At 42.9% G+C, this 144,179-nt stretch overlaps 1 protein-coding gene and 1 long non-coding RNA gene across 6 annotated transcripts; one reads left to right on the top strand and one right to left on the bottom strand.

Annotated features, from left to right (window-relative positions):
- Positions 1–44,575: 44,575 nt before the first annotated feature.
- LOC119852881 (cytochrome b5 reductase 4) lies at positions 44,576–137,884 on the bottom strand. 5 transcript variants are annotated; one of them, XM_038394866.2, is made up of 17 exons: positions 137,624–137,763; positions 135,516–135,677; positions 135,134–135,287; positions 128,528–128,628; positions 126,541–126,625; positions 120,844–120,885; positions 116,170–116,224; positions 114,654–114,711; positions 114,418–114,511; positions 108,248–108,280; positions 107,043–107,165; positions 86,860–87,000; positions 61,808–61,960; positions 61,003–61,153; positions 55,679–55,765; positions 46,292–46,456; positions 44,576–45,222 (listed from the first exon to the last, which is right to left on the bottom strand). In XM_038394866.2, exons 2-17 carry the CDS (start codon positions 135,564–135,566, stop codon positions 45,168–45,170), a joined length of 1,548 nt encoding a protein of 515 aa, XP_038250794.1. In that variant the 5' UTR covers positions 135,567–135,677; positions 137,624–137,763; the 3' UTR covers positions 44,576–45,167. The 5 variants fall into 5 exon arrangements, with proteins under 5 accessions (XP_038250794.1, XP_038250793.1, XP_043366543.1 ...); XM_038394865.2 differs by lacking the exon at positions 135,516–135,677 and having other exon boundaries at positions 137,624–137,884; XM_043510608.1 differs by lacking the exons at positions 135,516–135,677; positions 137,624–137,763 and adding an exon at positions 137,339–137,356.
- Positions 137,851–143,819, top strand: LOC122459283. Its single transcript, XR_006279850.1, has 3 exons — positions 137,851–138,229; positions 138,358–142,299; positions 143,073–143,819. It is a non-coding gene; the product is annotated as an uncharacterized LOC122459283 (long non-coding RNA).
- The last annotated feature ends 360 nt before the right edge of the window (positions 143,820–144,179 follow it).

Below are 144,179 nucleotides of genomic sequence, written 5' to 3'. Positions count from 1 at the left end.
TATGCCAGCGGGCCTCGATCTGGGCGACTTCATTCCAGGCCCCCTTTCCCCATACTCCCTCCCCGTAACCGTTGCTTCTGCTCCCACCTCCGAGGAGCCCCTGGACTCCTCCATCAACCCGGCTGCAGAGGGCACCCCGCTGAGAGCCGCCGAGCTAGTGGAGGCGACGGCCAGTGCCACGCGGCTGGAACCTGAGCCACCAGGGGCATCCCTCGCTGGTGAGGAGCATTCGACCTCCTTTCCGAGAGAGGACCCTACAGAAGAAAGTCCACCTCCTGATGCCGTGGCTGCCAAATCCACCAGAGAGCTTGCGCCCGGCATCAGTGAGAGCCCTCTCCCAACCCAGACTCTCACCTCTACCCCTGCCCCTGCCCTGATCCCGCCCACCTCCCGAGATATTATTGCCACCCCTGGGACTGTCTCCTTCCCCTTTCCAACAGATGACTCCCAGGGAATGGCCTTTGTGTTTGCCCGTCCCGACCCACCAGGGGCTGCTATCCTCCCTCCGCCGCCCCCTATCGCCCCAGCATTCAGGTCAACCCATCAGGAGCCCCGTCGGGGGTCCGCACCCTGTCTGCCCATCTCGCTGGGCCAAGGGGCTGTACCAAGGGCCCCATCGGGGAGCAACCAGACCATAACCCCAGCCCCCCATGCGCTGCGAGAGGAGTTGCGGGAGTTCCTAGAAGACGTCCGTGGCTCCCGCAACAAAGTCCAGCTTGCCCTCCAGCGATGGGGGGACTTTAATCAAATCCTCCGGGCCGCAAGGGCCCTCATGGGGGAGGGGAAAAGGACCGGGAGACAGGGCGCCGCGGCCTACCAGCGGGTCCGCCACTTCTGTGACTCCTTACTCACCTACGGGGTGGGTCACGGACTGCTGCGCGGCCCGCCGGGAGCCACGAGCATCCCTGCCGGCGAGGATCCCCCCCAGCCCTCCTCATGGCACCCTTTACCATTGCAACATTGAACACTCGTGGCTGTAGGATGGGTCTTCGCAGGTCCCAGGTGCTCTCCTTCCTTCGAGAGGGGAGGTACTCTGTGGTTTTCCTGCAGGAGACCCATACGGATCCGACCGCCGAAGACAGCTGGCGGCTGGATTGGGGGGACAGGGTCTACTTTAGCCACCTCACAGTTCATACGGGTGGAGTGGCGACCCTGTTCTCCCCCGACCTACGGCCCAAGGTGCTGGGGGTCGCCGAGGCTGTGCCGGGTCGCCTGCTGCACCTCCGGGTCCTCATGGAGGGGCTCGTAGTCAACCTCGTCAACATCTATGCCCCAGCAGCGAGCCCGGAGCGGCTGCAATTCTATCAGCAGGCATCCGCCTTCCTCGGCACCTTGGATCCTCAGGAGTGCCTGGTCCTGGGAGGGGACTTTAACATCACCCTTGAGGAAAGGGACCGCTCGGAGACCGAGCAGAGCCCGGCCGCCGTCGCCGTCCTCCAGGACATAGTCGAACACCACTCCCTGGTGGACGTCTGGCGCGACCACCACCCGGATGACACTTCCACGTTCACCTTTGTCCGGGTGGAGGCCCATCGGTCGCGCCACTCCCGGTTGGACCGCATTTATTTATCACGCTTTCATCTTTCACGAGCCCACTCCTCCAGCATCCGGCCGGCCCCATTTTCTGACCATCACATAGCCACCGTGACAGCCTCCCTCTGCGCGGAGAGGCCGGGGCCGGCCTATTGGCATTTTAACAACAGCTTGCTGGAGGATGTGGGCTTCGTGGCGTCCTTCCGGGAGTTCTGGCTGGCCTGGCGAGGGCAGCGGTGTGCCTTTCCCTCGGCACGGCGGTGGTGGGACGTAGGGAAGGTGCGCGCCCGGCTCTTCTGCCGTGACTACACCCGGGGCATCAGCCGACGGAGGGATGCAGCGATAGAGCAGTTGGAACGGGAGGTCTTAGAGCTGGAGAGGCGTCTGGCCGCCAGCCCCGAGGATCCACCCCTCTGCGGAGCGTGCCGGGAGAAGCGGGAGGAGCTCCGGACCATCGAGGACCATCAGGCCCGGAGTGCCTTTGTTCGATCCCGCATCCGTCTCCTTCGGGAGATGGATTGCGGCTCCCGCTTCTTCTACGCCCTGGAAAAAAAGAGGGAGGCTAAGAAACATATCATCTGCCTACTGGCAGAAGATGGCACCCCCCTCACGGATCCGGTGGAGATGTGCGAGAGGGCGAGAGCCTTCTACGCAAGCCTATTCTCCCCGGAGCCGACCGATCCTAACGCTTGCAGAGTGCTGTGGGAGGAGCTCCCGACAGTCAGCGTGGGCGACCGAGACTGGCTAGAGCTGCCTCTCACTCTGGCCGAGTTCTCGGAAGCCCTCCGTCGCATGCCCACCAATAAATCTCCGGGCATGGACGGGCTGACCGTGGAGTTCTACCGCGTGTTCTGGGACATCCTGGGCCCAGACCTAGTCACCGTCTGGGCCGAGTCTTTGCAGAGCGGGGTCCTCCCTCTTTCGTGCAGGCGAGCCGTGCTGGCCTTATTGCCGAAGAAGGGGGACCTCCGCGATTTACGAAATTGGCGTCCCGTCTCGCTCCTCAGCACGGACTACAAAATCGTGGCAAAAGCCATCTCCCTGAGGCTAGGGTCCGTGCTGGCGGACGTGGTCCACCCAGACCAGACCTACACCGTCCCGGGCCGCAGCATCTTCGACAACCTATATCTGGTCCGGGACCTATTGGAACTTGGGTGTAGGGATGGTCTGTCGTTCGCCCTCCTGTCCTTAGATCAGGAGAAGGCGTTCGACAGGATGGATCACGGGTATCTCCTGAGCACTCTGCAGGCGTTTGGCTTCAGACCCAGGTTTGTGAACTTTCTCCGGGTGCTGTACGCTTCTGCAGAGTGTCTGGTAAGGCTCAACTGGACCCTGACCGAACGGGTCAACTTCGGACGAGGAGTACGGCAGGGGTGCCCCCTCTCAGGCCAGCTGTACGCTCTGGCGATCGAGCCCTTCCTCTGTCTCCTCCGAAGAATGTTGACAGGGTTGGTGCTGAGGGAGCCGGAGCTGCGGCTGGTCCTGTCGGCGTACGCTGATGACGTGCTCCTCATGGTCCAGGACCCGGGCGACTTGGTGCGAGTGGAGGCTTGCCAGGCCATCTATTCAGCAGCCTCCTCTGCGCGGGTCAACTGGGTCAAGAGCTCTGGCTTGGTGGTAGGGGACTGGCGGCAGGCGAGCCCCCGCCCACCCGCGCTTCAAGCCATCCGGTGGAGCACGGGTCCGCTGCTCTATCTGGGCGTTTATCTTTCTGCCACGCATCCCTCTCCACCGGAGAACTGGCAGAATTTAGAGGGCGGGGTGATAGAACGACTCCGGAAATGGACAGGACTACTCCGGTGCCTCTCCCTTCGAGGGAGAGCGTTAGTGCTTAATCAACTAGTCCTGTCCATGCTCTGGTACCGGCTCAACACCCTGGTCCCGGCCCCAGCTTTCCTGACCAACCTGCGGACATCGATTCTGGAGTTCTTTTGGTCAGGACTGCACTGGGTCCCTGCAGGGGTTCTCCATCTACCTGTGGAGGAAGGAGGGCAGGGCCTCAAATGTCTGCTTACTCAGGTCCATGTCTTCCGCCTCCAGACCCTGCAGAGGCTCCTTTATGGTGCAGGTAGTCCGGCGTGGAGCATACTGGCGCACGCCTTCCTGCGCCGCTTCCGAGGGCTCCGATACGACCGGCAGATCCTTTATCTCCATCCGAGAGGTCTTCCGCGAGACCTCTCCGGGCTGCCGGTCTTCTACCAGGACCTCCTCCGGACCTGGAAACTCTTTACAACGAGCAGGTCCGTGGCGGCCACGAGGGAGCAGATCTCCTCGCGGAGCCCCTGCTACACAACTCCCAGCTCCGTTTGCAGGTGGCGGAGTCCCACTCGGTGCGCCAGAGGTTGGTCCTGGCAGAGGTCACAAGAGTCGGAGACCTCCTGGACTATGACCGGGGAGACTGGCTGGATCCCCTAACCTTCGCTCAGCGCATGGGGCTTTCCAGACCTTGTACTCCCCGACGCATACTTCAGGAGGTGAAGGCCGCTTTGCCGCCCGCTGCTCGGGTTTATCTCGACCGGGTCCTGCACGAGGGCACGCCCCGCCCACCCACTACCCCAGGCCCGCCGGACCTTTTAATTGGAACCCTGTCCCGTGGACCCAACCGATCCCTTCACCCCTTCACTAGAAGCCGGCTGCACGAGATGCAGCCGGTCTGTTTTCAAACCGCGCCAAGAAAACATCTCTACACGCTTGTGCTTCACACCCTTCACGCCCGCACCCTCGTGTCCCGCCCCGATACAAAATGGCGGGACCTCCTGCCACCTTTGGAGGGTGAGGAGCCCCGGTGGGCCAGCCTATATTCCATCTTAGTCCCAAAGCCCGCCGGGGATGTCAGTTGGCGGCTCCTTCACGGAGCCGTGAGCACGGGCGTGTACTTGGCGCGGTTCACCACAATCCCAGACACCTGCCCCTTTTGCGGCGTGAGGGATACCCTGGCACATGTCTACTTGGAGTGTGCCAGGCTGCAGCCCCTATTCCGGCTCCTCACCAATATCTTATTACGTTTTTGGTTGCACTTCTCCCCTCACCTTCTCATTTATGCACTCCCTATCCGTGGCCCCACAAAGTCCCGGGATCTCCTGGTCAACCTCCTCCTGGCCCTAGCTAAAATGGCCATCTACAAAACCAGAGTGAGGAGGTTGGCCGATGGAGTCTCCTGTGACTGTAGGGCCTATTTCCGATCCTCGGTCCGTTCACGTATCCGGGCAGAGTTCCTCTGGGCGGCGTCCTGACTCCCTTGATGCCTTTGAGGAGCAGTGGGCGCTGTCCGGGGTTCTCTGCTCGGTGTCCCGGTCCGGTTCCCTTCTTTTGACCCTTTGACCGCACTCCTGTCCCTGTTATTTTATTAGTTGTCCCCCGGAATTTTTTGGGCATCTAGGTCCTGTGGATCCCCCTTTTAGGCTGGGGGGAATCCTTTAGCAGTGGACGGGCTTCGCCCGCCCACTTCCCGGATCCCAATAAGACTGCTCTCCCATAGCCTTCTAGCTTGGAGGGAGGTGGGAAGCTGCTACTCTTGCTAGGCTCTAAGCTCTCCCTGCTGCTCCAGCTGTTCCCCTGGCTGGGCCAGACACCCCCCATTCTCTGCTACTTGGCTGTTGGACCCCCCACTCTTGGGTGCTGCTACTGCTGCAACTGCAACCCTGGGGTGGGGAGGGGGCTGCTAGCCCACTCCCCAGAGAGGAGGAGTGAGGGACCCCAGCCACTGCTGTTGTGGATACCACCACCACCACCTGAGAGGGGTCCTTTCTGCCTGCCTGGACCACCACCTGGAGTTCCTGGAGCTGCTGCTGCTGCAGAGGCCGCTGCCTGGAGCTGCTGAAGCCCGAGGAGGAGAAGAAGAGGATCATCTGCCAGTGGGGCAGCACCTAGAGACTTTGCAGACCACCGTGGAGGGGGCCCTAAGACTGAGTAATTTTCAAACTGTGCTCTTGTGGTGGGGGTTTTGACTGTGTTTACAGGGACACGGGGTGTGGCGTGGAGCTGCCCCCCCATCCATCTGTGTGTCCCCCCCAACCCCCACCACTACTACCACCACCACTGCCCCCTCCACCACCCCCACTGGCTGTATACCATCTGCCTCAGCTCCTGCCTCTGGACTCAGCTGCTTGCTTGGCTTGCCACGCCCTATTTCCACCCTTTGGGCCAGAAGCAGCAGCCAGCTAAAAAAGACTTGTGCAAGTGCACATGGGCACATGTGCCCCCCCCAGACTGCCTACCCCCCAGCTTTGCCCTTTACTACCTGCCCCATTTGCCACTTGCTTTGCCTCCTCTTTTGCTCCAGCCCCCCTTACTAGCTTCAGTTTGTTTGCCTGCCCCGCCCATTTCCTTCTGCAGCCTTTCTTTGTTTGCCCCACCCCAGCCTCTGAAGCTAGCCCCTTGGTTTCCCTGTTCTACCCCCAGACCGCTTAGCCCCTCGCTCCGTGTGCCCATGCCCCCTCCCATGCGCCTTGTGCAACTCCCCATTTCAGTTGCAACCCTCTTCACTGCACCTTCAATGTTGTTGAATCCCCCCCCCCCACAGTGCACCAAGAGGAGCCGGAATTTCCACCTTGTGTCGGTGACTGACCCCTAACCCCTGTTTGCCCCCCGTCCAGCCCACCCCTTTTGGCGCCCTCCTCCCCTGCCTGCAGCCTAGCAGGGAAGAGTGGTCGACCTGCTTCCCCTCTCCCCTCCTCCTTTTGGTGTCCCCCTTTCCTCCTTGTTCATGATGGCGGGGGATGAGACGGGTGAGACCCCTCCAGCAGGCCAAGCTCCCCCTCCCCCGCCTACCCCTCTGTCACCCCCTCAAGCTTCTACCTCCGCTGCCAAAACATCTGCCATCGCCCCCGCTGGGGCACCAGCAGCGACGGGCACCGGGGTGACCTCCACTGCTGCCACATCTCTCCCCCCCTCAGATTTGGGGGGAGTCCCCCCAGCCGGCGGGAAGGGCCAGGGGAAGAAGAAGGGGAAGGGCCCCGCTAAAAAGACCAGGCCCTCCATGGCAGGGGCTGTCCCCGATGCCCCGGCCCCATCTCCAGCTGGGGCGCCCCTCCCCGCTGTTCCCTCCACCAGCTCTGCAGGTGACCCTCCCCCGGCCCCCAGACCATACGCCCAGGTGGCGGCAGCCCCTTCGCCTGCTGCTACGTCATTTCTCCAGCCCACCGCCTCCGCTACTATCTATAGCGGCCGGGGCCCCTTTCCCACCATGACCAGGAAGCACGGCGTCCGTTGCCTCCTGGTGCCCGCCTCACCCCACGTGGAGACCTATGTGCGGGCATTGGCGACGGTGGTGGGGCCCACGGCCATTGTGGCGGCCTCCAAAATGTATGGCAAGGTTGTCTTCTTCCTAGCATAGGAGGCCGCCGCCCAGGAGGCGGTGGAGATGGGCTTGGCGGTGGGGGGCGTGTTCGTCCCCTTAGAGCCAGTAGAGGACCTGGGCGTCCGCCTGGTTCTGACCTCCGTCCCTCCCTTTCTCCCCAATGCTGCCCTGTTACCCGCCCTTTCTACCTTGGGAAACCCCATCTCTGTCATCAGCCCTCTCCTGTTGGGCTGCAAAGACCCCGCCCTCCGTCACATCCTCTCCTTCCGCCAGCAAGTGCAGCTTCAAATGCCGCAGGCGATGCGCGACGGAGAGGCACTGGAGGGGTCCTTCCTAGTCCCCTATCAGGGGACCCCTTACCGGGTGCATTATTCCACGGGGGAGGCCCAGTGCTACCTCTGCCGGGCGATGGGGCACGTCCGGAGAGACTGCCCCCTGGCCCAGGAAGGAGGGGCATCCAGGACCCCCAAGCCCCTGCAGGGCACCGGCCCCGTCATCGCCGACACCCCTGGCTGCCCAGCGCCCGAAACCGCCCCTTCTCCTTCCCAGTCCACCATTGCTCCCGCTCGGGCCCAAGGGGCACCTCCCCCACTATGCCCAGACGAGTGGGAGAACCCCGCCCCCCACATTGTTTGCAATGTGGCGGGGCCTGTGTAGGAGGGTGTGGCAGGGACACCGCCAAGCATGGGAGAGGGCCCGCCCCAAGGGGAATCTTCCCTCCCTTATGCTGCCCCACCATTACCCCCTCGAGTCCCTGAGCCATCGCCTCTGCCCCCTGACACAACCCCTGCTAGCCAGCCCCTGGATGATGCCATGGAGGGCTGGGCTCTAGTCCAGGGGAAGCGGGGCAAGCGGAAGGCTCGAGCTCCGCTCCTCCCATCTGACGCGGAGGCCCCCCGGAAGACCAGGAAGGGGGGCACTGATGCCGAGCCTTCCGCTCTATCCATGGGTGTGTTCCATCCACCAGAGCCGGCTGGGGAAGACATGGTAGCACTGGGAGGCAGTATCTCCCCTCCACGGGAGTCCCTCTCGTCCAAGACCCCCGAAGCACCATCTGAAACCCCGGTGTGCCCCGAAGTAACCGTCGCGTCAGGTGCCGGCGGGGAGAATCCCAAGGTAGCGGAAAACTATTTCCCATCAATATATGAGGAGATCAAGTCCCTGGGTCTGACCCCGGTCACCCAGGGGGAGGACGATCCTATGCCAGCGGGCCTCGATCTGGGCGACTTTACTCCAGCCCCCCTTTCCCCATGTTCCCTCCCCCTAACTGTTGCTTCTGCTCCCACCTCCGAGGAGCCCCTGGACTCCTCCATCAACCCGGCTGCAGAGGGCACCCCGCTGAGAGCCGCCGAGCCAGTTGAGGCGACGGCCAGTGCCACGGGGCTGGAACCTGAGCCACCCGAGGCATCCCTCACTGGTGAGGAGCATTCGACCTCCTTCCCTGGAGAGGACCCTACAAAAGAAAGTCCACCTCCTGATGCCGTGGCTGCCAAATCCACCAGAGAGCTTGTGCCCGGCATCAGTGAGAGCCCTCTCCCGACCCAGACTCTCACCTCTAACCCTGCCCCTGGCCCCATCCCGTCCACCTCCCGAGATATTATTGCCGCCCCTGGGGCTGTCTCCTTCCCTTTTCCAACAGATGACTCCCAGGGAGCGGCCTTTGTGTTTACCTGTCCCGACCCACCAGGGGCTGCTATCCTCCCTCTGCCGCCCCCTATCGCCCCAGAGTTCAGGCGAACCCATCAGGAGCCCCGTCGGGGATCCGCAACCTGTCTGCCCGTCTCGGTGGGCCACGGGGCTATAGCAAGGGCCCCGTCGGGGAGTAACCAAACCATAACCCCAGCCCCCCATGCGCTGCGAGAGGAGTTGCGGGAGTTTCTAGAAGACGTCCATGGCTCCCACAACAAAGTCCAGCTTGCCCTCCAGCGATGGGGGGACTTTAATCAAATCCTCCGGGCCGCAAGAGCCCTCATGGGGGAGGGGAAAAGGACCGGGAGACAGGACGCCATGGCCTACCCAGTGGGTCCGCCACTTCCGTGACTCCTTACTCACCTATGGGGTGGGTCATGGACTGCTGCGCGGCCTGTCGTGAGCCGCGAGCGTCCCTGCCGGCGAGGATCCCCCCAGCACTCCTCATGGCACCCTTTACCATTGCAACATTGAACACCCGTGGCTGTAGGATGGGTCTCCGCAGGTCCCAGGTGCTCTCCTTCCTTCGGGAGGGGAGGTACTCTGTGGTTTTCCTGCAGGAGACCCATACGGATCTGACCGCCGAAGACAGCTGGCAGCTGGATTGGGGGGACAGGGTCTACTTTAGCCACCTCACAGTTTGTACGGCTGGAGTGGTGAACCTGTTCTCCCCCAACCTACGGCCCGAGGTGCTGGGGGTCACCGAGGCTGTGCCGGGCCGCCTGCTGCACCTCCGGGTCCGCATGAAGGGGCTCATAGTCAACCTCGTCAACATCTATGCCCCAGCAGCGAGCCCGGAGCGGCTGCAATTCTATCAGCAGGCATCCGCCTTCCTCGGCACCTTGGATCCTCAGGAGTGCCTGGTCCTGGGAGGGGACTTTAACATCATCCTTGAGGAGCGGGACTGCTCAGGGACCGAGCAGAGCCTTGCCGCCGTCGCCGTCCTCTAGGAGATAGTCAAACACCACTCCCTGGTGGACGTCTGGCGCGACCACCACCCGGATGACACTTCCACGTTCAGCTTTGTCCGGGTGGAGGCCCATCAGTCGCGCCACTCCCGGTTGGACCGCATTTATTTATCTCGCTTTCATCTTTCACGAGCCCACTCCTCCAGCATCCGGCCGGCCCCATTTTCTGACCATCATATAGCCACCATGACAGCCTCCCTCTGCGCGGAGAGGCTGGGGCCGGCCTATTGGCACTTTAACAACAGCTTGCTGGAGGATGCAGGCTTCGTGGTGTCCTTCCGGGAGTTCTGGCTGGCCTGGCGAGGGTAGCGGCGTGCCTTTCCCTCGGCGCGGCAGTGGTGGGACCTAGGGAAGGTGCGCACCTGGCTCTTCTGCTGTGACTACACCCGGAGCGCCAGCCGACGGAGGGATGCAGCGATAGAGCAGTTGGAACGGGAGGTCTTAGAGCTGGAGAGGCGTCTGGCCGCCAGCCCCGAGGATCCACCCCTCTGCGGAGCATGCCGGGAGTAGCGGGAGGAGCTCTGGACCCTCGAGGACCATCGGTCCCGGTGTGCCTTTGTTCCCTCCCACATCCGTCTCCTTTGGGAGATGGATTGCGGCTCCCACTTCTTCTATGCCCTGGAGAAAAAGAGGGGGGCTAAAAAACATGTCATCTGCCTACTGGCAGAAGATGGCGCCCCCCTCATGGATCCGGTGGAGATATGCAGGAGGGCGAGAACCTTCTACGCAAGCCTTTTCTCCCCGGATCCGACCGATCCTAACGCTTGCAGAGTGCTCTGGGAGGAGCTCCCAATGGTCAGGGCAGGTGACCGAGACCGGCTAGAGCTGCCTCTCACTCTGGCCGAGTTCTCAGAAGCCCTCCGTCGCATGCCCACCAATAAATCTCCGGGCATGGACGGGCTGACCGTGTAGTTCTACCGCATGTTCTCGGACATCCTGGGCCCATACCTAGTCACCGTCTGGGCCACGTCTTTGCAGAGCGGGGTCCTCCCTCTGGGTGGGATGGTCTGTCGTTCGTCCTCCTGTCCTTAGATCAGGAGACGGCGTTCGACAGGGTGGATCACGGGTATCTCCTGAGCACTCTGCAAGCGTTTGGCTTCGGGCCACTTTTCTATATCCATCTGGCCTGGCCCCGTCACAATATGCACCAGCAGCAGACACAATTTTCTACACTCTGGGTCCTAGTGGTGCCCCCCCACAGTCTGGCACCTGAGGCGGCCACCTCAGTTAGCCTCATGATAAGGCCAGCCCTGACTAGACCTGTGCCACTGGGTCAGATATGTGAGTTGGACCTTTGCTGAGACAGTGAGGAGAAGCAGGGTTCCAGCTCAGAGAACTCCTCTGACTCAGAGGATGGTTCTAGTACTGGGGGAACTGGCAGAGTGGGCAGGCCTCAGTGCAGTGCCTGCAGGGACCTGTCTGGCAATAGCAGGAGAGTCTCTAGGATTGCCAACTGTATAATCACACAAACTCAAACAGTCTTGCCCTGCCTCTTCCCCACCCTTTCCCTGAGGCCCTGCTCCTTCCCCACCCCTTCTCTGAGGCCCCATCCCCCTCACTCCATCACTCACTGTCCCACATCCTCACTCACTTTCACCGGGCTGGGGCAGGGGGTTGGGGTGCTGGGTCTGGAAGGGAGTTTGGGTGCAGGTGGGAGCTCAGGGCTGGGAGTTGGGGTGCGAGCGGGAGGCGCTTACCTCAGGCAGCTCCCAAGCAGCGGGGCTAAGGCAGGCTCCCTGCCTGCACTGGCCCCGCACTGCTCCCAGAAGCGGCTGGCATGCTGTGGCCCCTGGGTGGGGGGAGCAGGGAGTTCCACTCGCTGCCCACACCCACAAACACCACCCTCGCAGCTCACATTGGCTGCAGTTCCCAGTCAATGGGAGCTGTGGAGTCAGTGCTTGGGGCGGGGGCAGCACATGGAGACCCTTTTACCCTCTCCAGGGGATGCAAGGAAGTGCCGGCCACTTCTGAGAGGGGCGCGGAGCCAGGGCAGGCAGGGAGTGCTGCCGGACTTTTAGCACCTAAAAACTCCCAGTTTGGCTTCAGTAGCCTCCGGGAGACAGGTCCAGACTCCAGGAGACTCCCAGTGAAACTGGGAGGGTTGGCAACCCTAAGAGGCTCACCTGCCAGAGTGGGGACCTTGCAGGTGAGCCGAGGTCTGGAGAGGAGCGGAGAGGATGGGTAGGGAAGCACTAGTTCTGCTGCTGAGAGGAGAGGCTCCAAGCATCCGGGAATCCTAGGGGTGCCAATGGAAACACCAGAGGGTACAGGTAGCATCCATGGGGCTGGCTGGTCCTGGGAAGTAGTTGGAAGGATGGTCACCACTGATGTTGATCACTGTATCAGCGGTTCTGACAGTCCCACATCCAAATGTGCATGTGGCTGCATTGCTTCCTCCATAACGAACTGACAGAGGTGGAGCTCTCGAGCTTCCTGGGTCTGAGGTGGGAACAACTTGCATATCAAGCAACATGCTGCGATATGAGCCTTGTCGAGACAATAGAGATACCCTTGGTGCTCGTCGCTCACAGAAAAGGAGTATGAGCAGGATACACAGTTCTTAAACCCCAGAATAATCCTTCAGAAAGTCGGGGATAGTCCCCAGTGGGGATGATTAACTAACTTGCTACTAATGCTACAACTACTAGCTACAACTATAAATAACTATACACAAATGGACAAAGTCAATCTCGTAGTAAAAAACTCAGAACATGAAGGAACAGGAGTTCCGACTCAGGCCATGTGATGGTAAGAGGGAACTGGAGAGGCATGGACCTGCACAGCCAATTATACCCTCGGCTGTGAGCACAAGGGGATGCACACATGGATCTTCCAGCTTAGGCACATGATGCACATGTGCACCCACCTTTGGAATACATATAGGGACTATCACTCGAAGAAGAGTTAGGTAGAAACCACCAAACTTAACTCATTGTGGCTTGAGCTACATTTTCACTTAGGGTTTGGGAGATGAAAGACCTAACACTGTACATGTTGTTCTAACCTTTATGAGCATTTGTGATGGAAATTATTGTTCTGAACAATTGTGGTCAGATTTTTCAGGGGTGCTGAGCACCCACAAATAATAAAGCCATTGGACTTAATCACCATCATTAGCTTTTTTTCTCTGCTGCTGAATGAAAGACAAGCAATATTTTTGTCTACTTTCCTTGATCCAATAATAAAAAGTTTCCCACAATTTCCACTTTAAAATTAATGTAATTCATTCCATATTTTTTCTGTGCTTTTAGTTTTCAGCCTCTCTCCCTACAGTCTCCTACACTTTTATCCATCTTCTCTCAATATGTGTCACGCCCTTTGCCATTAATTTTGTTTAATCTAGTAAGGACATCACCCATCACTTTCTTTTTTTATTCATTTATTTTCTGACTCACTTGCTCATCCTTGTCCCTTGCCATTTAACTCCTAGCACACATTGTCCTGAGCACCGTTAGGCTGCTGTTAGTCTTTTCCTTCATCTTGTTTGGCTGGTATCAGAGGCTATGTTGGTTAGTATAATTGTTTTCATAATTGTATGAATCCTTCCCACTGTCCTCCATCAATCTTGGCTTCCTTTAATGTTCTTGTCCTGGCTCGCATCCTCAGAAGGGTAACAATGTCAATATATTGATTAAGTAAAATAAAAATGAACAGTACCCAGTCATGTTTCTCAATTGACCAAGATGCTTTGTGTGTAAGAATTGTACACCTGTTCCAATCCCTGTTCCTCACATGGCCATGAAGATCATTTACCATTCTCTATGGCCCCTGAGTATCTGGTAATTTTTTCTTGCAAATTACATATTCTCAAGATGTTCATCAGCCCAAATTAATGCTGTTAAATTTGCAAATGAATTAACAGCATTAATTTGGGCTTGAATAGGGACTGGGAGTGGCTGGCTCATTACAGAAGCAGCTTTGCCTCTCCTGGAATTGACACCTCCTCATCTATTGTTGGGAGTGGACTACATCCACCCTGATCGAATTGGCCCTGTCAGCACTGGTTCTCCACTTGTGAGGTAGCTCCCTTCTCTTCATGTGTCAGTATATTTATGTCTCCATCTGTAACTTTCACTCCATGCATCTGAAGAAGTGAGGTTTTTACCCACGAAAGCTTATGCTCAAATAAATCTGTTAGTCTTTAAGATGCCACCGGACTTCTTGTTGTTTTTGTGGATACAGACTAACATGGCTATCCCCTGATATTTGACAAATTATTTTAGGACCAATTCAGCATTAATCAAAGTGTAGCTATCCATCAGACTGTATGCTGAATATGATTAGCGTCACTTAAGACAGCTGATGGATATTGCCTATCTGTGACAACAGGCAGACTTACACCTATTACTTGCTAGAAATAATTACAGTATACAGCTATTATTAGATGAAAAACAAAGCTACCAGGATTTAGTCTAACCTAATTAATGTAACAGTTACAGACTTGGAACTTTCCAAGTTTATATTTCCTCTGTCCTCTCTGTCCAGCTTCCGAATCTCAGTGTCCATACTCAGCTGTGGTGTACTCACTCCTTTCTCTCTGGAGAAGACTGTAGGAACGATAGCTGGGAGCATGCTGATAAGAAGCTACAGCAGTAATTGCCATTCCCCTGCCCCACTGTTTTTTAGGAAATAAATGTGGACACTTGGATGTCTACTCAAAACTAATCATCATGCTTGGTCATAGTGGACCACAAGCTAAATATGAGTCAACAGTATAATGCTGTTGCAAAAAAAGCAAGCATCATTCTGTGATGTATTAGCAGGAGTGTTGCAAGAAAGACATGAGAAGTAATTAGTCCACTCTACTCTGCACTGATTAGGCCTCATCTGGAGTATTGTGTCCAGTTCTAGGCATCACATTTCAGGAAGGATGTGAACAAATTGGAGAGAGTCCAGAGAAGAGCAACAAAAATGATTAAAGGTCTAGAAAACATGACCTATGAGGGAAGACTAAAAAAATTGGGTTTGTTTAGTCTGGAAAATAGAAGACTGAGTGGGGACATAACAGTTTTCAAGTACATAAAAGGTTCTTACAAGGAAGAGAGAGAAAAATTGTTTTTCTTAACCTCTAGGGATAAGACAAGAAGCAATGGGCTTAAATTGCAGCAAGGGAGGTTTAGATTGGACATTAGAAATAAATTCCTGTCAGGGTGGTTAAGCACTGGAATAAATTGCCTAGGGAGGCTGTGGAATCTCCATCATTGGAGATTTTTAAGAGCAGGTTAGACAAACACCTGTAAGGGATAGTCTAGATAATACTTAGTCCTGCCATGAGTGCAGGGGACTGGACTAGATGACCTCTCGAGGTCCCTTCCAATCCTATGATTTTATGCTCTACATGAGGCACTGAAGGGGTCTCTAAAGCCAAAATTTTCAAATCAACTCATCTCCAGTTCAGGCAAAACTGAGCAGACAGATTTTCAAAAGTACCCTGGAAGCTTCTGGATGTTAAGAATTTCTGAAAATCTGCCTCCCCCCCAGCAAAACTCCACCATAGAAGTAATTATCTAATTTAACCTTATCCTAAAACTAAATATGCAGCTCTAGACACGAACAAACATAAAAAAAAAGACATGATGCAAAATGCAATAGAACTGTGCAGAAATACAAATCAGGTATTATGGCAATAGGCACATAAGTACCTAGGTATCATGCTGATGTATACTGATCGATACCAAGGTCACTACAAAATTGCATGTGTCAGCACAGTGTTGATGTTGCCGGATGCCACAGAAAACACCATTTTTCTGTACAAAATAAAAACCACTGCTGAAAATGAAAATATTTATATTGTGTTAGTGATATAGCTGTAACTGGGGAATAGAAGTGAGGGGCAATGTAAATGTGCTCTCGGCAGGTTTGATCTAGTATTTTAAGGATCTTAGTAACAGAGGAGCATACAGAGAGCATGGAATAATTGGAACAGATTCCAGATAGCGTTCCAGAAAGTGTGATTGTATAACAATAAATCCACACACTTGGGTTTCACCCCAAGAATGGGTTCAGAAGCTGATTAAGTGAGGTTAAGAACTTAGCCCCTTCAAAAGAATAACTACAGTCAGACGGAGCACATACAAGATATTCAATTTTATTGACAGGTCCATTTAACAGAACAGAGTGTTTCGTGACAGGGTAGTAATTCAACAATACATCAGGAATTAGCTGTGAAAAAGCTAGAACATGTCCCAGAAAGGAAATGGCAGGTCAACTGCTTTGACTATATATAGATCAAATTGTTCCTACCCAAGTAAATTTAGCTTGCATTACATAAGACCATTGTTGCTTATTATTGTCTTCAAATGACACCTTTAGAAAGAAAGAAAGAAAGAAAGAAAGAAAGAAAGAAAGAAAGAAAGAAAGAAAGAATAGGGGTCCTTTCTGCTCTGCATGGTCAATAAAGATCTTGCGTCTCTTCTTTTAGATAGATAGATTTAACATAGCCTTGTTGCCCTACTGTGCCCTCTCTGTCTTTTCCAGCTGAGTGTGCTGCACTGTATGGTGCACTATTATCTTTCTGCTGCATACCCCTCTAGCAATGGCTGCATTTCAATGGTGAGGTACATATATAAAGCCCATTCCTGAAAGATGAACTTTGGAGTCAGGTCCTTGAACCTGCACATAGCGCAGCTGAAGTCAGCAAAGCCACATAGAGGGATCCATCCATGTCGATCAGGTCCATAGTGGGCAGGGCACCATGGGATGAGAGTCATTACACATTGCAAATATAAATTAAACTAACATGTAAAAATTAGGGCTTTCAAACAATTAAAAAAATTAATCATGATTAATCATGCTGTTAAACAATAAGAGAATACTATTTATATAAATATTTTTGGATGTTTCCCATATTTTGAAATATGTTTATTTCAATTACAACACAGAATGCAAAGTATACAGTACTCACTTTATATTTATTTTTATAATAAATATTTGCACTGTAAAATTAAAAAATATTTTTCAATTCACTTAATACAAGTATTGTAGTGCAATCCTTTATTATGAAAGTTGAACTCACAAGTGTAGAATTATGAACAAAATATAACTGCATTCAAAAATAAAACAATGTCAAACCTTAAAGCCTACAAGTCCCCTCAGTCCTACTTCTTGTTCAGCCAATCACTAAGAGAAACAAGTTTGTTTACATTTGCAGGAGATAATGCTGCCAGCTTCTTAATGTCACCTGAAAGAGAGAACAGGTGTTCACATGGCACTGTTGTAGCCGGCATTGCAAGATATTTACGTGCCAGATGCGCTAAAGATTTGTATGTCCCTTCATGCTTCAACCACCATTCCAGAGGACATGCGTCCATGCTGATGATGGATTCTGCTCGATAATGATCCAAAGCAGTGCAGACCAACGCATGTTCATTTTCATCATCTGAGTCAGATGCCACCAGCAGAAGGTTGATTTTCTTTTTTGGAGATTCAGGTTCTGTAGTTTCCGCATTAGAGTGTTGCTTTTTTAAGACTTCTGAAAGTATGCTCCTCCCCGCATCCCGATCAGATTTTGTAAGGCACTTCAGATTCTTAAATCTTGAATTGAGTGCTGTAGCTATCTTTAGAAATCGCACCTTGGTACCTTCTTTGTGTTTTGTCACATCTGCAGTGAAAATGTTCTTAAAATGAACATGCTGGGTCATCATCTGAGACTGCTATAACATGAAATATATGGCAGAATGTGGGTAAAACACAGAGCAGGAGACATGCAATTCTTTCCCAGGAGGTTCAGTCACAAATTTAATTAATGCATTCTTTTTTAATGAGCATCATCAGCATGGAAGCATGTCCTCTGGAATGGTGGCCGAAGCATGAAGGACATATGAATGTTTAACATATCTGACATGTAAATACTTTGCAATGCCAGCTACGAAAGTGCCATGCGGACATGTATTCTCACTTTCAGGTGACATTGTAAATAAGAAGCTGGCAGCAGTATCTCCCATAAATGTAAACAAACTTGTTCAGTCAATTGCTCAGAGAAACAAGAAGTAGAACTGAGTGGACTTGTACGCGCTAAAGTTTTACAGTGTTTTGGTTTTGAGCGCAGTTATATAACAAAAAAAAATCAACATTTGTAAGTTGTACTTTCACAATAAAGAGATTGAACTATGGTACTTGTATAAGGTGAATTGAAAAATACTATTTATTTTATCATTTTGCAGTGCAAATATTTGTAATAAAAATAACATAAATTGAGTATTGTACACTTTGTATTCTGTGTTGTAACTGAAATCAATATATTTGAAAATGTAGAAAAACATCCAAAATATTTAATAAATTTCCATTGGTATTCTATTGTTTAACAGTGTGATTAAAACTGCGATTAATCGTGATTAATTTTTTTTGAGTTAATCACGAGTTAACTGCGATTAATCGACAGCCCTATTAAAAAGTTTGTATTTTCTAAAGTATGAGAAATATATATATTCAGCAGGCCCTTTCTTCCACAAAAATGAGGAGTCTGAACTGTGTAATTCTGACATCTTCCATTTGAGATCATTATAGCTCTTTTCATTACAGAATCAAATTATTGTTACAGGCAAGGTAAAATTTGTTATAAAATGATATAATCAAGCCCTTACATTTTTGACAAATGTGACAAGAACAAACACGAGCGGTTTGAGGCCAAGTATAATTTGGTTAAATTCTGCTCAGCAATTGCTTTACCCAATGAAAAAACTCTGCTTCTTTTCCATGCTCAGTTAAGAAAATTTTTAGAAGCTGCTTCTGCATTCAGATAACTCAACTAATGGAAAAACCCACTGACTACAGTGAGCTGTGAATCAGGCCTCTATAATCCATACTGAGGAAAAGTCTCTTTGATATATGCATGCACAATACACTATTTTATACTATTTTCTTTTTACAGTTCTCTGGGGTGCAGAACGTGTGTGAACATTACCATTTATTTCACTGATGTCTCCTTCTATGGTTGATCCTATATACATATAGAAATATTAGAATATACACCCAGTGCATTTATGAATCTTTAATCGCACCTTCAGAAAATAACAGTCTGTTCTCCCCATCACCAGTGAGAAACTGACTCTATTACTAGGTACAACATTATTTGCAAAGGTATTTTTGAAAACAGATGTCAAGAATCACAGACACATACAGTTGAACTATACAAGAATATCCAAGGACCCAAGAAAGTGAACATAATAAAGAACAGAGTTAAATTGAGACAAAGCCAATCTCAGTATAGAAATAGTGTGTAATGTTCTCAAAAATATTTTTGTTCAGGTTAAATTGAAAAAAAAAGAAAGAATTAAACACTCATTTCCAATGGCTTTTGGATTAGGCCCATATGTAATTGCATTTTCCCAGAGCTGTTACCCTTATTATCTCTCCATTTGTTTGGGTAGAGGGGTGTGGGGGTTTTTGTTTGGTTGGTTTGGTGTTTGTTTGTTTGGTTTTTTTTTGACACATATACTGTCCTAAAACACTATACTAGACTGTGGGTAAAATTTTCAAAAGTATCTAAGTCACTTTTGAAAATGGAGCTTGGGCTCCTAAGTTGTTTACAAGGTAACATTTTCAAAAGCCCCTATCTCTTCGGAGTGGGGACATAAGAATGGCCATATTGGGTCAGACTAAAGGTCCATCTAGCCCAGTATCCTGCTTCTGACAGCAGCCAATGCCAGGTGCTTCAGAGGGAATGAACAGAACAGGTAATCATCAAGTGATCCATCCTCTGTTGCCCATTCTCAGCTTCTGGCAAACAGAGGCTAGGGACACCATGTCTGCCCATCCTGTCTAATAGCCATTGACGGACCTATCCTCCATGAATATATCTAGTTCTTTTTTGAACCCGGTTATAGTCTTGGCCTTCACAACATCCTCTGGCAAAGAGTTCCATAGGTTAACTGTGTTGTCTTGTAGGGTGTGTTTATAAGCACTCAGCACACGGGGACCCTGATGCTAACTGGGGCCTCTGTGTGCTGCTGTAATAAAAGAAATAATGTCATGTAACATTTAGATATCAGAATTGTGTTTGGACAAGTGTAGTTACAGCTGAATAAAAGACTGATCAAAGAAATCACATTTTTTTCTCAGTTTTGCATGACCTCAGTCAGATTTTAATTTATCAATACTAAAAACCCAGAGTAGCTCGGATCCAGTTTCTATTTTAGGCAAACCACCAAAGCTTGGAGATGTTTGGAGTAGCAGTAGTAAGCAAAACTTTCAAACTAAGTGCTTCACTGAAATTTTGAATTTTGTTGGGGAAAAACAAACATCTCCCAATTTTTTCTCATTTTTGAACCAGCTTTAGTTTGGAGACAAGGTTCCAGTATCCACATAGCCCCATTAAAAATAAATAAGTAGTAACCAAGATAATCACCAGGAGGAGTCAAGTAGTTAGCAATTTCTAGTACGAGAAAAAGGACAGCACAGTTAGTGTGTAAAGTGGATTATTGTCTATTAACTCATTGTTAAATAAAACATGCAGAGAACTTCACTTTTTTTAAAAAAAATTGATATTAGAAATGTACATTCTATTCCACTACTTCTTTAAAGGCCTTTTTATATTAGAGGGGTCTGGTAGTGCTACCCTTTAAAATTGCCCAATACTTCCTATTATAAGATCCTATTTTCAGTTGTTTATAACTTTACCAGATTAACTATTTGAGTTAAAATTTTTCATGCCAGGTGTCTGCCTCAGGCTGAATACGTCTGTCAAAATAGTGCAGCTGTTTCTAAGAAAGAGACTAGGGAAAATACATTGTTAATGGCTGGGTCCCACTATGAAGCTTCATTGTTTCTTGTAGGCTGAGTGGATGTCTATGTGGATGCATCCATCCTTTAAGTTGAAAGTTTCAAACCAGTCTTAAGCCTCAAGAGATGGGATAATAGAGACAAGCATTACTATCCTGAATCTTTTTTTTCAGAGTAGCAGCCGTGTTAGTCTGTATTCGCAAAAAGAAAAGGAGTACTTGTGGCACCTTAGAGACTAACAAACTTATTGGAGCATAAGCTTTCGTGAGCTACAGCTCACTTTCCTCAGGTCTAGGATAGGATGAAGACCCCCTTTCTTCTCAGGATAAGTGGAAGGATGGCAGTAGAAGTTTCTCTCCCTCTTATATGGCTCTTGGACAAAGCAATTAGGGCATTTCTGTTTGGTTCTCAACAGAAGGGTCATTTGAGGGATGGGAAAAGTGGTGGATAGTGGACAAGTCGGGCACTGAGGCTTCCTTTGCTGATATTTTCAGTGCCAAAGATTTTGCTGATGCTGAGATGGTCAGCGTCCAAGTGACCGGTGCTGCCTCTGTTGGCATCCACTCCACCTCTTCTCTTCCTGATCCCAGGGTACAATGTGTGCTAGAGGGAGCACTAGCCAATGTGAACTTATCCAGCCTTTCATCATTACCATCACCTCTGGGTCTGAAGCAACCTGCCTGGACTGCTTCAGCAGGTGTTGCTTGAATGAGTATCTCTATATATGGAAGAAAAGGACTTTCTCACAGAGCACCTATTCAGGATGCGTATCTCCCCCATGCAGAAGAGGCATCAACTCCAACCAACCTTGAAGGGAAATGAGTCGATCACAAGGCAAGCAGGGTTTGAACCCTGGTAGTCTGGTGTCCACCAGGAGGTGTGGTGATTAGTGATTGACATAAAGTATCTTGCCCTGTTTTTTTTTCTTTTTCTGTCTCTTTGGAATGTCTACATTTTACGAAGCGGGAGTGTGACCGTAGAAGATTTCTTTACTAAAAGTAGTTGGAAACCAATTCTGAAATCTCAAAGGAGTAGCGGGTCAGAGACAGGCCAGGTTCCATCAGGCTGCCATAGATGGCAAAAAGGAAACTGAGGGAGGGTCGTGGTTGCTGCAGCCTTTTGCCCTCACACAGGAGCACAAGGAGGTACAGGGTGCATGTGCAGCCCCAACAAAAACAATTAGTCAAAAGACTCTGATCTCATGCAGATGAGGAACATATGCATGTACCGGGGGATCCACCCTGACATATATTCAAAGAACAGCCCTCTCTTTATAGGGTTCTGATCTCGATCACATTTGGCTCCAAAGAGCTCAGCCTCCACACTTTTCCTAAAGCATTTTTGTCACGCTCAGAATCAGGGTAGAATGGATCCACCAAGGGAAACTTTCACTGGAGTCCATACATTATGTATTTTTACTAGCATTTTCCAGTCTGTGATGCACAGTATGCAGTTTTAAAGGACATAAATTCTGAGCCTTACACGCTCTCTACTGAGTGCACAAAATTAATTTGAAAATATAATGTAGATGGCAGGTCAATGTGAGAGAAAAAATACATTTATTTTTAGGAGGCTGGCTGTCCCTCCAAGAAGTAACCCATATCTTAGAAATATGTCTACATGCAGGGTAGTATAGGGGACAAACATAAAAATTGTATTCTGTTCATTCTTCTGCAGGGAGATTCCCACATCTTCTGGTTTTGCAGGTACCCCTGTTTCATCTGGAACACCAACGCTAGAACTGGAGGGGCAGAGGACCACTGTCCCCCCACTTCTAGAAGTGGGAGGGCAGTGCCCTCACTTTTTAACAAAAGAAACATAAGCACAGAATTCATGCCCCCCACAGATGTTCCCTCCTCCCTCCCCCCACATACAGAATAATAGATTCTGCCGGGGAGGCACTGCAATTACACCTTTCACCCACCAGTGGCTGCGGTGGTGCCAGAAATGAGGGTAGCTGGCTCACCGCCAGAGCAGCCAGCCAGCCACTGGGGGGGGGGGGCACTTCGGCCTTGGTCCTCCCACTTTTACAAAGGTTCCAGAGCCCTTGATTCAGCATGATCTATTTATCTGATACTTTAATTGAAGGGTAGGTAGTCATCAAGGTCCCTCTGAGGACTACACAAAGCACCAGGTCCGTCTTCCAGATATTTGCTGTTCTGCGCATGCATCCTTGAACTCTTCCTGGGTTCTTATGACAATCATTCGATTATATAGATGAGGCAGCAAATATAGCTCACCTTCAGTAATTGAGTATTTATTAGTTTTCTCTATTGTTATATTACTTAGTCCAGACAATTCTGCTCAAACTATCATGTCAATCTGCACCTTTGGGAAATCTTAGGATTCCTCAATGATACTGGATGCCCAAATAGCCATGGCAGCAAAAAAACACCTATTTTCATCTGCAGCTGGCCAGAAGATTGTGTCCTTATCCAACAGGTAAAGAGGAGATGATCACAAAACTAAAAATTAATGATAGCTTAGGTACAAGTGATTGTGACTTGATCAAATTTATAATGTGCAAGCCGAATAAAGTCCAGACGGTAATATGTATACTTGGTGCTTTAACAGGGCTAATTTCACAGTGCTGAAAACAATTATGAGCCAAATCAGCAGGAAGGAAGAATTTAATCAGAAAAATGTGATTGATAATTGGGAATCATTTAAAAACATCTTATTAGATGCCCAAAAAGCCACAATTGAGAAAGAAGGCTATGCTCATTAACTAAACTGACCTGGTTTGGAGGGGAAGTGAAGGCAGCTATACGCAATAAAAAATAATATACAATAATTGAAAGAAAGGGGACATTGAATAAAAGTAATGAATATAAATCAGAAGTTAGAAATTGTAGAAAAATGATAAGGAAAGCCATGGGACACAAAAATCTATGGCCAACACAGTTAGAGACAATAAAAAAGTTTTTAAAATATACTAGAACCAAAAACAATACTGACAATGTTATTGACCCATTATTAGATGGAGATGATAGAATTATCAATAATAATGCAGAAAAGACAGAAGTGTTCAATAAGTATTTGTTCTGGTTTTGGGGAAAACAGTTGATATAGTCTCATCATATAGTGATGATAACACTCTTTCCATCCCACTAGTACCTCTGGGTACTCTGTTAAACAGAAGCTACTAAAGTTAGAATTTTTAAATCAGCAAGTCCAGATAACTTGCATCTAGTAGTTTTAAAAGAGGTCGCTGGACCATTAATGTTGATTTTCAATAAGTCTTTGAGTATTGGGGAAGTTCCAGAAGGCTGGAAGAAAGCTAATGTTGTGCATAATTATAGGCCTGTCAGCCAGACATTGAACCCTGGAGAAAATAATGAAATGGCTGATATGAGACTCAATTAATAATGAATTAAAGGAGGGTAATATAATTAATGCAAATCAATATGGATTTATGAAAAATAGATCCTGTCAAACTAACTTGATATATTTTTATTTGATGAGATTAAAAATTTGGTTGATAAAGGTAATAGTCCTTATGTAATATACTTAGACTTCTGTAAGATGTTTGCCTTGGTACCGCACAAGATTTTGATTTACAAATTAGAACAATATAAAATTAACATGGCAGATATTAAATGGATTAAAAACTGGTTGACTGGTAGGTTTCAAAATGCAACTATAAATGGGGAATTGTCATTAACTGGGTGTGTTTGCAGTGGGGTCCCACAGAGATCAGTTCTTGGCCCTACACTATTTAACATTTTGATCAATGACCTGTAAGAAAACAAAATAATCATTGATAAAGTTTATAGATGACACAGAAATTGGGGGAGTGGTAAATAATGAAGAGGACACATCACTGATACTGAGACAACTGAATTGCTTGGTAAACTGGGTGCAACAGAATAATACAACTGAATGATCCTGGGATGCATAAACAGGAGAATCTTGAATAGGAGTAGAAAGGTTATTGTACCTCTGTATTTGGCTCTGGTGAGAATGCAGCTGGAATAATGTGTCCAGTTCTGGTGACCACAATTCAAGAAAGATGTTGATAAATTAGAAAGGATTCAGAAGAGGGCCACGAGAATGATTAAAGGATTAAAAAACCTTCCTGATAGTGACAGACTCAAGGAGCTCAATCTATGTATTTTAACAAAGAGAAGATTAAGGGGTGATTTGACTAGTCCTTAATTCCCTCATGGGGAAGAAATATTTAATAATAGGCTCTTCAATCTAGCAGAGAAAGGTATAATATGATTCAATGGCTGGAAGTTGAAGCTGGAAAAATTCAGAATGAAAGTCAGGCATAAACTTTTAACAATGAGAGTAATTAATCATTGGAACAATTTACCAAGGGGTGGATTCCCCATCACTGACAATTTTTAAATGAAGACAGGATGTTTTGATATGCTCTAGGAATTATTTTGAGGATGTTCTATGGCCTGTGCTATACAGGAGCGCATACTAGTTGATCACAGTGGTTCCTTCTGGCCTTAAAATTTATCGAACAAAGACCCTGGCCACAGTGTTCCACATATTCATGCTGTTCATGTTGGACTACAGCAACTCATAGCTAGGAATGAAGCCCCATACCCTGAAGAGAGCTCCAGTTTGTACAAAATACAGCAGCCAATCTACCTAGCAACAGAGGAAACTGACTCTTTCTCAAACAGAGTTCAGTTCAAGGTCACTGTCCTGATATAAACAAAGTCCTTCATATGAGCCCCTCTGAACACAACCTCCTTTTACAGCTACATTTCACTTGAACTGTTATACCATCAACCAGCAGGGGCAGCTCATGAGAAATATCAGGAATGGTAAGACTAGTCTTCTCTGATTTTGCTGGAGAACCTCTTGGGGGGTCTCATGGTATGTGCATTGCAAGTTCTCACATCTTCAATAAATGGGTAATTACTATAATAGGCATCATTTCTCTGTAATGTTCATTAGGCATTAGATTTAAATAGGTGATAACAAAAAACTAAGCATTTTAAACATTTTTACTCATTCATTTTTACTCATTTTTCAGTGTCCTGTGACGCAAGTATTTCACTGGAGTCCATAGAATTCTCCAGGGTAGAGAAAACCCCTTCCATGCCTTCGTTATCATAAAATGGAGGAAGAGAGGATGGGGGGGGACATGCTTAATTTTTATTTCCTTTGCAATCACCTTTAGATAATTGTGTCAGAGATTCAACAACATTAACCCTAAAAATTAACACTTAAAATTTTGCTGGTATAGGTATGTTGGTTAAAAAAAAATCACAAGCCTAACTGTCATACCTATGGCGGTAAAATAACTTTTGCCGATATTGCAGAATGTAGCTGCACTGGCAAACACTTGCTAGTGTACACAAGGTGAAGGCTCTCACATCCTTAACACTTGATGAAGTGCTTTGTTTTAATGACCATGAGCCACATCTGTCAACCCAAGTTAAGTCCCAGAAAAGGGCTTAAATTCTATGAATGTTGCATGTAGGGGTACGGAGAGAAAAGGATGCAGATAAACTACTTTGGCTGTACCACTGTAGAGGGGAACTGTGAGGCTGAGGCATGACTGGTTGATATGAATATGTGGATACACTAGCCCCTCTGTGCAAAAGACAATACATACCGTGGATTCTGCCTCTCCTTCATCCCCTACCAAGTCACAGAACTCCTGAGCAAAGCTTATTTACCTGGCTATTATGCAGATGAGAGGATTCAGTTCTGTGTACAGTAAGGACAGCACTAGGCTCTCCTGTCAATTCCCTAGCTTTTGTAACTCAAAGGGCTTGGCTACACTTGCATTTTATAGTGCTCTAACTTGCTGGCTCAAGAGTGTGAAAAATCACCCCCCTGAGCGCAGCAAGTCAGAGCGCTTTAAAGTGCTAGTGTAAACAGGCTCCGAGCGCGCTGGGAGCACTCCCAGCACTCGGAGCTAATCCCCTCGTGGAGGTGGAGTACCAGGAGTGCGCACACCCAGCACTAGCGCACAACCACACTCGCATTTCGGAGCACTCCCACAACAGCTCTTTGAAGTTTCTAATGTAACCATGCCCTTAGTTAGATAAACAATTATAGTTGTGAAAGAAGTCCTTTCTATCTAACTATTATACTTGTGGGAATCTGAGGCATGAGTTCAAAGGCTTTCAATTAGCCCTGTAGATGGCCATTTAAAACATCTGAATTCAAGACAAGATGAAGCCTAAGGCCTTGTCTACACTGCAGTTTTGTCAACAAAAGTTAGCTTTCATGAACAAAACAGTGGAGGTGTACTCACAATGCTCCTTCCACTGACTTAACTCCCCTGAGACAAAATAAAACCAACTCAATGACCGGCATAGAGCTTTTTGCGACACAGAGAAATGCAGTGTCAGTGTAGACAGTGCACTAGCTTATGTCACCCTAATTGGCCTCCAGGAGGTGTCCCACAATATCAATGATGACTGCTCTGGTCAGGATTTTGAACTCCGCTGCCCTGCAGGTATATGGGCATGCGTCCCTCCCCTGTTTAAAGACCTGGGAATTTTTAAATTAATTCTTCCAGTTTGCTGGGCGTCGACTGTTCACCCAGCATCTTCCCAGCTGACCATCTGCTTTCCACAACAGATGCACTCCCACATGGAGCATGCCAGAGCTGTTGGATCTGCTGAGTCTGTGGGAAGAGGAGGCTGTGCAGTCACAGCTTTGCTCAAGCTGTAGGAACTTTGATATCTATGGGCTGATTGCTAGTGGCATGCAGGAGAAGGGACCCAAAAGGAACATGCAGCAAGTGCCATGCTAAGATCAAAGAGTTGAGGAAGACGTACCTGAAGGCAAGGGAGGCCAACCGTCACTCTGGTGCAGTGCTGAAGACATGCCACTTCTACAAGTTGCTGCATGACATCCTTGGTGCTGACCCCACCACCATGAGCCCCATGGATACTTCGGGGGGACTGGAGAGGTGGCCAAGGGAGTCAACCCTGAAGAAGTGGTGGATGAGGAAGGGGAGTTGGAGGAAGATATGGGATATGTGACAGGGTTGTCTGGTGGCGTAGCAAGCCAGGACCTATTTTTGACTTTGTAGGGGTCTAGCCAATCCCAGCACTTTGGCTCTGGTGCTCATGAAGCTGAGGATGTGAGCTCTAGTAAGCCTGCATCTTGCATTGATAATGTACAGTGATAGAAGACTGAAGTTTCATTTACTTTGTTATATGGTAGAGGAGGGATAAAGGACAGGAATTAACAACAGAGCCTATGCAGCTATCCTGTGAGAGCCTGGCAGAAAAGTTGTTAATGTACACTGGGATTTCCCAGGAATCCTCCATAGAGATCTCTCGGAAACTTTCCGGTAGATATTCAGCAATCCTCTGCCAAAGGTTCCTAGGGAGAGCTGCCTTGTTTCTGCCCCCACTGCAGGAAACTTTGCTGAGCCAACTGGCAATTATTTCTGCAGGGACCAAAGCTGCACACAGGCAAGCTGCATATGGATCAGGTCTGAAGCTGCATGCATGCAGGAGATACACGCTGGCATCCCAGGTTATCCTCAGGAGTGAGATATTGGGTTCTATTACCCTAGCCTGTGGAAAAGGATGCCAATATTCAGAATACTTTCCCTACATGTGTGTAGTGACCCTCTTTGCAAATCACCCAAACTTTGCCCATTCTTGCTCATTCTTCCTTCCCACCCCAACCCCAACCTCACTATATCTGAGATTCTCACTGAGCTGTGTGCTACCAAAGGAATAGTGAGAAAGAGGTGTATGTGACTTGTGATTTATGGCTTTGAGTGCACTCTCAATACTGTCTCTCTTCATGACTTCTGTAGATGTGTCCTTGAGGACCAACCCCTACCCAGTGGTGGAACACCTTCAACAGATTAGGAGGCAAACTAGGAGGATATGTTTAGATAAGTGCTGCAGTCAACAGATGCTGCATATAGCAAAACAAGAGTGTGGAGAGAGAATTAATGAAAAACTCAGGCTGGTTAGCCTGAAAATGAGACATGGACAGCAGTGGATAATAAAGCTACTGGAGGAACAGAGAGATATTCATGTCCCTCATAGCACTGCAGTGTGAACGCATGCACACATGATTCCCCCTGCGGCCAATAGAGAATGCCATTCCATGCCCTCCCCCAACTCATTTCTCACCTGTTCCCATCCTGTTGCAGCACCCCTTGCAATCCACCCCTAGAGACTGATTTAATGATGAAAGCTGGAATTACACACAACTGAGAGAGCCTGAACTGAGAGACTACTCCCTGATTGCTATGTTCCCTGGTTGCAAAAAAAGTGTGTTATCCTTTAATGAAAGTCTAGTATTTGAAACAAAATTAGTATTTATTTGTGTCATACACATGGTAGTTGCTGCTAAAATTCAAACAGTGTCTATAGACAGGAACATTTGTTCACTAAAATTAAAGCTCAGGAAGTAAGCATTATAGGGGTCATTTAAGGTGGCAAGTAAACATTGCCTGACTGAATGCATCACATAAAGACACACTACTGGTGCTCATTGTCAAAATGCTCCTTCAGAGCCTCCCTGAATCTAACAGCCCTACGCTGATCCCCTCTAATTGGCCTGGTATCTGGCTGCTAAAATCAGCAGTCAGACAATCCAACTCAGCGCTCCACCTCTGGGGAAACTTTCCCCACATCGCTTTGCAAATGTTATGCAGAGTATAGCAGGCTGCTATGTCCATCATCATATTTTCCTCATTGAGGTCTAACTGTCAAAAAGGCAACACCAGCGACTTTTTAATCTGCAAATAGTCAATAGTCATTGGCACCTGCTGAGCCAGTTGTTCAAGAGCTCCTTGCTGTTGTCTAGGTTCCTGGTGTAAGGTTTCATGAGCTATGGTAGCAAGGGATAGGCAGGGTCTCCCGGGATAACTACGGGCATTTGCACATCCCACATTGGAATCTTCTGGTCTAGAAAGAAACCTGCTTGAAGCTTTCTGTACAGTCCAGTGTTCCTAAAGATGCGTGCATCATGAACTTTCCCTGACCAACCAGCATTGATGTCAGTGTAATGGTCCCAGTGACACTTTTGGTTGATGTACTCTGTCACAAGATGGTCTGGGGCCAAAATTAGGATATGCATGGCATCTATAACCCCGCCACAATTAGGGAATCCCATTGTTGCAAACCATCAATTATTTTCTGCACATTACCCAGCATCACAGTCCTTCACAGCAGGCAGCGATTAATGGCCCTACACCCTTGCATCACTGCAACCCCCACAGTGAACTTTCCAACTCCAAACTGATCCATGACTGACCTGTAGCAGTCTGGATAAGCCATTTCCACACAGCAATTAATTACCATTCACATTTCCACTATTAGAACAGTTCTCATTCTGGTGCCCTTGAGCCACAAGGCAAGGTCGAGCTCTGTGCACAGTTCCAGGAAGGTGGCTTTGCACATCCAAAAGTTCTGCAGCCACTGTTCATCATCCCATACATGCATCATGATGCAATCCCACCACTTAGTACTTGTTTCCCGAGCCCAGTACTGACAGTCCACCATGTGTAGCTGCTCTGTGAATGCCAGCAGCAATCTTGAATTGTTTCTTTCCATTGTAGACAGCAGGGAGGACACCACAGATTCACTTTCTGTTTCCCAGCTCATGAAATACTGCAGGACCAGCTGCATTGTGGTCATAATGCTCCTCACCAGACTGGTCAGCAGTTCAGAATCCTGTTTTGAGGAAGAGATGACAGGTGCACAGTTAACAGGGGCTGTTAAAAAATAGCATGAAATGAAGTCAGAAGCCCATGGAATGATGGGATGGAAAAAACTGCATCATGGTATGGTAAGCATGCCCCCCATGATGCACTGTGATCCGTTCCCAGATCTCCCACTGACAGAGGGTGGCAAGATGTAGAGCGTTGCAATGCTCTGTCGATGCAAGAACACTAACTGTGGATATGTTCTGCCAACACAAGGAGTGTTGTGTGAATGTGCACAACCAATGTAATTAAAGTGGCATATGGTCATCAATGTAACTTAAGTCGACTTAAATCTGTAGCGTAGACAAGGCTTTAGTAACAGCTCATGATCTCAGTCAAGAGAGAGACTAGAACTCAGAGCAAGCTAGCCCACTATGTAAAGTTCTAGAAATTGTAATTTTTGATCCAATTAGAATCACAGAGAACACCATATAGAAAAATGGTACAGAAATGAAAGCTGACTCATTATTTGATTACAAAGCAGAAGTAATAACTCAATAAAACAATATCTGCTATAGATATGATTTTTATTCTCACCTAATTTAGCTAAATTGAGTGTTTTCAGATTCAAATTTTACGTGACAAGATTAGTTTTTTTAAGTTTAAGGTTTATAGAACAATTTGACTTACACGGTTTTGAAAAAAACCCAGTTTTCCTCTTTCTGAAAACTTAGTGCTTTATCTAAACAAATTAGACTCATCTTGGGTCTAAGGCTTCATATTTGCTTTCCAAATTGATTTCCAACTAAAGCTAGTCCACAGCTTGTTATTTTCTCATATGGATTGTGGGCTTTGGAAGTTCTGTACTTTTTGTTTCAAAACTTACAAAGATTCATAGGTGTTGCCTGAAGTCTACAACATTCAAACACCATCCTGCAGCTTTTTTAAGGTCCGTCCTTATAGAATTTACAATGTCTGAAGGTGTTGTCTAACCTTACAATGTTTGCAGATCTTACACTGTAAGAATAATGAGAGGCTCTTAGTAGCCAGGAAGGAATTGCATAATTTTCAGGCTGTAAATTTCATGCTGACTAGTAAGACCGTCCCGCCCGCCATTTCTTACAAAGACGACAGAACAAGAGTTTCCCCAGGAAACTCTCAAGCTGTGCTTGCAAATCTACATTTTGTGAAAAGAGTACTGGGGGAATTTATGAATTATTAAGGTTGCTATGGTTGCTTTTTGAGAGTTTCAGGAAGTGCAGAGGGGTTCCTGTATACAATTCCCCCAGACTAAAAGCTTATTTCTCAAGAAACCTATTGATAAAAAAATTATCATGCAATATTTTCTATTGAAAGATTTCTCTGGTTTTCTACACAGAAAACAAAATTCTTCATTAAGAATGTTTACTTCAGAAGGGTTTTTGGGTCAATATGCCTATTCTTCCTCCAAGGGATGAGACATAGAGTCATTGCTGGATTGAAATTTATATCTACATAGGTTATTTGTGCATTTGTTGGGCTATTCGATATATGTTTTTGTGATGTCAACTCATGTTAAGAGGATAAAGCTAAGGATGATGGAAGGAAGGAAGGAAGGAAGGAAGACTGACCTTGCAATTCTCAACTTCTGAGGGACTGGAAACAGTTCTGACATATGGGAGTTACTGGACATGTTTGAATATCAGACCCTCCTAAAGGAGCCCAAATACAGATGTTGGAGAAAGTGTCAAAGGTACAAATGGCTGACAGGAGATTAACTCCCATAATTTTGACTGACTGCCATTTGTGCCTTTGAAAATAACCCTTGTAGCAGCCTTACTTCAGGCTCCTTGCTTTATTCAAATCTTGGACAGCAGTTTTGGTTATTTGAACTATGTATTCTCTCTCTCTCTCTCTCTCTCTCTCTCTCAGAGGTTTGCTTGACAGGGCTTTTGGCACTAACAAGGTTTGGGAAAACTAGAAAATGGTCCTAATAATTTTTTTTTAATCTTAAATATTTTAAAATGTACTTTTCTGTTATATAAGGCATAAGCAAAAAACCATGCTGCAGAATGAGCAGGGAACTTGTCCCTCTCCCCAGAGCAGCAGATGGTCCAAGGACCACATGAAACTCAGGAAAATCCTTGGAGGGCCTGTACCTCTGCCCCAGCTGCCTGACCTCCCCTGGTAGCATGCCTCCTGAAGGAGCTATGGTGTCACTGACCGACTCATTCCCTAACTTTTGAGTAGCAACACTACATCAGTAATGATGCTGCTTCAAGCAGCATTAATACGGAATCTGATATTTCAGGGTCAGCAGGGGAGAATGCTGCAGAGTTCAACTGCTTTGCCAACCTGTTTTGCCCTTCCCTACCTTTCCTTGAGAAACCTGTGGGTACTTGACTACACAGAATTCAAATTGAGAGTGCCAGCTGTGACGCATGCACTCGCTCATTTGTGTCTCATCTTGGGTCAGGGGCCAGATTCTGATGGTTTTGCCTCCCCCTTTTCTCAAAAGTAGAAGAGCAAATACTCAGAAGAGAAGTAGAAAAGAAAAGCCCAGCATGAAGTACATAACAGGTAAGACAGAGAAGCGTAGTTCGGATTATATAACTAGAAAAGTAACATCAACACTAGGGTTTCTACCAACCAAATCATTTAAAATACTTGAGGACAATGTTAGCATGAGACAGCTTGTAATAGCTAAATATGCACATTATACATGGATACTTTTCTAAAGAAAACCAATCAATGTTTTATTAGCGCAAATGAGTCAACACATGATCTTCCAATAGCTAATGAATGTTAGGAAGAAAACTAGAGTTTCATTTGTCCTCTGGGCAATTTCCTACATATTACAATTTCAGTATAAATAGGATACATTTATTAATATAAAAATCTCCAATACCTCAAAGACAAGGTATTTTATAGATATATGTTCTGTAATTTGTGGATTTTATGTTACAGTTGATACTGGAATAAGTATAAAGTCTTTATTTTCAACAAAATGTTATTTATTACTCGCAATAATGCAAAAATGTGCTTCTTTTCTGTAAATGTGTAGGAACTGCCATAAGAAGCAGAAATATACAATATACATACCTGTATACAACAGAAAAGATATAAAGGAGAAAATATATGAAGCTTTCATTTGAAAGATATGGGACAAATAATTGATATGATCAAATAGGGCCCATTTTCAGCATAATCTTCACCTATATTGATAAAAGCCTTTAAACTATTATTGGATAAATGATCTCTCAACAGGACAAGCCTACCAAAATAGCCTAAGTGGCTTCCGTGTAATTGTAAGCCCCCTTTCTTCTTGTTATTTCATGGTATTCAGCTGTGATGAGGTATCTACCCCACACCAGCATGGAAGGGATTAACCCCAGGAGGGAGCAGTGGAGATGAGTCCTCCAAGTAGCCTAGAGCAGCTGCGTGAGCCACAACCAATCAGAGCCTGGTCTACATTAGGAGTTGAGGTCGAATTTAGCAGCATTAAATCGATTTAACCCTGCACCCGTCCACACGATGAAGTTCTTTTTTTTGACTTAAAGGGCTCTTAAAATCGATTTCCTTACTCCACCCCCAACAAGACCTTGAAATCGGCCTTGCCAGGTAGAATTTGGGGTACTGTGGACACAATTAGATGGTATTGGCCTCCAGGAGTTATCCCAAAGTGCTCCATTGTGACCAGTCTGGACAGCACTCTCAACTCAGATGCACTGGCCAGGTAGACAGGAAAAGGCCGCCGAACTTTTGAATTTCAATTTCCTGTTTGGCCAACATGGCAAGCTGCAGGTGACCATGCAGAGCTCATCAGCAGAAGTGACCATGCAGAGCTCATCAGCAGAGGTGACCATGATGGAGTCCCAGAATCGCAAAAGAGCTCCAGCATGGACCGAACGGGAGGTACAGGATCTGATCACTGTATGGGGAGAGGAATCCGTGCTATCAGAACTATGTTCCAGTTTTCAAAATGCCAAAACATTTGTGAAAATCTCCCAGGGCATGAAGGACAGAGGCCATAACAGGGACCCAAAGCAGTGCCACGTGAAACTTAAGGAGCTGAGGCAAGCCTACCAGAAAACCAGAGAGGTGAACGGCCGCTCTGGGTCAGAGCCCCAGACATGCCGCTTCTATAATGAGCTGCATGCCATTTTAGGGGGTTCAGCCACCACTACCCTGGCCGTGTTGTTTGACTCCTTCAATGGAGATGGAGGCAAACCGGAAGCAGGTTTTGGGGACGAGGAAGATGATGATGAGGAGGTTGTAGATAGCTCAAAGCAAGCACGCGGAGAAACCGGTTTTCCCGACAGCCAGGAACTGTTTCTCACCCTGGACCTGGAGCCAGTACCCCTTAACCCACTCAAGGCTGCCTCCCAGACCCGCCAGGTGGAGAAGGGACCTCTGGTGAGTGTACCTTTTAAAAGACTATATATGGTTTAAAAGCAAGCATGTTTAATGATTAATTTGCCCTGGCATTCGTGGCTCTCCTGGATGTACTCTCAAAGCCTTTGCAAAAGGTTTCTGGGGAGGGCAGCCTTATTCTGTACACCATAGTAGGACACGGCTGCTACTCTGAAACATGGTAGGACACTTTATCACTCCAGGCCAGTGGCACGTACTCGGGAATAACTGTAGAACAAAGCATTGCAGCGTATGTTTGCTGGCTTTCAAACAACATCCGTTCTTTATCTCTCTGTGTTATCCTCAGGAGAGTGATATCATGGTCACCTGGTTGAAATAGCATGCTTTTCTTAAGGGGACATTCAGAGCTGCTGGGCTGTTTGCCTGTAGCTGAACAGAAACATTCCCCGCTGTTAGCCATGGGGAGCGGGGAGGAATGAGGGGCTAGCTATACGGTGTTGGGAGGCAAAATGTGACCATGGAATGAAAGCACATGTGCTATGTATGTAATGTTAACAGCAAGGTTTACCATGAAAGTGTGTACCCATTGTTCTATAAAATGTTTTTTTTTAAATACCACTGTCCCTTTTTTTTCTCCACCAGCTGCATGTGTTTCAAGGATCACAGGATCTTCTCCTTCCCAAAGGCTAGCGAAGATTAGAAGGCAAAAAAACCACACTCGTGATGAAATGTTCTCTGAGCTCATGCTGTCCTCCCACACTGACAGAGCACAGAAGAATGCATGGAAGCAGACAATGTCAGAGTGCAGGAAAGCACAAAATGACTGGTAGGAGAGGTGGCGGGCTGAAGAGAGGGCTGAAGCTGAAAGGTGGCAGCAGCATGATGAGAGGTGGTGGCAGCATGATGAGGTGGCGGCAGCATGCTGAGGCTGCTGGAGGATCAAACTAATATGCTCCAGCGTATGGCTGAGCTGCAGGAAAGGCAGCAGGAGCACAGATTGCCGCTGCAGCCCATGTGTAACCAACTGCCCTCCTCCCCAAATTCCATAGCCTCCTCACCCAGACACCCAAGAATGCGGTGGGGGGGCCTCCGGCCACCCAACCACTCCCCCCCAGAGGATTGCCCAAGCAACAGAAGGCTGGCATTCAATAAGTTTTAAAATTTTAAACTTTTAAAGTGCTGTGTGACCCTGTCCTTCCCTCCTCCACCACCCCTCCTGGTGCTTCTCTCCTCCACCACCACCCCCGGGCTACCTTGGTAGTTATCCCCCTATTTGTGTGATGAATTAATAAAGAATGCATGAATGTGAAGCAACAATGACTTTATTGTCTCTGCAAGCGGTGATCGAAGGGAGGAGGGAGGGTGGTTAGCTTACAGGGAAGTAGAGTGAACCAAGGGGCGGGGGGGTTTCATCAAGGAGAAACAAACAGAACTTTCACACCGTAGCCTGGCGAGTCATGAAACTGGTTTTCAAAGCTTCTCTGATGCGCACCGTGCCCTCCTGTGCTCTTCTAACTGTGCTGGTGTCTGGCTGTACATAACCAGCAGCCAGGCGATTTGCCTCAACCTCCCACCCCGCCATAAATGTCTCCCCCTTACTCTCACAGATATTGTGGAGCGCACAGCAAGCAGTAATAACAGTGGGAATATTGGTTTCACTGAGGTCTAACCAACTCAGTAAACTGCACCAGCATGCTTTTAAACGTCCAAATGCACATTCTACCATTCTGCACTTGCTCAGCCTGTAGTTGAACAGCTCCTGATTACTCTCCAGGCTGCCTGTGTATGGCTTCATGAGCCATGGCATTAAGGTGTAGGCTGGGTCCCCAAGGATAACTATAGGCATTTCAACATCCCCAATGGTTATTTTCTGGTCTGGGAATAAAGTCCCTTCCTGCAGCTTTTGAAACAGACCAGAGTTCCTGAAGATGCGAGCGTCATGTATTTTTCCCGGCCATCCCACATTGATGTTGGTGAAACGTCCCTTCTGATCCACCAGTGCTTGCAGCACTATTGAAAAGTATCCCTTGTGGTTTATGTACTCGCCAGCTTGGTGCTCCGGTGCCAAGATAGGGATATGGGTTCCATCTATGGCCCCACCACAGTTAGGGAATTCCATTGCGGCAAAGCCATCCACTATGACCTGCACATTTCCCAGGGTCATTACCCTTAATATCAGCAGATCTTTGATTGCGTTGTCTGCTTGCATCACAGCAGCCCCCCACAGTAGATTTGCCCACTCCAAATTGATTCCCGACTGATTGGTAGCTGTCTGGTGTTGCAAGCTTCCACAGGGCTATTGCCACTTGCTTCTCAACTGTGAGGGCTCCTCTCATCTTGGTATTCTTGCGCCTAAGTCAGGGGAAAGCAAGTCACAAAGTTCCATGAAAGTGCCCTTACGCATGCGAAAGTTTTGCAGCCACTGGGAATCGTTCCAGACCTGCAACACTATGCGGTCCCACTAGTCTGTGCTTGTTTCCCGAGCCCAGAATCTGCATTCCACAGCACGAACCTGCCCCATTAGCACCATGATGCCCACATTGCCAGGGCCCGTGCTTTGAAAGAAGTCTGTGTCTATGTCCTCATGATTCTCGTCTCTGCGCTGATGTCGCCTACTCACCCGGTTTCACTTTGCCAGGTTCTGGTGCTGCATATACTGCTGGATAATGCATGTGGTGTTTAATGTGCTCCTAATTGCCAAAGTGATCTGAGCGGGCTCCATGCTTGCCGTGATATGGCGTCTGCACAGAAAAAAGGCGTGGAACGATTGTCTGTCATTGCCCTGATGGATGGGGGGGCGACTGACGACATGGCTTACAGGGTTGGCTTACAGGGAATTAAACTCAACAAAGGGGGTGGCTTTGTGAAAAACAGAATGGCTCCCTCAAGGATAGAACTCAAAACTGGGTTTAGCAGGCCATTGATTTCATGGAGGGAGGGAGGAGAAAATGAATACAAAACAAATCCGGTCTATTTCTTGTTTTGATCCACTTCATCTATCTTTATACATCTTGCTGTCAGCAGACTGTGCAATATGACCGCTAGCCATCATCATCTCCTGGGTGCTCGGCAGAAGACGGTGCAGTATGACTGCTGGGCATCATCTTCTGCTGGCTGCAGATTAAAAGACAGTACACTGCCGGTAGGACTCAATCACCATGAGATGAAACTTAAAAGGGAAATGACCTGGCTGAGTCACTCCCAGGTTTGCCCAGGTGCCCCTGACCTCATCAAGGTCGGTTAAAAGAGCACCCAGAACTACGTCGACGACAGCTACCAGTCATACTGCACTGTCTGCTGCCAAAAGGCAATAAACTGCTGCTGTGTAGCAATGCAGTACCATGTCTGCCAGCACCCAGGAGACATACGGTGACGCTTAGCTGAGTGGGCTCCATGCTTGCTATGGTATGGCGTCTGCACAGGTAACTCAAGAGAAAAGGCGCAAAATGATTGTCTTCCCTTGCTTTCATGGAAAGATGGCCTGACGATATGTACCCAGAACCACCTGCGACAATGTTTTAGCCCCATCAGGCACTGGGATTTCTACCCAGAATTCAAATGGGCGGCGGAGATTGCGGGAACTGTGGGATAGCTACCCACAGTGTAATGCTCCGGAAGTCGACAGTTGCCTTGGTACTGTGGACATACTCTGCTGACTACATGAAGTTAGAGCATTTGTGTGGGGACACACACAATCGACTGTATAAAAATGCTTTCTACAAAACCGATTTCTGTAAATTTGACCTAATTTCATAGTGTAGACATACCCAGAGAGAGGTTGCAGTGAGCAATCAATTTGGGCTCAGCAGGGCTCATGTAAAAGGAGCTGCAGGGCCAGAGTCAAGCAGTTGCAACCTGGGGCTCCAGGAGTAAGAACTGGGTTCCTAGCAGGTAAAAGAGGTGCTAGCACCATGGACAGAGCAGTTGTTGGCATGGACCAGGGGAGCGAGAGGAAGCTCCTAGCTGGCTGTTACGACTGAGTAGCAGAGTGACAGGGTGCAAACCGTGGATGGGAGGGCATCTGAGGGAAGTGGCTGGATGAATGGACTATGAGGTACTGACCCTGGGAAAGGGGAAAACACAGAAGGTGACACAGCCAGAGGACTGAGTCATGAAGAGGAAGTGGCAGTTCCTGGAGAGACTGCCAGCGGAAGCGGAGACAGAGTTAGGGGGTGCAAATCGCAGACAGAGGATGTCGTCCTTGAGCTAATCCCCAGAGAGACCAGGAGCCAGGAGGAGGAGCCAGTCCAGTGGTGATTGTTGTGTCCCATGACATCATCCAAAAACACTTCAGGCTGGTCTATACTTAAAAAGCATTGCAGCTATATTGGTGCAGCAGAGCCACTGTAGTGCTGTAATGAAAATGCTATTACACCAATGGGAGAGCTTCCCCATCAGCGTAGTTAATTCACCTCCACAAGAAGCGGTAGCTATGTCAACAGGAGAAGCTATCCCATCAGCATAGCACTGTTTATGCTGGGGGTTAGGTCGGTATAACTGCATTGCTCAGGGTGTGGATTTTTCAGACCCCTGAGCGACATAGTTTAAATGATGTAAGTTTATAGTGTAGACCTGGATTTATTGCTGTAATTACAGCTGCTGTTTCTACTTGCTCTCAGACAAAACGGCAGCCTTGAGTGACTGCTGAAATAGCAACTACTTCTTTGCATACTAGAGGGTGTGCAGGAAGCTGTTAACCCTACTCAATAGCTATTTTTAACCTGGTGTGGAAGGCTTCATTAAGGACAAACATTCCTGCATATACACACACATACCTCTTTAGTTAGAGGCTGGCAGCTTCTGGTCAGTCAGTAGAGTGTTTTGTCAGAGGTACAAAACTGGCAGCCATGTTGAGTACTGCTCAGATCTAATCCAGTCCTGCAGGGAGAAGAGAAAGCTGTCCAGGGTAACCCAGATTGATCTGTGGGTTGGATCTCAATACAGTTTCCTATAATTTTACAGAGACAATGGGATTGAAACCTGGAAAATACCATAAAGGAACAATTGCAAATTGGAATCCTAATATCTTCAAGAAGTGTACTACTATGTCATTGAACCAGAGAGTGTGAGAGAGTTTAACAGCTGCAGTAATTAAGTGTTTTTTTCTTTATTTGAAGTTTTGAATTTGCTCAGTAATGTGGATGCTGAAACAATGGGTTAAGTAGTACAACTGAATGTTTTACTTGAATGTCAATAGTAATATCCAGTATAGCCTACGTGAAAGCAGATGATCTCCGATTATCAGGAGTCCCAACTTAATCCCTATATTGATTTTGTAAAATATTATAAATAAATATATATTTTGCAGGCTTAAGTTCTGTGTTATAGTCTCCATTTTAAAGGAAAAATAATAAATCTCTAGTGAGTGATATTGGTCCAGTTAGGGTGCACTGTAACTGCTGTGCTGTAACGGTTTACCTTTGGCGCATCACTCATAAAAAGAAATTTGAAATTATTAATTGTATGTGAGTGTAACTATTTTATGGTGAAGACTGGTACCGGTGATTCCTAAGAAGAGAAGGAAAGTGAATCCTATTATAATTTCCACCTTTAGTATTTGGAAAGGTTCCTATAGAACATCCAGCTATAGTCTCTTGCAAGGATGGGAATTCATGGTCTGTGCAAATAGTTTAAGTCAGAGAGAGGAACTCTGTAGCATAGAATTGATAATCAGATTGGCTTACCTCCCCTTTGCATAGGTTACACAATAGTCAACAGAAACCCCTTAATAATGTGCTTCCTGCAGTTTTTTATGATACAAGTGTCCTGAGCTGGTCTCCAAAGCCAAGATAAAGGATAAAATGTATTACCCCAGGTCATCAGCTAGCGCACATTGGCATAACTCCCTCCCCTGAATTCAATAGAGCTATGAGAATTTACACAAGTTAAGAATCTAACCTTTTAAGTGAACACGCAGAAAGGGAGATAAGAGCTAAAATCCCTCAGAACCATGCAATTACATTAACAATTGCAACATTTTATCTTTCGTTTAATCGCTTAAGCCATGAATATTTTTTATAACCAGGGCATCCCATCTGACCTTCATTTCCATTTTTTGGCTTGGTAACTCAGTATGTCTGGCCAGATGAAGTTTTTCTGCATCCTTGCGGTTGACATCAGCATTAGCATGAGTCTAGTTTTTAGTGTTTTCATAAGAACAGCTTAAGCCGCTATAAAGATCAATTTATCTTCACAAAAAGATAACTATTTGCCCTTATTTATAATTATTTGTCCTTATTCAGGTGATATCTTCATTCTTCACTGGAGATGAGAGTTTCTTCAGAAAACTGGTCATTCTGTGCTTTACTCTGTTCTCAGTCACTGTTTGACCTTTGCTTTCTTTTGCCTAACTAATTTGATGCGGAAACCCATGCTTTATTGTCCTATCATTTATGTATTATTTAATCAGATTTCTTTAAAGGGCCCAGAATGCAGAAAAGGTGTCTATGTATGCAGTCTGTTAAAAGAAAGCCTTATGTATTGTACCCACCCAGAACAAATGCTTCCTCTATATCCTCCCTTAATTGGGCCAATACCTGAAAACAGGACCTTCCAATCTCCCCTAAAATCACATTCCCGCACCATGGTCTCCCACTCACTCAAGTCTCCTCCTGAAGTAGTCAGATCCAAGCCATTTAGGCATGACAGGTTGAAATGAACACCTTAAACTTCACTCAGTGAAGATCAACGAACACGGATGTAACAGGCTTAACACCACTTTAAGTGAGTTGGCATTCTCTTGACAAGCTGCACTTTCACAGTAGTTATTAGATATTGCTCTATGGGGAGTGTAGTGACAGCAAGGATAGTCTTATAGTGAAAGATATTAGATATTGGAACTCAGGGGATCAGCCCAAGGTTTCTTCTACTCCCATATGGAAACTGTTTCTGTAATTCTCCTGTTCTAACCCTACCCTTCCTTTTATTTCCAGTTCTTAAGTAGTTGTTATTGGAGAGCCTCCCTTTCAAGTTTGACAGCCAGGCAATTTATGCAGGGTGAGGCTGTTTCCTCTTAGCTGTAATCAGTGGAGTATCTTAACCCCTTCTCTGCCCAGAGCAGTGTGGGTGTGTTCCCCACTACAAACAAACTTTTATTTTAATTCACTGTGACTAAACTGATCTCTGGTCTTCCAGTACACTTTAAAGAGTTTCTTTTAGTTAGGCTGTAAATATCTCAGAGGCAGGACCATGCCTTCTGTCTCTAGTATAGCACTTGGTAGACTGTCAACACTCACCATAAACATGCGTAGACTTCTCATAGGGAACAACAAAAAACAACTAAATATGGAGGAAAGAGATAGCCTGTAAAACTTAATTTTATCATCACTTCTGCTTTAATACATAAACTAAAATTTTCTGCAATTTTAAGATACTGCAGTTATTTGCGCTATGGACACCTCTACACCTTCCTCTGAAGCAGCCACCATTGGCCCCCTGATGGAGCCAAGACACAGGACAAGATGGGCCATTGTTCAGCATTGATTTGACAGTTCTAATGACCCTCAATGAAGTTCTTACCTATGTTGCCACAGCAACCCAGCCTCCAGTTTTGTGGGATGACAGTAAACTGTCTCCATGGGAACCAAACACCTAAGCTTGTGTTGAAGCTTGAGGTTGTTAAACCCGAAATTGTGCTAGGAAGAAGGAAATGGGGGGGAGGAGGGGGAGTAGTAGGAGGAGAAATTATATTAAAAATACATATAGTGCCCTGGAGGAAAGGACTGTGAATAGTAGCTCTGGCTAAAGGATTGATTAGATTTGGACTTCAGCTAGGATACTGAAACACTGATGGCATGTACTAGGGTGGCTCTACTAATATGTTTGTGCTCTAAAAGGGTTTTCAATGATCAACTAGACATGGAAACTAGACACTGAGGCAGCATGGTCAAGAAGTTAAATGACAGGCTGGGGGGGGGGTGGTCAGACAATTTGTTTTCTACCCTTGGCTCTCCACAGATGTATTGTGTGATCTTGGACAAGTCAATAGCTCCATTTCTCCATATGTAAAATGGAGATAAATTATTGTTGCCTCAAAAAACAAAAGCAAAGGTATAGTGGAAGATTTAAAGGCACGTGGAAGATTTGAAGGCACACACAGAATTTCATATGTACATGCTGGCATTATTCAACATAGCAGTGGCCAAATACCTACCTGCTCAGAAATTAATCTGGGCTGGGGCAACTCCCCTCCCTGCCAAAGGTGGCAAAATGTGGTGATGAAATCCATAGCTGGGCTCTACCTAACACAGTAAGACCCCTCCTTTTCACTCTGGGGTGCACAGTGCTGGGCATTCCTGTGCAATGACCACCATCACTTTCAACTGACTTCAACAGCAGTTGAGGGTGCTTTGAACTTCACAAGTGTGCACAGCTCCTTCCTTGATCAAGTCCCAGGGTTATGACCCTCGAGATCAGTAACCATTAATTACCATTACACTACACTCTCTTGCTGAAAATCATTTACAATCCTCAGTGTATATTGGTAAGAAGCAGTTTTACAGAATTTTGCAAATTCAGAAAAAAAAATATTTGAGACAGCCAGCAAAAACTCAAGTACTTGAGTTCAATCACACCTCATCCCTTAAGTACCTACTCAGGTGGCTAGCCCAAGCAAACACCAGGGCTGCTGTGGCCACTCTGCTATTTTTAGCATGCTAGCTCAAGCAGATCTAGGATGTGTGTCTACATGCACTGGGAAGCAAACTTCCAGCTGCACTGTAGACATACCAAAGACATTATGGATGCAAATTCTGGATAATATGGGATAAAGACAGACAAAAATAATCAGACCATCCACAATCGGAGGACTTGAAATTAGGTTAGCTACACTAAACTAGTGCACATAAGAACTACCATACAGGGTCAGACCAATGATCCATCTAGTTCAAAAAGAAAAGGAGTACTTGTGGCACCTCAGAGACTAACAAATTTATTTGAGCATAAGCTTTCGTGAGCTACAGCTCACTTCATCAGATGCATGCAGTGGAAAATAGTGTGGGGAGATTTTATATACACAGAGAACATGAAACAATGGGTGTTACCATACACACTGTAAGGTGAGTGAGCAGGTAAGGTGAGCTATTACCAGCAGGAGAGGAAAACAACCTTTTGTAGTGATAATCAAGGTGGGCCATTTCCAGCAGCTGACAAGAAAGTGTGAGGAACAGTGGGGGTGGGGAATAAACATGGGAAAATAGTTTTATTTTGTGTAATGACTCATCCACTCCCAGTCTTTATTCAAGCCTAAGTTAATGGTGTCCAGTTTGCAAATTCATTCCAATTCAGCAGTCTTAGAGCTTGGCTGTATACAATGGATTGAGTGGTGTGGTCTGGATGAAAGCTGGAGGCATGTAGGCAAGTATAACTATGCCTACATGTATACAAGCTCTAAGTTACAACCACATTTACTCCAACCCCTCAGACAGAGGTGGGGGTGTGTTTTTCACACACCCCTGACCAATGTAGCTATGCCCATGAAACTTTTCCATGTAGACCAGGCCTAAATCAAAACTGGAGTTCTTTCTAAAAGGTATACTCTGGTTCAAACACCAGCTATCAAGCCAAATAGAGAAACTGTTAAACCAGTCGAGGGACCATTAATTACTATAATTAGAAAATGTCTGAAGCATTCTGCTAGTAGAGTTGGTCAGACCTGTAAAAGTTTTCAGTGACAAGCTGTCAAGATGCTCTATAAACCTATCTTCTACTAGGAAACACAGTGTAATAGTATTGTCATTTCCACGTATAGCATTTTTGTATAAAGAAAGTACTACCAAACTGTTTCTTTTCACATGCGTCAGATGGTTCAATTTGGGATAGCCAGTTACTTGACACACATCAGTTTTACCTTTTGACAAAAGTGGTTACTGTCACTCCAATGCTCCTTTTACGTGTGCTGAATCAAGGATGCTTCCATTAAAAGCCCAGTGTTAACAAGGATTTTATATAATTGTGGGACCATAAAGCTTATGCTCAAATAAATTTGTTAGTCTCTAAGGTGCCACAAGTCCTCCTTTTCTTTTTACTCTGTAGTAAATTATGGTCATATGACCCAGTACTTAACTTTGAATGACTGGAGAGCAGAGGCACAGACCCAAACAAACAATCTAATGTATTGCAATCTGTGTCATAATCTAAGGTACTTATACATCCCCCATCACTGTAGTATCTGAGCATTTATCCTCGCACCAGTGGTGAAATAAGGAAGTGCTATACTCATTTTACAGATGAGGAACTGTGGCTAAGTGTCTTGCCTAAGGAAGTCTGCGGTGCAGCATGAACTTGAACCCAGGAAGTCTGTGGTGCAGGGTCAACTTGAATCCAGATCTCTCAAGTCCAAGGCTGCCCACTGGACCATCCTTTCCATCTGCCTTCCAGTTTATCATACATGACAGTGATACTGCACTCATCATGTGTAACAAGAATCCATTTACCTTTTTATTACTTAGTGCATCTTTACTCAGTTTGCCATACATATGAGTACCTTATTTATCAATATTATGTACAAGAACAACATGTTTTGATCACTTAAAAGTCAAACACGGTTTTATGCATCAATAAGAACATAGTGTAAGTGATCATTTACCTGAGTTAACAGTGCAATATATAAATTCAGACAGTATTGCTAAGACATTTTACATTAAAGAAAAGTGTTTCAAGTAAAAAAATCTATATAATCAGTACTTAGGATGGTAATAAATCAGATTTAGAAGGAAAGAGTTCTAGGCTAACAAAATTAAATATCTAACATGTACTGTACACATTTACTTGCCTCTGCAATAAATTAATATCCTAGCTGAATTGCAAGTATTAGCAAAAATACAAAAGCAAGAAAACTGTATAAAATTCCTTTACCTCAAATGCATATACCATTCAAGAAATATTTTCATACCAAGAGTCAAATTTTAATGCATACAAAATATTTTTCTTTTTAAGAATTTAAACTTATTTATGAATGTAAATAATGAAGATTGATGAATTAAACAGTCATATCCTCAATATTGCTTTATGCAGTAAAACTATGGACCTCTTCTTTGGAATATCCAAGATCCTGCAGAAACCTGAAAATCAGTAATCAAATTTGTTACTTCACATGTAAGGAAACATGAACTGCAGTACAGGAAAGTTAAACAGTTTACAGTTCAGCCACAGTGTCTCTCTTTTTCCAGAAGATGACATGCTGAAATCACTCTGGCTATGCAAATACTTTAAGAACAAACTCCATGTCCATACAGAAATTCATACATATAGCATCATATTAAGTATTTTTATGCAGTACCAAATTCTAAAAAAACAAAGAATGTGTAACATTTTGAAGTCTTTCAGATTTAGTTCCCACTGTTTTGTGGTGTTTGTTTTTGTTTAAAGATTTCAGAGATAAAATATATTGGTCAGATTCAATATTTTGTTAGATCTATGAAAGTGCTCCGACTTCAACAGATGTAACCAGCATTGATATTTGGCCCAATGTTTGGAGGATGGATCTGCTTGTTTAAACTTGCATCTTTTCTTTTTTATATTCCATATGTTTTTAGTACGGCTATAAAATGAATATAAATACACTGAAAGCTTTAACGCCTCTACAAGATTTTAATAGAACACCACCTTCAAATTCAATTCTGACTCAGCTGATGCTATCAGAAAAAGGCACCACTTAGACAGCTCTTTTCAGTAATTCCTGTATATCAGAGACATAATCCCATTTGGAGAAAGTGGTAAATTTCAAAATTCTTAAACAGCACTTAGATCCATCAAAACGTGTGACATAGCTACAAAAAATAACTGGAAAGTGACATTTTGCTACGAGTAAAAGCTTTAACACCTTGGTGAAACTTGAGCTGTGGTTAATATTTGCATGAATGGATGTTTCTATACGTTTTAAGCTAATATGGTCATAACATTTTAGTAACCTATATTACATAAAAAGAACGGCACGTACTAGTATGCAACACTAGTTTAAAAATGAGATTTTCCCTATGATTGTATTCTATCCTTTTGTAACTATCTACTGCTTAACACACAAACATTTACAAAATATAAGGAAAATTCAAAGTACCTTTTAGAAATTCTAAAAGGGGGTAAAATTACACAGTTCACCTCAGGCACAGGATTGATTATTTTTAAACTCACTGTATTCCTTGCTCTGTGAAAGGTGCTGGGCCGCAGACACAAATAAGTACTTTGGAGTCTTGTTTGCTTCTTTTCACAAACTCAGAAAGGAGAGATGAAGAAATTTTTCCCTGTTTGCCGGTCCCTTCTTTTTTTGGCTCTGAGAGAATAAATTGAACCTCAAACCTGCAAAACAGGAGGAAATGTAAAAATATTGCTTCCATACAGACATCTTTAGCACTATCAATGACTCTCAGGGTAGATAAAAATCATAGATATGTTTGCTGCCAAATTTTAAAGAAAGTCAAACCACTGAACTGATGAAACTACTGACTTCGCACCTGGAACCAGAGTTTGTTGAAGTGCTAAACCATCTTTTGACGGCAGTAATCTCCTGCAGGCATAGAAAGAATATTTTCTTCATTTCACTTTATTCAACTAGTTCAGTTGAACGACTAGTTCATTCAAAGCTAAAAAATCAACTGGGAGTTAAAACAGATGTTTTCCACTTCCTCTTACACATATTTTTTATTTGTAGCTGAGCTTTACTTGTTCTAAAATCTTGAAGAACACAGTGGCCAGAAACAATCAGTTCCATAATTATTTTCTTCCATACATCAGTTAGTTTTGCATGTAAAACTTGTTTTGAAACATTGATAAACTCTTTTCTTATGTATCCAGCATATTTTAACGAATAAACACAATTTTACAATGCTGTTTTTGTCCATTTTTAATTGACTTTGAATTTCCATCCAAATAGAGCTTGACATAAAGCTCAATAAAAAATTAATCACCTCGTAAGAAATGCATCATTCACCATTTTCTAACATAAAAATTAAGAATATGAATAAATGTAAGTTAAACTATGTAATTGTTTAAATAAATCGTAGAATTGTAGGATTGGAAGGGACCTCGAAAGGTCTTCTAATCCAGTCCCCTGCACTCATGGCAGGACTAGGTATTATCTAGACCATTCCTGACATGTGTTTGTCTAACCTGCTCTTAAAATTTTTAGAGCTTCAGAGATTCCACAACCCTCCCATGGCAATTTATTCCAGTGCTTAATTATCCTGACAGTTAGGAAGCTTTTCCTAAGGTCCAATCTAAACTGCCTTTGCTGCAATTTAAGCCCATTGCTTCTTGTCCTATCCTCAGAGGTTAATGAGAAAAATTTTTCTCCCTCCTCCTTGTAACAACCTGTTATGTACTTGAAAACTGTTATGTCCCCGCTCAGTCTTCTCTTCTCCAGACTAAACAAACCTAATTTTTTTCAATCTTCCCTCAGGGGTCATGTTTTCTAGACTTTTAATCATTTTTATTGTTCTTCACTGGACTTTTTCTGAAATACGGCACTCAGAGCTGGACATAATACAGGCAGTCCTCAGACTTATGACACAATTCATTCCTGAAAACTGCATCGTAAGTCGAAACGTTGTAATTTAGAACCGCAATCCACTCCATTGCAGGACCGAGTGTCATAAAGTCGAAACCAATTGTTGTAAGTCAAATCAGGGTGTCAATTCAAAAACAATGAACGGCACTGACAACATAAGTCGAATGTCGTAAAGTCGAGGACTGCCTGTACTCCAGTTGAGGCCTAATCAGCACGGAGTAGAGCGGAAGAATTCCTTCTTGTGTCTTGCTTACAACACTCCTGCTAATACATCCCAGAATGATGTTTGCTTTTTTTTTTTTTTGGCAACACTATTACACTGTTACTCATATTTAGCTTGTGATCCACTATGACCCCCAGATCCTTCCCACAGTACTCCTTTGTAGGCAGTCATTTCCCATTTTGTATGTGTGCAACTGACTGTTCCTTCCTAAGTGGAGTATTTTGCATTTGTCCTTATTGAATTTCATCCCATTTACTTCAGACCTCCTCTCCAGTTTGTTCAGATCATTTTGAATTTCAATCCTATCCTCCAAAACACTTCCAACCCCTCTCAGCTTGGTATAATCAACAAATGTTATAAGTGTACTCTCTATGCCATTATCTAAAATCATTGATGAAGACACTGAACAGAACTGGACCCAAAACTGATCCCTGCCGGACCCCACTTGATATGTCCTTCCAACTTTACTGTGAACCACTAATAACTACTTTATTTTTCCAACCAGTTATGCATCCACCTTACAGGAGCTCCATCTAGGCTGTATTTCCCTAGTTTGTTTATGAGAAGGTTAAGTGAGACCGCATCAAAAGCTTTACTAAAGTCAAGATATACCACATCTACTGCTTCCCCCCTATCTACAAGGCTTGTTACCCTGTCAAAGAAAACTATTAGGTTGGTTTGACATGATTTGTTCTTGACAAATCCATGCTGAATGTGACTTATATTATCTTCTAGGTGTCTGCAAACTGATTGATTATTTGCTCCATTATCTTTCCAGGTACAGAAATTAAGCTGACTGGTCTGTAATTCCCTGGGTTGTTCTTATTTCCCTTTTCATAGATGGCACTAAATTTTCCCTTTTCCAGTCCTCTGGAATCTCACCTATCTTGCATGACTTTTCAAAGATAACCGCTAATGGCTCAGATAACTCCTCAGTCAGCTCCTTGAATATTCTAGGCTGTATTTCATCAGGCCTTGGGGACTTGAAAACATCTAACTTGTCTAAGCAATTTTTAACTTAAGTTCTTTCCCTTATTTTAGCCTCTGATCCTACCTCATTTTCACTGGCATTCATTAAGTTAGATGTCCAATTGCTACTAAACTTTTTGATGAAAACTGAAACACAAAATGTATATAAATATAATGTATCCTCCTGGTTAGCAAAAAGAAGCACCACATTTAGTTGCAATTCAATATGTTTAGATTGTTACCAACCAATGAGAATAAACCTTTCTTTTGGAAAATAACTAAAAGTGCAGGATGCAAAACAAGATTAAAATTGATTAATTAAATCAAGATTTCCTACTTGCTGATTTAAATCATGGTTAAAATTGGTGACCTCTTCCACCGCTAAAGGTGATTGCCAAGACAGTCACTACCTGACAACAACATAGGATGGCAAGGAATGATCCTCCTGGATCATCAAGTCCAGTCTCCTGCTATTGTAGGCCACCCTGTCATAACCCCTTTCATAAACTTACCAAGCTGCATCTTAAAACCAGTTATGTTTCTTGCCCCCACAACTCCTACTGGGAGGTTGTTCCAGAAGCTTATTCCTCTGATGGTTAGAAACATTCTAATTTCCAACCTAAATGTACCCATGGCCAGTTCTTGTGTCAACATTGACCATGAAGTTAAATAACTCTTCTCTCTCCCTGGTGTTTACCCCAAATGTATTTTTGTCTTTTACAGAGAGAAATCATAACCCCTCATCTCAGCCTTCATTTTGCTATGCTAAATATGCCAAGCTCTTAGTCTCCTTTTGTAAAATAGGCACTACATTGCCTGATCATCCTATTCAATTCAGTTTTAAATTTGCACTGGTATGCAGAGCAATTTGATACATGTAGTAGGAAAAGAAGAAAATTGGATTTGTGTATTAAGCTACAAGACATAATTGGCAAGTCATGGAGGAAGTGACTGTGACAATCAGGGTCCAGACAACCCAAGGGGAGAACAGGTGTTTGGACAATAAAGAATAAGCAGCTGAATTAACTGATTGTACACAATATTATTGTCTTAGACAAATACGTTGAGTAGGGTCTTATAAAAGCTTGTAATGGTCTAAACTGAATAATCATTATGGGATATGTATAAAGGCTACCATTATGAATTTATGTATATAGAGATCTGGGCTTAAACTTTGGCTTCACCTCACAGTAGGACAGTGAGTTATCAGACAGGGAGTGGCACCTACCAAGCCAGGTGTTTGCCCAAAACCATGAGCCTCCATGCCAGGAGAAAGGGAAAAGAGCCTTTTAAACAGATGGCTTAGAACTAGAGTTTTCTTCCAGAACTTGAGGGACAGTCTCAAAGGTGGCAGGCTGTCTGTGAATACTGGATCCTCCCCATGGCTAGGGTGTAAGCTGGGAAACTGTTCAAAGGCAATAGGCAACTTGTATTAGAAAAGGGATTGTGTCTAATACAGAAGTGTAAAGCCTGAAGTTTTGTCCGTTTATTTACTGTATAACTTGTATGTTTCCTCTCCCTTACTATTTCATCTTTGAATCTTTTTCTATTAAATAAACCTTTTGTTTATTTCTACCCCAAGCAGGGTTTGTTATGCAAGCTATGTGGAGTGTGGGGGCCCCAGTGAACTGATAACTGGGAGACTGGTTTCAGACCTTTGGGATGACAAACCAGAGGGGGGAAGTCCAGGTGTCTGGTAATTAAGAACTCAGGAAGGATGGATTTGAGGAGGCTCAGGACTAGAAGGGCTGATGGCAGAGGTGAAAGTAAGCTGGTCCGGTCCAGTATGGTGAACCAGCAAGAGCACAACATTCTCTAGACCCCAGAATGTTCTAGTCCCAATTAAGAGAACATTGGAGCAAAGTAACCTCCTGCAGTTGTCAGTGTTAAACACATTTTTCTGCTACATTAAATCTCATCTCCCACATTAAAAGTTTAAAGAAACACATCCCTGATGTTGTTTATCTTATTTTACACACGTTCCCTGTTTAATCAAAAAAATTAGGGGTAGTCTATTTTTTGTCAAGGTGAAAATTTCTTTGTCAAGCTAAGATCCAGACTCCAGAGAAACATTTTTCACAATGCAAAACCTGTTTTATCCGACACTTCACCAACCGGAAAGCTCTATAAACTGGCATTTCTGATCTTCATTGAAATGCTGGTTTACAGTCTGGTTGGCACGGGGCTGGGGTGCCAGATCCAGGGGCCACTCACCTCATGCGGCTTCCCACAAGCAGCGACCTGTCTCAGCTGCTCTGCGCGTTGCCTCTGCCAGCACATACCGCCCCCGACTGCTCGCACTGGCTGCCATTCCCAGCTAATGGGAGCTGTAGAGTCAGCATTTGGGCAGGGCAGGACGGGACAGAGGCAGTGCGTGGAGCCACCTGCCGTGCCTCCACCTAGGAGCAGCCGCAACAGGTCGCCGCTTGTGGGGAGCCGCCCAAGGTAAGTGGCCCCCGGATCTGGCAACCTGCACACCCTCCTGCGCACTAAGCCCCCCTCCCACACCCAAACGCCATCCCAGAGCCTGCGCTCTGCAGCCCATCTTGCACCCTCAGCCCCGCACCCAAACTCCCTCCCTCTTAGTTAACTGGCATTTTTCTCTAACCAGCACTCCCCCATCATGCCAGATAAAACAGCTTTTACTGTAATAATGAGTCAATAAAAAGATTTTGCGGTCCGTTCAATAGTGTCTATCAGTCGAGATTTGGCCCGTGGTCCCCCTATTGACCCCTAAAATAAATTGTTCTCCAATAATCAGCCTTTACATCTGTTTGCTCAGTAACTTTAATGAACATTATTGATAAAGAACACATTAATTTCAAAGAATTTGCCCTAATCCTCTATTGTGCATTTTCTGTAAATTTGAAAAATCTGATTGATTCTTTGTGGTGAGCAGTCTGATGGCATTTGTTATCTGAGGAAAAAATATTACATATAATTAAAATATTAACATCACTTTCCATTTAAGGATCTTAATATTCTGAAGCTTTTTCAGTTTCTATCATCATTTTTTCAGATGTTGGATGGCACATAGAATAATGTCATTTCTAAGAGCTTTTAAGCCATTCTGTTGCTATTTCTATATTTTATAATCCCAAATTTAAAAAAAATCAGCAATCAAATTTTCAAACAGATATAGATATCCACTTCCATTAACTCTGGGTTCTAATTTACTATTTGAGATCTTATCCAAAAGCCCTTTTTGTCTGTGTTTAAAATTTTAAGATATTTTGGCTGTTTCTGAAGTGTACTGTAAAATGCCAGAGAACAATTAAGCACTAACAGCTGTTAGCAGAACCACAGAGAAACTCTAGCCAGATCACATCACCCTTTGCAGGCAGACGGAACCAACAAGCAATGCATCTTAACAACTTCATTAGCATTGGGATGAGTTCAGATGTTCCAGATTCTATGCACAATTTTGCTGGAGGGTGGAAGGTTTTTTGTTTTTTTTTAATTCTTCCAAAATTGTATAACTATCACATATATCTGTCTGTAAAATAGGTGCCACGTCTCCTCCCATACCAAACTTCATGACCAATAAGGAATATATAACAAACACACAAAAGGTTACACCATTTCTCAGTCCAGTCAGAAATTTTGATATATGAACCCAAATGAGTACAGCGGTGGTTTTTTGTTTGATTGATTGATGTTGACTTTCACAGCACACAAGCTTTCTGCTCATCCGAGCAAGTTATATACTGGTTCTGCAGTGTACTTGAGGTAACTGCTCTCATCCTTCACTGAGGTTAAATGAAAAGTTATTCATCCAAAAACAGAACATTTGTCTTTAATTAAACAAAATCATTTCTGCGTTACCTCTGTGGGGCTGTTATTTTCACTAGAATTAAAAGTATTGGATTGTGGAGGTGGGATAGTGGATAACTTTACATCTTCATCAATATGCTTTATCATGTGGGATATTCAGATTAGGAAGCAGTCTTTGGCTTCCTATTCTCCCACATTAGCCAAACCTGGTTATAATGCCAAGATGTTATTTACAGTGGACTGGGGAGCAGGAATTAAGCTTTGTCATTTTGTAAGTGTGGATGTCAGCTGCAGTCACACAAACACGGCTATCCAACCTAAATTATCTAATCTTCTTGCCAGAATGAACTTTACGTTTACTGAACTCTGGTATTTTTACCAGTCTCCATGGGAAACCATGTATCCTTGATAACCCCTCTCAGTCTGGAAGAAATACTACACCTTGATCTTTACCTTGACCTGGTTCTCCAGCCCTCACCCCACAAATGTACGCTCTGTCTAGTTAGGACAGGGGTCGGCAACCTTCAGCACGCGGCCCATCAGGGTAATCCACCGGTGGCTGCGAGACATTTTGTTTATGTTGACTGTCCGTAGACATAGCCCCCCACAGCTCCCACTGGCCACAGTTTGCCATTCCTGGCCAATGGGAGCTGCGGGAAGCGGCAGCGAGCACATCCCGCAGCTCCCATTGGCATTAAGCTGTCCTGAGCCACATCTGGAGGGAGTGAAGGTGCAACCTTGCAAACTGGACCACCTACATGCAAGTGGACATGTGGCCCAAGAACCTCAGGCATATCTGAACTGTTGTGGATGGCTGAGACGGCAGACTGAGGCAAAGTGCTGAATGATCTGAAAATGGTTGGTCAGCAGAAACGCTCTGTGTAAGCTCGAAAGTTTGTGTCTCTCACCAGTATAAGTTGGTCCAATAAAAGATATTACCTCACTCACCATGGATCTCTAATATCCTGGGATGGACACAATTACCACAAAAGTGCATACAAAGAAAATATTGACATTTTGGGGTCAAAGTGCTCTTTAACACTCCCCTGCCCCCAAGTAGAAGGATGATGATGATATATATACACACACACACACACACACACACACACACACACACTAATTTAAGACGAAGAATTGCTAAATGGTAAGATTAAGAGCCTTTAGGTATACTTTAACAATTTATAATTATGGATAGTAAATGAGTTTAGATGAGGTAACATTTAGGCCAAGCCCTCAACCTAAATTTGCTTGGCAATGCATGTGGTTTTGCCAGTTCTTCATCTCTTACATAGATTGGCTGATTTAATTAAAATAATGTAACTTTGACAGGACAAAGGTGATATGTTATGTTAGAAGATTTTAGGTAAAAGGGAAGTTAATTAGTATAATAAATACACAAACCTGTAATTACAAAAGTCCCCTTTTTCTGGGAAAACCCAGGAGCAGGGTGACATGAAAATATAATGACATGAAAATTCTAGACACAACTAAAGATTCCTAAATTAAAGTTTGTGTATGCGTATTGTATGGGTTACATAAGACAAATGCTTAATGCTGATTGGAGAAAAGTTAAGGAATAGGTAATGTGAACATGGTATGAGAATATAAGCGAAGGAGGGCCCAAGATGGAGGAATACCAGGCCAGAAAGTGAAGGAACTGGCCTGAAGAACTAGACTAGGGATCAGAGGCGGCGATGACCATCCTGATGTACAAGAGAACTTCCCAGTGCTCCAGAATGCAGTATCAGGGGACCCCAACCGAATCCATCTTATATGTTTATTGTCTGGCATAAATATATGTTCAGACACTGACAATTCTGTCTGAAATTTTATAAATAAAGGTGAAAATTGATTAAGCCTAAATTGGGTACACTCATCGTTTCCCACCTTACATTCCCAAGATGCAGATTCACTTTTCAATTCCTAGAAACATCACCTGAACATCTAGTTTAAAATGGAGTAGTGTACAGACAATTATAAAAGCTATTCTTGAAACATGGTTCATGGAACAGCAGTGTTTGGTGGACAACTTATTAGTGATTCATGCCTAGCTGGCTGATCACATGGTGCTATCTACTGATTTTCAACTGCTCAAAAGCCCAAATTCAGCTAAGTATTTGAGCATATGCTTAAGTCTATCCCTACTGAGAAAGGCACGTATGCATGTTAAACAGTTCATGTTATAAACAGCTAAATTAAGATGAAAATTTACCAGTGAAAGCTTAAAACCCATCCCCTCTACCCTTACTGTGGTGGTGGTAAATTGATGATGTCCACTATATTACTTACCCATTTAAAAAAAAAAGAGTTACACTCTCCAGATAGAAAAGGAGTATTTGTGGCACCTTAGAGACTAACAAATTTATTTGAGCATAAGCTTTTGTGAGCTACAGTTCACTTCATCGGAATGATTGCTTTATAATTCAAAATACTTCTGCAAAGATCATTTCCCTAGCCTGTTACTTTGATAATGTCAACCCCTTCTTTTTGCAATCTTCCACTGGCTCCCTTTTCTCCATTCCATCAAACACACACTACTTGTCTTCACTTTCCAGGCATATCCCCACCCTATGATCTCTCACACACTATCGAGATGTCACTTTCCACCTCCAACTGGTCCATCATGCCAGTCTCCATCACCTACTTGTTACATATTCAAACAAACACCTTTGCGCTTTCTCCCATGCTGTCCCTCATGCTTGGGAGAAGCTCCCCATAAACATCTGCAAAAACTAGCATATCATCCTCCAAAGTCTTCCATGAAACTCTCCTTTTCCATAATGCTTATAAAAGAACCCCCAAAACGGTTAAACTGCTGGTAAACAGAGACCACTGTATCATACTGGACAGTATTGTCTCATTGTTTCTTTGTACACCCCGGTCTGTTAGTATTCGATTGTAAGCTTTTGAGGGTAGGAACCATCTTTGTTTTGTTTTTGTACAGCATCTAGCATTATGGAGTCCTGGACTCTGACTAGGGCACCTAGGTGCTACAATAATACAAATAATAAATAATTTATAAATGAAATTCTATAAAACTATTTAATACCTTTTATCTTTCAGGGCTAACTGCTCCAGCTGGTTTCTCCAAAGTATATCATCTTCTGTTTTGTTGAAGAACATCAACTTCACTGTCCTTAAAACAAAAAACAAAACAAAAAAACACACACAACTTCAATATCAAGCTTTTAACTACGTATGAATGTGTAGCAACCATTAAATAGAAAGAAAATACTGCACATCTCCAGAACACATTTAATTATGCAGCAATTTAAGACCTATATTCTCTTAAGGACAAGAATGACACATTTTTTAGGAATTCCACAGGCTTTAGGAACAGGATTATAAACTTACCTAAAAGTGTCTCAATAGTATCTAAGTGTTACTGTGCTATGCTGTTTTAATCAACATTATGAAAATAAAACCCTGCACACCTCTAAATAATTTGAATATTATACACTCCATGTTGTACAGATAAACTTTGAGTTTCAAAATGGTGATGATGGATTCCGGTTTCATCATTTGCCATTAGCTTTATAAATTACAGTACATTACTTAGTCTTAAAGTAATCTGGTTTTGAAGATATTTAGGTAAAAACTGGTGCTGATGAGACACTAACATAATAGTCCAACAATGACTTCTCACTGGACCCAGTACCAATGCATTATGCCCTTAATTTTAAATTACAGTTTATATAACATCCTGAATATGATGTTATATAACCCCAGAACAATTTACAAATTACAGGTGTATATATAGAGGTCAGATATCATTGTGATGGACATTATAGAAATAGCAGAGACACAAGAGTCACTTCATCTACCACTGAAATGCAGTTAACCTTCTGGGTGACTTGCTGCAACAAGACGACATTGATCAAGGCTCCCCATGTCCTTGTGGTAGATTAGACCTATATAATGCTGCACTGCCTCCTCTCACAGCACTCCAGTTTAGGTGAATCAATACTGTGTTTTTAAGCATCATTTATTTTTACATGAAATTTTACTTGGCCCTCAAGTTTCAACGTACTACAGATTTTTCTATTGATAGGTAACCAACACAGAAGCTATTTGAGGAAGCTGGAGGTGATGGGAGCTGAGTAAGGGGTAGAGGCTTTTGGCAACCAGAAAAGGGCAAAAGATGGTTTTAGTTTGGGGCAGATAAGTATTCAGGAAGCAGGTGAAGTTTCTGACACTGGGAAGGCTGCACCCCCTCTTTCCCTTCCTTGGAGGCAGGGGCAGAATGACTAAAAGTTTGCCTACATGCAGAATTGCACCCATTTAAATTAAGAGGCAATTTTAAGATACTTCAGTTAAAAACAGTACAAAAGGCTCTGTCGACACTTCAGTCTACCACAGGCTTATTTCAATTTAGCATAAATCAATTAGGAACAGGTTTAAAACTAAAAAAATCTAAAATAAATTTCTAGTCCAACATGTAGGTAATACATCTATTAAATCCGCTCACATTCCATAGTTCTTGGCAACTGCATTTTACTGAACAGGTTTAACTAAACTGATGCAAACATACATAGATAAAAGTTTGTATCTGATGGAGGGATGAAGATTTGAATTCCTTCCATCTAACAACAAGTAATCATATTAGCTTGCAGTTAAAGAGTTAATGTAGACATTTAAATTATCATATTCCAGATTTAACATCCCATTGACATGAATCAGGCAGTTCATACGCATCTCAGTCCTACTGTATTAGGTAGCCTGCAGGCTCAGGCAGACATCAGTATTACGTTAAGTTCACATTTATACACTTATCTTTTAAGGTCTACAGACTTTATTTCTAAAAAATATTAAATGCTTACACTCTGGAACACAATTATGTGGAAGTTTCAAAATAATCTACAATTCAATGTCAATTTATATGGCTATGAAAGTGCATGTGCAGAGTCTTGATCCTAATCCTTAGTACGTAGAACACCAGGCACCACATAAAAAAAACAAAACAATGAAGACAGGAGAAAATGGGAATCTGGGCCAAAGGTACTGTCAAGGCTGCTTCCCCGCTCTGGCACTTTGAGTAAAGAAGGTGGGGGCCTGCAAGGATTCTAAAAATTAATACTGGCCACTCCAGGCTTGTATTAAAACTCCCAAGATTACAGCTTCTCTCCAACTTTGGATGGGCAGATGCTGCCACCATGCAAGTGCAAACTCCCCTCCCGCCCCAACACTTTTTGAGAACCCAGGAAGGAGCACTTTGGAATTTCTTCCTTTGGGGTACCCTCAAGCCCTTTCACACACACCCCCAGGGAAGAGCTGAGAAAGAAAACAAAGGAAGTCAGCTTTTGCCACCAGCTAATTACACAACATATGCACAAACCTCTTAGGACATCAAAAAACAATCCTGTTCTTAAAAACGGTAAATTTTATTAAAAACAAAAAAAGAAAATTCATCTGGAATTTAGGCTTTTTGCTAGATCTTAAGAAAAAACAATTACAAAAATTAAGCATCAAGTTAGCTCTCGAGGTTCCTCTTAAAGGTTACAAGCAAAACAAAAGCATTTGAGGGTTATCACAGAGCCACAAGCCAATAAGAAATAAAAGAAATAACCCTAATTGTGTCTTCCTAGACATTCCCTGATTTACTTTCATACCCGGGGTTTCAGATAAATTCCTAGGTATGATTAGATGATTTTTCATACCTGGCTTAAAGCTTCCTACAACACAGCTCAGCCCTGTTCCTGCTCTGCGTCTTCTCTCTCTGGAGAATAAGACAGATAGACAGACAAAAGGGGAGTCTTGTTTCAATTTTAAAAAGTTCTAGCCTTCCCACTGGCTCTTTTGGCCACATGCCCACTCACTTCCTTTTACCTATGCACGCAGTCAGACTTTTTAACCCTTTACAGGTAAAGCAAGTAGAGAACAGCTACTAAGAGGGATTTTATAGCTAACTGGCTGGCTGTGTGTTCAAAAAAGGAAGCTACCTCCCTCCCGCCCCCATTTATCACAGGTTCTCTTAGGGCTTGTCTACACAGGAAAATTACTTCAGAATAGGGTAGGGTGTGAATTTAAAGTGCTAGAGTTATTCCAGAATAAAAGAGTGTCCAAAGAGGGAGTTATTCCGGAACAGCTATGCCAGTTAATTTCCCCATGTAGACAAGCCCCTAAGAAAGAGAGTCATGGAATTTTTATTATATGCTTTGCATATATGCAGCCTTAAAGATGCTGCATTGTGCAATATTTCATATTCTCTGTTGCAGTTAGGGCATACTTCACATTTCTGGGAAACCTCTCTTTCCAATACTGACTGAAGTCAAACATAACTTAAGCAGAGAACGATCTGCTGTCAACAGAAAGTTCATTTTCTGCTTCTGGGAAAAAAGGAAATCATTCTTGTGCCACGTCTACTTCATCACTGGAGTTAAAAAATGGAGAAGGGAAGAGTTTCAAGAAATTCTAGATGCCACAAAATTCAAAAGAGGGTTTCAATGGTATATAGGGTTTTGGGAAATAGTCAGCTAGGTGCCAATAAAGAGATTTTAGAAATGATTTTTGTGTTAGTTGAGTGGTTGGCACACAACAAACTAGGTTCAATATAAAATCTTAGATCTCAATTTCCATGGAAATGAAGAAAATTAAGTGTGTTACAACAATTAAGCATTGTCAAACATGTTGACGCTGTGTCCCACTTCAGCATCTGCTGCTTTGGCCAGTAATTACTGAAACCCTCCTGCAGAATGAGGGCTTCTGGCAGAGAAAGGGGATTGGGAACAAATGCTATTGGGCTCCCTTGCTGGTAAGGCACTGGGGATGCCAACTCCTGCCACACTACAGCTCAGTACTTTTAAGTGACTGCAAATGGTACAACATGCTATGATTCAGTTCTGGGAAGACTATAAAAAACTAGCTAACCTGCCCTAGAGGCACCATTCTCCATTTATTCTAAAAATAACCAGTGGAGCATGTAGTGGTCTTACTGGTAGTCAAACTGCAAAATACTCTGGGGTCACAGGACAAAATAAGATTGAAGTTGCCAGACTCTTAATGAGGTCTGAAGTGCATTTCTAGAATACAACTTTTAAGACTGCGATAATATTCACTTGGAAAGATAAAGCATTTTTAGTTTTACTGCAAGTTCTGATTTTCTACCACTTCCTCTCTTCCTAAAAAGAGGTCAGTTTTTTTTACTCACCCAGTCATATACAGGAACTTGTGAGAAATCAGCATCAAATAATTAAATCTGCAAATTCCTTCCAATCTAACAGCCACAATTCTACAAAGCCTTTTTTTGGCAATTCACACATCAGTTGTTTCATTGTCAAATACATTACAGTATGTTGTATAGCGAAACAGTCAGATCTAAAGGTATTTTTCTCTGTTATATTAAAAGAAAGATGTCTGAACATAAGAAAATCTGGGGACCAAAGATGGGGAAATTTAACATGGATATTTTTAGAACACAATACAGTGGAAAAAATGAGTTATGAATGTAATTTGATTTTATACCACACATTCACCTTCACAGTCCACACAATAAAAAAAAATAGAAAAATTAAAAGCACTCCTCTTGCAACTTTTAGAAAAGAAAGTGGGGTTTCAAGAAATACAAAGGACGGGTAATAAGGAGACAACTGTGGTCAGAACCAAGTTTAAGTAGATTGTTTGAAATACACATGGCCCACCACCAATTTAAATACCAATGGCACCAACTTTAAGTCAATCCAACATTTTATAGGCATTCCTTATAAAAGCCAGAAGACAAGCAGAAAATAATCAGTCACTCAAACCAGTGAGAAAACATGTTGCTGCACTTTGAACAAGATGATAGAAGCCCTATTGAGAACACCACAATAAGCAACTCTGGATTCCTTCAGCAAGTTCACAGGATAAATAAGAGAAGAGCCTATGCATGCTATATTATGTATGAAACATGGTCTTCTATGGAAAGGATAAGATCAAAAGTAATGCCAAGATGCTTCACTGTCAGTGGATTTGCTGAGCAGTAGTGAATAAGCAGGGAATGCAAAAGAATGATAGCACCTCCATAACCACCTTTACCCTCCAACAAGGCATTGTTTTCTCAGAATTAAAGAGAAGGTATCCCCAACACACCTAACTAGCAGTACTATCCAAACGTTCTTCCAGATAACTAAGACGCTGATTTTTCAGGTTCCACAAGGCAAGAGACAGTTATATACCATCTGCTACCAATGAGAAACACCTGCAGCATCCAGTCACCATCTATGCTTGAGCTCCCAAAGTCCACTGAAACAGACCAGGCTTTACAGCATAACAAGGTACAAGACTTCCTAATCCATTTTCTGTTATTCCTGTAGAACTGATTTCAGTCATTTACCCTCTACTTCCTCATTAAAGATTAATCTGGTTTGGTTCCTAAGCCATAAGGAGTATACTAACCTCAGACTACAAACATTAGTCAGAACATAGTTCAGTAGTTTAACCATTGGTGTGAAGCCTGTGCCTGCTGCCAATAAAAAGAGATCTTCTAAAGTTTGAACTTGTGACTTCTTGAAGCTACCTTCAGAATTGCTCACGGAAATATAGTCTCCTATATAACAAAAACAGAACAGTAAACGTTACTGAAGTGGAAGTCAGAATACTGATGATCTATTCTATACAAGCTCATATGCTGCCCTCATCACTGTAGTATCTGAGTATTTTCAAGAACAGCACTGACATGACTAATACCTGTCACATGTTGTTCATTCTCTCATTCTGTCACCAAGGAAAAACTGGATGTGCAATGTAATGTTTTGGTAGGGTGTTTGGGGTTTTTTTCTTTTTGTTTTTTGTATAAATAAATACACACACAGCCATGGTTTAGATTAGTGATGACAAAGTCAAAAGCGTGTCTTGCACTTGCAGCAGTAGACATTGAGGTTTGTGCCAACATCAATCACACAAAAATAAACAGGGTTTTTTCCAAGCATCAGAGAAACTGTAAATGTACATAGAAAGAAACTTTACAATAAGCTAGCTATAATTTAGGGAAAACTCTGGAAGAGTAGACCCCAATGTGAATATTTTACAGCACACAGTTCCTAACAAAACTAGATAGGATATGGCTAAAGAAATAAGGTTTCAAATATTAAATGTAACAAGGGCACAAAGGAGAGAAAACACACATGTAAGTGGGTACCAATTTGAACAGCCTGTGGTGGGAACGGTACATATAAATGATTTAGTGCAAGAAAACACTTACCAATTTGCAGGTGGTCAAGTTCTGGTGTGAAAAGTCCATTGGGATAAATTTTGATCATTAAAATTAGGCATGTGCTATCATGGTGAGATGGTTCTTTGAAATCAGATTTCAAAGAACAAGATACAGGTGTATATGGCTTCACTATCTCAGTTCCTATGCAAACAGAAGAAAAGGGCAAAATGAAACTTATAGCACAAAAGAAGATTCATACCAAATGATTTTAATGTCATCATATTCGTTAAGCAGCCTGTCTACTCCTATAATTTCTCAGCAGCTGTCTCAAATTTTAAAGTTTTTTTTTTTTTATAAAACAGGTTTTAGCATTAAATACAAAGAAAAGTAAATGTAGCCAAGTGCTATTTCAGATTTATACGAAATTAGAAGACAAATCTCAGCTAATTTACTAAAAAAGAAAAGGCATACTTGTGGCACCTTAGAGACTAACAAATGTATTTGAGCATAAGCTTTCATGAGCTACAGCTCACTTCAGCGGATGCATTCAGTGGAAAATACAGTGGGGAGATTTATATACATAGAGAACATGAAACAATGGGTGTTACCATACACACTGTAACGAGAGTGATCACTTAAGGTGAGCTATTACTAGCAGGAGAGCGGGAGGGAAAAAAACGGGTGGAGGGGGGGAATAAACAAGGGGAAATAGTTTTATTTTGTGTAATGACCCATCCACTCCCAGTCTCTATTCAAGCCTAAGTTAATTGTATCCAGTTTGCAAATTAATTCCAATTCAGCAGTCTCTCGTTGGAGTCTGTTTTTGAAGTTTTTTTTGTTGAAGAATTGCAACTTTTAGATCTGTAATTGAGTGACCGAAGAGACTGAAGTGTTCTCCAACTGGTTTTTGAATGTTATAATTCTTGACGTCTGATTTGTCTAATTTACTAACTCCAGCTAGCTCAAGGACTAAGCCTACTATCCAAGGTAAAATGTGTCAATGTAGCCGCATCCCCACCCAGAGCCTTTCCAACCTATTTCAAACAATTACTTTACACTGAAAAGAAAGTTTATCTTAATACATAGCACCAAACACACACACACACACACCCTTCGAGAGGTGTGTCTCTATGGATGCTTCACCTCAGATGCACATTTGCCTCATGCCCATGATTGGAGATTTCTAGCTAGCACTGCCCGTTCAGCCTTCGCACATGCCCTATGCCTCCTCATGGCAGATACCGAGGCTATACATGGGTGTGCTCGCAACCCTCCCTCATTTCTTCTCTACTAAGTAAGAAAATCCTCTAAGGAACAATTGAAGCAGAGGGAAAGGATGGCAGTAGTGGAGCATCCATAGGGACATACATCTTGAAGAACTACAGTTACTACACAAGGCAATGTTTCCTCCTTTTTGAGTAGCATCCTTATGAGTACATTGTACAACAGCATATACCATCAGGGCAGCAGGTTACAGAAGTTCCCGATGTTATGTGGGAAGAAACTGAATATGCAGTTTGTAACATAAAAAGAGAGGGAAGAGTCTGGGAGTGGAGTATCTCAAAGCAGGGGAATATACTCTCTTCAAAGCACTGGCGCAACAGTTCACCATCTTTACATCAATAGAAAGCGTGTTCCAGATGCATGGAAGAAATCAAAAACAATACTATTGATGAAAAAAGGCAATCCAGAAGAACTGAGCAACTACTGTCTGATCACACTCCTCTCACAAGTGTATAAAGTCTTCATCTGCGTCATACTCAATCGGATTAAGAAGGATCTTGAAATGCATGAAAGCAGAGAACAAGCTGGTTTCTGCTCAGGGTATTCGACAATTGATCACATCCACTCAGTTTGGCAGCTCATCGAAAAATGCTAGGAATATAAAGTACCATTGTGTATTGAATTTGTCGACTACAAAAAGGCATTCGACTATGTGGAGATTAAGGCTGTACTCAACGCACCCAATGAAATTGGAATTGACCCAAGGTACATCGAACTGCTGGAACAAATTAACCACAATTGCTCGACAGAGATAATATTATTCCATATCCCCTGTATTATTACTATATCAGAGGAGTCAGTCAAGGAGATACAATCTCACCAAAGCTGTTTGCAGCAGCACAGGAGTTTCTGTTCAAGAAATTGAACTGGGAAGAAGGAATCAGAATTGACGGAGAACAGTTAACGCATATTCTCTTCACTGATGATTGTGTACTACTGGCAAAGGACACAGCAGAACTGGAAAACAAATTCCAGCAACTGCAAACACTTTCGCATGATATCAAGTTGGAAGTGAACACATTTAAGATGAAGTGGATGCGGAATGAGCATTGTGCAGAAGGAATCACTGTAAACGGAAAAGAAATCGAGGAGGTCGACAAAATATTTACCTGGGTCAGCAGCTGAGCAGAGACAACTCATTTGAAGGAGAATGCAGGAGAAGGCAAAAGGCAGGGTTGGCAAGTTTCAGCAAAATAAAGACGTCTCTAACGGATGATGAGTTGCCCATGAAGAAAAGGAAAGAACCGTTTAACTCCACTGTTCTACCAGCAATGATGTACGGAGCAGAAAGCTGGTCAATGACGAAAGCAAAGGAAGAAAAATTCCCTGTCACCCAGTGAGCAATGGAAAGGTGAATGTTTAAGATATCATTCCATGATCATATACCGAATGAGGAGATCAGAAGGTGGAGAGAGGTAACTGATGTAGTGTAGGCAATGTACGACACAAAGCAAAGATGAGCAGGTCATGTAGTCCGTGGCAAGACAATAGGTGGACAATCTGCATTAGTGACTGGATCCGCAGAGACCACAAGCGACCACTGGGCAAACCGAAAAGGCGCTGGGTCGATCCCATGACAAAATTCTATGGACATAAATGGAAAGAACTAGCTCGCAACAAAACAGAATGGTGTGGCATCAACTTGCATTCATGGAAGGACGGACAAGGACAAGCCGGACAAAGGTGACCCCTATGAGTGATCAATTTCAGGTGATTTCTGAGCAGAATCCCCAGGAGAAGGGAGCTTCAAAACAGGATCCACAACTGAAGATAGTTCTGCAGAGCCAAGGGCTGCTTCGAATCGGAGAGCATGGAGCGGGGCGTAATGCTTTGAAAACATATGGATTGAGGCCCAAGTAGCAGCTCTACGTATCTCAGAAACTGGGATATTCTTCAAAAATACAGTAGATGTCACTTGAATGCATTCTCACCCCCCCCCCCCAGGGGCAGGCTGAGCACCTGTAGACTCGTAACAGATATAGATACAACTGGATACCGATCTCAAAAGTCTTTGAATAGAAATACCCTTAGACCTATCCGCAAAAGATATGAAGAACCTAGGCAATTTCCTTAACTACTTAGTTGTATCCAAGTAGAAGGCTAAGGCCTTTCTAAAATGCAGGGTATGAAAGTAGGATTCTTGCTGAGAATTGTGAGATTTTTGGAAAGAATATCAGTAGATGGATAGACTAGTTAAGATGAAAATCCGACGAAATCTTGGGTAGGAACCTGGGATGTGGACCTAAAGAAACCTTCTACCCAAAGAACATGGCAAAAGAGGAATCTGCTATCTGAGCTCAAATTTCCTTGACTCTACAGGCCAACATGACAGCAACTAGGAAGGCAGTCTTCACAGACAAATAAAGAAGGGAGTAGTAGTCACTGGTTCAGACAAATGTCTCGTGAGCTGGTTGAGGACTGGATTGAGGTCCCAGGATGGAGTGGGGTGTCCAAAGTGGAAAAATAGATTACTGAGACCCTTCATAAATCTGGACAATACTAGGTGACCAAAAATGGAGAATCCCTCAACTGGAGGATGGCAGCCACATGTACTTGACTGAGCCGATGGATAACATGGATGTCTTCAAATCCAGGGCATAATTCAAGATAAGGGAAAGGGGACCCAATTCAGGTAGGAGGTACTGATGACCACACCAGTTAGCAAGTCTCTTCAAATTCTGCAAGTTTGCAGGTTGATGTTTTCCTACTGTGTAATATAACACGTGCTAAACCTCCATGAAGCAGAAAACCTCTAAGAACCATCCAGGAGCCATGCTCTGAGATGAAGAGTTGCCAGGCTGTGGTAAAGCACACTACACATGTCTGAGATGGGATGAGGAAAGGTCAGAAGCTTGACTGGCAGTTAGAGACACAGCTGAATCAGAAAAGGGTACCAAGATTATCTCAGCCAGGTAAGTACTATGAGAAAAACTCTAGCCTTGACCTTCCTGATCTTATCACTCTTAGAATTAGAGGTGTCAGGGGAAAGGCACAGAACAGACTTCTTCCAAGGTAGAAGAGAGGCACCCTCAGGCAGAAGTGACCCAAATGCCCCCTTGTACAGAAAAGAAGACACTTCCTGTTTTCAGAGACGATGAAAAGCTCTCTCTGGCCAGCCCCATCTCTGGAATATGTGGGGCTTCTGACTAGGGGCCCTATAAAGGTAGCCAGCCAGTCAGGCAGCAGCACAGACAGCTGCAGCGGCAGAGGAGCTAGCAAACAGAGCTCTAAACAGGGAAGTTTGAGTGGGAGTTCTGTTGGGGAGTTTGGATTGTGGTGCTTGTTTGGGGTTTGCTTTTGCTGGGGGGGGGTCTTTTTGGTGTGCCTTGTGTTTCCCAGATTAACAGGATTTAGGTGGGAAGGAGATGACAGATACAGAAGCAGCTGTGGGAGTGACTCCTGCAGTGAAAAACACATTGAGGATGACTGGATGCGGAAGCTGTGGTATGTACATGATCCTGGAGGGGGGAACCGGTAAGAGTTTTGTCTGCATGAAATGCCGTCTGATAGAGCTGATGGAGGAAAAGATCCGAGGTTTGGAGATGCAGGTGGAAAGTCTGGTTGAGTTTAGGAAGGGGTTTGAGCAGATGATGGAGCAAAGATATGAGGTATCTGAAGGGAAAAGCTCAGACTCACAGATGGAAGCAGGGCTGGGGAATTTTGAGGAGAGACTGGGTGAGGAAAGTGGTCAGTGGAAACATGTGACTCAAAGAACCAGGCAGAGAAAAAGACGGGCTAGTGAAGGAGAAATAGAGCCTAGGAACAGGTTTGCAGAGTTGGAAAATGAAGAAGGGGCTCAGCAGGTACTTGTTGAAGGTGGAAGGGTAAGGAAGAAGAGAAGAGAGGCTAGTCCTATAGGAAAAGGGAAAGAGTCAAGGGAGACTACAACAAATATGAGCCCCAGGAGGATACAGGATGGGTTGAAGAGGATTGTAAGGGAAAATAGGAATGGAAAGAACTTGCAGCCAGAGGGAACAGGGGAGAGACTGGAGAATAGCACTGTCACCAGGAAAAGGCAGGTCTATGTGATCGGGGACTCTTTATTGAGAAGAATAGACAGGCCTGTAACTAGAGCTGATCCTGAGAATAGAAGGGTGTGCTGTCTTCCGGGTGCTAAGATACGGGATGTAGACCTGAAGTTGAAAAGGATCCTAAAGGGAGCGGGAAAGAATCCCCTAATTATCCTTCATGTGGGAACAAATGATACGGCTAGATTCTCGCTGGAAAGTATTAAGGGAGACTATGCTAGGCTGGGGAAGACACTTAAGGAAATCGAGGCTCTTTACCGGGATCCTTCCTGTTCCTAGAGAAGGGCAACAAAGGTCTGACAAGATTATGACTGTCAACAGATGGCTTAGGCAGTGGTGCTATAAGGAGGGCTTTGGGATGTATGGCCACTGGGAGGCATTCACGGACAGAGGTCAGTTCTCTCGGGATGGACTTCATCTGAGTAGGGAAGGAAATAGACTTCTAGGATGGAGGCTGGCACAACTGATAAAGAGAGCTTTAAACTAGGAATTGGGGGGAGATGGATGGGAGATGTCCAGAAAATCTCCACGCCAGATTTTAGCATTGAGAGGGAAGAAGATGAAGTAAGAAAGGATACAGCCATGGGTAGGAGAATGTATATAAGGAGCGAGGGCGGTGTGGATAGTAGTCTAATAGGTTATACTGGCTGTAGAATGACTGTGCCTAATAGGGTACAAAATGTGAGCGAGTCCAAACAGAAAAAATTAAGATGTTTGTACACCAATGCGAGGAGTCTAGGTAACAAAATGGAGGAACTAGAGCTACTGGCGCAGGAAGTGAAACCAGATATTATAGGGATAACAGAAACATGGTGGAATAGTAGTCATGACTGGACTACAGGTATTGAAGGGTATGTGCTGTTTAGGAAAGACAGAAACAAAGGTAAAGGGGGTGGAGTAGCATTGTATATCAATGATGAGGTAGAATGTAAAGAAATAAGAAGCGATGCAATGGATAAGACAGAGTCCGTCTGGGCAAAAATTACATTGGGGAAGAAAACTAGTAAAGCCTCTCCTACGATAGTGCTTGGGGTGTGCTATAGACCTCCGGGATCTAATTTGGATATGGATAGAGCCCTTTTTAATGTCTTTAATCAAGTAAATACTAATGGAAACTGCGTGATCATGGGAGACTTTAACTTCCCAGATATAGACTGGAGGACCAGTGCTAGTAATAATAATAGGGCTCAGATTTTCCTAGATGCGATAGCTGATAGATTCCTTCATCAAGTAGTTGCTGAACCGACTAGAGGGGATGCCATTTTAGATTTAATTTTGGTGAGTAGCGAGGACCTCATAGAAGAAATGGTTGTAGGGGACAATCTTGGCTCAAGTGATCATGAGCTAATTCAGTTCAAACTAAATGGAAGGATTAACAAAAATAAATCTGCAACTAGGGTTTTTGATTTCAAAAGGGCTGACTTTCAAAAATTAAGGAAATTAGTTAGGGAAGTGGATTGGACTGAAGAACTTATGGATCTAAAGGTAGAGGAGGCCTGGGATTACTTTAAATCAAAACTGCAGAAGCTATCGGAAGCCTGTATCCCAAGACAAGGGAAAAAATTCATAGGAAGGAGTTGTAGACCAAGCTGGATAAGCAAGCATCTTAGAGAGGTGATTATGAAGAAGCAGAAAGCATACAGGGAGTGGAAGATGGGAGGGATCAGCAAGGAAAGCTACCTAATTGAGGTCAGAAGATGTAGGGATAAAGTGAGAGAGGCTAAAAGTCGAGTAGAGTTGGACCTTGCAAAGGGAATTAAAACCAATAGTAAAAGGTTCTATAGCCATATAAATAAGAAAACTATGAAGGAAGAAGTGGGGCCGCTTAACACGGAGGATGGAGCGGAGGTTAAAGATAATCTAGGCATGGCCCAATAGCTAAACAAATACTTTGCCTCAGTCTTTAATAAGGCTAAAGAGGATCTTGGGGATAATGGTAGCATGACAAATGGGAAGGAGGATATGGAGGTAGATATTACCATATCAGAGGTAGAAGCGAAACTGAAACAGCTTAATGGGACTCAATCGGGGGGCCCAGATAATCTTCATCCAAGAATATTAAAGGAATTGGCACCTGAAATTGCAAGCCCGTTAGCAAGAATTTTTAATGAATCTGTAAACTCAGGAATAGTACCGAATGATTGGAGAATTGCTAATATAGTTCCTATTTTTAAGAAAGGAAAAAAAAGTGATCCGGGTAACTACAGGCCAGTTAGTTTGACATCTGTAGTATGCAAGGTCCTGGAAAAAATTTTGAAGGAGCAATTAGTTAAGGACATTGAAGTCAATGGTAAATGGGACAAAATACAACATGGTTTTACAAAAGGTAGATCGTGCCAAACCAACCTAATCTCCTTTTTTGAAAAAGTAACAGATTTTTTAGATAAAGGAAATGCAGTGGATCTAATTTACCTAGATTTCAGTAAGGCATTTGATACCGTGCCACATGGGGAATTATTAGTTAAATTGGAGAAGATGGGGATCAATATGAACATCAGAAGGTGGATAAGGAATTGGTTAAAGGGGAGACTGCAACGGGTCCTACTGAAAGGCGAACTGTCAGGTTGGAGGGAGGTTACCAGTGGAGTTCCTCAGGGATCGGTTTTGGGACCAATCTTATTTAATCTTTTTGTTACTGACCTTGGCACAAAAAGTGGGAGTGTGCTAATAAAGTTTGCAGATGATACAAAGCTGGGAGGTATTGCCAATTCGGAGAAGGATCGGGATATTATACAGGAGGATCTGGATGACCTTGTAAACTGGAGTCATAGTAATAGGATGAAATTTAATAGTGAGAAGTGTAAGGTTATGCATTTAGGGATTAATAACAAGAATTTTAGTTATAAGTTGGGGACGCATCAATTAGAAGTAACGGAAGAGGAGAAGGACCTTGGAGTATTGGTCGATCATAGGATGACTATGAGCTGCCAATGTGATATGGCTGTGAAAAAAGCTAATGCGGTTTTGGGATGCATCAGGAGAGGCATTTCCAGTAGGGATAAGGAGGTTTTAGTACCGTTATACAAGGCACTGGTGAGACCTCACCTAGAATACTGTGTGCAGTTCTGGTCTCCCATGTTTAAAAAGGATGAATTCAAGCTGGAGCAGGTACAGAGAAGGGCTACTAGGATGATCCGAGGAATGGAAAACTTGTCTTATGAAAGGAGACTTAAGGAGCTGGGCTTGTTTAGCCTAACTAAAAGAAGATTGAAGGGAGATATGATTGCTCTCTATAAATATATCAGAGGGATAAATACAGGAGAGGGAGAGGAATTATTTAAGCTCAGCACCAATGTGGACACAAGAACAAATGGGTATAAACTGGCCACCAGGAAGTTTAGACTTGAAATCAGACGAAGGTTTTTAACCATCAGAGGAGTGAAGTTTTGGAATAACCTTCCAAGGGAAGCAGTGGGGGCAAAAGATCTATCTGGTTTTAAGATTCTACTCGATAAGTTTATGGAGGAGATGGTATGATGGGATAATGGGATTTTGGTAAGTAATTGATCTTTAAATATTCAGGGTAAATAGGCCAAATCCCCTGAGATGGGATATTAGATGGATGGGATCTGATTTACTATAGAAAATTCTTTCCTGGGTATCTGGCTGGTGAATCTTGCCCATGTGCTCAGGGTTTGGCTGATTGCCATGTTTGGGGTCGGGCGGGACTTTTCCTCCATAGCAGATTGGAGAGGCCCTGGAGGTTTTTTTTGCCTTCCTCTGTAGCATGGGGCATGGTTGACTGGAGGGAGGCTTCTCTGCTCCTTGAAGTTTTGAACCATGATTTGAGGACTTCAATAGCTCAGACATGGGTGAGGTTTTTCATAGGAGTGGGTGGGTGACATTCTGTGGCCTGCGCTGTGCAGGAGGTCGGACTAGATGATCAGAGTGGTCCCTTCTGACCTTAGTATCTATGAATCTATGTCTTTGAAGACCTGCACGTCCAGCTCCTATTCATAGTCATGGGGAAAAAGTGTCTCTACAGTGGTGTTCCAGATGCCTGGAATGTAGGGTCCTGAAATTTGGATGTAGTTGGCTATGCACCAGTTCCAGAGTTTTACAGCTTTGACACACAAGGAGGGAGATCTTGCCTCTCCCTCCTTGTTGATGGAAAACATGCAGAAAAAGTTGTCCATCATGACCCTGATTGCTTTGCCCTGATGAAGGGCAGGAAATGAAGGCAAGCATTCATTTGTAGGTAGTAGTAGGTGATATGGATATTCATTCGTAGTAGGTAGGTGATATGGAAGGGGGGGATTCAGCTGTTGTGACCTGCACTGGATGTGCCATGTTTGTCTTTCTTCCACAGGACAGAAGCGACTTTGTCTGTACAAAGTGCAAGCTGGTCTCCATATTGGAAGAGAAGATTGAAGATCTGGAGCAACAGGTAACGACCCTGTGTTGTATACGAGAGACTGAGGATTTTCTGGACCAAACTCAGGATAGCCTTCTAGGGGCACAAAGCTCTAAAGATGTAGAGCAGGTTGCACAGAGGAGCCAAGAGGCCAGTGAAGAAGCTTGGCAACATGTGACCTCCAGAAGAGGTAAGCGGAATGTCCGGGTTCCAGTAACACAGACACAGGTAACTAACCGCTTTCATGTTCTCTCCACAGGTACCAATGCGGAGAGTGGACCAGATGATATGTCTGGGGGGAGAAAGCGGAAGGAGACTCCGCTGGTTGGGAGGCATGAGATGCGATGTCCTGAGGTTGGGGGTTCCACGACCACCACTCCCAAGAGGAGAAGGCGGGTGGTGGTGGTCGGGGACTCTCTCCTCCGGGGGACTGAGTCATCTATCTGCCGCCCTGACCGGGAAAACCGAGAAGTCTGCTGCTTGCCAGGGGCTAAGATTCGTGATGTGACGGAGAGACTGCCGAGACTCATCAAGCCCTCGGATCGCTACCCCTTCCTGCTTCTCCACGTGGGCACCAATGATACTGCCAAGAATGACCTTGAGCGGATCACTGCGGACTACGTGGCTCTGGGAAGAAGGATAAAGGAGTTGGAGGCGCAAGTGGTGTTCTCGTCCATCCTCCCCGTGGAAGGAAAAGGCCTGGGTAGGGACCGTCGAATCGTGGAGGTCAACGAATGGCTACGCAGGTGGTGTCGGAGAGAAGGCTTTGGATTCTTTGACCATGGGATGGTGTTCCATGAAGGAGGAGTGCTGGGCAGAGACGGGCTCCATCTTACGAAGAGAGGGAAGAACATCTTTGCCAGCAGGCTGGCTAACCTAGTGAGGAGGGCTTTAAACTAGGTTCACCGGGGGAAGGAGACCAAAGCCCTGAGGTAAGTGGGAAAGCGGGATACCGGGAGGAAGCACAGGCAGGAAGGTCTGTGAGGGGAGGGCTCCTGCCTCATACTGGGAATGAGGGGCGATCAACAGGTTATCTCAAGTGATTATATACAAATGCACAAAGCCTTGGAAACAAGCAGGGAGAACTGGAGGTCCTGGTGATGTCAAGGAATTATGACGTGATTGGAATAACAGAGACTTGGTGGGATAACTCACATGACTGGAGTACAGTCATGGATGGTTATAAACTGTTCAGGAAGCACAGGCAGGGCAGAAAAGGTGGGGGAGTAGCACTGTATGTAAGGGAGCAGTATGACTGCTCAGAGCTCCGGTACGAAACTGTGGAAAAACCTGAGTGTCTCTGGATTAAGTTTAGAAGTGTGTGCAACAAGAGTGATGTCATGGTGGGAGTCTGCTATAGACCACCGGACCAGGGGGATGAGGTGGATGAGGCTTTCTTCCGGCAACTCACGGAAGCTACTAGATCGCATGCCCTGATTCTCATGGGTGACTTTAATTTTCCTGATATCTGCTGGGAGAGCAATACAGCGGTGCATAGACAATCCAGGAAGTTTTTGGAAAGCGTAGGGGACAATTTCCTGGTGCAAGTGCTAGGGGAGCCAACTAGGGGGAGCGCTTTTCTTGACCTGCTGCTCACAAACCGGGTAGAATTAGTGGGGGAAGCAAAAGTGGATGGGAATCTGGGAGGCAGTGACCATGAGTTGGTTGAGTTCAGGATCCTGACGCAGGGAAGAAAGGTAAGCAGCAGGATACGGACCCTGGACTTCAGGAAAGCAGACTTTGACTCCCTCAGGGAACAGATGGCCAGGATCCCCTGGGGGACTAACATGAAAGGGAAGGGAGTCCAGGAGAGCTGGCTGTATTTCAAGGAATCCCTGTTGAGGTTACAGGGACAAACCATCCCGATGAGTCGAAAGAATAGTAAATATGGCAGGCGACCAGCTTGGCTTAATGGTGAAATCCTAGCGGATCTTAAACATAAAAAAGAAGCTTACAAGAAGTGGAAGGTTGGACATATGACCAGGGAAGAGTATAAAAATATTGCTCGGGCATGTAGGAAAGATATCAGGAGGGCCAAATCGCACCTGGAGCTGCAGCTAGCAAGAGATGTCAAGAGTAACAAGAAGGGTTTCTTCAGGTATGTTGGCAACAAGAAGAAAGCCAAGGAAAGTGTGGGCCCCTTACTGAATGAGGGAGGCAAGCTAGTGACAGAGGATGTGGAAAAAGCTAATGTACTCAATGCTTTTTTTGCCTCTGTTTTCACTAACAAGGTCAGCTCCCAGACTGCTGTGCTGGGCAACACAAAACGGGGAAGAGATGGCCAGCCCTCTGTAGAGATAGAGGTGGTTAGGGACTATTTAGAAAAGCTGGACGTGCACAAGTCCATGGGGCCGGACGAATTGCATCCGAGAGTGCTGAAGGAATTGGCGGCTGTGATTGCAGAGCCCTTGGCCATTATCTTTGAAAACTCGTGGCGAACGGGGGAAGTCCCGGATGACTGGAAAAAGGCTAATGTAGTGCCCATCTTTAAAAAAGGGAAGGAGGATGATCCTGGGAACTACAGGCCGGTCAGCCTCACCTCAGTCCCTGGAAAAATCATGGAGCAGGTCCTCAAAGAATCAATCCTGAAGCACTTAGAGGAGAGGAAAGTGATCAGGAACAGTCAGCATGGATTCACCAAGGGAAGGTCATGCCTGACTAATCTAATCGCCTTTTATGATGAGATTACTGGTTCTGTGGATGAAGGGAAAGCAGTGGATGTATTGTTTCTTGACTTTAGCAAAGCTTTTGACACGGTCTCCCACAGCATTCTTGTCAGCAAGTTAAGGAAGTATGGGCTGGATGAATGCACTATAAGGTGGGTAGAAAGCTGGCTAGATTGTCGGGCTCAACGGGTAGTGATCAATGGCTCCATGTCTAGTTGGCAGCCGGTGTCAAGTGGAGTGCCCCAGGGGTCGGTCCTGGGGCCCGTTTTGTTCAATATCTTCATAAATGATCTGGAGGATGGTGTGGATTGCACTCTCAGCAAATTTGCGGATGATACTAAACTGGGAGGAGTGGTAGATACGCTGGAGGGGAGGGATAGGATACAAAAGGACCTAGACAAATTGGAGGATTGGGCCAAAAGAAATCTAATGAGGTTCAATAAGGATAAATGCAGGGTCCTGCACTTAGGATGGAAGAATCCAATGCACCGCTACAGACTAGGGACCGAATGGCTCGGCAGCAGTTCTGCGGAAAAGGACCTAGGGGTGACAGTGGACGAGAAGCTGGATATGAGTCAGCAGTGTGCCCTTGTTGCCAAGAAGGCCAATGGCATTTTGGGATGTATAAGTAGGGGCATAGCGAGCAGATCGAGGGACGTGATCGTTCCCCTCTATTCGACACTGGTGAGGCCTCATCTGGAGTACTGTGTCCAGTTTTGGGCCCCACACTACAGGAAGGATGTGGATAAATTGGAAAGAGTACAGCGAAGGGCAACAAAAATGATTAGGGGTCTAGAGCACATGACTTATGAGGAGAGGCTGAGGGAGCTGGGATTGTTTAGTCTGCAGAAGAGAAGAATGAGGGGGGATTTGATAGCTGCTTTCAACTACCTGAAAGGGGGTTTCAAAGAGGATGGCTCTAGACTGTTCTCAATGGTAGCAGATGACAGAACGAGGAGTAATGGTCTCAAGTTGCAATGGGGGAGGTTTAGATTGGATATTAGGAAAAACTTTTTCACTAAGAGGGTGGTGAAACACTGGAATGCGTTACCTAGGGAGGTGGTAGAATCTCCTTCCTTAGAGGTTTTTAAGGTCAGGCTTGACAAAGCCCTGGCTGGGATGATTTAACTGGGACTTGGTCCTGCTTTGAGCAGGGGGTTGGACTAGATGACCTTCTGGGGTCCCTTCCAACCCTGATATTCTATGATTCTATGATTCTATGATTTCTGACTGCCCTGAGCTCCAACAGGTTGATGTGGAAACTAGTGTGTGGGCCATCCATCTGCCTTGAATTACCAGGGTACCAAGGTGGGCTCCCCAACCTAACAGGGATTTTCAGTTGTTAGAGTCACTGACAGGTCTGGAAGGTGGAAAGCGACACCCTTGCAGATGTGGAGTTTCTTTGTTCAAAGTTCAGGGAATTCTTTATGTGCAAGGGGGTGTCCAAGACGTCCCTGGTCAGAGAATAGGCAGTTCTCAACCAACCTTGGAAGCAGCAGAGGTGTAACCTTGTATGATTGTTGACAAAGGTACATGCTACCATATGCCATGAGGAGTTGAAGGTAGTTCCTTATTGATGTCTGAGAGTTTCCCTGAATCATCCCTCCAGTCCTGACAGTCATAAAATTTGTCTAAAGGCAGGTATGCTCTAGCTGTCACTGAGTATAATAAACTGAATTCCTTGCATTGGTATTTATGTGGATTTCTTTATATTCAGCTGTAGGCCCAACTCTCAGAACAGAGCAAGAGCCTTCTGAGTGGATGACAACACTGTCTCGAAAGAACAGTCTTTGAGAAGCGAATCGTCAAGCTATGGGAAAATGAACATCACTTCCTGCTGAAGATAAGCCACCACTATGGCTAGAACTTCAAGAACACCCTTGGAACCAAAGAGGAACACTCCGTACTGGAAATTATCTTGGGCCACAACGAATCTTAGGTATTTCCTGTGTGATCAGTGTATGGCTGTATGGAAATAAGTGTCTTGTAGGTCGAGGAACAAAAACCAATCCTCTTCCTCTAGTGTAGGAATTATAGCCATCCTGAACTTTTGAGGCTTCATGAACTTGTTCAGCTACCTCAGATCAGCCTCCAACCTCGGTCCTATTTTGGTACTAGGAAGTATATTGTATAGAACCCCCTGCCATAGTAAGGAGAAGGAACTGGCTCTATCGCTCCTAGCTGGAGAAGAGAGTCCACCTCCTGTCTTAGTAGAAGTTCGTGAGAGGCAGGCATGAAGAGAGGTGGGGAAAGGGTCAAAAAGCGGATGGTGCAGTCCGATGTTATGATCTCCAAGATCCACTAGTCCATAGTGATCCGCTCCCAAGTCTGGCGGAAATGGACAAGGTGGTCCCCAAGTGGAGGGAAGTGGGCAAAAGGGTACAAACTATAAAAATCAGAGGAATAAAAGGAATCAAACCCTCAACCAGCCGATCAAAACTGTTACACAGATCAGCATTTTTCAAAGTTCGGGTCGCGACCCAGTACTGGGTCACGGCATGTAAGGCACTGGGTTGCTCCGGGCAGCACAGCCGACCGGGCTGTTAAAAGTCCCGTTGGCGGTGCTGCCCAGCTAAGGCAGGCTAGTGCCTACCTGTTCCGATACTGGGCTGCACCCCAGCAGTGGGTCCGGCTTCTAGGCAAGGGGCCACAGGGTTCCATGTGCTGTCCCCACCCTGGGCACCAGTTCCACACTTTATTCTCTGAGCGAGTCAGAATGCTGATCCTCAGTTACTAGTTGAACAACAGACAGTCTTCAGTGACAAGTAAATCAATCACTTAGCATAGCAGAAATAAAGTCAGAAAGAAATAAAAACTAATTCACAATGAATGCGAAAATCTCAATGCTTCCTGGCATTTAACTTAAGTATCATAACTTCATTTTTTATCTAGCAACCAATGATCCATTTCCCTGTGACTCTGTTTTAATGGTCATCACTTCCTTATTGGTTATGTAAAACCTAAGAGGTTGCAAGAACTAGGAGACATCAACATACAGCAATTTGAGATTTTTTTCCTACTTCAAAGTAATAAATCTGGGAACTATCAACTTCCCCTTCCCCATAATAAATGTTGCATTTAAAGATGGAGACTGGAAGGCTTTCTTCATCACTCCAAACAATAACATTGACAGGTCCCCAATCATAAAACTGATCAGTGAATGACAAAGCTAAACTAAATGCTGTGAAGAGAAGGAAAAAAACGTGTTTTTCTGTTCTTGTTTAAAATAGAAGCACTTTTTTTACATGATGCATTTTATTTTTTTAAGCAACTCAGTATTACAAGGAGCGACTGAAGTAAAGGTTTCAGCAATTCTCTTCCCATTACTGTACCTAAAATATTCCTATCACCACCCTGCCTCTCATTATGGTCTTGCATAGTTAAGGAAGCATCAAAATTTTCTCTTTTACAGAATCTTTACATCAGTGTCTCACCTTTTTCAGAAGCCTTTTTAGTAAATATGCATTGGGGAATTTGAACCAAATTTCAGAACACTAACATTTGATCTCCAATATATATTTTGTGTTTGTATGTTGACTTTCCCCCATAAAATGAACTTCTGCTGCCTACTATGCAGTAACATTGTGACATCAGAGCTACTCAGCCCCTCAATCACTCCAGTTCATTTGCATACTTGGGAAGAATCACTATTTGCCCTGGTTGTCATGGTTACCTTTGATGAGTGATTTGCCTCAGAAGACTAGCATTATTGCAGAGAAGGGGTCCACAAGGAACAGTAATCAAAACAGAGTGGGTACAGATAAGCTCCTACTGTACTCCGAGTCTGAACTGTAAATTACACTGCTTCTTTTCAAACAGGTTTCAGAGTAGCAGCCATGTTAGTTTATATCTGCAAAAAGAAAAGGAGGACTTGTGGCACCTTAGAGACTAACATTTATTTGAGCATAAGCTTTCGTGAGCTACAGCTCACTTCATTGGATGCATGCAGTGAAAAATACAGTGGGGAGATTTATATACACAGAGAACATGAAACAATGGGTGTTACCATACACACTGTAACAAGAGTGATGAAGGTAAGCTATTACCAGCAGGAGTGCGGGGGGTGGGGGAAAACTTTTGTAGTGATAATCAAGGTGACCATTTCCAGCAGTTGACAAGAACCTGTGAGGAACGGGGGGGTGGGGTGGGGGGGCCAGAATAAACATGGCAAAATAGTTTGTGTAATGACACATCCACTCCTAGTCTTTAGTCAAGCCTAAGTTAATTGTATCCAGTTTGCAAATTAATTCCAATTCAGCAGTCTCTCGTTGGGAGTCTGTTTTTGAAGGTTTTTTTGTTGAAGAATTGCCATTTTTAGGTCTGTAATCAAGTGATCAAAGAGAATGAAGTGCTCTCTGACTGGTTAAAACTATTTCCCCATGTTTGTCGCTCCCCCCCCACTGTTCCTCACACGTTCTTGTCAATTGCTGGAAATGGCCCACCTTCATTACCACTACAAAAGGTCCCCCCCCACCCCGATCCCTTTCTCCTGCTGGTAACAGCTCACCTTACCTGATCACTCTTGTTACAGTGTGTATGGTAACACCCATTGTTTCATGTTCTCTGTGTATATAAATCTCCCCACTGTATTTTCCACTGCATGCATCTGATGAAGTGAGCAGTAGCTCACGAAAGCTTATGCTCAAATAAATTTGTTAGTCTCTAAGGTGACACAAGTACTCCTTTTCTTTTCAAATGGTAATTCTTACTTGTTCTCAAGGGTTACGTGAAAATAAGCAACAAAACTACAGCTCCTTTCCATCTATTAATTATGCTTCTTACAAATTGGAGGTTATGGTTTTGAACATTTACCTTTTTAAAGAATGGGAAATTATAGACACGAGTCCCTACTCAAACAGTTACCCAGTTATAAAGTCTGTCATTTAGTTGCTGCAGTAACACCGACGTTCCATTAAAAACATACTTTGCTTGCAAACTATTTAATTACTTGCAATATATTGGTCAATATGGCACTGAGTGGTGAAATACAGAGCTTCAAAGATGAAAATGACAATAAAACACACATTTAAGACAACCACCATTTAGGCCTTCTGATTTTAGGTTTTTACTAGTAAACACCAAAAGAATACTTCCCGGAGGCTCAGCTTCTTGTGTCCATCATAGAGCTGATGCCATGTTAATTTTTGCATTCTCCTCCCCCTGTCGAAATAATTAAGTGGCTGTCAATCATTTGATTGCTTTGTTAACCTTTTATGTAAATGTGCTTTCATTGTTTGTCTCAGTTTACACTGGAGACAGTACACATTCAAGCAGATGGACCACATTTCTTTGTCTAGGGTGAGGTGATGTAAGCTCTGCCTGCCAAATACATTAAAACTTTTTCATATATCACCCCTACGTACACCATGCAGTGATGCTAATGATCAACATGTTACCAGTTCACATATGATACCTTACATGACATCTTTGAGATGCAGATTATGACAACAATGAGTTGGTGAGGCCAGCTGACTAACTACTACATGCCCTCTGGCATGTGAGTGCTCTCAGGGTCACAGCACTAGAAGAAAGTGCTCCTGGGAACGTTCATTGTGAACCAACAGGGGCTACGTGGACGAATTAATGTGCAACACAATAGTGCACTGTAGAAATCACACCCCTGCGCTTTGTGTAGACCAGGGATCAGCAACCTTTGGCACACGGCCTGTCAGGGAAATCCGCTGGCAGTCCGGGACAAGTTATTTACCAGCAGCATCTGCAGGTTCGGCTGATGGCTGCTCCCACTGGCTGCGGTTCACCGTTCCAGACCAATGGAAGCTGTGGGAAGCGGTGGCCAGTACATCCATCAGCTCACGCTGCTTCCCGCAGCTCCCATTGTCCTGGAACAGCGAACCGCAGCCAGTGGGAGCTGCGATCGGCCGAGCCTGAAGACACTGCAGATAAACAAACCGCCCCGGCCCATCAGCGGATTTCCCTAACAGGCTGCGTGCCAAAGGTTGCCTATCCCTGGTGTAGACAAAGCCTTATTACATGTAACCATTCCTGGAGTTTTTTCAATCTTTATTGGATTAAAAAAATCCCTTTTTTTGTATTGTGGGCTTTGAAAACTGGGCTTTGTCTACACAGGCAAGTGAAAGACAAAACTTTTGTCATTCAGAGGTGTTAAACCTCCCTCCTCCCCCACAAAGGACAAAAGTTTTGCCAATGCCAAGCGCCAGTATGACTAGCACCATGTCAGCAGGACCGCTCTCCTGCCGACAACACTAATGCTGCTTGTTGGGGATGGAAGTTTTTTGTTGGCAGGACTGCTCAAACAGCGGCTACACTGCATGACTTTTAGCGGCATGACTGTACAGCCATGTTGCTAAGAGCTGCGTAGTGTAGGCATAGCCACAGATAAAACTTTAAAGATGTAAGCAGAGAGAAAAAACATTTTGGCATCCTTTATTTGAAGAGGCAAAGAAACCTAGCACTCTGCGCTCTATGTTGGAACCTGGCTAAGAACTGCCCAGCCATGCTGCAAGAATAATCACGGTGAGAAAACTACTTTGAACAAAAGACTCTAGTTTGTTAAAATTTTAGTCTTAGAAGCACATTTTTACTGTTTGTTTGTAACCATTTCTATCCCAATTCTTACTACTTGGTATCACTTAAACAGCTGTCTTTGTTAAAAAAAATGTATTGTTTTATTACTCAATAGTCGCCACACAGTGTTTCAAACTGAAGAGTTTTAAAATCCACAGCCAAACTAGCAGGGTGGTGCTGTGGAGCATCTCTTTAGAGGCACAGGGAACTTGATACAGTTTTGTGAGTGCTTCGATGAGAGGGACTGAGGACTGCAAAGGAGATAGTATTGGATAGAGTCAGGATTGTTGGTGTCACGCTACAAGGATTAACCAGGCTGGTCATTGTACGGTAACCAGACTGCTCTGAGTCAAAACTGTACAGCACAGAAGCACTCAAGGTTACAGAGTAGGTGATGACAATCCCTTACCGGTCTGGGTGAACCCCCAAAGTACCAAAACCAGTACAACATTACAAAGAGATTACTCTTTCCAGTATAAGATGAAATAAAAGTCCCCAAAAGCCCAGATTTTTGGAAATCCCCATGGGACTCAAAAACTGCTATTAATGAACTCTCCAAAGTAGAAGCTCTAAAACAAGTAACACAGTAGCAGCCGTGTTAGTCTGTATTCGCAAAAAGAAAAGGAGTACTTGTGGCACCTTAGAGACTAACAAATTTATTAGAGCATAAGCTTTCGTGAGCTACAGCTCACTTCATCGGATGCATTTGGTGGAAAAAACAGAGGAGAGATTTATATACACACACACAGAGAACATGAAACAATGGGTTTATCATACACACTGTAAGGAGAGTCATCACTTAAGATAAGCCATCACCAACAGCGGGGGGGGGGGGGGGGGGAAAGGAGGAAAACCTTTCATGGTGACAAGCAATTAGGCTAATTCCAGCAGTTAACAAGAATATCTGAGGAACACTGGGGGGTGGGGTGGGAGGGAGAAATACCATGGGGAAATAGTTTTACTTTGTGTAATGACTCATCCATTCCCAGTCTCTATTCAAGCCTAAGTTAATTGTATCCAGTTTGCAAATTAATTCCAATTCAGCAGTCTCTCGTTGGAGTCTGTTTTTAAAGCTTTTTTGTTGAAGTATAGCCACTCTTAGGTCTGTGATCGAGTGACCAGAGAGATTGAAGTGTTCTCCAACTGGTTTTTGAATGTTATAATTCTTGACGTCTGATTTGTGTCCATTCATTCTTTTACGTAGAGACTGTCCAGTTTGGCCAATGATCCTTGATGATGCGTTGGAGAGGTTTTAGTTGGGGGCTGAAGGTGATGGCTAGTGGCGTTCTGTTGTTTTCTTTGTTGGGCCTGACCTGTAGTAGATGACTTCTGGGTACTCTTCTGGCTCTGTCAATCTATCATGCATTCCTACAACTACAATACCCACCTGCTGCAGTGAAGAAACAGATTGACAGAGCCAGAAGAGTACCCAGAAGTCACCTACTACAGGACAGGCCCAACAAAGAAAACAACAGAACGCCACTAGCCATCACCTTCAGCCCCCAACTAAAACCTCTCCAACGCATCATCAAGGATCTACAACCTATCCTGAAGGACGAGCCATCGCTCTCTCAGATCTTGGGAGACAGACCAGTCCTTGCTTACAGACAGCCCCCCAATCTGAAGCAAATACTCACCAGCAACCACACACCACACAACAGAACCACTAACCCAGGAACCTATCCTTGCAACAAAGCCCGTTGCCAACTCTGTCCACATATCTATTCAGGGGATACCATCATAGGGCCTAATCACATCAGCCACACTATCAGAGGCTCGTTCACCTGCGCATCTACCAATGTGATATATGCCATCATGTGCCAGCAATGCCCCTCTGCCATGTACATTGGCCAAACTGGACAGTCTCTACGTAAAAGAATGAATGGACACAAATCAGACGTCAAGAATTATAACATTCAAAAACCAGTTGGAGAACACTTCAATCTCTCTGGTCACTCGATTACAGACCTAAGAGTGGCTATCCTTCAACAAAAAAGCTTCAAAAACAGACTCCAACGAGAGACTGCTGAATTGGAATTAATTTGCAAACTGGATACAATTAACTTAGGCTTGAAGAGAGACTGGGAATGGATGAGTCATTACACAAAGTAAAACTATTTCCCCATGGTATTTCTCCCTCCCACCCCACCCCCCACTGTTCCTCTGATATTCTTGTTAACTGCTGGAATTAGCCTACCGGCTTGTCACCATGAAAGGTTTTCCTCCTTCCCCCCCCCCTGCTGCTGGTGATGGCTTATCTTAAGTGATGACTCTCCTTACAGTGTGTATGATAAACCCATTGTTTCATGTTCTCTGTGTGTGTGTGTGTGTGTATATATAAATCTCTCCTCTGTTTTTTCCACCAAATGCATCCGATGAAGTGAGCTGTAGCTCACGAAAGCTTATGCTCTAATAAATTTGTTAGTCTAAGGTGCCACAAGTACTCCTTTTCTTAAAACAAGTAAGTGCTTTATTATTTAAATAGCACATATATAAAAGATTCTCTCTCTTAAAATGTAAAGAAATTCAAAAAATATTTCATTAACATTACTTAAAGTTCCTCTCTATCAACAAATACATAAAAAGTAGGAAGTACAAAGTTAAGGATTTAATAAGGAGAACAAAGTCAAGCACTAAAGTTAGGAAATGCCATAGCGAACATTGTCTTTGCAGCCTTAATTTGGCCCCGATGCTTATGCATTATTATGCAGCCTCTACTTGCACACAGATTCACTACCTATGAAAAGTCTGGTGTACTTTACTTGCTGAGCATCACATGACAACTCTGTGGCAGAGGCAGGGATACAATCCAAGTCTCCAGGGTGGCATTCAACTTCCCTTTCTCTTCTTGCAGTCCCCTGCCTCATTCAGTACAAGCCTTCTGTTAGGCAAAAAGATTCCCCCCCGAAGAATTAGGCAGGCACAAACAATACTGAAGGGGGTTTATTCACAGTACTGGGAAGACTGATAATCAGCTTTAAAAATATGGTGCCATAGTGGCCAGTTTTATACTTTTTAAATTAATTTATTTGCATTTATTTGTACATACAGAGACAGACATTGTTTTAAGTTAAGAAAACTTTGAACAAAGATAAAAATAAGAATAGTACATACGTATAGAGGTTGTCCTGATTATAATAAGTATTTATGGCTATCTTGCAGGGGAAAGAGGTGGAGAGGGGTGGGGGTTAGGGATGAGTGCTTACAGATAGCCATTGGGCTGTGAAGGGAGTGTTTCTTCTGTTCTAGGAGCTGAGTTACTGGGCGGACCTTTGACCATATAAGTTTATCTAGTGTTTACAGTTGTTAGTGTCCTTGGGCTACTGAAACATTTTTTCTTAATCTGAGGTTTCTGTTTTAGCTGTTAGCTAAATTTTAACTCTTGCCTGACAATTCCAACTTCTGTAACAAATGTAACAGGTATTACAGACAACAGCCTTCACTTCGCAACCTTGATTCATCCCTAGAGCAACTCCACCCTATGCACTCAATGAACCATGGATCCTGGGTAAAAAAAAAAAAAAAAAAAGTATGTGAAGACTGTGGGCTTGTCTACACTTAAAACACTGCAGTGCTTCAGTGTAGACACCATCTACGCTGATGGGAGGGATTCTAGCACTGTCTATACAGGGACTTAAATTGACATAACTACGTCTCTCGAGAATGAGGATTTTTCACACTCCTGAGAGACATCATATGTCAACCTAATTTTCTAGCGTAGACCAGGCCTGTGTCATAACGCAGACACACAAGTGGCCAATTAAGACTCCGTGCACACAACATTCATTCTGGCACTTCCTAACTTAAGAACACTTGACTTTGCAAGATTTTAATCCTTTTTAATCCTTGTAAGAGGCCTTGTAATGGATAGCAGATGAAAGCAATCCTGCTGTTTTCCTTTGCCTGCTTCAGAATCCAGACCGCCCACATATTAGATCTGCAGGATGCATCTGATTGTCCATCTTTGACATCATGAAGGCTCAGTACAGCCACATAAGTGATGTTAGCTTCACAAACTTTGCGAACAATGCATGACTCTGCATCTATTTTTTAAAATTTAATTTTTTTATTTACATTTGCCAGACAACCCATTCGATCTAAGAGGTTTGTCCATCTCTTAGCACCCTGAAAGATGATCAGACAGGGTTAAGGGCTCCATCTTCCACATCTTTGTGCCAATCTGAGAATAAGCATCTAGGGCTGGAATGAAAAACTACTTTCTATTTTAACTAGTTGTTTTGTGTTTTCTGGCTACTTTTACCCATGTTTTGATTCAGTATTTACAGGTGCAACTTTTACATACGGAGCACAGAACAACAGGTGTTCCAAGAATAGGCTGGCCCCTTTACTTTGGTTGCCTAATTGGCTACAAAGTACCAACAGGCCACTTGGAGCTTTTTGCCTTTTTATCTTCCTTTCCCCTTTTTGGGTAGGGAAAAGGCTGTGACTTCCAGATTCTGCTATCGCAAGCAGATATTGAAAGGGGAAAGGAAAAGATGATACAGGCTCTGAGCCTCGTATTCTTTCAGCTGATGTTACAGCTACCATTAGTTGCTTTGGTACCTCTCCTTCAGGTCTGATTTTTTTAAAGTAGCTGACCCACAGGTAGAATGAAATAACCCCCAACTGCTGCTAGCGGTACTTGAAGATAGAGGCTGTCTACCCCCTCAATATGTACCTTTCATTAGTAATGAACGTATGCCTCCATGGTGAGAAAGATGGGTGCTGCTGGACAGAGATCATAGGGCCACCAGCAACTGCTGTTCTGTGCTCCCTACTGCTACTCTTCCAATTAAAGGAGTCATTTATTTTCATCCATTAACTAAAAGAACTGAATACCTCTTAGTTCAGGGAAGTTACATAAGCACTCAATGCCAAACCCTCTCTAGAATAGATACTTGTAGATTACTTAACTGGAATGCTGGATATCTGACAATGGGAACAGACAAACAGCAAATTTGTTAGTCTCTAAGGTGCCACAAGTACTCCTTTTCTTTTAGCAACAAAATGGTACAGTTAAGGAAAGAGTTCATATAAAAGAACAGACTAACTGACTCCTTTGACTTTTTTTCAGGTATTTAACAGGCTGGTTTATTTTATTTTAATTTTATTAATAAAACTGGATTTGAGTTCTGTTGGTCACAGTTCAGGACACCTGCACATGTGTTTTCCCACAGCCATCCAGCAAGGGCATCCCGCCTCAGGCTTCCAGCTCCCCAGCCAATTTCTTTTCTAGAATGGAGACCCTTCTGAGGGGGCATCTCCAAGCTGCACAGTTTCCCTGCTTCATTGTGTTATTCCTAGCAGAGACAGGTAGCTTGCTTTCTCTGTCAACAATTATAAAAGTTACCTCACAGTTCTTTCTACGCAAGCCTATTCTATTCTTAAGGTAAAAGCACTACAAAGAAAGCACATTAAAAACAATAAAAGAACCTACACAAATGCTAATAAGCTTATCAGAGATCACTCCAACTTTGACATGGACTCTAGTTGGAGCAGTCCTTCCAAACCTCACCCAAGGGGTTTATTTTTGTGGTGCATCAGCTCAGAATAAGCACATTCATAGCAAGTTTTGTCCACCCTTTATACCAGGGGTTCTCAAACCGGGAGTCGTGATCCCTCAGGGAGTTACAAGGTTATGTGGGGTGTTGTGAGCTGTCAGCCTCCACCCCCAAGCTCCGCTTCAGCTCCAGCATTTATAGTGTTAAATATTAAAAATAAAAATTATAAAGGGGGGAGGGGTCACACTCAGAGACTTGCTGTGTGAAAGGGGTCACCAATACAAAACTTGGAGAACAACTGCTTTATACAGTTCAGGCGTCTTTGATCAGGAGTTTCCAGGGCAGGTAATTAGTTTTCCTCCTCAGGTAGTAGTTTCAAAAGGCTGGATTCGAAGTGGGTCATTTGCATTCCCTTTATCCCCAGGTACCCCCCTAGGAAATCCACTTCCTACATATTGATCTAAAAACCCCTTTGAAGTTTCTAATACCTGCCAGAGACTGCATTAGTCACTCTCCTAGAGAAGTTACATTCATATAATTCCACAATAACAGAAACACAACTGCATTTTCAATACAATGAACCCCAATAAGGTTTACCTTAATTCAATAAAGTTCATTAAGGATATTGCAAGATATTGTCAAGAAGTCTGTCTCAATGCTAATGATCCAAAAAAAGCACTTTTATTAAGTAATGTTAATGAATAGATTCAGCTATTCTTACCTGCAATAATTTGTTTGAGGTAAATGTGGTGCCCAACAGGAACCTGGAGATGAGTACTCTGTGGCAACATTAAGCAGAAAAGTTTGGTGTCATGGGTGACTTCTGTCTTAGAAATCAGTTTGCACCTTCTGTAGCACAGCCCTAAAAGAGAAGAATTGAGAGGTTTTTTGGTTTTTGTTTTTTTAATACGCCTGGTAAGGCATCCAAGTTAGGCTCTGACGTGCAAAAGTATTCAGAAAACAACTATATTTTTATGGGGTTTCTACAGATACAAAACTTGTGTTCAGTTTTCATTTAAAAATAAGTAAATACATGCAACAATTATATGTAACCTTCAAGCACCGAAAAACTCCTCATATAGCTCTTGGTGCCACTAAATCTAAGCACTTTACCATTACAGTATATAGCACGTTTCCTCCTTACAGAACAGGTCATCCAGATCACTAATGATAAAGGCCTGTACTTTTCTGGGTCTCGGAAAATTTCACTGAAAAGTAGTAAAAGCAAGAGCTTTTAAACAGAAAAAGGGTTTTATAGCAAAAGGACATTTTTATTGGATTAAAGTAAAAGCATTTAAAACAAATTGTTCCAGCTGAGCTGTGTCTATACATATGTCCCCAATTGCTTTATTTTCAAGGAGCATTAAATATGTGTAAAAGAGCCAAGAACATCTGACCATACTATTATACCTGCAAGCGTATGTGCAGGATACTGTCCATCCAGTTTGCTCTGCAATTTTCAAAATTTGTAATAAAGCTAATTTAGAGTCTCATTTGCTAGTTACATATTACTGTTATTGAAACATGTCACCATTTTCTATAGTGTTTTGCTCCATACATTATTGCACTGAGTTACTTTAACATATAGCAATAAATATGGAGATCATCACTATAGAAAACTGCTTAAAATGTAATATGTTTGAGATATCGAACATATTTTTCATGGTTTCTATCTAATATATCCTATAACAGCTTGCTATAGATGAGTGAAAAGAAAACTCCAGATGTTATGCTTTGGGTGTATGAGCAGGATTCCTACATCATTTTATTTGAAAAGGCAATAAAGGAGTTTCACATTCTGAAATGATCATTTCAAGGTTCAGCAAGATATCAGCAGCTATATTCCAGCACATAAAACCTTCTCAGTCAGTACTGCATATACATTCTTTTGTAGGATAAAAATCTTCTAGAAAGGTGTAGCGGCTGATGGGGAAGAATTTTATCTGATGGACAAGATTTTATGCACACAACAGAAAAGATTTTAAACATTGGCTACCCATTGTGTATACATTTTCAATCATGAGGAAAAAACGACAAAAAGTGACTTGTAATGCTAAAAATTTTCAAAAACTGTCCTTTATCAGGATCTACTCAAGATGCAGCTATCAATTTTTGTGCAGTTACACAATTTTGTTTTAGCGATACAACAAAAAAGTGAAACTTCCACAAACTGCAGTAAGAGATCAATTTTGAATACTTCCTATTAAAAGCGTATGAAGAGAAACTAAAACATACACAAAAGTTCAAGTTGTACAAAAACTCACAAGCGACGTTTCCACACTAAATTTATATATAAGAAAAACACGAATTTACGCCCCATTACAACGTTAACTATGGAGATATAGTCAGTGCCTCCATATTTTCCTGGAGACACAATAAATCACTATGTTCACTGAAAGACATCAATATATGCCAAGAATTTTACAGATTCTGTATACCTTCATAAGAAGCATCTGGAAAGCTCTGCATTAAGATAATAAATCCCAAAAATGCAATAGTTTATTTGAGTGTGACATTATAGAGACCAAAATTGTTTACTTCCTCTCAGTTAATTTTCATGGAATTTACCGCAAAACACTTTTAATGCACTCATTTACATGTGTTATCTGATTAGCTAACATTACCTCAAAAGATCAATATCTGGAACAAACAAATTTACATTTATCACATGGTTTTCAGACAAGTTTTAAGTACAGTACTGTGCCACAAAATTCCTAATTATCTGAAGGGAGCATGACCTGCTTGCTAAATCTTATTTGAAAGCTCACACCGCTACTTCAATTTCAAAACCTGAAGAAATTTCCCCCCCATGTATTCAAATAGCTAAATTGCTCTTTTTGCCACAGAATCTTAGTTCCTCACAAACATTTATGATATTATTCTCACAACAGACCTGTGAGGGAAAGCAGTATTACTTCAGTGTTGAAACTGGGAACTCAGGAACAGACTAAGGGTATGTCTACACTGCAATTTGACACCCAGAGCTGGCCTGTGCCAGCTGAGTCAATCTCATGAGGCTGGGGCTAAGGGGCAGTTTAACTGCGGAGTAGATGTCTGGGCTCAAACTAGAGACTGGGCTCTAGGATCCTATGAAGAAGGAGGGTTCCAGAGCTCAGGGTGCAGACTCAGTCCAAATGTCTACACCACAATTAAACAGCCCCTTAGCCTGAGCCTTGTGAGGCCAAGTTAGCTGGCACAAGCCAGCCACAGGTGTCTAATTGCAGCATAGACATACCCTCAGTGGCTCATGCCTCAGGTCACACAAAGCCTGTGGCAAAACTAGGAACTGATGATAGATCTTGGTCCAAATCCAGCATTTAATCCCAAGATTATTATTCATTTTACAGTAGCACCCAAAGACCTCAACTGAGCTCTGGACCATATTGAGACACTTTGTACTCTAAATTCTTACAATCTAAAACAAGACAGAAAATGGATGGCACAGAAGACTACACAGCTGGTCAGTGAGAGAGCCAGGAACAGAACCCAGATCACGAGTCCCAATCCAGCACCCTATGCACTACTAGACTACACTGTTGTTGGACCTTCCTCTCTCACCAAGTCTGTGTTAATAAATTTTAAAGTCCAAAAGGCCTCAATCAGCTATAGTCTGACCTCTTGCACTACACAGATCATTATACTTCACACAGCTATCTACCACTGTAATTTGTGCTTGGCTAAAAAAAATTCCAGAAAGGTGCCCAAGTCTTGATTTGAAAACCTCTAAAACAGAAGTAGGCAAACTACGGCCCGGGGGCCACATCAAGTCCTCCAGGCATTTTAATCCAGCCCTCGAGCTACCTCTGGGAAGCAGGGTCTGGGGCTTGCCCCATTCCAGCACTCCAGCCGGAGAGCAGAATCGGGGTCTTGCCCCACTATGCACAGCTCCTGGAAGCAGTGGCACGTCCCCACTCCAGTTCCTACGTGTAGGGGCAGCCAGGGGGCTCCACACGCTGCCCCCATCCCAAGCACCTCCACCAAAGCTCCCATTGACTTGGGAACTGCAGCCAATGGGATCTGCAGGGGCAGTGCCTGCACACAGGGCAGTGTGCAGAGCTGCCTGGCTGTGCCTCCACACAGGAGCCAGAGGGAGGACATGCCACTGTTTCTGGGAGCTGCTTCAGATAAGCACTGCCCAGAGCTTGCCCCCCGACCTCCTCCCATGCCCCCAGCCCCAGCCCTGATTCCCCTCCCTTACCAACCCTTTTAGAGGGTTGGTCCACCCTTATTCTAAAAGATGGAGAATCCACCACTTCCTTTGCCAGTTTGTTCCACTGTTATTCATTCTCACTGTTAAAAATGGGTGCCTAATTTCTAATTTGAAAGTGTCTGGCTTCAGCTTCCAGCCATTGGTTCTTGTGATGCCCTTTTCCACTATATTAAAGAGCCCTCTTACTACCCAGTATTTTCTCCCTATGAAGGTACTTGGACACTAATCAGTTCACCTCTCAATCTTCTTTTTGTTAAACTAAAGATTGAGCTTTAAAAGTCTCTCACTATAAGGCATTTTCTCTAGTCCCGGAATCATTTTTATGGCCCTTTTCTGCACCATCAGCAATTTTTCAAAAATCCTTCTTAAAACGTGGGCCCCAGAACTGTAAGCAATATTCCAGTATCAGTCTCACCAATGCTGTTACATTGATGATCATCTCCACTCAACTCTTTACACCAGTATTTACTACTTTTCACTGCTCTCCCTTGGGGAAGTCCACCCTGCCAACTCTCAATCCTTTATTCATTCCTGTATCAGTTTTCAGAGAAGCAGCCATGTTAGTCCGTATCTGCAAAAAGAACAGGAGTACTTGTGGCACCTTAGAGTCGAACAAATTTATTAGAGCATAAGCTTTTAGGAGCTACAGCTCACTTCATCGGATGCATAGAATGGAACATATAGTAAGATACACACACACACACACACACACACACACACACAGAAGTTGGAAGTCACCATACAAACTGTGAGAGGCTAATTAGTTAAGATGAGCTATTATCAGCAGAAGAGGAAAACATACAAAAAAACACTTTTGTAGTGATAATCAAGATGGCCCATATAGACAGTTGACAAGAAGGTGTGAGGATACTTAACTTAAGAAAATAGATTCAATATGTGTAATGACCCAGCCACTCCCAGTCTCTATTCAAACCCAAGTTAATGGTATCAAGTTTGCATATTAATTCAAGCTGAGCAGTTTCTCGTTGGAGTCTTTTTTTTAAAGCGTCTCTGTTGCAAAATTGCCACCCTTAAATCTTTTACTGAGTGGCCACAGAGGTTGAAGTGTTCTCCTACCAGTTTTTGAATGTTATGATTCCTGATGTCAGATTTGTGCCCATTCTTTTGTATAGAGACCATCCGGTTTGGCCAATGTACATGGCAGAGGGGCATTGCTGGCACATGATGGCATATATCACATTGGTAGATGTGCAGGTGAACGAGCCCCTGATGGAGTGGCTAATGTGATTAGGTCCTATGATGGTGTCACTTGAATAAATATGTGGACAGAGTTGGCATCGGGCTTTGTTGCAAGGACAGGTTCCTGGGTCAGTGTTTTTGTTGTGTGTGTTGCTGGTGAGTATTTGCTTCAGGTTGGGGGACTGTCTGTAAATGAGGACTGCTCTGTCTCCCAAGATCTGTGAGAGTGAGGAATTATTTTTCAGGATAGGTTGTAAATCTTTGATGATGCACTGGAGAGGTTTTAGTTGGGGGCTGAAGGTGATGGCTAGTGGCGTTCTGTTATTTTCTTTGTTGGGCCTGTCCTGTAGTAGGTGACTTCTGGGTACTCTTCTGGCTCTGTCAAATCTGTTTTTTTCACTTCAGCAGGTGGGTATTGTACTTTTAAGAATGCTTGATAGAGCTCTTGTATGTGTTTGTCTTTGTCTGAGGGATTGGAACAAATGCGGTTGTGTCTTAGAGCTTGGCTGTAGACAATGGATCGTGTGGTGTGTCCTGGATGGAAGCTGGAGGCATGTAGGCAAGTATAGCGGTCAGTCTCTATGCAAAAGAATAAATGGACACAAATCTGACATCAGGAATCATAACATTCAAAAACTGGTAGGAGAACACTTCAACCTCTGTGGCCACTCAGTAAAAGATTTAAGGGTGGCAATTTTGCAACAGAAAAGCTTTAAAAACAGACTCCAGTGAGAAACTGCTGAGCTTGAATTAATATACAAACTAGATACCATTAACTCGGATTTGAACAAAGACTGGGAGTGGCTGGGTCATTACACATATTGAATCTATTTCCTTAAGTTAAGTATCCTCACACCTTCTTGTCAATTGTCTAAATGGGCCATCTTGATTATCACTACAAAAGTGTTTTTTGTTTTTTCCTCTCCTGCTGATAACAACTCATCTTAACTAATTAGCCTCTCACAGTTTGTATGGTAACTTCCCATGTGTGTGTGTTCCATTCTATGCATCCGATGAAGTGAACTGTAGCTCACAAAAGCTTATGCTCTAATAAATTTGTTAGACTCTAAGGTGCCACAAGTACTCCTGTTCTTTTTTCCTGTATCAGTGTTTCCATTACCTAGCCCAGGATTGATGTCAGGCTAACTAGTCTATAATTACCCAGGTCATTCTGCTTGTCCTTTTGAATACTGATAAAACATTAGCATTCTTCCAGTCTTCTGGAATTTCCCCAATACGCCAAGATTTAACAAAGTTAACTTTAGTCTGAGATCTCCTCAGTCAACTCTTTTGGGACTCTGGGGTGAAAGTAATCCAGACCTGCTAATTTAAAAATGTTCATCTCTAATAGATGGTGTTTAATATCCTCCTTGGTTACTAATGGACTGAAAAGTACTTAATCATCCTTATAAGATTCAAGTATATCATCCTTCTTTCCAAATACAGACCAGATATATGTATTGAACATTTTTGCATTAAACAGTTTTATCATCTCCATCTAACTAATGGGTTTATACTATCACTGGGATTGCTTTTGTGCCTTATCTTATTGTCCTTAGCCCTGCCAGACAAGGATTTTTTCCATGATGTCTTTAGCTTCCTTTATCAGTTTTCTACTCTTCATAACTTCCAATTTATATTGGTTGCTTTCTAATTCCCATTTGATTAATAGATTATAAAACCAAAAGGAACCCTTGTGATCCTCTAATCTGACCTGCACAACACAGGCCATGGGACTTTCCTGAATTAATTCTTGGATGAACTACAGCATCTCTCTCTTAGAAAAACATCCAATTTTGACTTAAAGATTGCCAGTGATGGAGAATCCACCAAAACCACTGGTAAGTTGTTCTAGTGGTTAAATGCCCTTACTAGAAATAAGGGACAAATTTTTAACAGTACCCGCTTCTGTGATTTATTAGCTAGCACAGTGATCCATATGCATTCAAGATCCTGTGATTCTGAGTTATTAACACCACAAAACAGGTGGTATGTTCAATATCCAGTTCCACCATCCATCCCTTCCACCATCCCCACCTCTTATTTACTGTATCCTTCCAAACAGGTTATAACCAGTTATTTTAACATTCCAATCGTATGAATAGTCTCAACAGGTTTCAGTAATGCCAATTATATCAAATTCCTTCTCATGAGAATCTCCGATTGTTCTTGTTTGTTACCCAGACTTCTAGCATTGGTGTAAAAGCAATTAAAAAAAATCCCAAAAAACCTCTTCTCCTCACATTCTCTGTCACATCAGTTCAATTTGTTTGTTGTGTGGGAGGGAGACGTTGTAACAGACTGCAACTCCAGTGGAATATCTAGAAAGGATTTCTTTTCTGAAGAGAGGAGCAAAAAGGAGCAAAGGTGGAGTGAAGATACAAGTGAATTTCCTCAAGACCAAGCCTTGTATATAACTGCATTTCGGGGAAGCTGTGACAACAAAATGTGGGGAGAAGAGAGAAAGCCAAGAGCACGATTAGTATGACTCAATCTAAAATGTCTGTTCAGGTCCTGAAAGATTTTGTTTAAAATCATGAAAGTAATAAAGAATTAGGGGCAATAACTGGCTAACAACAAGTTTCTTCTCAGTATTTGACTAGAATATTAAACCAAGATAAGTTCTTGATGTGGCTGGTCAGGTGGAAGATAAAGATTATGTACACTTGAGAGAGAGTGGGGAGATGAGGGAGGAAGGAAAGAAGGGAAAAGAGTAGAGAATCGCCATGTTGTGGCTAAAATTTTCTCTCAGTAAAAATTAGTCAGAAGATCCTAGCCAGTATGGCAGCTTTTCCAGGATGCATCTGGCTCTGACATTTACATAGCCACTTTACAATGATTTCCTAACTTGCCATGCTAGAGTGCTTTGTGAAGCCTTTTTTACTCCTACTATATAAAAACAAAAATTGTACTCTGCATCAGAAAACAAGGATTTTTATATAATGTCACTGTCTAAGCTACCCACACACAAAATCCACATTTCATAAAATACTACTTGATTTGTCTTGAGTTTTAATTATTGCATACTTTCTGAGGTGATGACAATTGTGATTGTAACACAACTAATTCAGGGTTCCACACACACACACACACACACACACACACACACACACACACACAGTGTTAGAGAGAGACAAGGTGGGTGAGGTAATATCTTTTACTGGACCAACTTCTCTCTCACCAATAAGAGATATTACCTCACCCATCCTGTGTCTTTAATATCCTGGGATTGACATCACTACAATTACACTGTATACACAGTGTTGTCACTTTAATTGTTGTGGTCAACAGGAATTAAAATATACGAAAATATGTCCCAGCTGCCCAGGAACGCATATGCAATATTTTCTCAGCCCATTCCCAGCAATGAGTCTTTTTAAAAGGACCCTAGATGAATTTACACTTTTACATTTATCAGTTTTGAAATGGTGATCAGCCATAATGTTTCACACTTTTAAAAAAACTGAATTAAATGCTTTTTGCAGCATTTTCCACAAAAGTTGCATCACTGTGCTAATCACAGGTTTCAGAGTAGCAGCCGTGTTAGTCTGTATTCGCAAAAAGAAAAGGAGTACTCTAAGGTGCCACAAGTACTCCTTTTCTTATCACTGTGCTAGTGTATGGGAACCAGGAAAAGAAGCTAGAAAATCTAATTTCATTGTCCAAACTAAACGAAGTACAAATAGTAAACAAAAAGCATTAAAGATTAAAAGTTACTTAAATGGTTTAATATGGATTAATTTAAGTAATAAGTAACAAAAATATTTTACTAAGTATGATTTTTGCCTAATAGTGTTTCTTTAAAAGAGTCTTCTATATAAAGTTGGTGTCAGTAGCATAGTGTTAAAGTGCTTGCCTATCACCTCTGGGGCCTGCGTTCGATTCCCGCCTGGCAAAGCAGTATGAATATGTTGTGATGATCTCAACCTATTTCCTGATGGGTGGATTTCCATACCATGCACTTTCCAGAAAACCACCTACAAGAAAATCACGTCTCAATGACTGGAAGAATAGAACAGTTGCTATGTTCTATCACTGTACTAAGTGTATTTCAATGGGTACATGCTGCCTTTATTCTACAAATATATGTTCTAACAGAATGCCAGTATCATGGCCCTCAGTTTTTTGTTTACACTTTAATGGAAAGATATGCCTAACTACAGTTAAGATTAAAATCAATTAATTATTCAATCGATTCTCTTTAAAGTATCAGATGATTGCTGAAACATACCTTTCATACAACATTTGACTTCAAATATCACCTACATTGCAACATAGAACAAAAACTAACAAAAAAGAGGGCATTGTCACCACCTATAAATAACTATTCCTCAAGAAAATCTCTAGCACTTGGTCTTAAAAAAAAAATGAGGAATAAGCCTGGTGGAATAAACGTCTTAAAATCTCAAAGGATTTCTCTTGAAGCGTTTCTCTGTATCAATCAGTCCTGAGGTATAACTGTGTTTTCTTGGAAATACTGAAATACATTTTTTGTAAATTGGTTCCCTTTAGAAGTTTACCTGTCATAATTCCTAGATTACTATAACTATTTAACTTGACTCTGTTTTACCAACACAAGAAGAAAAAATTCTGCAGCAAATTTGAAGAGTTTGTCACAGACTTGTTTAGATTTCTGTTATGTTGGATCATATTAAAGTTCTGTATTAAAATCACAAATGAGTGATTCCCCTTTATTTAAATTCCAGAGTATTACTAATTAAGAGGTCTCTTGGTTTTTGGTCTTGTTTTTACCGTTTCTCTCCCTCTGTGTGAAACTTGCAAGATGCTAATTGTGTTAGTACATCCTAAGACAGAGTCTGTTCTCAAAGTATTGCTTTGAAACCACTACACACACACAGAGAGACTCAAAGCGATACTCTAACAGAAACAGCACACAGAGACTACCCGCCCTTTTGTTGCATTTATTTCACTTCGTTAACAATTGCGATTAAAATAGAGAGAGGATGTATGTGGATTGATGCTTGGTGTGGATAATAAATGAACGATCAGGGAGGTGCCAGCCTAAGAATCCAGTGTCCATCGGCCGAAAAAGGCATCAAGTGGAAACAACCAGAGGACCCCCGGAGGGCAGACTGGAATCCACCCAACAGCCTCAAGAATGGGAGAACCAAAGAACAAGATAACATCTGACAGCATGGAGCCGTCAAGAATGTGCCATCTGCTGATTGATTCAGCAACAGCATGATGAAGCAATTCCCATAGACTGGCATAGGAAGAAATTCCTATAAAAATGGACTCTAGAAAGTGAGAACTTTGGGGTCTCATTCTGCAAACCAACTTCCAGGAGCATCAGATGTGCATCTGACAAGGCCCTGCTACCTCCTCATGTCCAGGCCACCTGGCTGGTGGCTTGGCATCAGCAACTAAGGCTGGTAACTATGATAACCTTACAGAACCTGTGTGTGTGTGTGTGTATGAATGAATGTATGTGTGAATAAATATGAAACTGAATGGAATGTTATAGCTATAACTAACTGCTTACTATGATTCTTTCTGTATTCACAATAAATGTGACATTTTGCCATGACATTGTGTCATGTTGCAACTGCTAATCAAGAGTATCTGTCTATCTGCTTCCAAACAGGTTATTTCCAAATCCCAGAACCATGGAGGAGCCATGTTTCAGGTGGAGAAGTTGTGGATTAGGGTGAAGGATGCAACCTGCATCCTGTGAAAGGACTCACTGAGTTGATGGAGAGAGCTCGGTTGGCATGCCATCATGCGAAGGAGTTAAGTATACCAGATCTGTCGTGGCCATGTTGGAGTTATAAGGATGACACACCCTTGGTTCCCCTGTATCTTGTGGAGTACTCAAAACAGAAGGGTGAAGGGAGGGAAGGCACAGAGCAGTAGCGCATCCATGAGAGGAGGCATGCGTCTCCCAGAGATCTATGTCCCAGTCCTGCTCTCGAGCAAAATCGAGAATTTTGCAGTGTGGCAAAAAGATCTATAGTGTATAGAATCTCCAGCAGTTGAAGATGAGCTGACAGATTCATGTATCCAGTTCCCACTCGTGCTTATGGGATAATCTCTTGCTCAATGAGTACTCAGCACTGTTCTGGTTTCCAGGGAGGTATGTGGCCAAGGTGGTGATGTCATGTTGGATACAACAGTTCTATAATTTCAGTGCCGCCAAGCATGAAGAGTAGGACCTTACTCTGCCTTGCCTGTTGCTGTAAAACAGGGAGGCAACATTGTCCATCACAACTCTGATGGTGCAATGTGTAATAAGTGGGAAGAAAAGTTGGCAGGCATTCTGATTGCTCATAGCCCTAGGAGGTTGATGTGTACGGTGTATTCGGTTAAGGACCATCTGCCCTGCACTATATGAGTGTGAATGTGCACTTCCCCAACTGATTAAGGCGGCATCAGTTATTAGAATCATGATCAGCATGGGCTGAAGGAAAGGAACCCTGACACAGACGTCCTTGGGTGGGTCCACCAGGGTAGTAAGTCCTTGGCCCTCCTTGGCATGCTTAAGAATTTGTGCAGGCTGCGTCTGTGAGGTATGTATACTGTACATAGCCATGCCTGAAGATATCACATGTGTAACCGTACTTTACCATGAATGTGGCCGCTGCCATCTGGCCGAGTAGCTGGAGATATGTCCTGACAGAGATTTGGGGGCAGGCTCGTACCATGTATACAATGGTCAAAAATCTGTGAGCTGGAAGAAAGGTTCTGGCTTCTATGACATCCAACTGTGCCCTGATGAACTCCAGGGATTGTACCACCATTAAAGTAGATTTCTCCAAGTTCACACAAAGGCTGAGATTTGTGAAAAGGTCCATTGTCACGCAGATGGAATGAAGAGTGTGTTGCAAATGGAGACTTGAGGAGATGGTCGTCTAAGTGTGGAAAGATGAGGACATCCTGTTTGCGGAGGTAGGCAGCAACCACTGCAAGGATCTTGGAAAATACACAATGGGCTGTTGACAGTCCGAAAGGCAGTACTTTGTACTGATTATGGTCAGTGCTCATGCTGAACTGAAGAAAACATCTGTGGGCAGATGTATTGTGATATGGAAACATGCATCTTGGATGCATCAGTGGCTGAGAACCCGTCTCCCTGTTCCAATGCTGGAATAATGGCAGACAAAGTAACCATCTTGAAGCATTGCAGTTTGATTAACTTTACGTTTTGAAGGTCCAAGATTGGTCACCACTTGCCAAATTTCTTCTGGATCAGAAAATAATGGGAGTAAGAACCCTCTGTATTGGGAAGGGACCAGTTCTATGACTCCCTGTTGCAGAAGATCTATTTCCTGGGGTAGTGAGATGGGTTCCTGAAAAGGGACAGGGAGGCAAAGTGGGAGCCAGGATAGGATAGGAAAGGGGTGAAGTATCCTTCCTTGATGACCTCCAGAACCCACCAGTCTGAGGTATTTAGCCTTCATAATGGAAAGAAAGGAGCCAATCAGTTGCCAAACTGGTGAGATGTCAAGATGGTTGGTGTGACTGGAACAGGAGAAGGTATCTTAACCACACCTTCAGAACTGTTGTTTGGCTAGAGGTGTGTGATAAGTAGCTCCTTGAGGAGTTGCCTGTCTGCATTTGGTAGGGGGATTTTGTCACCAGCGTTGAATGTCATAGTGCCACTGGCCGTGATCATGGGGGAAGTTGGTATTTCTACAGGTGTCTCTTTGGCACTGATGTGTAAATGCTGAGAGAGCGGAGAGTAGCTCAGGAGTCTTTAAGGGAGCGGAGTGAATCATTCATATGCTCCATGAATAATTTGGGGTCCTCAAAGGATAGGTCCCGCCACACTAGTTTGTACCTCCTTAGGAAGACCAGACAGGTGCAGCCAGGACAGCCGCCTCATGACTATTGCAGTTGCGATGGAATGGGCAGAAGTATCCCCCGAGTCTAGAGAGAATTCTAAGACTGTACAGGCTAAAAGGTGTCCCTCAGATATGAGCACTTGGAATTGTTCTTTCATGGCATCAGGAAAGTCTTAGCAGAGATCCTCTACCTTAGAGTAGTTGAAGTAGTTGTAACTTGGCCATAAAAGCCTCGTAATTAGAGATGCAGAATTGGAGAATTGCAGATGAATAAGCCTTGCATTCAAATAAATCTAATAGTTTCTGGTCTCTGTCCTGATGGGTGGATTGAGGTTCATATTGGCATCCTTTTTCTTGTACCACATTAACTACTAAGGAATTCGTAGTGGGATGAGAGAAGAAATTCCATCTCTTTTGCATAATATTTTTTGTCTGCCCGTTTTCAGGTGGGAGGGATAGATGTTGGGTTCTGCCAAAACACTTTAGCAGGAGCTTTGTTAATAGGTAGGGCTATTTTGGATGAGGAAGATGTGTGCAGGATATCAAGTTAATTTATGTTGCTCATCTTTCACTTTCTCCAAAAGGAATCCAGATGAAGTTTGAAGTCGTCAGCAGCGGTAGAAGGTGGAGTTATGATAAGGTTATCAGGGAAAGAGGAGAAATAGTGTTGGTGGAGCTTCCTCTTCTTCATCCTCATCTGTTACTGGGGGAGGCTCAGTCTCTGGTGGTCAAGAAACTGATAGAAAAGGCAAAGGCGTAGGTCTCCAGCTTTGCTCCACGAGAGTCTTCCTGAACTGTGCCCTGTACATGGCCCAGAGGTCCCAGTATGGCCAACGTGGAGGGAGTGGAATGTGGGGTTGCATCCACGGTGGTCCATACCAAGGTTCTTGTCCAGGTATGGACTGTGAATAGTGAAGACATGCAGAGGAAGTTGCTTGCACCTGTCTTGAGTAAGAGGGCATGATGGAGCACTCCTCTTCTCCTCCTTATCACTGGGAAAGGGAAAAAAGGAAGAATGTCAAGTGTCCGGAGAAGAGGGTGGAAGTGGGGAGAAGTTGTGTCTGAGCAATGGTGACTCAGGCATGTTAGATACAAGTAGGTCTTTAGGGTATCTGAATTCCTGGGGAGGAGGAAGGTGCGTCACTCAGGGCCGAGAGAGACATTCTTCTGAGCAGCCAACAGGTGGAGCTGAAGTCTTGCTCCGTGCAAAGGACTTTCTTGATGCGGAGGACTTGCTCAATGCCAATGGCTTTGTGGGTGCTGAGGTCCTGGTTGGTGCCGAAAGAGACATCGGTGCCGGCAGTTTTGTCATTGCCATAGCTCCCAATTTGGTGTCTCGGTCTCCAGAGCCAAGAGACAGTGCCGAGGGCTGTAAGTCTGCCCAATTAGGCTCTTTAGACCATTGTTTCATTCCAGTACCGGAGATATTCGGACAGGCCCTGGAGCTATGTCCCCTGTCCATGGATGAGGGGAAAAGGCTGCCTGGTCGGGAAGGTCAGGAAATGAGGAAACAAAAAGCTAAACAATTAAGGCAAAGCGAAAACAAAACACACTTTTTTTTTTAATATAGAGGAAGGAAAAAGAAGAAAGTACTAAACTACATTAAAACTAACAGGTAAGGCACTATCAAAGGAGGCAAAGGGAGAAGCAGGCTGTACTGCGGATTCTGTCCCAGACCAAAGGCGGTAGAGAAGCAACTGGGGGGTGGTCAGACTGCACAGTGCTGTATATACGTCCCACTCACAGCAAGAAGGGAAAGGTGCACATGTGTGTTCCAGTGGGCACTACTGATGAAGATCTCCAATCCCAGGCGCAGGGTGTGCTGCTGCACCTACGATGGAGTACCCATAAGGACATCACTCAAAAAAGAACCATCGATAACTACTTTGAGTACTGTTTTCCAACCAATTGTGCACCTACCTTACAGTAAGTTCATCTAGGCTACATACTTCCCTAGTTTGTTTATGAGAAGGTCATGTGAGCTAGTATAAAAAGCCTTACATTAAAATAAATACATCACATTTTCTACTTCCCTCTATCCACAAGGCTTGTTACCTAACAAAGAAGGATATTATGCTGGTTTGACATTTTTTCTTGACAAATCGGTTGCTAAACAAACCGATTGCTTGATTACGTGCTCCATTATCTTTCCACATGCTGAAGTTAAGCTGACTGGCCTATAATACCCTGGATTGTCCTTGTTCCCCTTTTTAGAGATAGATATTTAAAATGAATATACATACAAGTAAATAGCCACTAGAAAAAAAAAATCAGACAAGTGCAAACAAGAGTCTCAAGTCTCAATTCCCACTACAGTTAAATCAACAAAATAAATATTATATATAGAGACCCTGAAAGCATAGCAGAAGCTTGCTTAAAAATTCAAACAAGTAAATGCTACAGAAACAAATCAAAAGCAAGACAATTCTTACATATTATATGGAAATGTAAGTTAAAATTTATATGGCACTAGAAAAATTCTCCCATTAAACCCAAAGCATTTTTTATGAAAGAAAATGTCTCCTCACTACATGATGTAATCAACAGGAAACACAAAAACAGCAAGACAATAGTTGGGAAAAAATGAGACAGCATAAATGGAAACCGCACTACCAATGTTTAGAGACCATTACCTAACTGAGTAATCTTGCATCCAAAAACAGGCTCTCTCATTCAAGTTATATGACAGTATAGAAACATTTAAAGCAATATGGTCCCTTGCACTGGAACACACCAGTAACGCCATCAAAATGCATTCTACCAATCTTAAACAAAATCCAATATGAAATATAATATCTCAAGACTTCATGACTGTTTCCCAATCTGTCTACAGATTTTATCCCTACAGTTATATCTGAAAAGAAACTTACATTGTTTTAGATATGAATTAAGTAATTTTTCAAAAAGAAAAGAAAGAGTGTAAGCAGAGATTTGGTGGAGAGGGATGGCTGAAGGGAGCCAGTTGAGAATCCCTGAACCTTTCCCTCTTGGCTCCACTGGAAATTAAAGATGCACAAGGGCCATGCCCACTCCCCTCCCAGACATTTCCCCCACTTCTTTGTGGAAAGAGGGCAGGTGGTTGTATGCAACGAAGTGGCCTCGCAGACCTGAAAACCCACCTCAGTGCAGAACTTTAAGCATTTGGGTACGTTTTTGCAGAATTAGGGGTTAAGTCTCTTGGCTCCATATTTCTCATCAAAGAAGCCATCTCTTTATCTGAAGATTTCTATTAGTATACAAAGTTTCTTTTTCATAGCCCTATTAAATCAAAAGATGCATTATTTATATAACTGGCTAGATCATATTCAGAGAGTCTCCTTTACTACACTTCTGATCAAGGATTTCTGTAGCCTGTTCAATTAGGAATAATCTGCCTTGAATAAACTTCAACTTCATTTATCAGATCTTCCCATCAAAGAACTACTATACCTCGTACACAAAGTTTGCTCATTACTGTCTATGTACTTGATCACTAATTAATCTGAAAGTCTAGATTCAGATTTGTGTACAAACAACAATTCTCTAGGAAACTTGTTTCTCTCAGAAAAATGGTTTTGCATACCCACAGATAATTTTACACTCAAAGACAGGGAGATTACCTTTCATAAGAGTGAACAGAATTCCTTACCTTTGTAAGGAAGTACCAGTTTCCCACATTATTATTTTAACATCATAGTTTGCTCATTTAGAAGTAGCAGCAAAAGCAGGGCATTTCAGAGTAAGGGACACTACTTACTACCACCATGTAGGTAGATTGCAAGGGCTATTTAGGACTAAGTCAAGGGAAGAAAAACTCAAAAGTTTTTTTTAGGGGTTCAAATTTTAGGGTTATGAAAGTCAGGGGGTTGGATCTTGAAGGTTTTTTCTGCAAACTATATCAGAGGTGTTTAGAAGTGTTCATTCTGAGACTACTAAAATTGTTTTCAAGATTCTCTTTCCTTTCTTCCAACCCTAGAAATGGGGAATCCCGTAGACACAGTATGCTTCTTTCAAATCAATGCAATTTAAAGCCACAAAACAACAAGAAAACTCTTCACAGAAAAAAAAAAAACAACAACTTTAAAGTGCAGACAGCTCTGATTAACTAAACTACCAGGCATGCACCCGATGAAGTGAGATGTAGCTCACAAAACCTTATGTTCAAATATATTTGTTAGTTTCTAAGGTGCCACAAGTACTCTTTTTCTTTAAACTACCTGGAACACTTGTGTCAGGGCTAATTCCCCACTCTGGCACTTTGAGTGCGGAAGCAGGGGGCCCGCAAGGATTCTAAAAATTAATACTGGCCACTCCAGGCTTGTATTTAACTCCCAAGGTTACAGCTTCTCTTTGGCCTTGGAAGGGTAGATGCTGCCACCACCCAAGGGCAGAACCCCTTTGAGAACCCAGGAAGGCTTGGGAATTCTTTTCTGTGGGGTACCCTCAAGTCCTTTCACCCCATCTTCAGGGACGAGATGAGAAAGAGGGGGAAAGAAAGAAAAGAAATCAGCTGTTGCCACCAGCTAAACAACTTGTGCACAAGCCTCTTAAGACACAAAAATCCAATTCTGTTCTTAAAAAAAGTAAATTTTATTAAATAAAGAAAGAAAATACATCTAGGAACTTAGGCATTTGCTAGATTTAAAAAAAACTACAAGGATTAAGCATCAAGAATAGCTTTCTTGAGGTCCATCTTAAAGGTCACAAGCAAAACGGGGGCGGGGGGGAGTTAGAACAGAGGAATCCACAAGCCATAATGAAATAAAAGCAATAAACCTAATCCCATCTTCCTAGACATTTCCTGATCTACTTACATACCTGGGGTTTTTTAAATGAGTAGTTTCTCACTTCTCACTGATTTTTCATACCTGGCCCAAACTCTTACAGCATAGCTCTGTCCTGTCCACCTCTCCCCAGAGAGCAACAGAGAGACAGACAGACAAAGGGGGAGTCTTGTTTCAATTTTAAAAAGTTCTAGCTTTCCCATTGGCTTTTTGGCCAGGTGCCCACTCAATTCCTTTTACCTATGCATAGCAGTGAGACTTTTTAACCCTTTACAGGCAGAGCCATTAGAGAACAGCTACCAAGAAGAATTTTATAGCTACTGGCTGGCTGCGTGTCCATAAAAAGGAGCTACGCGTTCCTCTTCCCCTCCCCATTTATCACAACTTGCGCCTTGTGTGACTTTACATACATCATGCTGGAGTCAAAAACACTCAGTACATACAAGTGTCTCAGTACATCTGTGGAATATGTCTTCAAAAATTTTTGCAATTGTTCTGATTCAGCCTAGGACCTCTGCAACCAGCCTATAGTTATCCCTTCCCCTGGTTTCATTCACAAGGTCATCTGTAAAATGACCATGGCCTGTGAGGATATTTCTTCATTTTTTAACATTCCATTTTATTTTAATAATGTATAGTTCAGAAATATTAAAAAGAAAGGTTAACTACTCAGGTTACATTACAAGTAGTGGATAACTTGGTTAATCGGAGCTATCTCCACTTGAAAAATTGAGACAAGTTTTCTTCCTATGAGCACCATCTCTTATATTTATAAAATCTGATCTCGGGGAGAAACAGTGAACAGATTCTGAAGATGAACTCACTACCATCAGGAAAATGAGCTTTCACATAAGAAACATAAGCTTGGAGGTACTGAATACCTCAAAAGTAGCTTTCCACTGGCTTTGTCAGACCACATTAATATTCCAGGACACCAGGGCTCTTAATTTTGGGATAGGAAGGATTGAAGAGTAAAGCACCACATGACGAGCCTAAGAGGCTTCAAAGAGATTAATCTACCTTTGTTTAATTCATGATAACCCATCATTTTTCTGCCAAATGAAACAAAATGATCTCAAAACAAGCAACTTTTGAACAGAGGCACACAGAGGGGTCAATATGGGCCAATAAGCACACCACAAAACAGTTTAAGTATTGGCAAGATGGATTTCAAGAAAAAAGGGCAATTTGAGCCCTACCCTCAAAACACCCAGTTCCCTGGGCACAGCATCTATCTGCATGATCTCACTATCCCAAAAGAGATGCATCTGTAGTCACCACAGTTTGGTGTTGAAGGCATTTAGAAATCCATTCCTTTGCTGACAGTTACCATCAGACTACCACTACAACCAAGAGGCCCAGAGATCATCCATCACCCAAATGCAATATTCCCTGCACTACTTATTTTACTGGGATGTCAGTGTCCACTTAGGTATTCTCAAGTGGATATGAAGCAGAGGTATTATGATGAGATCCAACACTGGCAGAATGGTCCAAGCTGCCACCTGCTGGCTCTCCCATGTGCTTTCTGCAGGTAAGAAAGGTCTTGGATTCTTTCCTTGGACAGGAAGCCTTTCAGTTGAGCTCTGTCTAACAGAGCTTCTACATACTCTACTCCTGGGGGAATTCTGCGGGACTGCATGCCCGCAGAAAATATCTGCTCTTCCCTGAAGAAAATGGCAGGGAAGCAAAGGAAAGCCATGCGGGGAGGGAGGAGACAGACATGCGACCAATTTTGGAGGAGGGATTGCCCCCCCCCCCCCAAACAGAGGCACGGGGCTACATGCCACTGCCCCCTGGCTTCATTTCTGCAAGTGCAAAGCTGCCCAGCTGAAGGAGGCTGCATCTCAGCTCTGCTGACTCTGCAATTGAACGCCATTTCCTGGGTCCTAGTGTCAGTCGTGCTCCCCTTGTGTGTGCTGGCAGCCTTCCTGTTTTCTGTGTAACAGTGAGTGTCCACGGTGGAGCAGGAAGAGGAGTGGAATAGGGCAGGGGAAGGGGAATGTGGAAGTGAAGAGGGGGAATGGGGCAGTGGGATGAAATGGGGAAGAAAAGCAGATAGGGGAATCACGGTGGGACGCGGGAGGTAGGTATGCGGCATCCCCTTGGCAGCAGCTGGGGCTCCCCTGTTAAGTAAGCAAGGACATTGAACCATCACCCTGACAAGCCCTACCCCCCTAAACCTGGACCCTTCTGATGAGCCCCCCACACCAGACTCCCCCCCTCCCCGCTAAGACCCAACCATCTTCACTCACCTGGATCCCCTGCAAAGTCCCATTGCCACTGCACGTGGAACCCCACAATGAACCCTTGTGCATCCAGATCTCCCACTGAGCCACCCGCACCCAGACTGCCCCACACAGAAACCTCTCACCCTACACCTGGATCCCCCCATTCTAAGCCCCTCCACGCTTGGATCCTGCTGGGCTGAGCCAACCCGCTCACACTTGGTGCACCTGGCGCAAAGGGCAGGGCCCCAGGATGTTTCTGGAGCTGTGTCACGGTCAGCTGCAGCTTCACTGCGGAATCCCTGAACCGGGGGAGGTGGGAGATTACCCAGATGCTCCCACCTTCAGGGTAATCTCCCACCTCAATGCAGCCAGTGACCTGTGCTTCCCACTGCCATGCTAGAGCCATATTTATTTACTAACAAAATGTGCAGATTTGGCAACATTTTAAATTAATGTACACATAATTTTTATTTTTTGGCACAGAATTTCTTTAGGAGTAATACTCTTGACCAGAAAATCTCTTTACATTAGGCTGAAGGCTTGACTATAAAAGGCAAAGGGAGACAACACAGTTCTGTCCCCCATTCCTTGGGAATCCTATTTTGGACCAGTTGGTAAAATAGGTTTGGAAGGTGCTTGCCTCAAATGTGACTGAGAAGAGAAATGCATTGTCCTGTATAACAAATGAGACTATTTACCTCTGTCTGTGCACTTGATAAATGAACTATGACTCTCGAGTGGCTGTCCCAGTTTACTCCAAGGAATATTATCTTTTTTCTTCAGGACAATCTCCACTTTTCCCACTTTTTCAGCAATGTGTACTTAAAAAAAAAAAAGAAAGAAAGAAAATTCTGGTGAAATTTTGAAGGAAGTTATTTTATTTAGTTTCATTGTCATTAAGTTCAGAAAGGGCTAGTATCTAATAATCTCTCAAAAAAATACAAAATTACTCTGCTACACTAAAATGTCAAATCAAATGTACTTCCAGATTTCCTTGACATGTTTCAGTGTATTATTAAAAACAATAGCCTGGTATGCATGAATAATAAAACATCTACTGTATATTTAAGTACATTTTGCTCATCTGGTCAAAAAGTTAATACTTATGATTTCAGAGTTACCAGATATTGATAAATAGAACCACTTTTTCTGTACTGCATAAGTGACAAGCCCCTCTATTTTATGACTATTTTAATACGCAAATTAATTTCAAAAACTGATTAATCCAATCTAATGCAAAGTCCTTATGCAAATATACTACAGAACATGTTTCTAATCACTAAGAAATACATTTTAAAGGAGACCAGAATAATGCTGAAATTCTGTCTTAAATATTTCCAAGGCATCTAGATGTATTCACTTTAAAACTTGAGCATCAAGAAAGCGGACAGTTCAGAAAGGCAGCTGGCCCTAGATGACTCTTATATAGAACACTTTTTAAAAATCCATACACACTACGTTCACTCTCCAACTACATTACTGAATATTGGTCTAATTTTATGGAGAGTCCCTTATTATAAACAATATATGTATGCAGAAAAAATATGGAGGCTCACTCCTAGCACACCAAGATTTTCCCTGACATAATTATATTTTCTTTTGAAATACTGCTCCTTAGAACTATATTCTTAATGTTAGCATGACATTAGTGCCATGCAAAATCCCTTGAAAATGATACATTCATTCCTGTGGCTTCAAATACAATAATACTGGAAAAAATTAAGTTTTGTTTGACTGTTCAAAATAGCATGCTGTGTCAAAACATTATTCATAGGCAAAAGTATTATTTATCTGTTGAATATGTGCTAGCCAGATGGAGAAGGGCAGAACAAAATAGACAGACTTAAGTTTCCATGTTTTGACATTAATGGGGTAGAGAACAGGAGGGAAGGAAACACCTTACCAGTAATGTCCTCTTGAACTGCATAACTCAGCTCTAAAATGAAGAAAATGCACATCCTCTTATTTAGATATAATTGGAAATCAAATTGCCTTCTCCTTCTATAGTTATCAGCATCTGAGACACTGATAGACCAACCAACCTGTGTATGACCCATAACAACTTAAGAGGCATTACAATTGTATCCAGTCAATTCACTTGTATGTGAATTTCAAAGAGATGTACTAGACTAGCAATCACTAACCTGTTAATTTATAGTAACAGAAATCCAGTATAGATGACAGGTTTCAGAGTAGCAGCCGTGTTAGTCTGTATTCGCAAAAAGAAAAGGAGTACTTGTGGCACCTTAGAGACTAACAAATTTATTAGAGCATAAGCTTATGAAGTGAGCTGTAGCTCACGAAAGCTTATGCTCTAATAAATTTGTTAGTCTCTAAGGTGCCACAAGTACTCCTTTTCTTCCAGTATAGATGCTAAGTGTATTTGTCTGTTTACCAATATCCTGTTAGAAGTGTAAATGTAACCAAATTAGCTTCTACATACTCATTCCTTTTCATGTCTTAATTGCCTTACATTATGTATGTGAATAGTTCAGTTAACCTTAAGATCAAAGATGTGAGATACTGCAGGAACACATTATCTACATTGTCTTCAGTTTAACAAACTGCATTATAATGGAGGGCTGGCTAATTGCCTTATGAGAATGAGTAATTCGTTTACTTGTAAAAAGAAAAGAAGTACTTGTGGCACCTTAGAGACTAACAAATTTGAGCATGCATTCAATGAAGTGAGCTGTAGCTCACGAAAGCTCATGCTCAAATAAATTTGTTAGTCTCTAAGGTTCCACAAGTACTCCTTTTCTTTTTGCGGATACAGACTAACATGGCTGCTACTCTGAAACCTAGTTTACTTGTGTATGCATAAGAAATAGAAGATTAGCTTCAAAGCAAAGGTCCACAGGCAAGCTGCATTGCCTATTCTTCCTCGGGGATGGGGTGGCGGTAGGCCCTGCTGTGACGATTGCTGTGAGGAGGTTTGTCAGCCTGCTAGAGAGCTATAAAAAGTGAAACCTCGGGCCTGATCCTTTCAGCTCAGGCCCGCTTAAACTTTAACAGGAAAGGTCTAAGCCATAGCACCGAGATCTCCAGGGAGATTTGGGTTACCCTGGAATTCTCATGGAAAAAGTTTAACAGACTCTACACCTTAACTACCTATTAGAATATAACCCTTTGAATTGATTCCAGAGAGAGACTTTTACAAATCAGCAGCCTTACAATCTCTGCTATGAAACTGACCTAAGGACTTTACACTCATTTGTATGCATATTGATCTTTTAACCATTTATAACTCTCCTCTTTCTTTTTCCTTTTATTAAAAAATCTTAGATTTAGTTATTAAGGATTGTCTGACAGCGTGATTTTTGGACAAGATCCAAGATTCATATTGACCTGAGGGCAAGTGTCTGACCCTTTGGGATTGGTAGAACTTTAAGTACAGTGAATAGCATTTTCAGTAACCTCTCACTATATTAGACTTGGTTGTCTAGATGGGAGCCAAGGGATGTTATGCCTAAAGGGGACTGTGTTTGGCTTCTTGCTACCTAGTGCAGTACTACAGCTCTTTTGTTACTAATTTGATGAATAGAATAGAATAAACCCTCAGTTTATAAACCACCCCTAGAATAAACCATCAGTTCTGGGGCTTTTCTGCCTTATTTCTTGCAGTCTGCCCTGACTATGTCCTTCTCAGTGTGGCCCATCCACACACTCAATCACAGCTTTATTCACTTACCGTGAAGTGATTCAAAAAACATTTTAAAGTTTTTGTTATTACAGCTCATTCCATATACCTTAGAACAATACAAAGAACTTTAGATGGCAAAAAGGTAAGCATTCACTGTAAATTAATATTTGTAAGGTGACAAATGTCACAATTTACTTAAACTCCAGAGTATCATGATATAAATTAACATCTTGTATGGGAAACGTAGCCAGGACATCCGGAACAAAATCAATAAAGTCAGAAACAACTTCAGGAGCTTAAATACAGTCTGGAAATCATCAAAAACCACCACCAAAACCAAACTTAAGATTTATCAGAGCTACGTACTTTCAACACTACTTTATAGTGCAGAATGCTGGGGAAATGAGAAAGTACGTGTCCATATTGCCTTCATTCCATACAACCTGCCTCAGAAAAATCCTCCATATCTTTTGGCCCAGAACAATCTCAAACCAAGATCTATTGACACAGTGCAGCCAAGAGGATCTGAGCACCATCATTTCCAGGAGGCGTTGGAGACGTATCGGTCATGCGCTTCGGATGGAAACTGATTCCATCACCAGAGTAAAAATAAGATGGACACTTGAAGGCAAGCAAAAACGAGATCGCCTGGAAACATGGCAAAGAGCTGTTGAAGCCAGGCTGGATAAAAATCAATGATTTTAAAAGGAGGGGGGAGAGGGGAGGGGAATTGATATTTATTTCAATCACATTTTTGAAGAAAAACCCTATCTAAAGGTAGTTTTAATTAAGATACATTATAGTTCAAAGATATCTCATCATGGAATAGGGATTATAAATTCTAATTCTATAGTATGAAACCATATATTAATGTAATGTTTAAGAAAAGTTTTGTAAATGAGTTCCAATACTTCATGGATTAGGGACCCAATCTTATGGTCTTCTGAATAGATTATTTAGGTTAATCTTTCTATCTACCCAACGGGACTCAGTGCTCAGTCTAGAAGATACCATCAGAGATGCTAAGTTTTGCAGTTCTCAAACTGTGGATTTGTCTCCAGAAATAACATGCTTGTTAACAGCAAAAATGTTTTAAAAATAAAAAACAAAACAAACAAATATACAGAGGTGAGAAACAACAGACCTCAACCCTATTGTCCCTCTGTAAATTTGTGTACACAGAGTCAATCCCTTACCTCTCTCTGAAAGTGCAAAGTTTCAAAAAGTTCAATGAATAGAAGAGTGTTGGTGGTGGAATAGATCTGGACAAGGAGTAGAAGTCGGGAGATAAATGCAAGAACGGAGGGAGAGGCAGTAGAAACAAAAGTGAAACTGTTTGAGCAGCATATTCCAGAAGGCTTGAGGTCTATCATACCATTCTCTCACTAGAAGGGAAAACGTATAATGGCAGCAGTCCATAAAACAGATCCCGTTTGGGAATATTTTAATGAAGTTCCTCTACCTCTGGGTAAGACAGGCATGCGTGTAAAATGCAAACAGTGCAACAAAGAAATGCAAGGCCTGGTTGCCCACATGAAACAACATCATGAGAAGCGTTCCTTCCCAGGAGAAAACTGTGTTGAAGAAGATGAAAGGAATGTGTAGCATCTTCAGGTTGGTAAACTTTTTTATTTCATACTTCTTAAGGACTGCCTGTTTTCCTTCTGGACTATTCTTGAATTCTCATGTTCGAGCAAAAAATATAGTAGTTACTCCCTGGTACTATCATTTTAGATGCAGTTGTGATACAAAATAAATAGCTGAAATAGAAAGATCTTCCTTTTACAATTTCAGCTTTAAAGTAGTACTGAGTGTCAGTGAATGCAATGAATAAATACGAAATGAGCAGTATGGTAATAATAATAAAATAATTTAATTGACTTATTTTGTTGAGGAGAATCCATCCTCAACATACAGGATTCTGAAGACTATCCACCTTCAAGATCACCATCATTTTCTATAGTTTCAGAGTGATCTGCTAATGATAGTGTTTCAGTCACATTGTGTGTGTCACATAGCCACAGTATATCACCTGTAGCAAAAAGGAAAAAAAAAGCTCCATCATCCAGAAACCACCATAGATAAGCTTGTGATAAGAACCAGCCTATTACAAAAAGAGGTAATTGATGAAAAAATTGCCCCGTTTGTTTATGCAACAAATGCTCCTTTCGGTATGACAGAGCCCACACTTCGTTAACATGGTTCAGTCATTCAGACCAGAATACAGTCCATCCAACAGAGCAGATGTCACAGGCAAATTGCTGGATAAAGTGTATGAAAGAGAAATTGAGCAGTGTGCAAAAGGTCGAGAGGGTGAAATAGTTAATCTGAGTCTTGATGGGTGGAACAATGTCCACAATGATCCTGTTTTATATGCTGGGGTGACAACAGAAGAAGGGAATGTCTTCCTTACAGAAACAATTGATACATCAAGAAATACACACACACAGCAGAATACTTACAATAAGTAGCACTAAAAGCTATAACAAACTGTGTAAAAAAATTCAAATGTCTGGTACGCAGCTTGGTCACAGACAATGCTGCAAATGGATCCAAGATGAAACAAAATTTAGAAGAGAGAGTCCCAAGCTAACAACATACGGTTGCAGTGCTCATTTGACGCACCTCCTAGCCAAAGACTTCAGTGTTCCAGAAATAAAGGCTAATGTTGAAATTGAAAAAAAAACTTCCGTAACAACCACTTTTGCAGCAGCTGCTCTGAAAAAAATGGGAGGAACCAAGCTAACTCTCCCACAAGACATGGGATGGAACTCAGCAGTAGACTATTTTGAGCACTGTATCAAGAACTGGCCTAATCTGATGACAATTTGTGAACAAAATCATGAAAAAATAGATGGCACTGTCACAGCCAGGGTTCTCAACATTGGGCTTAAGAGACATGCTGAACACATGCTGAGTACTCTGAAGCCTATTTCTATAACCTAGAACAAAATGCAGGGAAATACCTGTTTTATTGCTGATGATGTTGAAATATGGAAGGAACCAAGTGAGATCTTAAAAAACAGAAATATGCAATGACAGAGTTACAAGCATTAAAAAAACAAATGAGACAAGCAGCATCTTCAGCTCATTTTCTTGCAAATATTCTCAATACTTGGTACCAGGGTCAAACCTTAACTGCTGACAAAGAGGAGTTGGCTATGACATGGACATCCAGCAATCATCCCTCCATAATGCCAACTATAATAAACTTCAGAGCTAAAAGTGAACCATTCAAGAAATATATGTTTGCTGCTGATGTTTTAAAGAAAGTCACACAAGTGAACTGGTGGAAGTCACTTAAGCACTTGGATTCAGAGACTGCTGGAGTGATAATCTCACTTTTAACAGCAGTAAATTCTTTTGCCTGTGTAGAAAGAATATTTTCTTCCTTCGGTCTAATTCATTCCAAATTGAGAAATTGTTTGGGACTTGAAAAAGCAGGAAAGCTTGTTTTTCTTTTCCAGATTATGAACAAACAGGAAAGTGAAGGTGAAGACGACTGAGTTAGCTGTAGAAGCCAATATTTTAAGTTTCTCATATTGACCTGGCTGACATAGTTGATTTAAGTTTGGTTGGTTTTGGTTTTTTTTAAATATTTCATTTAACTATTTTAGTTAACACAATTTTAACAAAAACAAACCTTATTTTAAAAAACTTGAACATTTAAATTCAAAAATTTAAATGCTTCATTTGTTAAAATGTTATATGTTGCTTCTGAAGAAAAAAATCCAGAATACATAGCATTGTTTTAATTAAATAAAACAATTTAAATGTCTGTCTGGTGATGTTCTCCTCCTAATACAGCATGGCAAGAAAATCCTCCAAATATTAATGATTAACCTGTTGAACTAGAGATAGCTCACCTCCCAATGACTTCATAAATATCTGCTTCAATTACCTTTGGTAAATGAAATAAGCAAACAATCATTCATTTTCTGATATAATTGTAAAATTAATCACAAAAGTTTTCAAAATAAATCACTTAAAAATGTATAGTGTGTACCTTCTAAAAATAAAACCTACATCTATCTCCGAGTTGTGAAGAATATGTATTAAGGTTATAACAACCAACAAGAATGCACTTTTATGTAGAAATCCATGTTTAATCGAGTCTTCCTGACTAGTGATTTAAATCAATTTGATTTAAATCAAATCCACCCTGGTAGAAACTGAACTGAAAAACCTGGGGCACAGCTGGGAACCACTGAAAGACTTGCCAGAAACAGACTGGAGCGGAGGAGCTTCGTCACTGCCCTAAATGCCAGAGGCGTAATAGGAACATGATGATGATGGGAAACGTAGAAGCACAAGATATAAAAATACACAAATGCACTAACTACTAAATGAGGGGGCAGGGAAGGAGTAAAATTAAACTCTTGACAGAATTCAATTTTAAATGTTTTCCAAAGCAAAACTAAAGCACTTACCAATATGCAAGAGATAGGAATAATCCCTCAAAATGCTGTCTACTCTCAGCCTACCATCTTGATGGTCAACTATCACCATTTCTGAATTCATGCCCTTATATAGAAAAGGAAATTATTACAATTTAATTTCAAACACTTTTTGAACATAAGAACAATGCTGAAGAACTCAGAAGAACTAGTTGGTCACACTCACAGTAATATTTCATGGTTCTTTTATTTTGATAAAATGCATTTACCTTTTGTTTAGTATATATGACAACAGTGACCAAATAATCTGTTTGGAACCAATCATAGCTGTAAAATATTAAGGAAAAAAAAGGAATTATTTTTGTGGGCAAACAATACATTTAAATGGCAAGAATTTCGAAGCAGACCTTTCTATGAAATAATATACCGATATATATTTTAATATTCTGACGAGAAGTCTAAAACTGATTTTAAGAAAGGATATTCAAACATTAAACGGGAACTCTAGTTATCCATCACTAGTTAGCATACAGTAGTTAATCATATTATTAGAAAGTACGATTAAACAAGAATGCGTATAAACTTTGTACTAACTGTATGAACGTGTATATAATTGCACATGAGTGGTTTAAAGAAACTTGTTATTGATGAAAGACATTTGAGTAAAGTGAGCAGTTCATTCTTTGGATAAATAGAAATCATTTAAGAGGACTCTTTTGGCCATGTAGAGTAAATATTTACTACTCTCACCCCTATTTTCATTTCCATGGATCCTGTCCCCTTTCTAAGATTGATGTCTCAGTATTAGATATACAATATGTCTAAGTATTAGATATATAGTATTTAAGTTCCAACAGGAATTTGAGTTTAATCTTACATTATCGTATTCATCTTTTAGACTAAGGGACAAGAAAGCAAAACCCTGAAACTTACTGCAAATGAGAGTGTTTGCAAGTAGATTACTTCTTTTTGTAGTTTGTCTGAGTTGTCTTCTCTTCCCTATTTACCTCAGTCCCCATACCAAATGATAGGATTCACAACTTATTGCACAAACCCTGAGGTAGACTAGGAAAAGGAGAAAAATAAAGTGGTTGTGGGAATGGAATCAACCCCAACTTGCAAACAGCCCCCTGCAGTCACTGTTCCTTGGGCTTTTAGCAATTAGATCAATGTTATCAAAGTCCCATTTGCCACTTCATGTATATTCCATTGTATTCTGTTCCCATTTTACACTAGCGTATATGGAACCAATTTTCCCTGATCGCAGAACTGCATCAGTACTCCTACACAGGGAACCTCCACAGCATCATACACTGGTGGGTATAGTTCAAAGTGTATTATCCTTACCCATTATCCTTTAAAAAATGTAATATCAGAAAATTCTATAGTTTAACAAAATAAATACTGGATACTGTTCAAATGTAGAAAAATTCAAGTAAGTAATATTTATTGCACTGTAGAAAAACACAAATGGGGAGGAATCCTGAATCAAGAACTAACTTTATATTTATGTAGGAGGCAGCATAGGGGAGAGGCTAGTGCAAAGTCACTAAACATACATTTTATTCTCCCACATTTCTACGGACTCATCGTGGGACCTCGAGTAAAACATTTAAGTTAACTGAGCATGAGCTTCCCTATCTGTAAGATGTGATAATGACACATACCCACCTACATAAAGCACTTTGAGCTTTATGGATTAGAGAGTACTCTGCATTTGCTAACAGTATACACTATTTAACAAAATGTTTAGAAAAAGTGTACTATAAAAATACAGACCAGTACCTTGGAGTTAAATCTTTGGAAGAAGTATCCAATACTTTATTTTTAGGAAGCATGCCTACAAAAAAACCCATCAGAATGTATTAACATATTTGAATTGATATTCACGCATCCAAGAGTGTTAACATCTATTCCTAGTAGGAATGAAATCCAGAAAGTTTTAAAATTAAATGCATGCAATAGCTATAGCTCCTCGATACCTGGTGTTTGCATTTCCATTGGTAATCGGGCAGCCACAAGCTTTTTAGCAATTGCCCCCGAGAAATGAATTCCAAGCCCCCAAAAAACTAACTTCCACTTCACATATACTTGATTTTCATGCAACTGGTACACCACAAAAAATGTTGGTGTATGAGCTTCCCACGGAATTGGCATCTGTTCGTGCAACATGCTCTGGGAAACCAGTGGTACATAATTGTAGCTATATGTATAAGCATATTCTTTAACTGTCTCTTATATTTTACTTTATTTAATTTTCAAAGCATTAGAATGCTAGCCCCAGATAACTTACCCAAACAAGACTTAGACATGTTTAGAGTTCCAAAAATAAAATAAAATAAAATAAAATAAAATGTGACTTTCAGGCATGTAACTTAATGGCATATACTAATTCAGCTTTAACATCAGTAACCCAAGCAGAGACTTTCAGGCACTTTAAATCTTGCTTTACACTAAGCATCTTGCTCGAGATCTTTGTAGTATTCAGCTAGCTGCTTTCACAAACAGCTTTCATTTTAGTGTTTTTCTACTTTTTAAATCACAATGACCTTGACTGACTGAAGTCTGAGAAACTAATAGTGAGAACAATCACTATTCAGTTTGCTTGGAGAGCAACAATACTAATCGCTGACAGAGAGAATAATATTCAGGCAACAATCTGAAATGAGAACATAGGTTAAAGTGATTTCAATTCTCCTTCCTAAACACTGATGCTAAAAAGAAGCTGAACTGCATCATTGTGGGCACGGTGAAAAATGAACAACCTGAAATGTTATGTGGTCCATGACACCAAATGGAGGGCAGGATTTCTGGGGAACACTCTAAGCAGAAGGATTAAAATAGAGTTGGAAAGGAATGGTTATTGCTGTGGATGGCTGGTTATCATCAAAACAAGAGCAAGGATTTTATGCCAGGCAAGACCACTCTCCTGAGTAACCAATGTGATGTTTTCCTAAAATCAGCTTGATGTATAGCCAGTACTGTCTTACACACTTTCATGATAAGAACAAAGATTACCTTGAACAGAGCATGCTCTGATCTATCATGCATCCCTTCCAGATAAAGTGCTCTTTTTTTTAATTTCAAATTCAGTTTCAGATGCATTAAACAACAAACCATGTTAACAAGAGATGGTTATGCATACTGGACAGGGATAAGTAACTAGGGAATGTATTAATTTTCCCATTTAAACCAATCATCATCAAACAGGTTCTCTAGTTCAACCAGATATTTTGGGCTTGATGCAGAAATTGCTGGGTGAAATTGAGTTGTGTGTGTCATGCAGGAGATCAAACTACTAGATCGGGGTAGGCAACCTATGGCACGCATGCTGAAGGTGGCACGCAAGCTAATTTTCAGTGGCACTCACACTGCCCGGGTCCTGGCCACTGGTATGGGGGGCTCTGCATTTTAATTTAATTTTAAATCAAGCTTCTTAAACATTTTAAAAACCTTATTTACTTTACATACAACAATAGTTTAATTATATATTAAAGACTTATAGAAAGAGACCTTCTGAAAACCTTAAAATATATTACTGGCACACAAAACCTTAAATTAGAGTGAATAAATGAAGACTCGGCACATCACTTCGAATGGTTGCCAACCTCTGTACTAGATCATAACAGTCTCTTCTGGCCTTACAAACCTATGACTAACCAAGGAGGGAACACCATGTGCGAAATAAATGCAAATCCTTATGCATTGCTCCTAAACTTGTATGTATGTACCACAGGTGATACAGCAGCTTCCAAAGCAGATGGGGCTAAAAAAGAATACTCTTCCAAAAGAAGAGCTACCACCCACTAAATCTGAGGCTTGCTCCCCAACTGATGCTCTCATGGAAACACTGATACCATATTATTAAAAACTCTGTATCTAACAAGCTATAAATTAGGCGGGAGGGTGAAGGCGAAAAATCAAACTCCAGTTAAAGTTAGAAGCATTTCCTACTTAGTTTAGAAATTAAATCGTGGTGAGGATTATATATACTCCAGAAAACAAGATAACAATTCTGCTGTGATATTTGTGGGTTCTGTAACTCCATGCATATATAACAAAAATGAATTTGTCTGGATTACAAATGAAGCTACAGCAAGAACAGAACTTTGAAGATGACATAAAAAAAATAAATCATTACCATGTTAATCTTGACCTTTCTAATTATGTTTGTGGAATACAGTTTTTATCCAAAAGAGTTAAACATCTTACAGTTGAGACTTGTTTTAAAAATAGAATTTTCCTTGACAACTCTGCATTTCACAGGCTCTAAATTATTCATCCACTTCTATCAAACCCCACTACGCCACATTTGCTAACACTGACTAGTACTCTACGCCACAAGTATTGTAATGTCATTGTCTTCAACGGGCCTATTCATGGCATAAACTACTTTTCCACATGTATCAGGGTACTGCAATATATGTAGTGTATTAGTAAAGTTGAACCCCTTAATGCCTTAGTGAAGTCATTTGAGATGTCTGGTATGACTTTAACAAGCAACAATTCACAGTTGGCAGAAGGTAGTGCACAGGCAAAAGAGAATTTGGATCACTATAGTTCAGAGGTGGGCAAACTATGGCCCGCGGGACGGTCCTGCCGGGGAGGCTAGCCCCCGACCCCTCTCCTGCTGTTCCCCTTCCCCCGCAGCCTTAGTGCGCTGCACCGCCAGTGCTCTGTCCTGTCGGGCAGGGCAGCGGCGTGGCTGCGAGCTCCTGCTGCTCTGAGCAGCATGGTAAAGGGACAGGGGGTTGGATAAGCAGCAGGGGGTCCTGGGGGACAGGAGGCAGTCGGATGGTGTGGAGGTTCTGCGGAGGGGACAGTCAGGGGGACAGGGGAGTTGAATAGGGGATGGGATCCTGGGGGGCGGTTAGGGGCGGGGGTGGGACAGTCAGGGGAAAGGTGGGTTGGAGAGGGGATGGGAGTCCCAGGAGGCCTGAGTCCCAGGAGGCCTGACAGGGGGCAGGGGTGTAGATAGAGTCGGAGCAGTCAGGGAACAGTGAGCAGGAGGGGTTGGATGGGGGTGGGGTCCCAGGGGGCAGTTAGGAGCAGGGGTCCTGGGAGGGGGCGGTCAGGGGACAAGGAGCAGGGGGGGTTGGATGGGTCAGGAGTTCTGAGGGGGGCAGTAGGGGGTGGGAAGTGGGAAGGGGCGGATAGGGGGCAGGGTCCAGGCTGTTTGGGGAGGCGCAGCCTTCAGGGGACATGTGGGTTGGAGAGGGGATGGGAGTCCCAGGAGGCCTGAGTCCCAGGAGGCCTGACAGGGGGCAGGGGTGTAGATAGGGTCGGAGCAGTCAGGGAACAGTGAGCAGGAGGGGTTGGATGGGGGTGGGGTCCCAGGGGGCAGTTAGGAGCAGGGGTCCTGGGAGGGGGCGGTCAGGGGACAAGGAGCAGGGGGGGTTGGATGGGTCAGGGGTTCTGAGGGGGGCAGTAGGGGGTGGGAAGTGGGAAGGGGCAGATAGGGGGCAGGGTCCAGGCTGTTTGGGGAGGCGCAGCCTTCCCTACCTGGCCCTCCATAAAGTTTTGCAACCCGGATGTGGCCCTCAGGCCAAAAAGTTTGCCCACCCCTGCTATAGTTGTATCTAAACCTGATACTCCAATGAACAAAATGGGACAGGAATTCCGATGAACTGTTAAGTGGGAAATTTTTCACATGATCACTAAAACTGGGGTTACTCCCTTTTTCCACTTCCAACTTAAAAGTCCCACAGTACTTTGTAACAAGAGTTGTTGATAAACCTTATCTTCCAGACAACTTTTCTGTGTCTCAATAAAACAGGTTCCAAAGACTGTGAATAAACTAATTACTGCGGAATGCATACTGCCTGTTCCATTTGCCTACAGAGTCATTGCCTTACTCTGAACTATTCTGGAATATTGTAAGACACTTTATAGGACAATATGCAAATAAGAGATGACAAACAGGAGGACTGAACATCATTAAAGCAGCAAAGCGGGCAAGAGCAGATAAATTGAGATATCAAAGATGAATTCAGGACTGTATTTTTATAGCTGTACTCAGAATTTTAGAACCCAAAAGTAGACTTCTCTAGGGTGAAACATCTTTCAGTGCTAAATTCCCAAATCCTACATAGGATTTTGTGAACTGTAATTCTCACAGTTGTCCAACAGTCTCTACCGCAGCAACACCATAGATTGAAATGTATAATGCGGAGTTCACCAGCTAGCAGTGGTTTTCAAACTTTTTGTATTGGTGATCCCTTTTAGAAGCAAGCCTCTGAGTGTGACCCCAATTAAAAATTGGGGTGTTAATTTAATGGGGTTTAGGGGCTGTCACCCCCACGGAGCTGACAGCTCACGACCCCCATGTAACCACCTGGTGACCCCCTGATGGGTCAGACCCCCAATTTCAGAACCCCTGAATTAGATGTTGCTTCTCCTGTTAACTTCTTTGGATACTCCTTAGTTTAAGCTTCAAATTCTTACCATCTGAAAACTTACCATTTAAGAGTTTCTTCTGTTCAGGTAGAGTGCAGCAAGTCTCTGCAAGGACGCAAGAAAGCCAACAATGACCAAAATACTAGACAGCTACTATGGTTAAGACACAGTACTCAAATATGTTTGACTAAAAAAAGCTCTGGTCATGGAAAAGTAAATAAGAGTCAAGAATCAAGTTACAACACAGTATTCAAACAGATTAACCAGAACAACATTTCTCAAAGATCAAGAAACAAAACAGCCAAAATGAAATGATGCTATTTTATATATTGCATGCAAAACACTATGTTTAGAAGAAAATTCAGGTTTCACAGTCAATCCCTCAAAAGTTAGAAAATGTCAGAATAAGGTTGCCAGTGCACTGAATGAGACAGATCCCATGGAAAAAAATGAGATCATGTATTCAAAGACTTTATATAATGCATATACACAAGGGGGCTGAATTATGGTTGATTAGGCAAATGCAGGGAAAGTCCTGGGATGGAGCATATTTAGCACAGATGGAATCTTCACAGAATTTTGCCGCCAACTAACAAGGCTCTACTAAGCATGTGTGGAATCAAATTTTTTTTGAGGCTTTAACTTGAACATACATGCAGTTTTTCCATGGGAAAAGCAAAAGGAACATCCCTGCCACAAGAGTGACTCCCCTGCCAAATTTCAAGTCCTTGATCCACAGCATGGCAGCACTAGAGCTTCTCAACAAAATAGTTGCAAGAATTTATTTTTATCACATGTGAGAATGTATTTTTTCCTCTAATTCTCAGAAACAACTACGTGATTTTTGTGAAACTTTCAAAAATGTAAGCGTGAGGCAAACACCTAGCATTGAAAGTTTTAGAAAACTGTTAGAGATTGACAAAGTAATAGATAACTGAAAACACTATCTTATAATGGGAAGTGTCAAGCAAGTTAAGCACAGGTTGATAGTGCTGCCTATAATAAAGGTACGTATTTGGATTAAACATTCAAATTTACAGTCCTTATTCTAAATCTTTTTAAGGGTGAAATACGATTCCAACATCACAACCTAGAAGACAAGCATTTAACTGCTGAGCAAAAGTAGAAAAATGCTCTTCTCATCTAAAAACATTAGGTGAGCTAAACTTAGACAACTGTTTTCCCTATTCATTTACATTTTCACTACATGACATCTACAGAGACATATTAAAAATGTAATGGCTTTACAAGTGAAGGATACAAAACAAAATGGTCCAGGTAGGTTCTACTCAAATATTTGCTGAATCATGACACAGACAGTCCATCTTTCATAAAAACAGTATATGTAGTCATCTGTGGAAAGTGTGATGTTTATATTTGGAAAACAAATTTGGTCCTAGAATTCTAGTACTGATTCAAGGATAAGGGTGATGTTATTTATATTGTAACAGTTAAGGAATGTTAGGCACTGTAAAATCATATAATAAGATAGTCTGTCTTGAAGAGTTCACAATCTAAAGAAAAATAACTGAAAAAGGAGTGGGGAAGGAGATACAACATAAAAAGGGGTGTCAGGCTGATGACTGGCAAGTGTATTTGATAGTCCCATTTTTAATATATTCAATATTTAATGTATTAAAACTATCCCCAAAGAGCCTATGTAGCATCATTAGTTGATTTTTCAGAAAAATGAAATACGGACTATCGATTATGACTGTAGCTAAGCACCTCAGGTAATACAATTGGCTTAATCACGTAATTTGTTAGCTTCTTTGAGAAAATATATCAGACAGATTGCTCAATTTTAAAACAAGTATACTGCTGTTTGGAATTCATGTTTCTGTTTCTAAGTCTGTCAATTTGTCTTCTAGGACATTCTTTATGATTGCTCTAAAACATTTCAAATGAACTCAAGATTTTCCAAAGTCTTTTATACTAGATATACTTCTTGTTTTTTATTATTTCAGAATAGTTCAGCTATTGCCTGAGCATTCACGCTCTACCCTGTCACCCATTTTTCACCATCAAAAGTAAACTGATCAAAACAGCATACAACGTCATCTGAAGATCCAGACTGAAGTGGGCAAACTTTTTGGCCTGAGGGCCGCACCGGGTTTCTGAAATTGTATGGAGGGCTGGGTAGGGGAGGCTGTGCCTTCCTAAACAGCCAGGCATGGCCCAGTCCCCGCCCTCTATCCAACCCCCCCGCTTCTCACCCCAAACCCCCCCCAGTGACCTCTGCCCCATCCACCCCCACCCAACCCCTGCTCTCTGTTCCCGACTGCCCCGGACCCCCTGCCCCATCCAACCTCCCCTCTCCACCCTGACAGTTCCCCAGGACTCCTGCCCCATCTAACCACCCCTTCTTCCTAACAGCCCCCAGAACCCCCACCCCTGACTGCCCCCCCACCATCCCATCCAACCCCCAGTCTCCTTCCTGACTGCCCCACCCCACTAACCCCTGCTCCCATTCAACCCCTCTGTTCCCCATCCTCTGACCGCCCCAACCCCTATCCAAACCCCCAGCCCCTGACCATCTCCCAAATTCTCCTGCCCTCTATCCGACCCTGCCCCCCCTCACCCCCTTACTGGTGACTGTTGGCGTGGCTGCACCAGGACGGCAGCCGCGCAGCACAGAGCACCGAGTCAGGCCGCAGCTCTGCAGCCCCAGGAGCTCGCAGCCCAGAGTGTTGCGCTGGCGGCACAGTGAGCTGAGGCTGCAGGGGAGGGGGAACAGGAGGGGAGGGGCCGGGGGCTAGCCTCCCGGCCAGGAGCTCAAAGGCCAGACAGGACAGTCCCGAGGGCCGGATGTGGCAGACAGGCTGCAGTTTGCCCACCTCTGTCCTATACTAAAGCAAAGTTTCTTGGATGCCACACTATATTTTCTTCTACAACCACTACATATACCACATGTATTGCTATGTAGAATATGCTACAAATAGGTACTACGTCCTTTTTTGTTTTTGTTTTTTTAAGATGGGAGAGAGAGAAGTAGTGAAGGAATTTACTAATTCTACAGTATAATTAAATAAATTAGTGCTAATATAGCAATTTCAAGAGCTGGATAAATACTGCAAAAGTGTTCTGCTAATTTTAGTTCACATTTTAAAACTAGTTAACTCTCCATCCATGTGTTCTTACTTTCCAAAATATTTTGGCAAATGTTTAATGACAGGTGTGTCTGTGGAAACGGCAAATTTTATAGTTTATGCTATTCACGGACAGCAAATTTAATTTCCCTCTCCAAGAGCATTTCTAATAGAAAGCTGATTCTAAGAGATGTTCTGCCAGAGAACAAAATCACACCAAGGTGATCAAGCAGATCAGATTTCAAATACCTCATGAATTGCTCACAAACAAGCTACACAGCAAGAATTATTCATGAAAATTTAGCAAGTAATTTCAGTTAATAACTGCAATCCATTAGCCTGTATTTGTTCATAAGTGTTTAATTTTAAAGAGCAACCTTCGTTAATATGCTAAATGTTATCCCATCTGCGAGTACTCTAACACCCCTTCAAAACTGTGTAATACACACAATAGCTGTCTATTTTATCATTATTGATAATATTTATCATTATTGATATTATCATTGTCTAGAAAACTGGGATAAAACCAGGACAGACTAATATTTGCCCTTTGCTGCCAAGGGCTAGCAGTACTTTCATTACTCATCAAACTGTGATCACAACTGAACTATAAACAGACTAAAAAAAAATCACCAATTTCACAATTAAAAAGTTTTTGGCAAGATAATTTTCTCAACTTTATATTAACTTTCAGACACTTTAAGGTCTAAGTTATTCTTGCTAATTTATTAATTGCCGAGAACAGCAAAGTAACCTTTTGCTATGGAATTCTACATTAAATGATTTTTTTCCCCTGAAGGAAATTGCTCCTTCTGAAAAGCTTTTATTTTATATTCACTTTTAAAAAAAGAGAATAGTGTCATATTTCAAATGTCAAACATAGCCTTGACTGAAGGGTATTTATCAGAGACCCTAATATTATATGATTATAAACAGCAGTGGATTGTGGAAAACAGATCTGTTAATGCTACTTACTTGTAGCGATAAACGTTCAGCAAATACACCTTGATCCATTTTAAAGTAAAATATTTAACATTTTATTCTTTCAAAGAAATAAATAGACAAGTTAGTCGTTTTCATACTGCCGGCCCACTGCAAAGTGAAGTCCTATGTTGCAGATATTGCTAAGAAGGACAAGCTTTCAGCATGCCATGGTGGAGTAAGCAAGGAGAAAAGCCAAACAAAACAGGAAAGAAATGGCACTGGAGCAAACAGATGAGTGTTTAACACAGCGAGCTATCATGCAGTTGATGAACAAAGTTTGTATATCACCCACTGACTGGCTGAAATTCTTGTCAGTTCCAGCTGCATCCCTCTTACTGCAGGGAAGTTTAGATTATAATTGATTCAATAGATACCACTGAGGTTGGTTTATTTTTAATTATGCCAATGTACTTCTGAAAAGGTTATTAATGCAAGTGGTACTTCTGAAATGTTATTAATGCAAGTGGCAGCAACTCATCTGTCACAGCTCAACTCCATTAGTTTGGAAGTTGTTTTTGTTTTGGGATTTTTTGGTTCATTCATATATTCCAGCACTTAAGTATAAAATTAGACAGTGGAATTAGCTGCATACAACACTGAAACACTGTCTCCTCCGTAAGTGCAGATATAAAGCATAGTCAGTTAAACAATATGGCCCTAGAGATGTAACTTTAGTAAGGTCTAATAAGGACTCATCACATCCTCATTACAATGCCTGTTAGAATTCCTTTCTAGGGGCTAGAAAAGTGAGAGATTCATTGCTTAAAATGTAAATTAAATGCCACTTAAAAATTAGTCACAAAAAAAATCAGTTTTACATATTATCTCTGTCATTGTTTCCATACCACTTTTCTCATATTTACTACTCAAAAACAGTGCCTGCTGCTCAGCAATATTTTTTGGGGGTGGGAGTGAGGGCTATTACTAGCCACTTGATCATTACTAGAAGGCAAAAGGAATATAACTGACTTTGAAGCCTCTGTGAATCCACACCAGCACTTAAGACAACCTATTTATCTCATCCAGTGATCCAGCAATTATCAGTTTTGGATTTCTGTAAGCAAACATTTTTTAAGCAGAACAAATAGTAGCATCTCCAATATGTTTTTCCATATAAAGACCAAACAAGCCTAAAAGCTTGAATTAACTCCAAAAAGCACGGGTAGGGAAATACATTTTCTTGTGCACTACCACCTGAGTAGTTAGCTTATTCAACCTGCTTAATAAAATACAAAGTACATTTTAGGAAGTGTGATCCCATAATTGACATCTTGGGCTTTAAACATTATCTAATGGAAATACCGCACGAAAATGAGTTGAGGCTTTACAAACTGCTCTAGATTATGCAAAGGGAGTAACCCAGCAGAGCTGGCGCAGGATGTGGGGAAATCGAAAGTAGTATCTTGTGATAAAAAGAGAAGACGACCTGTCTGAACTGCCTGCTTCCCAGTGACTGACAAACTGGAGCTAAACAGAGGGATACTATGTATAGAAATCTATGTTTATAATATAGCTCCATCTTTAGCCAGATGGTTTTGGGAAAGTCTGATATGGGTAACTAAATCTTCTCCCTCACTTCAGAGGGCCAACTCTCAAACAACCTGAGGATTTCAGATGTCCCAAGACTTTCAAATAATCTAATTTTGAATGTATTTGATTTTAAAATATTCCATTTTATAAAATATACCTGTACTAGCAGCAACAGGTTTGAGTGCCATTCTTCCAACAAGGCATTCCTTCAACATGGATTCATAATTGACCCAACGATGAACCTGCATGGACGAAAAGAGTAGTTTTCATACGCTTAAGAATATTTATAATTTTGACTGCATGTGACAGACTATACGGTGAGAAAATGAAGGTCAGTTTTTATTTTGGTGACTCAAAACACACTTGTTAAATTTTGAGATGCTTTACATCAGGGTGGCCAAACTATGGCCCAGAGGCCACATCCAGCCCATCAGATGTTTTAATCCTGCACTCAATCTTCTGCCGAGGAGTGGGGTCTGGGGCTTGCCCTGCTCCACACGTCATGGCTCTGCGCAGCTCCCACAAGCAGCGACATGTCCCACTCCGGCTCCTATGCATAGGGGTAGCCAGGGGGCTCCGCAAGTTGCCCCTGCCCCAAGCACTGCCCCTGCAGCTCCCATTGGCTGGGAACTGGCCATGCCTCCGCATGGGAACCGGAGAGAGGACATGCCGCTGCTTCCGGGAACTTCTTGAGGTAAGCGCTGCCCGGAGTCTGCACCCCTGACCTCCTGGCCCCAGCCCATATCCCCCTCCCACCCTTCAAACCCCTCAGTCCCAGCCCGGAGCACCCTCCTGCATCCCAAGCCCCTTATACCACCACGCCCCAGAGCCTGCACCCCCAACCAGAGCCCTCACACACACCCCTGCACCCCAATCCTCTGCCCCAGCCTGGAGCCCCCTCCCACACCCTCAACTCCTCATTCCTAGCCCCACCCCAGAGCCTGTACCCCCAGTTGGAGCTCCCTCCCACTCCCCAACCCCAATTTTGTGAGCATTCATGGGCTGCCATACAATTTCCATACTCAGATGCGGCCCTCAGACCAAAATGTTTGCCCATCCCTGTGCTACATTCATCAACACAGGCAGGAACATCAGGGCTACAAAGGTATTAGTACATATCTAAGGACCTTTAATTAATCAGAGTTTGATTTTTTTAAATGTCCATTTTGCTTCATTGTCTTTTGTACTGGAAGACAACTGGTCATCTTTCTTTCCTGGACCCTTAGAAAATGGAAGATACGGTAATTTGTACAATATATTTCATGCTGTGCAAGTATTTGGATTCAACTTTCTTTAAAATTACTCTTGGAATCTTTGGTTATTTACTGTAAATTTTTATTATGTTTACATGACCCAAGTCAGTGTGCTAGGTATTTTAAAGGACAAATAGGAAATATTGCCCCCACCCCAGAGAGCTAAAACTAGTTTAGAGGTGATGTGTAAGAGTAACAAAGAACAGGAAAGAAGAAGTAGCAGAAATACAACAACAAGATCATACAGGCTAGGTACATATACACTATCATAGCTGAATTACAAGGTTATTTGACTAAATTCTTGTAGGCATCAGAGAAGCAGTTAATCTTAAGGAATCCTATGAATGAAGAAAAGGCAGTGATTTATCAGACCAGAATTGGGACAGTTTCCATGATAAGGAGCAGTACAAAAAAAAAAAAAAAGGCATGGAAACCATTGTGGGACAACGGGATAAACAGTGCATCAAGACCAACACAGTGGCTGGAGAAGAGGAAATGGGGCATAACATGATAGAAGTCTAGTAGGGCTTTGAAATCAAAGGACAAAAAGTTAAATGCAGTGGAAAAAGTGGGAATACAATTAGTCAGATCTACAAACCAGATAAATAGCAAGTTTCCTGCTACAAAAGGATTTGAGAAACTAAGGATTTTTAATTTTCATTAGTTCTTCAGAGCTTTAGCTATGAGAAATACTCAAACTCTATAGTCTAAAACACCAAAGTGGAAATAGAAGAATGGTCCGGCTTTACTGTATTGGAACCTAAGTCCTGAACATGTTTTAATAACTTTTTTCCCCCCTCTCCATGAACCGAATGCCTTAAACTCAGAAAATGTGCAATTTTCAGAACACCATTTAACAAAGTGAGTGTCATTTACTTCCAGTATTCTTACCTGATCAAAGAGATCTGTGCCATCTGCTCCTGCCGCTCGCATTAGCTCATCGTCACCACCAGGGTGATACTCCATATATGAAGTGACGTTATAAACAAATCCTGCATCAAAGAATGGAGATATAAATCATAGCAAAAAATTCTCTAATTAAAAATGTGTACTTTAAAATTAAAATTTGTTTTCTCCAAATAAGTTATTATTTCAATGTTCTTCAGTCATGGGAAACAACAGAGAGATCTTGGCGTAAAAAATATTATGAAATATACTGCACTATAAGTCAATCCTCAGTAATACAAAAATAAACAAGGAGAAAAATGTTAAAATGAAGCAGACCGGAAAATTCCATATCCCTACAACAGCTATTTTGTTTAATTAAATGAAGTAATATCAGGCAGCCTAAAATCCCAGTCCTGCAAAGACTTAAGCATGAATTGTCCAATTGAAATCAATGGGTCTACTCTAATGTTTAAGGTTAGTCAACTGATCAAGTTTTGGCAGGATTAAGGCCTAAATTTTAAAATCAAGATACAACAGATGACTGTTTTAGAACCTTGATTTAAAAGTGACTAAATTTGTTCTGCACCAAAAATATGCCTAGCTTAGAAGAATGCCTGGAAGACACCTTTACACAGAATTTAACTTTTCTAAGCTTAAAGAAACCAAAACAAACTGATCTTCTTCATGCCCTCAGCAATACGACATCCTGTCCATTTTAAAGGATTTCTTCTTTTAAATCTGGTTCTCAAAAACTTTTGTACTGGTGACCCCTTTCACATAGCAAACCTGAGTGTGACACCCCCCTTTCTTCCCCCACATATATTTAAAATTCTTTTTTATATATTTAACACCATTATAAATGCTGGAGGCAAAGCGGGGTTTGGGGTGGAGGCTGATAGCTCACGACCCCCCATGTAATAACCTCGCAACCTCCTGAGGGGTCCCAACCCCCAGTTTGAGAACCCCTGTTTTAAAATATCTCCCCACCCACCAATAAGAGATTCTCTCTAAACTGGCTTTTTCTTCTTTACATCTCCCACAGTTGCTATATATAAAAGCAAAATATTATGAAGTATTAAGTACACATGCCCATATTACTGGTTCCTAACTTAAATTACATTTCTTCTGCTATGTGCAAATCAGTGTATGTTAAGGGGGGAAAAAAGCTCCCTCCCTCCCTCGAGTACCGACCATATTACTATTCACAGTGTTTAGTATTTTATACTTTGCTTTGTTTTTACTATCAATTTCAGTGACAATATGTCAAGAAGTCTGCATACTGTGGATGCTTCTTGCCTAAAATAGATATAGAAAAACAGAACGCTGCCTATGGATAGTTTGATAAAATTATAACTTCAGTAAGATTAAGAAAACCGATACAAGTGAAATGGGTGAACAATGAAAATGCAGAACATATACCCTGATATTTGCAAGATTATAAAAGATGATTTTTCTGCTGGATTTGCTAACTACACCATCTAGTGCGCAGTAGTGAATACTGCATATGAGGAGGACATTTAGTCAGTGAAAACCCAGATTATTAGGACATTATTATTATGATCTAGATGTAAAAGGAGCACTTAAAGACGATAAAGTCATCACAGAGAAACTAAATGAATTCTTTGCTTCAGTCTTCACAGCTGAGGATGTTATGGAAGTTCTCAAACCTGAGCCATCTTTTGTAGGTGACAAATCTGAGGAATTGTCACAGACTGAAGTGTCACTAGAGGTGGTTTTGGAATTAATTGAGAAACTTAACAGTAACAAGAAAAGGAGGACTTGTGGCACCTTAGAGGCTAACAAATTTATTTGAGCAGAAGCTTTCGTGAGCTACAGCTCACTTCATTGGATGCATTCAGTGGAAAATACAGTGGGGAGATTTATATACACAGAGAACATGAAACAATGGGTGTTACCATACACACTGTAACGAGAGTGATCAGATAAGGTGAGCTATTGTTAACAGTAACAAGTCACCGGGACCAGATGGCATTCACCCAAGAGTTCAGAAAGAACTCAAATGTGAAATTGCAGAACTATTAACTATGGTTTGTAACCTGTCCTTTAAAGTCAGCTACTATACCCAATGACTGGAAGATAGCTAATGTAACAGTCTCTAAGGTGTACACAAGTACTTTTTGCGGATACAGACTAACATGGCTGTTACTCTGAAACCAATATTTAAGAAGGGCTCTAGAGGTGATCCTGGCAATTACAGACCGGTAAGTCTAACGTCAGTACCGGGCAGATTAGTTGAAACAATAGTAAAGAAAAAAATTGTCTGACACATAGACCAAATTGTTGCGCAAAAGTCAACATGGTTTCTGTAAAGGGAAATCATGTCTCACTAATCTATTAGAGTTCTTTGAGGGGTCAACAAACATGTGGAGAAGGGGGATCCAGTGGACATAGTGTACTTAGATTTCCAGAAAGCCTTTGACAAGGTCCCTCATCAAAGGCTCTTACGTAAATTAAGTTGTCATGGGATAAGAGGGAAGATCCTTTCATGGATTGAAAACTGGTTAAAATACAGGGAACAAAGGGTAGGAATAAATGGTAAACTTGCAGAGTGGAGAGGGGTAACTAGCTGTGTTCCCCAAGGGTCAGTCTTAGGACCAATCCTATTCAACTTATTCATAAATGAGAAAGGGGTAAACAGTGAGGTGGCAAAGTCTGCAGATGATACTAAACTGCTCAAGAGAGTTATGACCAAAGCAAGCTTTGAAGAACTTCAGAAAGATCTCAAAAAATTAAGTGACTAGCAACAAAATGGCAAATGAAATTTAATGTGGATAAATGTAAAGTAATGCACATTGGAAAAAAATAACCCCAACTATACATACAATATGATCGGGGCTAATTTAGCTACAACTAATCAGGAGAAAGATCTTGGAGTTATCGTAGATAGTTCTCTGAAGACGTCCACGCAGTGTACAGTGGCAGTCAAAAAACCAAACGGGATGCTAGAAATCATTAAAAAAGGGATAGAGAATAAGACGGAGAATATCTTATTGCCCTTATATAAATCCATGGTATGCCCCCATCTTGAATACTGCATATAGATGCGGTCCCCTCATCTCAAAAAAGATATACTGGCATCGGAAAAGGTTCAGAAAAGGGCAACTAAAATATTAGGAGTTTGGAACGGGTCCCATACGAGGGGAGATTAAAGAGACTCGGACTTTTCAGCTTGAAAAAGAGGAGACTGAGGGGATATGATAGAGGTATATAAAATCATGCATGGTGTGGAGAAAGTGAATAAGGAAAAGTTATTTACTTGTTCCCATAATATAGAAAGTAGGGGTCACCAATGAAATTAACGAGCAGCAGGTTTAAAACAAATAAAAGGAAGTTCTTCACTCAGTGCACAGTCAACCTGTGGAACTCCTTGCCTGAGGAGGTTGTGAAGGCTAGGACTATAACAGGATTTAAAAGAGAACTAGATAAATTCATGGAGGTTAAGTCCATTAATGGCTATTAACCAGGATGGGTAAAGAATGGTGTCCCTAGCCTCTCTTTGTCAGAGGGTGGAGATGGATGGCAGGAGAGAGATCACTTGATCATTACCTGTTAGATTCACTCCCTCCGAGGCACCTGGCATTGGCCACTGTTGGTAACCAGGATACTGGGCTGGATGGACCTTTGGTCTGACCCAGTATGGCCAGTCTTATGTTCTTATGCTGCTGCTACATTCAGTTTGACAGACTCCCAAAGCCACCGCTCAGCCCCCAGTTTGACCCCCCCATTCAATCTCATATATGTCCAACCAGATTCTGCACTAAATCGCAGCCTTAACCACGTGGACCTGGAAGTAATCAATCAGGCAGCAGTGGAGACAAACAAAACCAAACCACCAACCCAGCAAATATGTACTGCCTTGGGAGCTCAGGGCTTCAGCCACTGGGGGGCAGGAGGCCTTGGGGCTTCTGACCGTCGGAAGCACTGTGGGGAGTGCTGGGGCTCAGGGCTTCAGCCCCACAGCTCCGTTCCTGGCTTCAGCCCCATGGGGTTCCCCATGGGGCTCAGGGCTTTAGCTACAGGGGGACCTGGTTTCAATCCCAGCGCTCCCCCGTAGCTAAAACCCTGAGCCCCAGCATCCCCCGTTGAAACCGGAAGCAGAGCCATGGGGAGCTCTGGTACCCCCACGAGGCTAAAACAGAGCCGGGAGGCTGAAGCCCCGAACCTCAGCAGCCCCCTGTGGGCCTGAAGCCATGAGCTGCGACACCGTCAGCGAGGCTGAAACTGGGAGTGGAGCCGCAGGGCTGAAGACCTAGCCTCAGCACTCCCCCCAGGTCTGAAGTCCTGAGCCCTAGTGCTCCCGCAGAGCAGAAACCCTGACCCTCCCCAGCCCGGAGCCCCACCATCCCGAAGGTCAAAAGCCCCGATGCCGCCCACCCTGCGGCTGCAGCCCCAATATCCTCCCTCCCCGCCCGTGGCTGAAGTTCTTACCTCTTCTTCAGATTTACGGAACTCTTCAGAGTTACAAACAACCTCCATTCCCAAAATGTCCGTAACTCTGAAGTTCTACTGTAATAAGACCATTCCTGGAGGAATTTATTATCAAAAGTACATTTGATACAAAACAGGACAATAGAGCCTAAGTGTTTCAAGCAGTAAGAGTGTTTAAAAGTTTCTTAGAATATTTAGGCTTGGGGATGAGGAGAGAGTCTGAAAAATGCAAAGGGAGATGCTAAGGCTTTTTTTTAACTAAGAGTGTAAAGAATGGGTGGGATTGTAGGAGGAAATAAAGGCAGAGGTGTATGCAGAAGCAGTGTGATGGAGTTCTGTAAAAATGAGAACCTTATAGAATGTTTTGGGAGAAGGGAAGCCAGTATGGGGAGAGACTGTCAGAACAGGAGGAAAGAAAGATTTTGCAGCTGTGTTTTGGATTGACTACAGGAAGAGGATCTTCTAGAAGAAGATTGAGATGCAAAAGATACGGTGGTAGTCAAGCTTTCTTTTGACTATACTACCACTATACTTTTGCAAGTATGTCCAAGATCAAGCATGTGGCAGTAAACTTCTGAATGGCATAAACTCCATTCAGAGTATATCAAGGCTACTCCTTAAAGAGTCAAAAAAGTCGATATTGTGACAAAGCACTTTCTCCTCTTCTCAAGGAAGTAGTGCTTTACCACCCCAGGACAATTCCAACCTTTCCTAGCCCAGAAAGTAAGGGGCTATTTCTATGAAGGCACTACTGCCCCACATCACACTTATGTTAGATGAGTTTAGTAATTCTTTATAGACCTCAGTCTTCATAAACTGTCTGCAAACATATGCTTTGCTTTGGAGAAAAATGGTTAGGAAAAGAAATACAAACAGCTACACGCTCAATATGCTATTCTCAACTAACCACTGAGCTGCATACCAGCAACCAAATATCCAGAAGAACACTGCTTATACCAAGAGCTTTGGTTTTCACAATACATTTATTTTAATTATTACAAAGAAAGATGGAGTGCTTTTACTGGAATGTTTGATCTAAGATTCAGTAGAAGTTATTTAAAAAAAAATTAGTTGCCACAGACATCTGTTACAGCTAAATGTAAACAACTGTAATTTGCATTATTAATTTGAAGACACAAGGATACGAATATGTGCTTACACACATGCTTACTTCTCCCTTTAAATTTTTTTAAACTTACATGATATTCTAAGACAATAATATTAAAAGTTATTACTAATGCTCCTTCATCTGTTGGTGTTTTTTGAACTCTGACAGGGTAAAGACTGTCTGCATGTCAGCATTTTGACTTTCACACTTTTGCCAACTTTTTTATATTGATCTTGCTATTTCATATTGGTTTTAGTTTGATCCCATTTAAGAAACTGCATTCTGTCATTTTAATATACAAATATATGACAGGACTAAAATATGCTCAGCTCTGTGTGAGTGCTTTAGAGGGAAGCGAGAGTGGAGGAAAAGTTTCCCATACGAAACACCCAGCAAGTGGGGTATGCGAAAGTATAGTGACAAACACTCCAACGGGGACCAGCTAGCATAGACTGACCTTGGAAGGGACATGGTCTCACCTCAACATGATGGCTGAGCTGAAAGCAAGCACACACCAAGTCTCACTAAGAAGTTATAGCAAGGGAGTATCTGACCACACCCCATCAAGAGCCAGGGAGGCTTTACAGTTTCATAAGCACAAAGCATTCTGATACTACTGTTCAAGCTGCACACCTCCTCCAAGAAGCTCAGCTACACAACATGCATTAGCTCCGTAAGAAGCAACTTCCAGGGTTCCCAATTTGCAAGTCACAGTTGACAACAAGGGAATTTACCATGGCTGCAGTTCTTGTTTTGAAGGCCCCTTTTTAATGTCTTCTGATTAGGAAAAATCTATAATGGATTTGGGGGTTAGTGGGCAGAAGAGGGAATAAGGTAAATGGGTATCCCTGTAATTTGTGCACTAAAAATCAGATTTCACTCCTGGCTTAAACAATTCAACTTTTAACTTAAACAAAACTATATCCACTTATGCCAAAAGTGGATTTGGCCTAAGTTGTAAAACAATGCCCAAACTACCACCTTATGAATGAGAAGAAATTACACACACACAGTCACACTGTCTATATGTATTTTTTGTGTGAATAACCCACCTCTTATACATATCCAGCAATCATCTTTTTTACTGTGTTTTGCAAGCTCTTCTTCAGTCACTTCAATTAATCGTCCTTTCAGTCCAGTTAAGTCTTTTCCACTTTTAGTTAGTCGAATCCAGTCCATAAGACTTCTGCCTGGTTTCAAAGGGACCTAAAAAATAAAATGTATGCTAAAATTGTAAAATGCTAAAGGAAAAGTGAGACAAAGTTGGTGAGGTAATACCTTTTATTGGAAAAGTGCATATTCAAAAGACTACTTTGTTTTGTTTTACAAAGAGGGTATGGATAGAGTGAAGACACTCTTGTTTGTTTTCTTTGCTGCTACTGGGAACCCATGGACCAAGGCGAAACTACTTAGGACAGCTCCTAACCTACTCACTCGAGGCAAGTGGCATTCTCCACTCTCTCCTTGCCCTTCAACTGCCAACATGAGCACCCACTGGGAAGATATTTGTCCACAACAAACTGGACTTCAGACACCAAATCTTCACTGCAGTAGTGAAGAGTCACACCAGTTTCCTTCTGCTGCTGGCTGGGAAGTCTATTAATAGCAAAAGAAAAAGCTATTCACAGAAAGAAGAGAGTCAAGAATACAGTTTACAGAGAGAGAGTATTACAAAGACACCCTTCACATCAATCAGATAGAAGACTCTCCACCAAACTGTGTAGCAGCTAAGAGGCTCAAGAAGAGAGATATATCTATTCCTCCTCTATTCAAGCACCCAGAAAAAACATCTCCAAGTTTACTTGTCATTGACTGACCAAAAAGAAAGCCAAAAAGATGAAATCCCCAAGAAAGATCCAGGGACACCATCCTAGCAGGACCTTCCCTTTCCCAAAAGTTGGAGGAGAGGATGGCATCTCACCTGGGCATTGACCTTTAATACTAATCTGTGCCTAGCGGGTTTAAACCACTGATCTAATTTTCAAGCCCTACATATGGCAAAAGAGGTGAAAAAGCCTGTGAGGGTACAGAAGAGAAGAAGCTGGAGAAAAAGAGAGGACTGGAGAATATTGCATAAGGAATCAGAATTTAAAATTTGACATGGTCAAAATTTTCCACACAGCAGATGCCTATAAGTTAGGGTCCTAAATAAATTGAGCCTTATTTTAAAAATGCTGAGCACACCCTGCTCCCGCTGAAGCCAACAGGAGCCAAGTGTCCTCAGGGCTTTTGAAAGCCAGGCCCAACTTATTTAGGAACCCAAACAGAAGAGCTTTATTGGATATAAACATTCTCATGTAGAATTTGAGCTGCAAAATGTTAACATCAGAGGAAGAGCTATGCTTTATAAATACTGAGATAACCTAGAAAATCTAACAAGGAACTGGTAACTGTCTTCTTTCTCTAAAGAGAAATATGGGTTATCTGGAACCATAAGGCTGTGCAGATACCTAACCTATGTACCAATTTGGTTTTATCGCTGTCACCCATGTCTTCCCTACCACTTTGCTATTATTAGAGTGTAACAAACTTGAAACAAAAATGCAAGCAAGCAAGCATAAGCTCCTAAGGACAGCGAATGCATGTTCTCAAAATGTTCATACAGCACCCAGCACAGTGGTTCCGCCAATATTTGCAAATTACATAAAATTAAAGAAGAAAAAAAGCATTAATGCAACATTAAAATTAAAAAAAAAAATCAGGAAATCCCAGAAGAAATTTTATAGCATATACATTGATAAATACTATATGTAAGTTTAGATTTAATAAAGAACACTAACAGAAAATAATACATATAGGTTATGGTTAACACTGGAATTGCCATCAGACTGGCCATCTATCTAGTCCTGCACTCTGACAGTTGCCAGTACCAGATGCTTCAAAGGAAAGTGCAAGAACCTTCAAGGGGGCAATTATAAAATAGTCAGCCCATAGGGCAAGTGTCCTCCTTCGCTTCGGCCCTGAAACGCAAGGAGATAGACCCTTTAACCTTATAAAATTATTAAAAATACAACAGCGTAACTGTGGACTGTCTTCATTATGTGTAAGATGCCAAATCCTGCTATCGCTCATGGAATTGATATCTTGTGGCAATGAGTCCCAGAGGCCAATGACACCACGTTTCATTAAGCAGAGGTGTTCCCTGCTGCACATCCATAACTGCCACTTTCCTTCTGGAAATCCTCGAGCGGGTCTTGCCAGTCCCTGACAGTAACCCTGCACTACGGCTCTGGCGTTTAGCCTTCAGAGGAACGGATCCGCACCCCGCAGGCTTTCCCCACTACGCAGAAGTGAAGCGGGTGAAGAGGCGAGAGGTGCCCGACCCCCAGGGGCTCGGTGGGCGGACACAGCTGGCTCCAAACACGAGGCAGGTCGGCAGCCCAGGCCCCCGGGGAGGGAGGGGGGGGCAGCCCCCGCCTGCGCGCTACTCCGGGCCCGGCTCGAGCGCACACAGCCTCTCGGCGCCGCCTGGCTGCTCCCTGCCCGGCTGCGGCGAGGCAGCGCCGGGAAAGACGAGGCCAGCGCCGCCCCCCGCCCCGTACCTTGCTGCGCGCCGCCGCCCGCTGCTGGGAGCCGGACGCGGGGAAGGCCTGCGCTGGGACGTTCAGCATCCCGCTCCGCTCCGCGGCCGCCCGCCGCACTCGCCCCCCGCCCCGCTTCCGGGCTCGGCCGGGCCGCGAGGGGACTGCGCAGGCGCGCGGGGGGGGGGGGCGGAGCCCGCCCAGCAGCCGGGGGAGCGACCCCGCCTCCTTCCGGAGCCGCGCGCGCCACCGTCAGGCCGGGCCGGAGCCGCGCAAAACAAAGCCGCGAAGCGGGGCCGGTGCTGACGTGCTGCGTCCCGCCCCCACCCCGCGAGACCTTCCCCTGCCGCCGCTGCCGCCGGGCTGCGTCGCGGGGCCAAACAACTTCCACGTTCCGCGGCGCTGCGCCGGGGTCCGCCCTTGGATTGTGCCTTGATGCGCCTGTCACCCTGGCGTCGGGCCTTTCCGCGGGTTACGTTTTTGTCGGGACACCACGGAGTCAGCTGGCCCCGGCTCTTGTAACCCAGCCCCGGGACTCGGCTAAAAGTGGCCATGCCCTCACTCGGACATCTGGCTGGAACGCCTCCCACCCCTGGCCGGTGCGGGCCATGGACATGGGCTCCACAGGTTTCAGAGGAGCAGCCGTGTTAGTCTGTATTCGCAAAAAGAAAAGGAGGACTTGTGGCCCCTTAGAGACTAACAAATGTATTAGAGCCTAAGCTTTCGTGAGCTACAGCTCACTTCGTCGGATGCAGAGTATTTTGAGGTTTAATGCATTACTGTTCGTAAAGTGCTTGAAATCCTCAGCTTGGAAGTGCCTTATAAGTGTAAAATATTGTTATTATTGAAATATCATGAGTGAGATGTCATAAGAAATCTAGGCTTGTATACCCTTGAAGAGGTAGAAGAAAAGAGCCATTTGCATTGATCTGGAGGAGAGAGAAAACCTGAGCATGATGCAAAGACATTCTGCCCCGAATCAAATTCACAATTAAGCATTGTAACTTTTCAAGTGACTTTGAGGTACAGTATAAAACAGAAAGGACAGTGTGTCTGCTAATAGGCTGGACAGTTTCCCAAACTTTTGAAAGAAAGAAAATTAAACCAATCACACCCAACTTCAGCACCAACATGAGCAGTCAGTCAGGAAGATCTATGCAATCTTGTCTTATAGAATACTCCTTTCATACATGCTTAGATGAACAGTACAGTTGTTAATGCTGAGGTATAAAGTATCATTGACATCTGAATTAGTGCACACTGAAATCAACAGGGTAGTTCAGATCTCATATTTATTGTTTCAGACTCTCTTGCAAATTTGAGTAGTCACAGCCAGGTCACATGTTGAAGGTTTTGAAATGGAGAGAATGGACCGGTTGTAAAAAAAAGCATTTTAATCAAGTGTCTGATTCTGCTTTCATTGCACTGTGTTGTACCTTACTCTGAGTAATTTCAAGGGGAACACTGACTGAGCACAGTACTATTACTCATGAGTGTGGGTAGCAGTCTTGGGCCCCGAATGATTATTTGGCTATAAATTATATTAATTTACAGCTGTCTCTACATTTGTAGGCATGTATTACTGTATGGGTCAGGCCAAATTCTACTTGTAGTTGTAGTAATGGAATCCCATTCGTCAGAGCACAATTTTGCTCCTTACTTCTTGCTATCATCTGGTTTACGTGCATCATCAGTAACTATTTTTATACTATATCCCGGGGTGGCTAACCTGTGGCTCCGGAGCCACATGTGGCTCTTCAGAAGTTAAAATGCAGTTCCTTGTATAGGCACCGACTCCGGGGCGGGAGCTACAGGTGCCAACTTTCCAATGGGCCAGGGGGTGCTCACTGCTCAACCCCTGGCTCTGCCACAGGACCTTTCCCCACTCCACCCCTTCCCACCCCCTCCTCTGACCCTATCATGCCCTTGCTCCTCCCCAGAGCCTCCTGCATGCCACGAAACAGCTGATTGGGAGGTGCAGGGAGGGAGGAGGAGGCGCTGATCAGCTGGGCTGCCGATGGACAGGAGGCACTGGGAAGGGAAGAGCTGATGGGGGGCTGCTGATGTATTACTGTGGCTCTTTGGCAATGTACATTGGTAACTTCTGGCTCCTCCTCAGGCTCAGATTGGCCACCCATTTTATACCAGCAATGTAAGCCCATGTATCTGAGAGCATGATTCAGTTCTCAAGCCTAAATTCTGTCCCCAGTTTCATGGTGTGACTGACAGTGGAATTTGGTTCCTAACTTTTTCAGTGTAAACATTATGTTGTTTGTCCTTTTTCTAAACTGCTTGTTTCCATGCACATATATACAACTTCATTTAATCAGTGAGTGTATGATCTAAGAATATTTAGATTACTATATTTAGAATATTCCAGATTAATTACTTGATATGCTCCACCAAAACTATAAAGAAAACTTTCATTGTGTAGCCACTGTACTGGGCCTGTTTTTCCATACTGTTGCACCATTTTTACACTGGTAAAGTCAATAGAGTCACATCATCATAAAATTAGTGTAAAGGAAGGAATAATCAGGCAACTTGTTTTAAAATTGCAATTTGGGAATGTGTCAGTTATGGACTACAAATATATTAAATGTGTCAGGCTTCATGAGAATAATACATTATTCGGCTGTTGTAAGAAGTTAAAATTTGTACCTTTTCTCCCTTAAAAGCAAAAACAATCCTTAGACTAGAAAAGATAAATGATAGAAGTACTATAACATTTACAAAATATTTCAATTTTTTATTACCAATAACTTACATTCAAATAAATTATCTTTAAAATACTATGATACATTTTTACATCAAGTTTAAATTAGAAAGTTTTAGAGGTGGCATTAGCACTCCATATAGTTAGCAATCAGATTCTATTCCTGAATCTTGCTCCAGTTCAACATTGTCATCTTCACTATCTGAGTCTTCATAAAAGGAAATGGTAGCTTGAACTGGGAAGTTTTTCAGAAGTGCTTCAGCTTCTTGATATAAGTAATCATAGCACCTTGATTTGGGCCAAAATAGTCTGAAATAAATATACAATGTTTTGTGTATTTATTATTGTTAGATAATATCCTTTGTGTTTCTTGTCTGTCAGCCTCCGAGGACAGGAAAGTCTTCTGTGTTTCTAACAGACACCAACTCTTCCCCCCAACCTACACAAGTATAACTTGCTGAGTCAGCACTAGAAAAGTTTCTCATGTCTGATAGAGATATTTTGAAATTTAAAATTTGTCAAAAATACAGATCTAATAGAAGCCTCAAATCTACTACCATACAGAATGTAGAATCAAAAACTAACCTGAATCCTGAGATCCACTTCTGTAACTCAGCCTCCCTGCTACCCAATTAACTGAAGTTCTACAATATGGTCCAAAGACTATTTAAGATGAACATAAATTACGTGGATTGCTTTGTTACTAAGGGCCATATCCTCCTCTCACACCCGTGTAAATCAGGATCAACTTTACTGAAGTTATGGTGTTACAAAGGTGTAAATCTGATGTAAGAAGAGAATCAGGCCCATGGGTTTTACCACAGAACTCAATAGTTTTAATCTAAAAGAAAAAAAATCACTAGGTCTGATTTGCCTCTCATACCAGGTTTACGCTTGTGTGACTTCACTGACTACAGAGATCCTGATCTACACCAGAGTATATAACGAGTTTTCAAAGATGGAGAAAAGGGAATAATATAATCCAAATGTCAGTTGAGAACTATACTGGTTTGCTTTGTGTATGCTATATTGTTTACAGTGCATTATTATGCATGTACAGTATGTGGACTGTTTTTCATTTTTGACAATATAGCGAGGTTTATACACATTTACAATAAAACGGAGTTGAAAGAAAGCATTCAGAGCAAGAGTAACTTCTCAGGATGAAACTAAAACCTATATTTTCTTCCCACTTGTGGACTACATGCAGCTTGTATCCGGTGGGTCTAGTTTTTCAAACTGATCTCCTGTATTGTGCCCACAGATTATAAACACCAATGACAACAATAAGACTTTTTTCCTACCTTATTGGCAGGGACATCCAACTAATATAATTTACACTATCAACTAATCACAACAAATTGCAAGCAAAAATGGGAGGTGAATTTAAAAAACAAAGAAATGAAACGTAAGTTTCTAAAGGTAAATGGACACTAACCACTTTGTCACCAGCACCATTTGATATATTTCCCTGTGCAATGATTCATAAACACTGGTTACATATCCATAACAGAAATAATTAATATAAGAGGAGGTTTATTTACTTATTCAAAAATACTTTCTAAGTCAGTTGTAAATAACAAATTATACTAGGCTACATCTTTCTTCTGAACATCGTATCTTTTTCACTCAAGTAGTTTGTATCACATTTCCTGTTCACTTTTAGTGGGTAAGCCACAATCCTGAAGAGACTCTCTCACATGTTTGCATCTAAGTAGTCCCACTGAGGTCAATACAATTACTCAAGTGTGTACAGAATCGGGCCTAAATTTGTGACCACTTTGTGTCCTACCTAAAATACTAATTTGTGTAATTACATTCTGCCTTCTTAAATCACCTGGATACCATAATGACTAGCTCTCATTACATGCAACAGATAAATCCTCTACAGTTTCGGCTATAGTAATCTTCTTTACTTCCTGACCTGAGCTGTTAGTGGTGTGTGCTATCAAACAGCTGTCAAGTTTCACCTCAGGGATGGGTGAGTAGAGTTGAAAAGTGTAAAATGCCTTTGGATCCTCTGGAATAATAGCAGCTTTATAAATGCAAGGTATCATTGATATGATAGTTTTTAACATTTATTTTGGTAGGCCACAATCCAGCAAAGCACTTAAGCACCTGCATACCTTTAAACATACGAGTACTTTCGTTGATATCAATAGGACTACTCACACTGTTTAAAAGTAAGCAGGTACCTAAGTGCTTTGCTAGACAGGGGCTATAATGCACAACACATTTCTGGAAAAGGTTGCTGTACTCTTTGCTCAACTGGTTTCAGACCATCTAATGTACATACAACCACAAATATATTTGGTGCTATGGGTGGAGACTAAAGGCCATAAAGTCTGCCTCAGAAACATGACAGCTGAAAAATTAATTATCACCAAGGTCACTAAAGAGCCTGATACTCCTTGAATAGCAACTTACCTAACTGGATGTGTATATTGGGTAAGTTTTCCTGAGGCTTCTGACATCCCATATGGACTATACAGCTAGGATTAAAAGAAGAGGAGACAAAATTTACTCCATGCCTGTTAAACATTACATGGCAAACAGTACAGGTTAATTTACTGCAGTATTCAATATTCTCGGTTTATTAAACTACACATTGCCATTTAACCTCAGAAATGCCCTTCACTACTGCTGCACAGATTATTTTCCAAATAGATCTTGTTTGGGAGATTGATAGTTTGTTGCTTTGTTGTTTTGGGGCTTTAATTTTTTTTATTAATTATTCTTCTTATTATTATTTAGTCACAGACCTGCAAGGTATTCTGAACGTGTCAGATGGAAGAAAACCCGCTTGGTCCTCCCCATCTCCCTGCCGGGGCAGTATTATTGGCAGATTTGAGACACTTACCACGCTTTGATTTCTTCTCGGCTGTCTCTCTGCATCGCTTTCGGTGGGGATCCAAGGCCTCCAGAATTCCCCGGCCCTGCGGAATCAAGGAAACAGCCTGTTAAATAGAGATGAAAGCTCACCTAACCCTATACTGGCTGCTCAGTTTCCACAGCCCGATGGGTGGAAGAGACGTGGGGAAACCAGGAGTGTGATCACAAGAGCAATTGATCGGTTGGAAGGAAGGCGCGGGGCGTGCGCTGAGCTGGAGGAAGTGCGGATACCCATGTTGTCCTTTGGAACATCTCCGGGAGCTAAACCCGCGAAGTGGAGGGCAGCAGCAGATGGGTGCGCTCTCCATGCTCCGCCGCTACAGCACGGGATCCGGACGAGGGAGTGGTGCTGCTTTGCCGATGATGATCCTGAAGTAGATCAGTTCTCCCGCTAGCCCGAGGCTGTGGGGCTTTTATAGTCCCCGGCTAATGACTATTTAGGAGTCCACCCCCTCCCTTTCCTTTGCTAGTCAGATAAACAAAAAGGCTACGCGTGAAGGCGCATCAGTGTAAACAAGGAGCGTGGACGCGTGCAAGTCCCAAATGGCCCAGGGAGAGATTTGGCAAGTCAGTGTTAATCACACTTGAACAGACACGGCTGCTGTCATGGGAAAAAAAAAAAAAAAAAAAAAAAGCCCACGCTTCTGGGCTGTGAAATGGCGAGTGTGGGAAAGACTAAAGTGACTCTCCCAGTTTCGTGTACTTTTTGCAATACGGGTTGATGCTGGCAGGGATTGAAGCACTATCCTAGCTGCTACCACTGAAGGGAATAAAATACTCACCACTTCTGGGGCAAAAATACTTGTCTGCTTGACTAGGAGCTTTATTTACTGCCCAGGATCTAATCCATGCTGCTTCGGCAGAAATAAAGGAACATAAAATGAAAAATAAGGCCTTTAAAATTGTATTTATTTATTCACTTAATAACAAAACATACTTAGAAATTATATCAAATGCTACCTTTTCTAC

The sequence above is a fragment of the Dermochelys coriacea genome, chromosome 3, assembly GCF_009764565.3.
Source record: "Dermochelys coriacea isolate rDerCor1 chromosome 3, rDerCor1.pri.v4, whole genome shotgun sequence".
NCBI classification, from domain to species: domain Eukaryota; kingdom Metazoa; phylum Chordata; order Testudines; family Dermochelyidae; genus Dermochelys; species Dermochelys coriacea.
This window is presented reverse-complemented; position numbering and strand designations above follow the sequence as displayed.

What these genes read in the sequence shown, in the direction of transcription:
- LOC119852881 (XM_038394865.2), bottom strand. Translation starts at nt 137,692, where the DNA reads ATGCTGAACGTCCCAGCGCAGGCCTTCCCCGCGTCCGGCTCCCAGCAG. An exon ending in GGGCGGCGGCGCGCAGCAAG is followed by an intron (nt 135,288 to 137,623) that starts GTACGGGGCGGG and finishes TTTATTTTTTAG; the next exon opens with GTCCCTTTGAAACCAGGCAG. An exon ending in TTCCTATCTCTTGCATATTG is followed by an intron (nt 108,281 to 114,417) that starts GTAAGTGCTTTA and finishes TCTTCATTTTAG; the next exon opens with AGCTGAGTTATGCAGTTCAA.